Source organism: Lates calcarifer, linkage group LG7_2, assembly GCF_001640805.2.
Source record: "Lates calcarifer isolate ASB-BC8 linkage group LG7_2, TLL_Latcal_v3, whole genome shotgun sequence".
In the NCBI taxonomy this organism is placed as follows: Eukaryota; Metazoa; Chordata; class Actinopteri; family Centropomidae; genus Lates; species Lates calcarifer.
Window position 1 is genome coordinate 12825508 of NC_066854.1, and position 120372 is coordinate 12945879.

General features: G+C 40.7%; 4 protein-coding genes and 1 long non-coding RNA gene across 6 annotated transcripts; all 5 read left to right on the top strand.

Annotated features, from left to right (window-relative positions):
* The first annotated feature begins 15447 nt into the window (after positions 1-15447).
* On the top strand, positions 15448-66692 carry runx1 (RUNX family transcription factor 1). 2 transcript variants are annotated; one of them, XM_018704484.2, is made up of 9 exons: positions 15448-15884; positions 17822-17923; positions 48431-48582; positions 48679-48789; positions 51698-51854; positions 57548-57652; positions 59462-59665; positions 64653-64799; positions 64881-66692. In XM_018704484.2, exons 2-9 carry the CDS (start codon positions 17866-17868, stop codon positions 65429-65431), a joined length of 1485 nt encoding a protein of 494 aa, XP_018560000.1. In that variant the 5' UTR covers positions 15448-15884; positions 17822-17865; the 3' UTR covers positions 65432-66692. The 2 variants fall into 2 exon arrangements, with proteins under 2 accessions (XP_018560000.1, XP_018560002.1); XM_018704486.2 differs by lacking the exons at positions 15448-15884; positions 17822-17923 and adding an exon at positions 45659-46623.
* A 2710-nt stretch (positions 66693-69402) lies between these two features.
* Positions 69403-76053, top strand: LOC108902574 (DNA replication fork stabilization factor DONSON). The gene is made up of 12 exons (XM_018704495.2): positions 69403-69982; positions 70284-70355; positions 70459-70659; positions 70747-70925; positions 71064-71139; positions 71221-71323; positions 71782-71890; positions 72883-73023; positions 73120-73318; positions 73415-73484; positions 74676-74803; positions 74945-76053. Exons 1-12 carry the CDS (start codon positions 69533-69535, stop codon positions 75083-75085), a joined length of 1869 nt encoding a protein of 622 aa, XP_018560011.1. The 5' UTR covers positions 69403-69532; the 3' UTR covers positions 75086-76053.
* LOC127139153 (uncharacterized) lies at positions 73491-74667 on the top strand. Its single transcript, XR_007809144.1, has 3 exons — positions 73491-73859; positions 73986-74207; positions 74269-74667. It is a non-coding gene; the product is annotated as an uncharacterized LOC127139153 (long non-coding RNA).
* Positions 76054-79028: 2975 nt separating the features above from the next.
* LOC108902570 (lymphocyte antigen 6D) lies at positions 79029-81251 on the top strand. The gene is made up of 4 exons (XM_018704488.2): positions 79029-79171; positions 79397-79465; positions 80435-80557; positions 80865-81251. Exons 2-4 carry the CDS (start codon positions 79417-79419, stop codon positions 80963-80965), a joined length of 273 nt encoding a protein of 90 aa, XP_018560004.1. The 5' UTR covers positions 79029-79171; positions 79397-79416; the 3' UTR covers positions 80966-81251.
* Positions 81252-81534: 283 nt separating this feature from the next.
* Positions 81535-114673, top strand: anos1a (anosmin 1a). Its single transcript, XM_018704489.2, is given in 17 exon segments — positions 81535-82751; positions 82956-83235; positions 86948-87408; positions 91168-91215; positions 101064-101129; positions 101971-102193; positions 103525-103709; positions 104333-104462; positions 105140-105345; positions 105892-106018; positions 107460-107561; positions 109419-109507; positions 109633-109804; positions 110538-110662; positions 110664-110765; positions 112338-112479; positions 112632-114673. Coding segments are annotated over 15 exon segments (1968 nt in total). The 5' UTR covers positions 81535-82751; positions 82956-83235; positions 86948-87210; the 3' UTR covers positions 112685-114673.
* The last annotated feature ends 5699 nt before the right edge of the window (positions 114674-120372 follow it).

Consider the following 120372-nt stretch of genomic DNA (forward strand, 5'->3'; position numbering starts at 1 on the left):
GCACCGAACCTGGGATCAATGGGCCTAGACCAGCAGACGCACGGTGTGTGTGAGCATGTACTGTGGTATCAGTGTGTGTGTGTGTGTGTGTGTGTGTGTGTGTGTGTGTGTCTGTGCATCTATATGTGTATGTCCAAGTGTGCATATGTACATCACTTTTTCTCTTTGAATGTGAATGTGTGTGTGTGTGTGTGTTTGCCTCTGTGTGTGTGTCCATCCATAGTGGAGCCAGTATGTGACCAGATAATGTTGCATATCGGACCAGTTGTAGAGAACTCAACCAATACACATCTCAAGTGCATGACAAGACTTATCTGTGTGTGTGTGTGTGTGTGTGTGTGTGTGTGTGTGTGGATGTTTGGTCAATATATTTGATTGTTCCAGTAGCTGTATTAGTGGAAAAACAACAGAATAGAATTTATTTGAGGGGCAGCAGACAAGGAGACGTGCTGTCTGTGGTTGCACACACACACACACACACACACACACACACACACACGCACTTCTTTCTATTGCTGTTGTTTCTTTTTGTTTGCCTCTCAGCCTGCATCATATAACTGTCAGTGCTCACAATAGGCACAGAGTCACCTCTCACTGTTGCAAAACACCCTTTCTGTTTGTTGCTTAGTTATTTTCCTCTTCCTGTGTGAACTGAGAATCTCACAGACACATCACACTTCATGTTAGAGGTGCGCAGAATCAGCTTGGCGCAAATATAGATATATGACAAATATAAAAAAAGAGAAGCACCCTCACACACAGATGTGAGACGTATTTGTCACCAGGCAGTGGGTATCAGGCTGTGCCATAATAAATTTACTGAGCCCCATGTCAGGCGACACCATTCTCTAGCCCTGACCTAATCTATGTTTACCCTGCTTTTAATTCCTGCTCTCACTAAAGCTAAGAGCAGATACTTGGCAGCTTGTCCTGGCCTTAAATCCACATTGTATCTGTTCAGGCTAAACTGCTGTGACCTGCCCCCACTGGTTTGAGAGGCAGTACCATCTTAATGCCCACTTGGTAGTCCAGCAGTCAAACCTACTTATTTAGCTTTGCTAGTCTTACAAAGAGTTACTAATTACAGTTTCTATTGTTTAGCCCCATTCAACCCCTGTCAAGTTTCCAGCTCATTGAGGTTTAATCATTTCAGATTTTCTATGGGATTCATATCTGGCCACTCCAGGACATTCCAGGACTAACATTTCTCCTCCTAATAGCCAGTCACGTGGTCAAGCCATATTCCAGTTCCTGCAGCAGAAACACATCCCCACATCACTGACCCCCTTCCGTGTTTGACTGTTGGGAGAGTATTCATCAGCAAGCCAGCTGGATGTGAACGGGACAGTTTGCTGCAGGCACAGATGGAGCAGGTGGACACCAAGGTTTGGGCGTCTTGGGACACGGAGGGCCAGCATAAGCATTGTTTGGATGCTCCATTTGATACAGAGACAGCTGTCCCACGTGAGTCAGAGGCATCCACCTCCACCGCAAACTGACTCAAGGGATTGGAATGTGTCAGGACTTTCGACCATGTTACACTGCTCTTCACGTCCACCTCGGCAGCAAACCATAAGGGGTAGCTGTGGAGGTGAGCCCGGTGAGATGAGCTGCAACTCAACCGAAACCCCTGAGGAAGCGCCAATAGAAGTTTTCAATGGCCAGGTGCAGCTGCTTTAACGAGGTGGGCTTTGGGCCTGGATCTTTGTTGGGTCCATCCCTGTTCAATGATATAGCAGGGAAAGCTCACAGAGGACAAATGAAATTGACTTTTCTTGGCCATAATGAACAGCTCATGTTCTAACAAGTGATGGAACACCTGCATGACATGCTGAATGTGTTCCTCCATGTTCCAGGAAAACACAAAAGTGACAGCATGTTGCAGAGGATATCATTCACTAGAGCTGGGTGTGGGGAGAATGAAAGGGTTAAAGACAACTGGAAGACAAGGGGAGCTTCAAGGAGCATGTCAAGAGCACAGGATGTGTTCTAAATACCTTACCTGAGAAATACCCAACGGGCACTGATGGGATGTCGGGAGGGCCAGGAATGGGAACAGCAGTAGACGAAGTAGGTGAGGTTGTTTTGGAGAACATTCGCTTCAACGAGTGCAGGCAGCAGCTCCAAGTCCAGCCCCGAACTGGACTGCCAGTCCCGTGTCCATGAAGTCAGAATTTGTCAGTGAACACTGGCACCACATGCGTCTGGTCCAGAGAGATGAGCTGGGCATGTTGAAGAGAATGGGAGAGTGTTTGAGAAGGTCCTGGTGAGCCCTTGCCAGAAGTGACTGGACTGGCCTGGCAGAGGTTACCTTGGAGCTGGAGTCTGCGCTCCTCCGGGGTGGGTTTGGTACAGCCCAGCTCCATGGGTGTCCTTAGAGGATCAGGAAGCTGCAGCAGAATGCAGGACAGGCAATGGATTGAGTAACAGGAGAGATGTGGATGAGGCTGGGCCCACTGGGCTGCCTTCACTCTCTACAGCTCTCTTGGAGGCAGCAGTCAATACTGATGTTGAAAAAAATTAACTCCCAAAGTTCTGCAGGGGCTCTGTCTGTGTATTTGAGGTGTTATGCTGTCTCTGACGCGTAGGGGTCACTGTAAACCCAATCTGCTGAAGCGAATCACACACAGGATGAATCATATGCTGTTACTCCACATGAAAATGATTTCAACATGAGTCAACAAGCACATGAACACACATACACACACATATGTACACATTCAAACGCACACATGCAGTTGCTGCAATACATATGATTTCCACCATCTCAATCAGTGTGGTTAGTCAGGTCAGTGATGAGTAAGAATTTACAAAAAGGTGAATGGGTTGGAGGAAATAGTGAGTGAGAGAGAAAGATGGGAAATCACATTAACAAAAAAAATGCTAATATAGATGAGCAATGGGGTTATAAACCTTGCCTCATTAAAAAGGAGCCATATTGTTGGATGCTGGATTGGACAAATGTGTGTAAGTGTGTGTGTGAATGTGTGTCAGCTTGTATATGTATGAGTGCATGTCTCTGACAGTGTAATTTCTCTAATTTAAACCAGCACCAGTTGGTAGCCATTAAACCTGTGTGTGTGTGTGTGTGTGTGCGTGCGCTGTTTGTTACTTAACAATTAGCTGGTAGCACCTCACATAACATTAAGAACAGATGTTTAAATTGCTAACAACAGGATATTCCAGTAATATGTTAAGTCCCTGCCAGGACTCAGCAGTCGCTTCAGGAAATGCAAAACAGCTTCAGGATCTTACCACCTTCCCAAAGTCTTAACTGCTGGAGATATAATAAATGGATCCAAAAATGCAGCATTATGAGGTTATCTAGAAAAAAATACATGATGGGTTAAAGGGACAGTCCAACATCACTACATTCCAGCTGCAAAAAGATTGCTGTTAAGGCAGATTCATGCATATTTTACACCAATAATGCAGATCAATGTTGGATCTATTTTTTTTTTGGTAACTGGACTCCACCTCTGTGATAGTACGTACCAACTCTTCACTACTGTCACATTCAGCAGTTAAAATGACAGTGGACATCACCTGTCACTAATTAATGTTAAAACCTGTCAGTTGACCTGTTTGTCTAATCACTGTAGCTAGTGTCTGTACTTGGCTAAAGATCTTATGAGAGGGAAGGAGCTCCACTCTGTAACACCACTGTGCAAATATGAGTGGAATGTTTCTGTAGTTCCCACAGTCCTTTCTCTAATAGATTACATCATGTCAGTTTCAGGAGTTGCATTCCTCCATCTATAGATTTGAACCAGGACCTTTAGTATTTGAATCAAGCAGCTTGTGGATATACATATCTAATCAGCTTCTATATGTATCAGCAGAAATATCTGATTTGATTTATATCAGCGATAACAATGAGGCTGTCCTCCCTTTAAAAACAGCTTATTATGATCCATAGATACATGTCATTGGTAGGCAGCCTCTAGTGGTTGTGTGAGACAATATCAGACTTTTCAGCAAATGCCCTAAAACTATATTCAAATGATAAAGTACACATATGCAAGAGGTCAGGGTGGATGGATGGTCACTGTTAGTTCCCTATTTCAAACTCATAGTCTGTTTTTTATTATTGTAACCATGACAACAAACGTCCTCTAACATTAACAAAGTACTTACAGAGACCTTATAGAGCTACTTCTGTGCGTAATCTAACCAAATCTTAATATTGTCACGTCATAAAAATGGCAACTTATATTTTGAACTGTTTATTAGTGGAAAATTTCTTGCCACTGTAGGGGGCCTGTTTTAAAGGATATGGTCACATGATCTACGTATATGGTTGTTTTAATTGTGTATGTGCCCTGATCTGCAAATAATAAACCTTCAGCTATCATTATATGTTATATTTGATCATGCAGGTAATTGAGGCATTGAATGCGTAATCATCGTTGTTGTTATCGTGACCTCTTATTATCCCAACAGCTGCAGTGGAGCTTTACTCATCCATCACAGAGATCATGCACTGACAATATAGCCTACTGTATGTGTGGATATTTAGTTATTTATATGTTATAGATGTAATTTTTCTGTTGTGTGCTATAATGCTTTAATCTATAGTTCTAATACAATTAGGCCAGAAGGGTCAAAATAAAAGAGTCAGTGGAAGCACAACATGTGCAGTTAGTTATATAAGACAGTTGCTAAACTTCCTGTTGAAGAAAATTCTGTTTCATTGGGAAATGTTTGTTTTCCAAGACCAAAACCAAATTAGCAAGAAGAACATTGGAAGAGTTGATTCGTACCCTTCAAAATAAAAGCCTCTGCTAAATCTACATAGGATCCTATTAGAATTTATAATGTCCTCTTCATAATTTAGCACGCTAACATGCATACTACATACTAACATACTGCTACATACACGCTGATGTTCTACAATCATACATGGAGATCTCCACTTGTCAAGATACTCTGGGAGAAGTAAATATCACTTTTAATTCGCATAAAACCAGTGGAATTAACCACATATCATGGATGAGACTGTTGATATGGAAAGATACAAGTCTGGCACAGTATTCACTCTGTGGTGGATGCTGTCCAACCAGAGAACATGTTTTGCATTTAAAAAACTGTTATAGCACACGCACAATACACACACACACCATATTTCTGCTGAAAAGAGGAAGAGTACTCCTTCATTTTGGCTTGTTTTTAATACCACATTGTTTGTGTGTGTGTTTGGGTTGGTCCAACATTGCGGCAAGCCACTCACCACAGACCTCTTGGCAGTCACACCATGGCCTCAAAACCCCTTTCACCACTGTGGTCTGTGTGTGTGTGTGTGTGTGTTCTGTCTTTACATCTTCACATTAGTATTGCTGCGGCTAAATGACATATTCAGTGTAAAAATGATACATTTTATCGATGATGAATTTTCATGTAATAGATTAAAATGTGCATGTTAAAAAATAAATGAAAAGAGACAATGTGAGAAGATGCTGTTTTGATATGTGCACTAATGCAAATGAATTCTTTGTAGCATGAAGCCATTTTTTTTGTTTCAGTGCTGGGATTCAAATTAGGACGTTAATAGAACAGAATACCGCGCAGTAATGTGAAAGAATATCAGACATGTATGATGTTATGTGAGCAGTTTGGAAGGTTCGGGGCTGGATTTGTAAACTTGTCACTTTACTATTTTAATCTGGGCCAGGCATTAGGACTGCTGGAGACGACTGCTTTCAGTGCTACCTGATCATCCAACACATGGCACAAGTGTCAATTCGACTAAGCAAGATTAAAGTCATTATTACCCTTTAAGTAAACGGCATCCTCCATTTTTCACTAATTAAAAATTAGCTCCTTATTTCACTGTACTATAAAGTGTTCTTGAATTTTTCCTTTGAAGCCAACACTGACAATGAAGCCTTAAAATATCAATAGTGAGTTGGACTGCTACATTTGGGGATCACTATTGAGTGATTTGGTTTTGAAAAAAACAGAAATTAAAAAAAATCCAGCACATTTGGAGGAGCTGCGTCCTGATAACCTTTTACTCCTGTTTGTGTCCCTTAGGTGTGTTTAAATGTCCAATCAAGGTGCATCTGACTATATGATATCACAGCCACCTGCTGCTCATATTAGCTCCTTTTACCTGTAATTACACAGTGTGTGTGTGTGTGTGTCTGAGTGTGTGTGAGTGTGTGTGCTGGTGACATAATTATGGTGTTCAAGGTAGCGTGGTGATCTTTTGTCAGAAAACAGCCTGCAATTAACACGTCAATGATCAGGTTGCTGCACGTGTATATATGTGTGTGTGTGTGTGTGTGTGTGTGTTGCTTGATAATTAGCTGAAGCGTCAGAAATAGCTTTGATGTAAAAAGAGAGAGAAGCAGAGAGAGCGGGCAGATGCAGAAGGTGTTTTCCAAGCCAAACATGCAGCAAAAGCTGAAGCGTTACACACACTGCTGGCGTGCGTCCTATTCTCTGACTGTGTGTGTGTGTGTGTGTGTGTGTGTGTGTGTGTAGTCAACACTGGCACCAAAGCACAGTGTACTGTACATATGTACATATTTAAAGGAATAATACGCAGGATTTGACTGCGGACCCATCTTCCTTTGCTTAACTAGTGAGAGAGAGCAGTGATGGTTGAGCGGCTAGAGAGTGAATGAAGAGAGGGAGCAGTGCAGTCAGAGTGAGACAAAAATATGAAAATAAAGGCAGAGGACAGGGCCATTGCTTCAGTTTCATTTGTAACGTGTGTGTGTGTGTGTGTGTGTGTGTGCGTTTGCATGTTGTTTACCCATTAGGTCATTAGTCATGTATTAGTGATGGTAATGCTGTTAGCTCATGATGTCAAGTTGTAATGTGGTTTGAACTATCTCTCTCTCTCTCACACACACACACACACTCCAAGATCATTACATTTTCACAATAGAAGTGGTTGTTAATGCAGTCATTAACACACTCTCACACAATATACAGTAAGTGTGCCACCCAGTTGCTTTTAAATTCACTAATTATGTCATAAACACACACACACACACACACACACACACTGTAAGAACACAATACAACCCTAAACCCGTAAACCGGGTCGTTACATCATGAGCACTCCCACACACAAACACATATATGTAGCGAGTGTGTAATCAAATCTGCAAAGCCTTTAAATTTAGTAATCATGTCATAAACGTCAAACGCATAATGTGTGTAATCCTCAGTGAGTCGTCAGCGAAGGATCGTAAGCAGCGTTAGTCCTCGTTACTGGAGGAGGGCCACATGTGTCTCAGTAATAAAGTCCCCCTCCTTCTGAGCCGTATATCCATCACGCTGGTGGCTCCTTGGGGGGCTGTTGATCAGTTAGAGGATGTTAAGAGGAAGTGTGTCATTCTCCCAAAGCAGGCAACTTTCAGGCTCTACTTTCGCAAGAAGAAGAAGGAGCTAGAGTTCAGTAAAGCTTTCAGCTTAGAAAAATGAACTTTGCAACCTCAGCAGCATGAATGAGAGACGTTTAATCATATGTGCTTGTCACAGTTCTTATCTGAAGTCTTTTCAAACAAATACAAAACCGAATATTCTAATCCCATAAATAACTAACTGTATTAGGCCATTTGGAATCAGTGAGTCCATGAAAATATGGGAGTTAGAGATTTTTTTCCATCAGTGTGATCATGAAACTTTATTTGTCAGGCATTCATTTCACTGGAATAACCAAAGTCTGACATTCCCATATAAGCTCTATGACTGACTGGGGCCCCTGCAACCCTCAAGGATAAGCTAAGGGATGAATGAGTGACATTCCTGTATTCATTTCTTTTGTTATGATTGAATTGAATTGGGTTTACTGTTTTGCAGTGAAACCTCTTGAACTTCACATTTACTGTGGCTTTATTTTTTGCAGTGAAGAAGACCAAAAGCACAATGTTTGTCACAGAAATGTGACAGTACAGCATTATATGCATAAAGAATGACATTTTTATTTTACAATAAAAAAAGCATTAAAATAACCACTACATTAGGGTAATAATAAAAATAAAGAATAAAACATTTAGATTTGTGTGTACACCAGATGTTGATATTTGTGGCATTTTCCAGTTCAATGTATAATTATATTAATTATAATAATTAGAAATTCAGGTCAGTGTAATAATAACAGCTGACAGGTTTAAAGCACATATACTATATATAATAATGATGATTCAGAACTTGCTGATCATATGCATGTTGTAACTGCTTACTAAACACATTATATATCAGGGTCAGTATCTTTGCTCCACCATGTTGTTTGATGCTGTGAATGGAACCAGTGGCTGAAAAAAAAATCCTGGTTTTAATGGAAACGCTCAGGCAAAGAATTAGCTTTTTACGATCTTCATATTGGCAGGGAGCTATTAGTCATTAGTCATTACTGGAAAATGATGAGTCACATCTATTGTGTCACAATAATTTTCAGGAATACACTTTGGTTTCGATAAATTGTTAATCTTTCTGTTTCATTTATCAGCAAAGAGACAATAAGACAGTTAGAGCAGCTTATCTCCACTTTCTGTTGACCAGTAATCCATAGATTAGGTTATACTGACTGATCACAGGCCTTTGCATCTGCACCATCAGTTAACCACATTGCAGTATGTATCCTGGTTACAAGTGTTTAGAATCTGTTTTATTGGCCAAGTAAATTTACATATATGAATATGACTATGACTATGAAATGTTTTGCTGTTTTAATGAGTTATGTCATGTTTTAACAGATACGTAAGTTTCTTAATAAAAATTGATAATAATCGGAAAGTTCTGAGACTGTTGCTATTGCAAATAAATGGAGCACCATAATGTGCATGCAGTAAATTCAAGCAATAACTTTAATGAGTCAATATTCTGTAATGTCTAATCCAGGATCTCCTTCAACAGGCCTGAGATGACCCACAGGATCGTCACTGGTATTGAGACCCAGGGACCAGTATGGAAGCGCTGCAGTCAGGAGCATGCCCATCATTTGCTTTGACATTCTGTGAGGTTTTGCGCTGTGAACTTGTCCCCCATGGTCAGATCGTCATCGTCAAGTTCTGAGGCGTTCAACTCAACCTGAAGTGTGGTGAAATGGCAACTGACAACATGCAAGATTTTTGCATTGTACGTATGTCACACCTGTGTTAAAGGTGTTTCTATTCCTTCTTTCCTCAGTCTTCCTCTGAGTGAGGGTATCTACTCGTCTCTACCCTCACACCTCTCCCTAAAACTCAGCTTAAACCAAGTTACTCTGAACTTTGTAGACTTTTACTCAAAAGAGTTAGGGTATAAAAAAAAAAAAACTCTTCTTCAAAAAGACCAAATAAACAAACAAACAAAACCTTTAACACACACACACACACACTCTCTCTCTCTCTCTCTCTCTCAGACACACACAAAAATACACTCCTGAAAACCACATGGGACCAATTATCACATTTGCCGCGCTCTGTTTGCCAACCCCCAATCTCTATACTGACAGAGAGAGAGTGAGAGAGAGAGAGAGAGAGAGAGAGAGAAATACAGTAAATGTTGAGACAGTCATCACCTCATTAGCCTTAGATGGCATAAAGCTCCATAATGTGTGTGTGTGCGCGCGTCTCTGTGTACATGTCTTTCTATGGCTGTGTGTTGTTTGAAACCATCGCCGCGAGGACATTCTGGCCGGTGACAACTTCAGAGGGCTGTCTGAGGGTGTTGTGTCTATTGACAGTGCAGTGAAATCATCACACTGCAAGGTGTGACACCCCAAATTCACATGTGATCCTGATGAAGCAGGAAAAAGAAAAAAAGTCAAATTATGTGGATTTGTTTCAGCTGAAAATATCATTTCAGTATCAAAGAAATTCTCATATACACATAGATACCATATTAGTGTGAATGTATAAAGGGTAATATATATAAAAGTGAATGTTAGTGTTCTACGGTTAAAGCACTTTTTAATGGATTTTCATGCAGGACTTTTAATGTGCAAAGGATGAGTTTTACATTGTTGCATTGGTCCTTTAAGTTAAGTAGAGAATCTAATTGCTTGTTACCTGTATTGCTGCTCTACTTCATTCACTCATTATTCTGTATGAGTTAGACATGCTGAATATAGAAACGGACTGATATTACTTTATTCTGTATGTTCAACAGCTGCTGCCAGAACAATGTGACAGACACAACACACGTCTGTGGAATGACAGCACCAGGTGTCTGTGACTCAGTGTGTGTGTGTCTGATGCAATATATTCCAATGTCTCACTGCTCCAATTGTGTGTGTGTGTGTGTGTGTGTGTGTGTGTGTGTGTGTGTGTGTGTTCAGGAGGAGGTGTTTTACTGGAAGAATCACCCTCCTGCTGCTGACTCATCAAAATGGAGGCAATGGAATCTCCTTCACATTTCTCTGTGAAACACACACACACACACACACACACACACACACACACACACACACAGTAGTCCTTTATGTGTCTCATCCTCCCATGACGAGACATCTCTACATATCTTTTCAATCCCTAAGTATTTAATCTTTCCCAGATTATCAGCATGTGCATTTTCCTACACACACATGCACACACACGCACACACACCTTAGGAGTTCTTTTTGTCCAATCAGTGAAACAAAAGAGGTCTTACTGGTCCTTCAAAGGACAGTGTTGTTCAGACGATGCCTCATCATTGACATCTGTTAGACTGACTGACATACACACACACACACACACACACGCACCATTTAACAGGATGGCTAAACGGTCGCTCATCCATGACATCATCAGAGCTCAATGGAGCAGAGGAATAAAACCCCAGTCTGTGTCTCCTGGTAATGAATGCTGTGATTTGGCGCAATATGAATAAAGCTGAATTGAAATTGAATTGAAGTGGCTATACTGTAACAGACAGTGGCCAGTTCTGTTTAGCCTCAGTTAACACAGTCTCACACACACACACACACACATACATGGCTTGGCATCGACCAAGTGGCTTTAACTTTACCATTAATATGGATCTGAATTGATGGTATTCTACTTTAACATTAGGCCCCAGGAGAGAGGTTACATGCAACATATGTGGGAACTATGGATGAGCAGAGGACCAACATCCACACTGACCAAGACGCATCAAATCAGTAGAAAGAACACAGCCCAAATCGCAGCAGCAATATTAAACCACTGACAGCTGACGTGAGTAACATTGATCATCTCTTTACAATGCAATGTTCTGCTGTGAAACCTTGGAACCTGGGATTCATCCTGGTGTTAATCTGACATGTACCACCCACTCAATTCGTGATGTGGAATAACTGGTACATTTGTATAGAATATATGTAAATAACTATAGTGGCAGTGACATTAACTTTGTAATAGATCTTGTCTATGAACACGATTATCTTAAGTAGTAAGAAAAGAAATTGCAATCAACAAAAAAGAAAATGAAGTGAGTGTCACACAGTTATATCTGATGTGCTTTTTGGTGTATAAAGTTGACATATTTCAGTTCAAGCTGTCACGGTCCACCTTAGTGAACAAAGGGTGTAGTTAGTGGACAGCTGCTGTGTGTGGGAGAATGACGGTGACTAACTGTGTTTCCAGTAGTTTCTCACACTGACTAGACAGCTGGCTGAGCGGGAGAACATCTTTCCTTCTGTCCCTTCATGGCCTCCCCTCCTCCTTCAGTTTCCCACCGTCCCTCCTCACCTCCCCTGCCTTACTTCATCCAGTCATCACACAGTATTACAATAGCAACATTCATACAAATAAAACTTCATGCATACTGAGAAAATGAATTGTTGCTGGATGAACCAGAGAAAAAACTAAATACCACCTGGGAGGAACCGCTGAGTCAGGAAACTCGTCCAGCAATATTTACCAACTACACATGGAAAATGACATTTCCATTAAAACTTAGATAACTACAAATATGTCTGAGGCTGTGTCCACACAGATAGCTTAGCATGAGCTGCATGTTAGCAGAGGAGCAGCAGCAGCAGCAGCAGCACCTTCGGGTGCTGTGTGTGCGTCTCTACAGGAGGCGTTCAGGAACAGTACTGAGTGTAGGTCACCTGCGTTTTGGAGGGATTCAGAGCCAAATCCACAGTTATTGAAGTTTGCTTATTAAATACAGATAAAGACATGTAAAAATGTTTTTTGAAAAAACATTTATGTGTACAGTGTAAACTGTAACTGGACTGATTAAAATAGGAGAATATCTGTTCTATTAGATGCACCTGAAACACCTTCTGTGTGGACATGGCGTAGTATTTAAAGACACCCTTACTCAGTTCAGTGCAGTCAGGACTTTTGATTTTACAGCCTTCAGATAGATATTACAGTGACCTTGGCTCGTCTCTACTTGTTACTTTTACACTATATTCTAGTAATTACCACACACGACCACAGTCACATCACACAGGCCAGCTTTGAAGCTGTTAAAGCAGAGGCTGAGTAGGCTTCTCTAACATTTACAGACAGCTGTTCAGGAATCATATGCATTAGTTTTATGAAGTTCAGACCAGCCAACAGGCTCTGTCTCACTGGCGTTAAAAGGACACGAATGAGTCCAGTATTATGACTCAAAGTCTGGCCATGTAGGCAGTTCAGGCCATTCTGCTGTTGAACGGTGGCCAATGAACAAAGCCTGCCATTGGATAACATCCAGACTTCAGCTTTAAGTCCACTTTTTTGGGGGTTTTGTTTATTGATAAATTCAAAGGCCACTTCAACTGTTGTATTTTAGCAGCTGGTAAGAACACACACAGCGACGTGCCCACACACACATGTGAGCAGGGTCTAGACATGATGGGGTTTGATGTCGTGGGAGCTCTGTGGGGTGTAGAGGAGGATGAAGAGGAGGGGGACTGTACTTTATTTCTTTCACCACAGCTTCTCTTTCTTTTTAGATTTTTTGGTCTCCTCAAACTAAGATTCTTCCACCAGCTGTAACACAGAACACCAGTCAAGACAGAGGGAGTATGGGTGATATGACAGGGAAATCTGGTTAATCAGATAAGAAAAGGAGAATGTGAATATATGATATAAGAATGTGATTCAGCTGTTTTCCTTGTATGTATTCCTTTAAACCAATCGCAGTCATCTTGGATGGTTCAAGTCCAGGATCTAGCCATGGTGCCCGCAAAAGCTTGGCTTTGGAGGAACTTGTTTTGGTGGAACATTTGCACTTGTGGAGACTCGCTCTGTCATTAAATGACTAACTGCTACAAAAACAGTAAAAAGCATACGTCAACTGTGTGATATGACTTCTACTAATAAAAAGACAAACATCATTTGATCATTGGTGACTTTGGACCACAGATAATTTGCTAATTGTCTGAGGCTCTTGCAGAAATGTATTAAAACAATACCACAGAAGCCCCTGTGAAGTTTAATGACTTGGTTTCTTGGTCAGATCAGTGTCACTGGCACATACCAATGCCAGAGTACAAAGATGTGGCAAATCAACTCAGGCCGGCTGAGTTGGAAAATTGCTCAACATCAGGCATTAGAGTCCTGCGAGATGGAGTCTGGGCTTTTCTGAGATGTGTTTACAAGTTGTTTTGATCCAGCAACTGTATTAAAATCAGATTTGTTCGATTGTGTTCGCATAAATAATCTAGTCATGTTGATGACCTGCAGTGCTGGCCTCCCTCACCCAAACCTAACCGAGAACACATCCTAACACAGACAATCTCTGACTGCATTTCCAGACCTGATTCTCCGGACATTGTCTAGAGTTCATATGTGAAACTGGCTTTACATAGTTGGTTAACTTGTTGTTTGTCTCCTCCCTTCCTAGCATTGATAGCTGACTCACCCCTGTATTGCTGTCTGACCTTGCCCTGACCCAGGAAGTTGCAGCTGGAGGTCATGTTGTGTCTGGGAGGGGTCAGGGGTCAGTGGGTGAGCAGTCTCCCACTGTGCTCTCTCAGGACGCACAGTCAGACATCTAGTCTGTTTACCAACCCAGTCCTCAAGTACCGTGTGTCCTGAGGGTTTTGGATACCTGATCCAAAATCTCATTCGATTTTTTTTGCTTTTTCCAAAACAATGAGTACATGTGCACACATGTCATCAAATAAAAAACAGAGGATTTTTCAAATAATGTTTTTGGTGGTGGGTGATTGTGGGACCTGTCTTTAAGATGCTCAGATGTAGTTTTAGGGTCAGGGTGTAGCTCAGAAACCTAAACCTGCAGAGGTGGGGCAGCAGCTGTCCAGGCATTGTGCATGTAAGTGTGTGTTGAGGTAGCAGAGGTGGAGTTAAGGAGGGGTAGAAGTGTGTCAGTGCAGGTGTTGGGGTGTAAGGAGGCGGGGACATGAGAGTCAAGTTGCCTGTGGGCGTGTGTGTGTGTGTGTGTGTGTGTGTGTTTGCACTCCATCAACCCTCCACTGGAAAGACAGATACTTAACAAGCAGGTGTTAAACTTTTAATCACACACATGCACACTCACACAGACCATACAGAATTCTATGGTGCCCCTTAATAATCAGCCTTTTAATGTAAAAAATGACACACCACTTTTATTTCAACGACTGTTGAAGATGATGTTTTTTGTACTTACTTACACACACAAACAGAAATATGAGGTTTCTTCTGCCAGAATAGTTTGTGTCATGTTGAACCTGATGGACAACAGATCTTTGTTCAGATGTAGAAAAACAGGTCTAGAAAATACAAACTTTTATGCTGACTTTTTTAATATTAAATACATATATGAATAATGACATAGCTTTTCCCACTTTGTAAAAAAAGGGGGAGAGAATACCCATGAGGCTATGGTAGTTGTGTTATGTATTTTTGGTTTTATTCTCAGCTTTAAATTCCACTGACTGCACCATTTTACCAAGGGATCTTTAAAGGGGAAGCAGCAATAGCTTTCTGAGAATACTAAACTGCAAGGTGGAATCAGCCAAAATGAATGTTATTCTAGGGGAAACAGAGCAGGCAAACGTGAACCAGCATTAAAATTATGACACAAATCGCAATTTGGAAATAATGTGTGCACACATTTTTTGGGGAAAAACTTCTCAGTCCATGAAAATGTCCTAAAATCAAACAATGAAAGAAGGAAATTATCACTTCTTCAAAGGGGCAATCCAGTAATTTAGTACTGCACTTTCAGAAAGTGCAAGTCACCTGCATCCTGTAAAAATAAAAACAGGTCTACTGATAATATATGACCAGTAATATCAAAGATGGACCACACTTCTCTCCTCAGTTTTCCTTTATTATGCTCACAGACACACACACATACACACTAGAGGTCACAGTGGTCTGGCACTCTGGCCTGAAGTGAGGTTTGGTGAAGTAGAGGTGATTCACTCACTCTCTCTATAACCCCTGCTACACACACACACACACACACACACACACAAACCACAAATGCACATATGGGCGCTCAGAAACACACACCACAACGCCCTCTCCCTCCATTTCGCTCGCTCTAACCACAGCTACTTCCTCAGTGAAAACTGTTGGCTGAGCAGGCAGGTGGTTAGTTTGATTATACACACACACATATACACACATGCATACTCCAAAGCCACAATGCCAGATTAATAGAAACCAAACTAGGTGGCTTGTGATATCGACAGAAAGACGATCTCTCTTCAGTAACACTGAATGTCAGAGAGAGAGTCAACTCCGAAGACAAAAAGTCATCAGCAAGGGGATTTGGAGAACCACAAACCAAAACCAGAGAGAGAGAGAAACAGTCATAAAGAGCGCTGAGAGATAAAGGAAGATGCGTATGGCAACAGAGAGAAAGAGCGGAAGCAGAAAAGAGCTGTGAGTAAGTCAAGAGACAGAGAAAGACACCACAAGCAGAGAATGAGAAAGAAAGAGTGAGAAGGGTGTGTGGATTACTTTGCATCTGAGTCGCTTGGTCAGCTGGAAAAATCACAAGGATCTACCCACGACCAGGACACCTCCGCTGGGGTAAGAATGCCACGACCACAGCTCATTCACTTTCACAATTTATGTGTTTTAGTGAAGCTGCTTTTGTTGCTGCAACATATTTTGCTGCAAATTTGACATTTTAATACACAATATGTAAACTTTTACACCCTTTATTACAAAGTTTTATGTTAAAAGGGAAAGCATCTTCAGAAACATTATTTGCATTCATCTGATTCATTTGTTCACTTAAAAAAAAAAAAAAAAATACTGTTAAGTTACCATGCTCCCTATAAACAAATGAGATCATGGTGGATGATGCATAATCTTATTTTTGTATCACCCTGTCATTCCTTCCTGCCACCTGCCCTTCTCAAAACCTATGACAGCTTCAATCTGCCTCAAATGTTCCAGAACTCCACAGTTGCATATTATATGCAATTCCAGCCATTAAAGTCAAACTGAAATTTAAATTTTCTTCAATTTCTGTGTAAGGAAACAATGATAAGCTTCAAGTATTGTGCATATCTATAAGACCATTTATCTGATGATAAAACTCTTTTTTCTAATTTTGTGCTGTTAACTTTGTGATTGAGATATGGAATATGGAGGCTAGAAAGCTAGGCCAACAAGCTCCCAATCAGAAAGAGGCGGCTAGTTAGCCTAGCTTGCTAACAGTGCACTCAAACTTTACACTTAAAATTCAAACTCTCAAATAAAATAGAACAGAGTAGAGGAATATTTGACCAGTTTGCTAAGAACAATTAATACACTACAGTGACTCCTGGAGCCATTTTAGAGAATTTTCCTTCCTCACTTCAAAACAACAAACCGGAAGTGATGTCACATAGGGGCGACCAATCAATCAATTAGATCAAGTTTAACATTAATAAATATGGACCAGACTATGAGTTTTGAAACGGAAGACGTCGAAAATGTACATTCATATGCACACGGCGGACCACAGTTGTATAATTCGGAGCCTGAGCTTTCAAGAGACCAGGAACAGACCGGAGTCAGGAGAAATAACGGCCGCAGGAGAAAGACTGAGCTTTGGGGTGAGGGGAACGAGTGGACTAGGCAGGCGTGTCGGTGAGTGAGCGGCGTTAGCTAGCGGCGGCTAACGATGGCTAACGCTGCGTCCACATCACAACAGTAGAGTACAACAGTTTACTATCACATATCAGGCTACAACAGAACTAGTACTGGTCGTCAGCTATTGTCAGCAGTATTGATATGAGTATTGACATGAGTATTGATAGCAGTTACAGAGACTAATCGGTGAGTATCGGGGGGGGGCTGATGTTTTAAATTAGAAGTTAGCAAACATTAGAAAACAAGACTCTTTAGCTTTTATGTCTTGTAAAACATATAAACTCTTGAATTAACTTTTCAAGTGGTCATTTTTAGACGTTAAGTATAAATCTCTAAAAAAAATTAACCTGCAAGTTGCACTTTTAAGTGTTCAAACACATTTCATGAGCTATTCAGCTAACTGCTGCTTTTTACTAGTTAGCTGCACCCATGGTCCCTGAAACGTTCAAATCCTCAAAGACACACAGGAAATGATCTCATATCTTCAACGAGCAATGGCACACTAACTAGGCCATTGGAAATCACCCTGCATGTTACTTTTATCTTGTGTCTTACTTTTTTAAAATCTCATGTCTGTGAGTATATAATTTATGGAGCAGTAAAGTCTATATGATGCGTTGGTGTAATCCATACTTATTAACTGTGAGAATCAATGATGAGTTATATACACTATATGCATTCCTTCACATACACACTATGCACACTCCCACATAGATAGATGTGGTTTGTGGTTAAGAGATTGGTCATGAATGTTGATGTCTCAGCTTGTTGGAGGATCTCTTACTGACCTTACATTGTCTGTATGTATGTGTGTGTGTGTGTGTGTGTGTGTGTGTGTGTGTGTGTGTGTGTGTGTGTGTATTTTTGGCGATTTTTATTTACAGATTGAAAAAAGCGGAGAGGAAGAAATATTTCGAAAAACTGTTTCATGGCATCCAACAGTATCTTTGAGTCTCTGTTGTCATATCAGTCAGCTTTTTTACGAGGTAAGTGTATTTTCTATATCTCTCTGCTCTGTTGGGTTGATAGAGACTTTTAAAATCCATGTCTTCATTTATCACATCCTTCCATTCTTCCTATGAAAACTGCACTTGGTACAAACTTAAAATATCAGCACTGACCTGGTAGAACATTCTGGGATAGCTTCTAGCCCCCAGAACAGAAATTCATTATACGGCTTTAAGCAGAGGGTTCTAGTGTTCCATTAGGGGTCTGAAGGTAGAAGTGGTTCTACTATTTGTATGCACTGTTCAGTGAGTATGTTTTTTCCCATTGCCTTAACCAAGCTAGGAAACTAGTTAGCCTAACTTACCAACATGTCAGTTTAGCACCTGTTGTGCCAGTGTCATGCTCCTGCTGTTTGTCCTTCATTACATGAAGGAGGGGAGAGTTAGCCAACATTAGCTATCTCTCTTTCATTGTTCCATTTGTGGTCCAGTTCCAACTGCTTGATATTGATATTGCACCAATGAAATTACCAGTAGCAACATCGTTAGTCAGTAAGAAAAATGTAGGGGGCGCTGTCACTGCAGAAAAATACTGCTATTGCTATGCCCATTATTTTTGCATATTTTTCTCATGGTTTTGCTGTGTAGTGTCCTGTGGGTGTTATATTAAGTGGTCTGTACTTTGCTCCTGTAATTGCTGTGACTTTACATGTTATAACTGCAGATTTTATCCCTTTGTTGGAACATTCACTCCAAACATTTCACACATATCAGACAAAACAACAAAACATAGGAACAGCTTGGTTATCACCACAGGTATAGCATATGCATAGCAAAGGCCGTTGTGGTTGCTCTATATGAATACACTAGCGTGCCCTCTGACTCTGTGAGCTGCAGCATGAGCAGCTCTTCACTGCTGCACTAGTTACAGCGCAGTTAGAGATCCAGGTTTCTTGTCAGCATGAGAAAACGTTGTGAATCAGCACCCACTCCAGGTCACATGGCTGCTTCTGTAAGACTCAGACCCCCCCAGCTAACAGGGAGGATGACAGGAGGGAGGAGAGTGAGGAATGTAGCAGGCATTCCTTCCTACTTCATCAACCAGCAGCTGTGTGAATGACTATACACGTCTGCTTCACTTTCCCAGCGCTGCAGCACTGGCTGTTAATCAACTAGTGATCTTCATGATTAGTCGTCAGTTTTGATAATTTGCCATGACTGACACAAACATTGGATCCTCCACCACTTACTGTCACTTATATCAGATATACCTGTATGTGGTAACCTGAACAGGTATCCGTATACTTTGTTATGGAGGGTCAGTGGCATCAGGACTTTCATATCTGAGTGAACTGTGATAAAGTCAGTGCTTTGTTCATTACATCTGTTTTTTACAGGCTGAGTAAGAAAGGATTCAGAGAGGATAAATGCGAACTTCAGTACACTGTCAGGAAGAGGAGAAATATTTGAATATTAGAATTTGAATACAGACGTGTAGTATTTTGTGTCACCAACAAGGAAGAACATGTGAAATGGTTGATTTATTTTGAAGATTATAGAGGGTTTCAAAATGGTTGTATTTGTTAGGCTCATTGTTAACTCATCTGGGTGTTTATATTGCTTTAAAGCTGCACTGACTCAGTATTTTTATATTTACTTGATCAAATAATTATGGTTAATATGAGGGGTGTCACTCGTAGGATGAACCCACAGGAGATCATTACTAGATCTGCAGCTGGTAATGCTGGGGAACCTAGTGGGACATTAGCAGCAGTGTTGTTTTTCTTTATTTAGATTTTCTCTGTCTGACATGAAGCCCTGATGTCATTTTCAGTCGGAGCTGAAGTTGTGCAAGTGTCCAGACCCCAGTAATTAGAAATGAATGGGAATGAAACTGTTGCCTCGCGGATCCTTTAACCAATTAGATTTCAAGTTGCTGAGGCCAGAGCCTTCTAGCAGGCCTTTGATAACGTCAACATTTTCATGTCATTTGATTGGATGGTCAGAGAGCATATTGGTCAGGGCTAGCAAACTATATCCTATAGCTACTAGTGCAAGCTAAAACACATTAGTATAGATTTATTAACTGTTTTTCCAAACCACAATGGCTGGACGACGAGGAAGAGTTCAATGGCGCTGTTGTAGAGGTTATCTGTGCGTCTCAGTTCCAACAATAAGTCATTTTCTATCGCTATGGAAGCTAATGCTGAAAGTTGAGTCTGCCCAGTTGTATTTCTCGGATAAGTTTTAATTCGCTTTAGAGCTGAGAATGTCCGCTCGACGAAGCAGCTTTTAAATTTGTCTACAGATAATCAGCAGTTTCGGTGAGTAAAATACATTTTACCAACAGTATATTTTATTGTTTATGTTTTTGTCATTGTATTAGTTAATATTGCTGCTTCTGTTGGAGATGATATGTGTGACTCAGCTGTGGCTGCAGTGTTTGGAGACCTATTGAATCGTTTTAATTGGGTTTTTATAGCATTGCTTCAGTAATGGCATTTGTTCTGGATACATGACATCTCTGTCTGTGATTCAAACTTCTGTTATACTGTGTTTCTGTATATTGTTGATGGTTTCTATATCCGTGACATCATAATGATATTAATTGGTATTAAGAGGTGGGTTAATTCAGGTAGGACAGCCAGTGAAGGCCTACGTGTGACATGCACAGCCCGTCACTGATTTATAGATATATATATTTTTGTTTAACAATCCAATAATGCACATTAAAGCATCCATACATAGGAAAATAAAAGCCTGAATACATGTAAATGTAATCATGGACAGTGCATGTGAAGTGTAGGATTTATTTTCAAATTGACAGATAGAATCTCCAGCTGTTGAATAGAGTTAATATCATTGCAGTAGTGGTTGATTGCTAGATAGTCTAAACAAATGTATTTCCTGAAACCTGATGTTGCATGCATGTCTCCAGCAGCGGTTGTCTTTGCTGCGGAAACTCTCAAGAACACTTTGTGACAGGCTGCATGTGTGTGTGTGTGTGTGCGCATTTCCTGTTAATTCTTGGTTCAGCACTGAAACAGTTTTCACAGGAAAAGCACTTTTTCATCACCTCTGACATCAGGGTTTGCATTTTCACAGACTCGCTGCGTATTTAAAGTTGCAAACAGCATCACCATTATTATCACAAACAACACTGTGTGTGATTCTGCTCGAAAACAGTATACAGGCATATCATGTAATGTTCTTGTTTATTGAAATGATATGGAAATGTGAAAGGATACAGTTGCAGTAACAGAGGACTGTAGTTTTCAAGAGTAACATAAAAGTGATGATGATTGGCGAACGTGAAGATTGTTGTTTGCAGAAAAGTGAAAAATTAAGAGTGTACTTTTCTCTCTTCCACTATGAACAATCATCCATCCATCCATTATCTATACCTTATCCATTAAGGGTCGTGGGTTGGCTGGAGCCTATCCCAGCTGTCATTGGGCGAGATTGCCAGTCCATCACAGGGCTAACACATAGAGACAAACAACGATTCACACTCACATTCACACTGTTTCATGACAAAATACAATGCAATGCAAAAATAGATTATCAGTCTCAGCTGTACATTATGTCAGCTTATGGAGTAGTAGCAGCTGCACTTTGACAGTATATTTGCTTGTTTGTTTCTTTGTGTGTGTGTGTGTGTGTGTGTGAAAACCTATCATGCTCTGCAACACTAACTGCACATTTCCCACACGTTGAGAGACATCAGGTCACGTGTTTCCCGCCTGTGTGCTGTGGTTATATTGGCATGTGCCCACATCATCCACAGTTTGACTCAGGATGCTTGCATAGAAAAAAAATTTAATTTTTTTTTTTTTTTTAACTCCTGTCAGTCACTGGGATCTGCCAAATGTAACCACAGTTGGTGCAACAGATTTTGTGGGTTTGTGATCTAACCTCAGGCCTGAACAAGCACAGTTTTCAAACTAGTTTCTCCTCACTGTTTAGATTTTAGCCGATCAGATCAACCCATCAGTGGTTAAGAATCAATTTGACTCTCATCTCTGATTGGTTTTCATCTCCTGCTGTCCTCTTGGTTGTTAGTTAGCGGTTATGTTATCGGTTAGCTCTCCTCCAGTCATCGCCTCTGTGCCTAGAAATCTACTGAACACACACTGCTGCTTTCTTTTCATCTTCACGTGTGTACATGTGTATGCATGTGTGCATGTGGCTGTTAGTGCGTCCCCAGTTTTGGAACAAATCTACCAGACACTCTGCAGCCTTATCAATTCACTGTGTGTGTGTGTGTGTGTGTGTGTGTGTGTGTGTTACTGTAGTTATTCCTCTGTTGACATTATCTACTCTGACTTATCTGAGCTTTAGGCTGCAATAAGATAATCTGAGTTCGTTCAGCTGACAGAGAGCACAACACAGGACAGTTTTTAACTGATGTACACACATGACACAAATCCATCCAAGTTCAGTGCTAATCAGTTAAGTACTATTTACGTAATCCTGCTGACAGACAGACAGGTGAACACATACCCTCCTTGGAGGAGATAAATATTCTAATTCCAGTTAAGTTCTTGTATGACAGTATTATGTTGCCTGGGCCACATGTTCATACTGTTCAGTGTTCTTACTGAAAGTGTCTGGAAGGCTTTCACTGCTAATCCCTTTAATATTACTTTAATATTAAAAAATTTAGGCAACTAAAACTACTTGTTTAAGTCAGCAGCAATTGTGTTGCCAAGTATGTGCAGCAATTACACTGGTCTTTTTAACAGCTTAAGCATGCGCTTGTTACTGCTACAGTTTAATCCAGTTTCTCTATAATATGTAGAGACAGTCCAACCATTTTACAGCATTTTTTTAATTGTAATTTTTTTTTTGTTCATTATTTTGGAAAATGGCTACCATCATCAGAACACTGATCATCTTCCAGTGGTGGGCTGCCAGGTCCAGCAAGGCCTTCTCTGCTGGCCCAAACATTGTCACAGTCACTGAATTATATTTTTATATATGTTTTTCCCATTAATACTATATGTATTCAATTGTTCCCAATAGAGGTAGGACACCAGTGAAGGCCTAGGTGTGAAATGCACAGCCCGCCACTGGCCCAGTATCCAGATTTCTTCTAAATATATTAAGCTATATATGTATCACATTTTGGCACCTTTATCACAGAATGAACAGTAGGTTAGCTATAAAGAAATATGCAGCAGACAGAATATAGTGTTTGAAGGCTGTGGAAACACCATGGTTTCTCTAAGATTGTTGCATATTGATCTTTATCAGAGAAGCGAAACCTTAACTGTGACTCATTTAACCTTAATGCTAATACATGCCAGGCACACACTGGGGTTAACACACACCTACGAAACTGTCATTTTTGATAATGAAATTTATTGTAGTCCCTTGATAAGTTACCCCCTACATACTGACAGTGAAAGGAAAAAATATATATAAATGTTCTTTAAAATTGCAACATTAGCTACACATTTTCACTTATAGCATCTCTGTGCTGTTTTAAAATCTTTTTCTGAAGCCACAGGGTGTTAGGTGGGTCTTGACTGAGGAGTTTTGTTCACTTACTGATCCTTATTTATAAATGAGTTACACAGTCACCAATGATTTACCAAAAGGATTTAGTTTCCTCATAAATTTCAGGTGTCCATATAAAACTGATAAAACTGATTCTCAGAGTTTTTCAGGGGTTCTCTTCTTTTCTTTCTTCCCTCGCTCCCCTACATCAGTTACTCTCTCCACCTTCCTCTCCATCCTCCATCCTCCATCCTCACCTCATGCCCTCCCTCCGTTTCCCCATCCCTCCCTCCCTCCATCCCTCCTTTCCCAGTCTATATATCTCAGATGTTTGGCTGAAAACGAGAACCACTCCATGTTGTTTTAGTGCGTTTTCACCATCCAAGTGTTGAATTTGTATTGTTCCCCTTCCCTCACTTCATATATCAAACTGCTTGTGAAGCTTGTTTTTCTGCTTTTCTGTCACTCTTAATTTACACCACTCATCCCATCTGAACCCATCATGTTTGCGTGCTCCATCAACCACTTTCCACTTGTTGACGTTGTTCGTCTTTCTCTGCCACATTGCACAAGCCTGTCCAGAGCTGATTCTGGTTATCTGGAGGCTACACCTGCTGTGACTGTGTGTTGGTGTGTGTGTGTGTGTGCGAGTGCCACAGAGACAGAAAGACTGTGTGTTATCAGGAGAAGGCAAAGTTTAACAGAGGAAACTCCACAGGTCTGCTCCAGGCTGATTTTAAAGGAGATGATGCTGACTCTCAGTGTGTACCCACGTCTAGACATATTCACAGAGCACTTATATTCTCACACAACATTAATATATGAGCTTTCTCACATTCATAACTTACTGCAGTGTCAAAGCACACTTGTGATTTTTTTCTGTAAATAAGTGTTAGGTCACAGCAGCAGTGCTGTCAGATATCAGGCTCATATATTATTAAAACTCTCCTCTGATCAGTTCTGTGAGCTCAAACTCCTGAACGATGGCTAGGATCCAGTTTAGGCCTGTAACTATTGAATATTTTCACTATTTATTCTCTTAATTTTTAGCACAACTGTAAAAAATATCGCGAAAAAGTAAAAATCTCCCATCACAAGTTCCCAAAATGCCTTATTTTGTTCTATTTCTAGAGTATATGATTTACAATAACATAAAACAGAATTAGAATCCTCCCATTTGAAACGTTTAAGCCAGAAAATAGTTTATCTAACTTAAATTATTTAAATGATTGCTTGATTAATTTTATTTTTATTTTTAAATCCATTATCTTTTTTTATTTTAGTTTCCAGCGAGCACAGAGTGACATAAATTCTGCATAAAATGAGTATAAGACCCCAAAAAAATCACACATACATTGCATATACATGCATTAACATACATGTCCACACACACATGCATTCACATACATGTATGCACACTCACTACACTCAGTTTAATAGTTACACCCAGCTAAAACGAACGGTTAGAATGTGTCGATTTTGTTCAAGTTGTGTAAAAGATCATTTGGGCATCTTCAGCTTGTGGTGTTGTTGATGTTGACAGGTGTTTCTATTATGTTTTGGTTTTTTGCATTTGTCTTTTTATTAAAAAAAAAAAAAAAAATCACCCTAGACTTTAAACTTGCTGAAGTTAATGAAATAATCACACTGAACAATATGTTACTTCAGTGTAGTTCAGAATCACAGAGCACATAAGAATGTATTTTCATACCACAACAACATCATAATAACCTTGTCATTCAAGTTAAACATGAAGTTTTTCCTTGCCACAGTCACCTAATGCTGCTCATGGTGGATCTGTTGGGTCTCTCTCTGTAAATTTTATAAGATAAAGAGTACGGTCTAGACCTGCTCTATATGTACCGAGCCTCAGGATAACAGCTGTTGTGAATTGGCGCTATATAAATAAAATTGTCTTGACTTGACATGTTGCTGTTGGTGGACTCTTTAACTGCTTAACTTAGCTCTCTGATCAGAGCCTGTTCCATTATCAGCATCATCAATAAAGAGAAGCAACCTTGTGCCAGAGACTGCTTCAAGCTGAATCTGATATCTCTGTAAAGTAGCTGTTGACCAACACAGACACACACTCCCTGGTGGGGAGATGACACTGCCTTGTGTCTCATTTGGTTTGATGCTGGTGTAAGTCAGTGTTAGCTGGAATATTACAGGGATGTTACAGTAACAACAGTTAATATTAATCACTTGACATCTTCCTTAAAATCTGCTGATGTGAGTGGTGACATAACTGAGATTGCATTATGTCCACAGGTTGTTGGTGATGTTTTCAGGAGACTGTGTTCTGAGTGATAGGTTCCTTGTCAGTTTTCTGGTGCGCGCGTTTCAGCTGCACTAGTGCATTCTGGATGTTCAGTTAACTGTTGTGCTGGGCTGTATGTGAGTGAAGAGAACTGTCAGAACAGTTTCAAAACAGTGTGGAGAAATGTGTTTAACCAATTGTAAGAGAGAAAAAAAAAACAATCATGGAGGGATGCATTCCACTAAAACATGACCTGACATGTTTTTGTGCGGCATCTTGCCACTTAGGGTGAAAGGCGGAGTGCAGTTTACCCATTCCTGCTCAACTAACAGAGGATGTTTGAACTGTTTCAAAATGTCTGTTCTCTGAGTGTGTGTGTGTGTGTGCTATAACAGAAACAGAAGATAGTGAGGGAAGAAGGAAGCAAGGAGGATGTGTGTGACAGCGCGACCGTTAGAAAGACAAGGCCCCCTCAGTGCATACATACATACACACACACACACACACACTCCAACAGCAGAGCAGTGCTGTTACAATCTTTTAACAACTGTTTATACAACATTATGTTATATGATATAGTGTATGTTCAATGCAAATAATCTTTGTGATTTGACTATAGAAATTTCAATAAATGAATGGATGAAAGGATCAGTGTGTGTGTGCGTGTGTTTGTGTTTGTGGTATCCAGTTTTACATTTACAGTGTATTGGTTAGCCATGCTGGTAAACCACACACGCCTTCTATCTCTCTCCGTGTGTCATGCACACACACACATACACACACACTCATACACACTCTCACGGAGAGAGTCCAGTCAGCCCTCTCTTGTGGTTATATATTGTAAAACTCTGCTCAGTTTGTGGCTTTAGTATGTGTGTGTTTGTGTGTGTGTGTGTGTTTGTTTGTGTGTGTGTGTGTGTGTTTGCCCCTGCATGAAAACAAAAATGAGTTGGTGAAAAATAGCAGCAAGGAGCGAGAGAAGAGAAAAGGGGGGCAAAGATAAATGAGGAAAGAGAAAAGGAGCGAGATAAAGAGAAAGAAAGACAGGAGGAGAGGATGAGAGGAGAGGGAGGGAGCAGGACGACAGAAGAAGATGAGTGATTTGATATAATCCCATCTGCAAATCCACCTTATAGTATCACCACGCAGAAACATAATCCTTCGTCCTAAAACAAATACTGTTAAGTCCTGCAACTAAGTATATTTATACTATGGTGTTGCTTTTTTCCTGATTGTATCTTCCTCCACTGCAGGTCCACCACATATTAGTCTGATATTAGTCTAATTATCCCTGGATCTTCCTAAAATTGATTCATGTATGTTGGGTTTGGATCAGTTTTTGGGCCTGTGAACAGTAAAAGTCTGTCTGCTTACCTGCACAAGACAGATTCAGCTGTTTTTGCAGCTTCCAAAAGCGTAATGATTAAAAACACTGAAATGAAAACCAAATGGGGAAAGAATGACTAACTGCATGCCAAGTCATCATTATGCTTCAAACAGAGATTTAGTCAGATCAGCCTAAACCCCCACATCAATCAGATACTGCAGATTTTTCTGAGACGATCTGTAATAACAGATCCATGGCCTCTGTCTGGAGCTTCATCTCTATGTCATGTTTCATGTGTACAACATCGCAAGAGGAGACTGTCCATGGTGTCCCAGTAGCTCAGTGGTTAATGTGCATATCACATAACCACAGAATCCACAATTTAATTCCAGATTGTTGTCTGTGAAACACTCCCCTCTTTCCTCATGTTTCCCATCTGTCTACACTGTCAGCTGTATCAAACAGAAGTAAAAATGCAGGCCAAAAAAAAAGAACGTACTTGTAGGTTATCCCCAGTTGTAAAATCAGTGCATCTCTCTGTGACAGCAGGCTTTTCACTTTGCATTTGGCTTATTCCCATAGACATGTTCAGACTAAGATTTGAATGAAAAACAAAAAAACTAAATTCACTTCACTTCACATAAGGGACACACTACTCCCTGCATTAGCACTGACTGTTATTGTTACTGGAATATCATTGAATTTTGGACCAAAATACATAGTTCCAAATGTTCCCCTACCTCGGGTCTCCCTTGTTAAAGAGATATCTGATCTCAATGGGACTTCCTGGTTAAATAAAGGTAAATAAATAAAGTGTAAATTCAGGAAGTGAAATGAAATGAGAAAACAGAGAGATACAACATGCCAATTACCAGAGTACTTGAGTCCTGCCATGTGATTCCCACACACAGCTTTCAAGAAGATAGAAATGTGTTTTCCAGTACGCTGCTGATATTGGGAAGTCAGTGAGAAAGATGGAAAAAGGGATAGATGAAAGAGAGGAAGGAAGGACTTATGAGAAATTAGTAGTGTTGCTTTACCAGAAACCCCTCCTTCTCCTCTGTTCAGTTTACCGTGTAAAGCAACTATTTCTCAACAGGTTGTTGTTCACGTTGCAGAGCAGAGGTGACAAGTCATATTTTCCCATTTTCATCTGCCTGTCATCAGCTGTTCCAATTGAGTAAAGGGCTGGGAAACATCCACCAGCTACTAAATGTTTCTGTGGTATAAAGGTAGAAACCAAACAGTCAGAGCAACAGACTGCTATATGTTTGATTTAGATTTGAATTAGGGTTAGGGTTTTGCCCGTATTGGAGCCTTAATAGTGTTAGTAATCGGAGGGATTCATCCTCTGTGGATCCTGAACGTGTTCGGTTTCACAACAATCTGTCCATTAGATGTTGACTTTTGTGTCCAAGTTGAAATGTGGTGCTTGAGAAAAGGCTAGGAAATTATTAGAATCAGTCATCTGGGGACCATGAATATCCTCATCTGGCTGGTAGCTTCTACATCATTCTTTGTCATGCTTGTGTCCTTTTTGGAGAGAAACTTCCATTCCTACTCATAGCTGCAGGAAAAAGCAGTTGGAAAGTAGATTTGAAAATGTGAAACACTGTTTTTCCTTTGTACTGAGCTCCAGTTGGAATAGTGTGTGTGTGTGTGTGTGTGTGTGTGTGTGTGCGTGGTTGTGTGTCACCTCCTGCTGCCCAGCTATTAAATAGTGAGGTTTTATACCCGAGTCTCACTGAGGAGCTGTCTGCTACAATCATTATGATTCAGCGCTTTGGAGCCACATGCACATACGTTTAACACACACAGACACACACACACACACACAGTGTCCGGTCATGTGATCACACTGATACACACCAATAAAGAGCCTCATAAGGACTCAATAAAGTCTTTCATTCTCTCTGTTGGTCTTGGTTGGTTGTGATGTTTCATTTAGTTTAATTCTCTCTCTCTCTTGCCGTTTGTGTGTGTGTGTGTGTGTGTGTGTGTGTGTGTGTGTGTGTGTGTGTGTGTGTGTGTGTGTTTGTGTGTTGGGTCATTTGTCCAGCTGTGATCTCTGGCTCTCATTTTGAAGCCTGGGAATAAGCACAGAATGCCTTCTATGGATTCATCGTCTGTCTGTCTGTCTGTCTTTTTCTTCCTTACTACACACACACACTCACACACAAATTCTCTCACACACACATGAACAAGCAGTATATACACTCTCACACACATACACACACACACACAGTGGCTCCCATGTGGCGATTTGGCCACACATCACACAGCCCAGCTCTGCTGTTTGATCTCTGTACCTCCCACTGCAAAAAATGTCAACGCTCAGCTGGTGGTTTTATCTCAGATTCCCACATCATCCACTTTGTTTTAATTTTTCAGAAACACCTCCATGGTTAATATGATCTGTGTCATATCCGTCATATGTCCATAATATAAAGGATATTCACATTGAGCATTGCATTATTGAACACCATTATTCTGTCAGCAATTATCCAGCTGTACTGACTGGAACAGAGAAGTTTGACAATTTTAGTCAATGAATGAATGAATGAAATATTATTGTATGATGCTGTATATGGTATCACAATAGCCATGCATACAACTGTGTTCCCCCTGTATGGTCTTTAAAGAAGTAACTTCATGTAAGCCAGAACCAGAGTGCTGCACTGATGTTTTAAAACAACCAAAAATACAGACCCAACTTTTATAATCAAACCTTCATTATGCAACAGCCACTCCAGATTCTGATTATTTGTATCCAAGAACATTTCAAGGTTTTGTTGAGTCATTTCATGGAAAATCAGCAGACAAATCTGTTTTCCTCCTGAAACTGACCTCAGCGGCCTGGCCTGTTCTCAACTGTGACAGCAAAGATTAGGCTTCTAGATAAAACAAAATGTTACATCAGATTTTTTTTATCTTGACATGTAGCGTCAACTCTGAGACCTTATATACACAGATGTGCTTTATTAAACTATATCCAGTCAATTCTATTGTATTTACCACAGGTGGACCTTTTAGTTCTAGACACATCTCAAGGACAGGCCACAGCAAAGGGCCTGACGACTTCAGTTTTTGACTTATGATTGATATGTTATATATATGAAATATAACAGAATTATCCTTCAGTATATCACTAATAATAGTTTCATGCAGTTACATAATATATGATAATATGGGGGCACAATCCACAGTGTATCTGTAGCTGTTTTTAGGTAGGTATAAAGTAAATACTCCTGCCCAAGGGTGGGTAAATGACATAAGCCTGCATATTCACACCTCTACACTTCTTCATACTTATAATGGTAAGCAATGACCAACACCCTCAACACCCTTAAGATACCCTGAGGCAGGCAAATCATGCCATTTTGATTTCTCAGCAGCCTATTGGCTAGAATTCCAGATGTTTGCTCCTGGATTGACAGCTGGGCTCCATTAAAATATAATTGGCATTCGATGCGAGTGCTCAGCAGTATATTTTGGGAGTCGGTTTCTGTTGTTATCTGCTCCCCCTTACCTCAACCTTAACCCAAACCAGTGTTTTTAAATGATGCTTAAAAAGACATCAACCTTACCCCTGTTACGCTTACCTGCCCACAGCCCCCCTACCCTCACCTGTTTGAAAGTTTTCCAAATCAGTTTGAAACTGGAGAGGAACAGCACCACCATCTCCACCGTCAGAGCACTCGGTGAGGGAGTGTATTTTGGAAGATGTCGCTGGTCACCTCTCCACTCCACTACCTCCCACACACTTGGTGAACCTTTGACAAGGAGCAGTGAAGCTGTTGTGGAGGATTGTGTTAAATCAGAAAATGTTAGTTGTCCTCATCTTGTTTTATAGTGCAATCTAGGAGTAAGAAGTTAACCTAATTTTTTACAGCGTCTCCCTCTTCCTGTCCTCATCCATCAGCTGCAGCAGGAAGAGGGGGCTCCAATAAAGATCCCTTCATTTCCTCCCCTCTTTTTCATCTCTCCTCCTCCATCTCCTCCCTCTCTTGCTGCCTCCTCTCACTTCCTTCCAACTGCCTGCTTAATCGCTTCAGTGTTTTAATATCAGCGTCCAGTGCTCTGGATAGTGTGTTGCACTTGTGTCTTGTAAGGTTTGACCCATACAGTTTCACACTTACTAATATTTCTCTGGAGAGGGATATGGATTTTCAGGGGCTTTTCTATTCTTGCATCATCAAAAAACTGCATATAGATTACCATCTTAACTCAAAGTCCATTTCAGTTGCATTTCATGGTTGTCTTCTACAGGTATGCCCAGTTGTGATCATGTGACCTGAGATATGGGAGGGTAAGGGGTCTCCACGCACACATCGCTTCATGTATGCATGTGTGTGGGATTGATTGTTAAAGCTGTAGACTTAGTGTTTGTCTTTGGCATTAGCATGGTTTCTGCTCAGTGTCAATTCTGTAAAGGTTAAGGTTACTGTGTGTTTGTGTGTGTGTGTGTGTGTGTGTGTGTGTGTGTGTGTGTGTGTGTGTATGTGTGGTAGTTTGAGGGGAACCACCAGCTAGGCCACCGACCCATATAAATGGTAAAGCTAAACCTTACCACAGTGTGCACCAAATCCAAGAACATACACAGCTACTTCGGTCAATGCCAAGCCACGTGTGTGTGTGTGTGTGTGTGTGTGTGTGTGTGTGTGTGTGTGGCAGGGGTAGGAAGTCAGTGGTTATGTTTAGGTTTGCAGTTGGGTTAGGGTTGCAGAGATAAACCATCAACATCTCATTCTTGTCTGATATCTTATTGTTTAATTTCACTTTTGTCTAATTAGGGACTAATTACACATATTTCAATATTGAAACATTATCATGTGCTGCTATAGACAGAAACATAAACAAAAAACTATATGCGACTATATGTTGGCATTGCTGGATTTTAAAGAATGCATGTATTTTCTCTCGCCCTACTTGTTTCGCTACACTTCCCCGCTGACTTTAACCTCCTCCGAAGTTTGAAAAAGCCACCAACAGGAAACAGCCATCTGACGATCGATGGAGCCCCTGATCATCCACAGCTTTTTCGGTGTTCCCAACCCATTTTTCTCTTAACCACACTGGTTCCTCTCAGCCTTAATGGGCGAGATGGCGGGTGTGTGTCTGTGAAGTCTGGTGGGATGGGTGTCCTATGTGAGGCGAGGCGAGGTCCCCTCAGTCCTGTGGTTAACGAAGAAGTCATGCAAAGAGTCACCTCACCCTTTTTTAACTCCTCCTCACCCTCTCTCCTCCCTCTATCCCCATTTATCCCCACATTGTGGTTAACAAGTGAATGCAAAGTGTTGTCTTTATGTGTGTGTATGTGTGGCCCGTACCCATTAGCGCCCTTCTATTCTGTATTGTAAATTCCACCCAGCGATTACGCCTTCTGATTTATTCATTGGCTCATTTGGGACCCTATGCATCCCCGTGTGGTTGGGTTTAAGGTGTCTGATTGGCTGCTTTCGCTGGCTCCTTCCACTTTGATGATCCATTTGTGTTTTCCAGAATCTTCGACATTACTTAACATGCAAACTTGTGCACGCACACACACACACACACCACACACACACACACATGCTACAGAAAACATAAAGTAACCAAAGCCTGAGGGGTGTGAATGGTTAATTAGTTGATTTAAAGTCTCCCTCTTTGACTGTCAGGAATGATGCAGGCCATGGAAAATAATCATTGATTTTTGTGGCTGCTGATAGTTTATGTATCAAAAGTATGTGCCTTTGTTTTCTTAGAGCCAGAATGAAGAAAGCAGTTGTAGCTTATTAGCTGTGTTGTACCATCCACTTTTACTCTATGAGAGAGTAAGATGAGACAGATGAGATGAGACTCCACAAATAAGGAATGGTTTGCAGTGGAGCCTGTGATACAAATACATGTTTTAAGTTAGCAATGTAAAACTCTGAAACTCTGTCAAGCAGAGTCATTCATTCATTTCAGACAAATCTAAATACACATATTTAGATTATATAGATACAATTAGTGTTCCTTATGTTCACACATATGGACTTTAAAGCTGGGACAGCAATGGGCAGCTATTCATTGTAAATGGGAGCAAGGTGCTGCCTGTTGAGGTAAAGAGATTTACTCTTGGCAACACTACAGGAGAAAGCTGAGAAAGGCTAAACTTTATGGCAAATTGCAATGTAAAGGGTGGGGGGTGGCAACATGTCAGACCATCAGCCCCTGCAAAGGCTTTGTCCCTAACTGATGCCAGTCCACTAGAATGGCACAGTTAACAAAATTGGGAAGGTATGATTGAAATGTATGTTGTTTACTGTGTATAAGACATGAATGAATTCTCATTTTAATGTGTCTTGACCAATCTAGAGTCAGTCTTACATGATAACACTATCATAGCCTATATATCCAATGACAGGGCTGATGGTATGACTCAGGGACTTATTGGCCAGTATCTATTGCTACGATGAGTTAAGTAACACTTATAGATAAAAGATCTTCATCATCAATCCCAGTTCTCTGTTGTCCTCCCCAACGCAATCCCTTGTTTCCTCAGGGATCTCCTCCACAATCCTCTTCTCATCCTCCTCTTCCTGCCCTCGGGGTCTGGATTCATCCCTCTATCCAGACATCACTGCTGCAACTCCATCCATCCATCCATCCATCCATCCATCCATCCATCCATCACTTTGTCCCCCCTATCAGTATTACCTTTTCACTTTTAATCATTGGAAGTCTATTCTTCTTGATTTTTCCTTGTGTGTGTGTGGTTTGTTGTTTTTCTATATTCATAAGAGGGGCCAACCAGGAGCCCACCTTGGAAGGGCTGTTTGAGGATTAAGACTTGGTTTTAGGATTAGGGCTAGAATTGGGTTCGGGTAAGGCTAAGGGTTAGGCTTAGGCATTCAGCTGTGATGGTTAAGGTTAGGGGTGAGGGGAAAGGGAATGCATGGTGTCAATGATGAGTCCCCACAATGGTAGGTTTACAATCCTGTGTCTGTTTAAAACAACTATAAATACTTTGATTTCTGATGAACTCAGATGGTATGTCACACTTGCCCATTAATGTGCACTGTGGAAATTTTAGGAAGCCCTTAGATAGAGTTGAATTGAGTACCAAATACCAACATCGAACTAAACTGGACAACAAACCAAGCTGAATGTGTTGTAAATATCAGGATAGTTGTGTATTGTGCATTCTATCTCTAGCTAGCAATTCAGGATTTTCCACAGCACGCTATAGCACCACACTGATGGAAAAAGACCAGACCAGAATCCCCCATATCAGATGATTCTGCTCCTCACAAATTATGTTGAATGTTAACATTCAGTACAAAAGGAGAATGAAGTATGCCCTTTACTCAGGAAGGATAGAGAATAAGAATAGAGACGTGAATGTCAGAGTGGTGGATGGGCAAGAAGTGCATTTGATATTTGACCAGAGGTTGCATCATCATAACTCTGATCTCTCTGCACTCACACTCACACTGCACACAAGACTCTTATGAATGTTGCTATTGCTAAATATTTTTTTGAAAAATTGCTGTTATAGAGTTACAGGGTTATGTTACTGTGTGTGAAGGGCACATATTTGACAAGTGAAACAAGCACTTATACTGTTGTGTCAGGATTTGTTTGACTCAGCTCAGCATCTGACACTAATTTATCAATCTCACCATACACTCATAGGTTTTTATGAGTGCTTGGTAAATAGCAAAAAGGTGTTTTACTGCTCTGGATAGATCGCCTGTTTTAATCATCACTTGTGGTTTCAGTCATCTCAGAGCAGCTCTCTGTTTCAGTTATCAGATAGTTGAGTTGAAAAAAAACTTTGGAGCAGGGTTTTTGAAAACCTTACTTTTAGCCTTCCACAAAACTTGAAACCTACATTTGGAAGTGTTCTGAAAAAGAGAGAGAAAAGTATTTGCTTTCAAATTTGTCCACATTCACATGGCCTTACTATGAGGCATCTGTCAGAGTTCATTCATCCTCTCAGTACAGACTTCACTGACACAGAGTGCACAGAATTGGACTTCCCTGCAGTAAACCTTTCTGATCAGTTATGACGTCCATGTTCACTGTCCGGCCTGTGGTGTGTACGTGTGTTTATCCCTTTTCTGTGTGTGCGTGTGTGTGAGTTAAGGATTTCTGCTCTAATGCATCTGCTCAGCCATTCAAACTGCACTAAACACAGCCTGAGGCACTTCTATCTTCCCTCTCTCTCTATCTGTCTCTCCGTCTCATCTTGTCTCTCTCTGTCTCTGGAAGATCACGCTGTCTCACTCCTCCCATCTCTGTCTCCCTCCATTTTATTTCCATTTCTACGTTGAAAGAATGAACGTTTTACTAACTTTGACTCTGTGCATGATTGAATAGGTAGGCCTCTCTTTCTCTCTCTCTCTCTCTTCTCTCTCTCTCTCTCTTATTCTCCCTCCCTCCCCTTCTCTCTCTCTCTTTTTCTCTCTGTCCTTCATTTCTTGTGTCAGAAAATCAATTTTTAGTTTAGCAAGGATAAGCCAGTCTTCTCTCATCGCAGAGGCTGACTGAATAATTCAACACACACACACACACACACACACACACACACACACACACACACACACACACACACACACACACACACACACAGAGAGAGAGAGAGAGGACAAATACACACATAGCTTCTTTGCACATTAAAAGTACCTTTTTAGCCATTTTCATGGGAATATAAAAAAGTGATATTATTGGGACTTTTTTCTAGACATGAACTTTAAAATCCACCTGCTATCTAATATCTTATATTATATCTATCATGTCTGTATTGTTTTTTGGTAAACATTGTGTGTTTGTGTGTGTGTAGAGTTAGGTTAGGGTTAGGCATTAGGCTGTGATGGTTAATGTTAGGGTAAGGAGCCAAGGAGAGTGCATTATCAGTGGGCATGTAGCATCAGGGACATTCATTGTCAAGCTGAACATTTAATGGATAATGTTGTAGTTATTCTATAGTATCCTTATAGTTCATTTTTTTAAGAAGCTCAGTAATTTCCTAAAATAGCTGGTCTCTGTAGTTTTTAACAAACATTACTCAAACAGGATGAGCTATTGAACAGTGTGTGTACAGCTTCAGTCACAAAATGTGGAAGGACTGGGAGCCAATTAATATTATGACAAGATACATGAATATTGAGCCGCGCTTAAAAGAACAAAACTTTTAAACAAGAGAAGAAGTAAAACTTATTTACTTCACTATGTGTGTCTGTGTCTACTTTTTAAAGCTAATGATGAGGAGTTTTCAGTCATGTCTTCTTTATATTAGTTCATTACATTCACTCGAACATCAGTGTAAATAAAATTCCATCTCCAAGAGACCAAAATGATTCTAAAAGTAGCTTCAAGAACTGAAGTTAGCCACGGTGACCTTTGCTGACCTTTGGTGACAGCCTACCACTTCTTCCTCCATCTGCTGCTGACAGACAGTCAGAAGGCTTTACAACAGGATGCTGTAAACACCCCTTTGTGTCATAAAGTAATCCAACACAATGTGACTGTGTAGCACCATGTTAAGTGCAGTCTCCTTAATCTTACTCTAGTAATCATAATTATATCTCAGAGCTAATTTAGCAATGATTCAGTTAGGGTAAAGTAATACAACAAGTATATCAAATAAAGGATAGAACTAAAATGTGGAAGACTTGTAGCTAACTTCCTGTGTGATGGAGGCTTAGAGCAAAACATGTTACTGTTAATTAATGTAACTACATTAATTATATTAGTTTTAATAGTAGAATTATGAATGCTAAAAACACTAAAAGCGAAATGCATTCATCATGGACTCTTGGATGAATGTGTTTGTCTACATGTGGGAGTGCATGTCCTTGTGCAAGCGTGCATTTTATCCTGGATATGTGTGTGTGTGTGTGTGTGTGTGTGTCATTTGGTGCTGCTGCTAACTGATATGTCAGAAAATCAATTAATTACTTTTAAGCGGCAGTTAACTGCATCCGCACAATACACCCCATGAATTATAGACGAAGCATGTGTGTATATACTGTGTGTGTGTGTGTGTGTGTGTGTGCATGAGAGAGAGAGAGAGATAGAATTGGCTGCACTGTTAACTAGAGACAATTGGTAACTCCTCCGTCAGTGATCAATTGATGAGAGCGCTTCGATACAAATCTACTGAGCCACTGAACTGACTCATCCACTGTCTACTTTACAGCATTGTTACTGTGTGTGTGTGTGTGTGTGTGTTTGTGCGCATTGTCTTTTTCATTTTATTTAATAAACTACCTCCATCAGTTATTAAAACAACAGCAAACCAACCTTTTTTACATTTGTTTGAGGACAGATTTGATCAATTTTACTGCTCTGATGTATTCAGAATGAACTTAATTAACATAACTAATTAACATAACTACTCTTTAATTACTAAAGTTCTAATTATCATACTTCTAAGAAACATTAAAGCACATTTCATACATGAGACACAGTTTAAAGTGCTGTACTTTAAATCATAAAACATAAAAAGTTCCATATGGATATAGTCCAAAAAAATCAAAAACAAAGCCCATTTGTAGAGGTGTTCAAATCACTGCATCTCTTTAATACTGGTGTTACCTCAAGAATTCAATTTAATTTATCTGTATAATCAATTAGATTTGCACATTTTAAAGTCATATTTCTGACTGTAATTGAAGCATTTTGACATTGATTTAATGCCAAAACACACAGTATTTGTATGTGGCCTTGCCAAGTTTGTTCTCTCTAGTTTTGAGCCAAAAACTGAATGATATCATGATGTTGATTCTTGCTTCCTAAATGACTGTATGAACAAAGGCACAGTATGTGGAGAGGTGTTGTCCTGTAAATAGAATGTGATGAACTGCGAGGTGTTAAAGGTGCGATGAGCAACCGGAGAGATAAAAACCAGAGGACGTCTCCTTTTCCCCAGACTCTCTCTTTCTCTCTATTGATCCCCCGCTCAAGGTGGCAACGAGTGTGTGTGGTGTGTGTGTGTGTGTGTGTGTGTGTGTGTGTGTGTGTGGTATTGATCCTTACCATGCCACTGTCACTGGCCTCAGGGTGGCCTCAACTCAGGGGATGACAGGGGGCAGACAGCCGCTGGCAGAGAGAGAGAGAGGGAGAGAGAGAGAGTTTATTTCTTCTCCACTTCACTATAATTGTTTCCTCTTGAATCTCTCTAATTTGAGCAGTTGCCTAACATGTGTTATTATTACAAGTTATACCATTATTACAGTTCTTTTACTTGTCTGTATTCAGGACTGAACCAAAAATATAGGCTGGGGAGGGGAGCATCTTTGGATGTATTGATCTGTCATTTGTCATTAATTTTCTTATCTAGGGATATTTTGAGGTTTTATAAACACACTAGATTATTACTCATGTCTTTTCTTCAACACACCTCACCTTAACAAACATGAGAACGCACATCAGACGAATTAAAAGTGTGAATCCCAGTCATAGTTCAGATATAAAATCGTGGTGCACGTCAGAGCTTCTCTCTTGCCGACAGCTCTGTCAGCTGAACGTCTAGTCACGTTGGATCGGCAGAGAGAGAGAGAGGTTGCACCAACATTCGGGTCACGAGTCCTTAAGATAACTTTGCAGACAATTAGCACTGGAGCTAAGAGCAGCCAACAGAGTCAAGGTGCCTCTTCCTTCCATCACCCCTCCTTCCAGGGGTTTGTTTTGTAGTTTGGTCGTTTTGAGGTGAAACTTGGGTTGTACAGTTTGTAGCTCACCATGACTCAGCTTTTAGGTGGTAGTCCTACATATACAGAAAATTCTGTCTCCGTTATTAGTAACAAAGATCTCTGTGTGCTAAATATGTGGGGTCTCAGGAGGTCACGGACCACTTCATTTTACATCCAGGACCTCTTAAAAACGCCAAGGTCCAACTCTGGTACAATGAGTTTATATTTGAAGAGGCTGTAAGTTTATGAGCATGTTGAAATGATGAAAGGTGAAGAGCAGCATGGAGACTGTGTCCAGCACCATTGGTCGTAGTTGTACAGACTATATATGTTTTTAAAATCCAATATATAAATATATAAATATAAGTTCTTATTTATCTAAAGGAAAGACCTAACAGGCCTTTAACCACTGCAGTCTATACATCCACTGCACTCACTTTTTTTTCATCAGATAATTTTAGAAAAGGTCCTGGCATTTGAAACTCATCTTACGAGGTTTTGAGTAACATTTATTAAGAGACAGGTTTTAAAATTAGAAAGGTGGGTTTTTATCTACGACAGAAATCTGAAAAGTCAAAGGAAAAATGTACTTTTATTAAATTGGGTCAGCTAAACACAGCCAAAAAATGTATTTCAAATTTTGAAAAAAAAAATAATAATAAATTAATTAACAGATAGCTAAATTAAACTTTGCATGGAGTCTACATATAATGTAATATAAGAAGAGTTTTACAACATAGTAGTGGTAGAGTTACTAGTGGTCCCTTACAGAAGAAACAAAGATGTTTCTTCAGCCTTTTCTTTTTTTGATTCTGATGTTTTTTTAGTAGCTTTTGTCACTTTTATTGAAATCAAATGTGTTTTTTTTTTTACATGAAAAATACAAAATTTACAAGAATGAGGTTAAAAACGGTGGTTCTCTCTGCTGAACCAAAACATCTGTCTGTCTACCAAGTTGTGGTGTTTCCAGAACCACACTATGGCTTGCAATCAGCCTACACACACACACACACACACACACACACACACACACACACACACACTTACACTTTTAGTTTAGGCTCAGTATGAACACACACACCTCAGAGAACCACTGTGGCTCACAATAACTCACACACACACTGTATGAGGTTGTCACTGAGGGTCACAGGAATCTGTGGCTCCATCACTCACATGCAGAGTACACATACTCCCTGTCACTGACCAACACACACACACACAGGCAGTTTTGTGGTGATATCACCAGCCAAAGGGCCTCTGGGAGAGCCACTGTGGGAAGCTCAGTGTCCACCAATGTGTGTATGTCATAGTGGTCACCTTGAGGTCTGGTAGTGTATCTCTATTTAGCTTCAACCAACAGAGAGCAATGGTTCTGTTAGGTCACAAACAGTCAGGTTTTACACTCAGATGGAAATGTCAGGTGGTGTCATCTGATTTTAGGCCTTTCTTACTTAAGATTTTTACTTTGTTTCACAATCTTTTCTTTAATGAAAGTTGGGATTTTGTTTTGCCTTATCTCAGGGAGAGTAAGAAATTATATTTTACTGCATTAATATTTATGAATATAGTCTAAACAACATGCATTTTTTAAAAAGTATGTATATCTAAATGCATTAGCATCAGCAAATATCAGAAAAAATAACCTCTTTTTATTTGATATAAATGATTTAACTTCATTAGCCAACATCACCTGTACTTAGGTCCACGGTAATGTATAAAGAAAAACATATAGAAATATCTACTGTATAAATATTCAAAATACAATGCAGTTTGTCAGGAAAATGTAAAAACTGAAACATAATCAAAAGCACAGCACAACATGAGCATTAAACACAACCAAAATGACTGTTATAGCAGGAATTAGCAGCATTGGTGAAACTGTTAAGATTAAAAATGAGGGGAAGTTCCAGGGTCCTTGTGTTGTATGTACTGGGACACTTAGAGCTGAGCCAGCGTTAACAACATTTGTTAAGATAAGATAAGATAATCCTTTATTAGTCCCACAATGGGGACATTTACAATTATGCTGTGCTTTTCCTGCTGTGAAAAAGTTTTTAGGTACATGCCACACATTTTGGTTCATCACTGGCCATAACGTTGCACAGCTTTAATTAAAAATGTAACGCTTAGCTAGCCCGAAGCTGTGTATATGTCATTGCTCAATTGTGGATTGCCTGTCATAAAACTCCTATGCCATGCAATGGGTTTTCAGCAAACTCAAACTGGCTTAATGCAGGCATCATCAATGTGATTTTCCCACTGTGATATATCAGTATGTGATTTGTGAAAAAAAAAACAAAACAAAACATATTCATAGTCAACTTATGGAGAGCTACAATAATCAAAAACATAATGAATTTGGAAGTGGCTAATAAAAGTCAGTGTGTGACCTCAGTTTTCCAACCAGAATATCCAAATCACAAAGACGACAGAGTGTGAGGAGGAGGGAGGGAGAGAGAGAGAAAGGGGGAGCTAAATGTCGTTCCTCTTACCTTACTATGTTGTAGCTTAATATAGGAGGGTAACCCGAGGAGTCAGTTGGTTTTAACTTAGCTAGCCAAATAGGTAGTCAGAGCCTAAGTACCAATATTAGCCACTATTTTATTCTAAACAGAAGCTAACACTAACACTGATGATTAGCTTGTCATGTACAAGCTAAAATCCATCTGTAATAACCAAGCTTTATAAACATGCTTCCAAAAATAAGAGAAGTACAGCCAATCAGCTGTTGGCAGGTTCAGTTCAAAACTCATGTGTGACCTCAATTTTCAGCTAGAACTTCCAAATAGTGAGGGAGGGTGAGAGAGGGGAAAGGGGGGGGGAGAGAAAATCATTTGAGAAGCTAAATGAAATTAGCAGCTTTAAAGAGCCTGAGGGCAAAGTGGAGTCGTGTCCCCCATGGCTACGCTTTAGAGGAAGAGGGAATGAATTAAGCTTGACTGGATTCTCTCCTGTTTCTTCACCTCCTCCTCCTCCTCGCCTCCCTGCTTCTTCCTCCCTCACTTTTTTCCCTGTTTTTTTTTTTTTTTTTTACTAATATACAGGGAGAGATGAAGGGAGAGGGGAGGGGGTGGAGGAGATGAATGAGGGGTATAAAAGCAGTTCATGGAGATGAGGACAGGCTGGCGCTCATCTTTGCTGAATGATTCTCTTCTGAGTTTTCTTGTTGACTCAAATTTTGGACTTTGGATGAACAAAAAGTAAAGAAAAAACTCACTTAATTTTTTCTTTTTTTTTTTCTTCTACTTCTACCTTTTCATTTTCTTGTTCCTCCCATTCGCTCCTGTTTCCCCTTTGCTGTTTTTCCTATTCTTCTTCTTATTTGTTCCTTTGATGCCTTCTTTTCTCTCCCCTCTGGTTGTTGGAAATTTGGTTGTTCTGCAGCTGTTGCTGTTTCTGCACCCAGGACTGAAGCATGAACCCTGGGGCATTTTCCAGCTCTGGCCCTCTGTCCTGGGCCATGTACTTGATGAGGAAAGGCCGGACAGGCAGCGGACTCTTTGGTAAAGCTGATTCTTTTTTGACACCTCCTGGTCATTGTCATCACCATCACGTCTAGTCAAAATCAACATTTTCGTTATGTTTTCCATTTGTGATGATAACTCGTGACCTTGAGCATCCAATATTTCATTTCATTTCAGTTCATCTGGTTTCTAAGACTGCATCAGAACTCACTCCCTCATTCACTCATTCACTACTCCCTACATCCAGACACTTCTAACTCATCATAGTTCATCAGAGTTCAGTTAACACTGGTAGCAGATTTCAAACACTCTAAGAGTTTTCGTAGGGGGTTCAGTAATTCGTTGGGGGGTTCTATGCAGTGGGAGGCCTTTGGTGTTGTAGTTGTTGGAGATGTGTTGTCTGGTTCTGCTGGGTTTGGACTTAAACGCGACATTCACAGAGAATTCGCAGAAGTCGTCATTATGGCTTATGGAAGGCTTGTCAGTCTACTGTCCTAGTTCTAGTTCTAATAGATTTTTGGAATGGACAGTTATTTATCATGACATATGTAGTAATGTTTTTGTTTTTTTTTGGGAGTATGATGATCAATCTTTTGGACCTGCGTTGTTGCTACAGCAAACTCACCCGTGTAAATTTTTCCGTGTTAATTGACATTAACGGTGGTCAGAGTTATTTTAACACTTGTCTGCGGATGGTGTGGATTTTGGTTGTTGCAGGTATGTCCACACGGGTGGCATGGTGGTGCAGTGGTTAGCACTGTCGTCTGTGGTTCGAGCCCCACACCTCTCTAGTTATATTGTGGCGATTTCGCTGCGTATGGAAATAAGTCTAGGACCAGTTGTTTTGTCCTCTGCATTTCTGTAAGTTGTGTGTGATTCTCTGCCTTTCTTCTGGTTCACATAAACTTCTGACAAATACAGTCCAGCCTTGTAGGACTGGCATCATCAGATTTTTTTTTTTTTTATTAAAAACAAAAATATTGTTTTGCACTTTAGAGGGCTGTTGCTGATATTTGCAGATATACTGTACCATTAATTGTTCACAGTGACGCTATCTCTTCATGAAATAGCCTGAAAACATGAGTATTCCTGTCGATGTGGTGAAAGCCTCTGCAAAAAACATTCAGGCTGAAATGGAAAAAAAAATGCTTTGTTGACACAAATGTTAGTGAGTGATATTATAATAATTACAACAATTAAAATAACACATTCATTCTAACAGCACATCTATCACATTCTCTGTGTGTGCATATTTTCAGTTTGATTAATCTTTGATATTTATTTGACTGAACAGTCTTTCTGCTGCCGCTGATAATATTAAGTAATGCTTGTATCAATAACTTTGATAGGTGATTGTGACTGGGTATTGATTATGGATCAGAGGACACAGAGCAGCTCATATTACAAACCAGTCAGTGGGAAAAGCTTGCTGAGAGAAATCTAACTCCTCTCCCTCTGCCATGTTCTTCCTTTCTTTTTCTCAACCTCTGTTTCACTCGTCTCTTACATCAGTGCAGTATTTTCATTTGTAGAACTTTAGTCTTCTATAGAGCAGGGTTATTTTGGTCAAAGATAAAGTCTTTTAATTTAAATTTAAATTTTTAAAAATCTATTATTTTTCATTTTAAATTAAATATTAACATTTCCGACATTTTGTGGCAGCACAAGCCATCTTGTCTATTATTTTTACACAGCAATAATATACATGTATAATGATAGATGACTATATGAATTGTTCTAAGCATCAAACTCACTTTGTTGCTATTTTCTGTATACTTGGCATAAGGCCTAAAATTTTCATAGATATATAGTTACAAAGCATCCTTCAGTGTTTGAATTATTTATAATGGTTATATTAGGAATAAATGTTCAGTGTCAGATCTAATGACATTAACTTTGACAGACCTGCTTTAACATGTGCTTGTAGATTTTTTTTTTTTTTTAAAGAATAACAGTGAAAGTGTTTTTTTTTTTTTTTTCAATGCAATTTCACAATTAGTGGCTGTTTCATTTTTACACCGAAATCTGAAAATACAAAACATCTGAATTCATGCCCAAAAAGAGAGAATGAATAGGCCCATGATGAGGGAGTGAAAAATAGATATTTCCAAGGGCAAATCACGTCACGTCCATCTCAGGCCAATATGAGAGCGGAGGCGTTTACATTTTTTATCATTCCCCCTTTGGCTACAAGACTGATGGATGCAGAGGCAGACTGGCATTTCCCTAAAACTCCTCCGACAGCATGTTGATTTAACTTAAATCATATCGACTGACTCCAAAAAAAAAAAAGCTTGTTGAAACAGGCAGGTGCACAGTATGCTGTTTACCTCTGTGTAAAGTTTGGTGGTACCTCTAACTCCCTCATATTCTTATTTAGGAGTAGTTATGAAAAATAATTAGCATTGCATCTTAATACTGCACAAACGTCCATGTCTAATCATTTACCTCAAACTCTGACAGAGACCTCATGACTGACCAACCTGATGTTTAAAATACCACAGAATTTAAAGCACAGATTTTAATTTGAAAGGCAAATAACTTCATGAAATTATTTGGTTTGGGTTCCCCGAGGTGTGCGATTTTAAAAACCTGATTTTAAAATGTTGTTGTGTTCGATAAAATAACCGCTGATGAAGACCATGTGATATGGTTGACAGCTCCAGCACAAGCGAGGAAGTAGATTTGAAGTTGAGATAGTTTTGTCAGTCGTTTCTCTCTCACTGATTTTCTTCTCATTTTTATTTTTGTTCTTTCACCAAGTGAGATTGAGGAGAGCATAGAAAAGAAGTACTAGAATGTATATTATATATATATATATATATATACACACACACACACACACACACACATTTACAGTGTATAATATACAGTGTGTGTGTGTGTGTATATGTGTATTCATATATAAGTAAACACCGATCAGTATTTTATATCAGCAAGTGAATCAAAGTTAAAGCCATAGCAGGAGAAGTTAATTGGCTGGACATATGTGTGTGTACATACACACACACACACACACACACACACACACACACACATATATATGTTTTATTAAATGGCAGTATAATAATGGCATCATCTGAATCAGTGTGATATGTTTCTATCGTCTGTTTAAAATGTTTATTTCTTTAATATTCAGTTAACTGGGAAACTGGGAAAACCTTATTGAGATTGGTCAGGATGGACGACCCAAACACAAAGTATGTTTACTAATCTGAATTAAGCCAAAATACAATTATAAAAGTAATTTTTCTATATAATTAAGATGTAGAATATTAGAACGTGGGTTCAGTTAATTAACTGAACGTGGTGGTGCTGTCCATTCAGTCGGGCGCTCAGGAGGACAGTCATGAGTTAGATCACCTACTGCCCCCTATTGTTCATACCTGGTACTGACAGCCTGGCTTTAGATGCACTGGCTTCTGAGTTGCATTGGAGTCAAGTTCATGACAGCGTTTATTATATCTGAGAGAGTTTGGAGTATGGGACATTAGGTTGTTGAGGAAAATACTGGATAGAGTCAGAGATTAAAATATGAACACTGGATGAAAAGAAGAGAGAGAGAGGGAGGCAGATGGATGTATATATATTTTTGGGAGATAAATAAATTCAGTGTGTAGACATATGTTTTAATGTCACTTTGTTTTATTTGGCCACATGTACTGAATTCACGGAGACTCAGTCAGTTACCGCCGCTGCTTCAGCTCAGGAGGAAGTGCGGCTTCGCTGTCTCCCTCTCTCTTTCTCCCCCCTAAACCCCGCCTCCTCTCGGACGGACGTAACGCTGATTGGTCAAAGCCTTCTAGCGGCAGCCGGCGGCGAGCCATCCCATTGGCTAAAAGCTGCTAAAGTGCACAGATGAAATGCAAATCCACAGCTCTGCCAGTAAAAAGCCTGGCGCTGTCAGCCGGAATGTCCATTCATCTGGAGGGAGGGGAAGGGAGAGAGACATTGGAGGGGTGTAGAGAGAGAGTGCGGGTTGTGTGAAACCTCAGTCTGTCGGAATCAGACAAATTTACATCAAATTTACTTTTCGTGTTTCTTCCTACTTTGTCCGCTTCCTTTCACTTTTGATGCCAGCCATGCGTGAAGGCTTCATTTCGGCTGCGAGGAGACAGAAGGAGCTTTGAAGACTTTTCAGAATCCATCCCAAGTCTGAGAGCGACTTTTACCCTGCGTGGAGAGCAGAGGAGAGACTCTCTAAACTGTTGGAAATCTGCGTTTGAGTCCGTGCGGTCACGGGCTCTTTTTTTTTTGTTTTTTTTATTTTATTTTATTTTTTTACGCACGAAGGCTGAAATCCGGCGCGTCTGGACTGGATAACGCGCCGCAGCAGCTGGGCGATTTTTTTTATTCTATATTTTATGGACAGTTAACTAGAAGTCGACGAGGCGACAAATCTACAGAAAACAATCTGCTTCTTGTGGCGAAAACAAGAAAAGAAGTGGGAGGTTTATAAGTGAAGATCGGGGAAGTTGAGTATCTGGACGCACAAATGGTGTTTCTGTGGGACGCAAAATACGGTACAAATCATTTCTTTATATTTGTCTGACACTTTATAACAAATTATCTTCATTGAAGTCAACAGCATTACCTCCAGCAGGACGTCTGTAAAATGTAACGAGCGCAAAGAAGGAAAAAAAAAAACACACTCAGCAATCCCTCTTCTCCGTTAGTACGCACTGGTTCCGGAGCCTGCAGTTCCGTAACCATTTCAGTCATGATATGCGAGTTATCTGATGCAGTGTGATGGCTTGATTTGTTTATTCTGCTTAGATTAAAACAGAAGAAGAAGAAAAAAAGGAATGGAAATATATTTTCCTTCCCCCCCTCCCTTCCTTTCCTTTGTGTTTGTATTAGTGTTGCGTTTGGGGACCTCTTCCACAGTAGATGTTGTGGTGAGGTCAGACTGCAGGTGTTTTAGAAATCTTCTCTTATTTCTCCTTTTCAGGCTCAGTGTAACTTCCCCTTAATCAGATACAAACACGAGCAGGTTCAGTTACTTCTCAATCATAAAATCTCCTGGTTATTATAAAGCACCTGAACACAACTGGGATGCTTTAGAAAAATATTAGAAATAAAATCTTTCTACAATATAACAAGCGCTGATGATGCTTTCTTTGCATATTATGATGCGCATATGATACCACTTCTTTAACACTCATTATAATGTGTGATTAGATTTTTAAATATGTGACATTTTCATCTTCGAGACTGGGTGATGAGAATTTTGAGGCCACACAAGCTGATGTAAGAAAAGAGTTAGCAGACAACTTTAAGTCCATTAAAAATGGTGAGCTGACACACTAAGTGCCACTCCATGTTTAACCTGCACGTCACAGATTTATCTCAGAGTGTGATCATAATCTTTTTCTTCCCCAGACAGAGCTGTTGAATGAAGAAGTCAGTGTCCCTCAGGTCATGTAGCTGCTGCTCCAGCACGAATTCTGATGGCTCAGCCCTTGATGCAGCCCATCCTGGGCTGTAAGCACAATATACAATCTCCCTGCGTCCTTGACAAATTTAATAGCGAGGGATCACTGATATGAGTCCTCACATTCTGGCAAAAAAAAAAAAAAAAGAACAAATCTACCTCTGCTCAGGCTCTGGTCTATAAATCTGACCCGAAACGTCCCATGGCTGTTTCAACACTAACAGAAGATCAGATCTTCTATTAGATTCTTCAAATGAATTTAATGTCTGATACCCAGAATAAACTCATATTTAACTCCACATTCACTCCAACCGACTTAAGTAAAATTAAACGTACTTCTTTCCTGTTTGTGCGTCAGTGAAAACCGCTCACCGCTCACAAGGTGAGGGGTTGCAGTGAGGTTGTCGTACGATGTGGTAGCACTGGGAAGGTTTCAAACTGTAAGCTAAACTCCAAACCGCCAGCATGTGGCTTCAATTGTGGGTTGGCTGACTGACAAAGCAACAGAGCCACTGATACTGCAGACAGACAGACAGACAGATAGACAAGCCTAACCTGCTAATTTATCAAATTTCCTCTGCTATTCTCATTTTTCTGACTAGATGTGCGTGTGTCTACTTTTTAATTTTTTTTTTTTTTAATGGAATAAGAATTAAAATACAATGAACATAAGCTTTTCTACCATATATTATATTCAGAACTGCTTTAAAAGATGACGACATAAGAAATCCATTTTTGTTTTAACCAGTCAACAACCCAGAGCATAGTCAACTTAGTATTATAGATGAATAGAATTAAACACTATAGAATTGTTTCCTCTTGTTTTTTACAACCGGACACCTTCAGTGTGGAGATATTAAAGCAGTATAAAAGGAAATATATTTCCTCTCTCCCAGACCCAGCCCCTGGCCGGCGTTACACTCCCCCCTCCACCACCCTCGCCTCTGGGGGGAAGATGGCCGAGGCCCTGCCTTTAGGCGCCCAGGAGGCCGGAGGCGGGGCCGCTCTGATGGGCAAGCTGCGCATGGCCGACCGGGGCATGGTGGAGGTATGATGACACTGAACTTTAAAAAAAGAAAAAAAAAACACTCTCTGCATTTGTTCTAAATGGAAAACATTTTAAAATAAAATTGATTTTTCGCAGGTAATCTCAGATCATCCAGGAGAGCTGGTGAAGACGGACAGTCCTAACTTCCTCTGCTCTGTGCTGCCTACACACTGGAGGTGTAACAAGACTCTGCCCATTGCTTTTAAGGTGTGTATGTCAAACGTTTGTAGTTTACAAAGAAACACTGGTGGAGTACTATAGTGTACTACGTATCAGTTTTGAGTCAGTTGTACTTTCACTTGAGTATTTCTGATACTTTACACATCTGCTCCACTGCATTTACTGTACGTAACAGATGTAGTTACTAGTTACTTCAAAGATTAAGAGTAGACAAGTACTTAAAGAAACTAAATTAGCACCACATATATTGCATGTACCAGCATACATTAATATATTTTCTAATAATAATAATAATAATAAGAAGAAGAATTTGTTAGGTGGTTTTCAATCACAGAGATTCATGTTTTCTTTATGTCAGTCATCAGTGTATTTATCAGTGTTCCACAGCAGGAACAGGAAAATGTGATTTAAGTGAAAGTAATTGTTTCATCCTGATTATTTTTTGATTTCAAATGTTGCCCGTAATATTTGTCCCCGAACAACAAAACTCTCCTGTCCCCGCGAAAAGCATGACAGTCTGTTTCCTGCTCTGACGAGACAGTGTTTCAGATCATTCAATGAGATTTTAAAAACGCTTTGTTTAGATGAACAAACAGGACAGCTCATCCATTTTTTCTTCTGATGATCATTCATAAATTACAGACAGACTTTAACGATATTTTTCTATAAAATAATAATAGTACTAATAATAATTTGATACATCCATCATCAGCACTTTATGCGTACACTATGATGGGTTGATTTTTTTTTGCAGTCTATTCCCTCATGCATCGATGTGTGTGGATGTGGACGGTTTTTCCTGCACTTTGAGGCAAAATGCATTTGTGGAAAAGCAGCTTTTAGCTGCAGAACGCACAACTGATTGATTTATTGAGTTTTACGCATTAGTGTTCGCACATATGTGTGTGTGTGTGTGTGTGTGTGAGTTCGGTGCATTATGCATCATTATGGAGTGTCATGAGCGGATGTCACTGCCTCTTACTGATAATGGATGACTGTTATGACGCGCACCACACACGCACACACACACACACACACACAGATCCACTTTTCATGAACATGCTTTCTGAACGTGCACACGTGTAAATACATGACAGCACTACATACAGGCACAGGTACAGTGAGAATGTATACATGGGCGTCTGTGTAAAGAATGCACACACACATACACACACACACATACACACACACACTGCTCTTGACCTGAGAGCTTCATAATTGTTTCCTTTGTCTTGTTTATTCTGCTGGGCTGGTTTCACGCTCCACTGCTGCCAGTCTCTCTCTCTCTTGTCCGCCAGGCGTGTGTGTGTGTGTGTGTGTGTGTGTGTGTGTGTGTGTGTGTGTGTGTGTGTATCCTTGCGTGTGTTCTTTCTTCCTCTCCCAGTTTGGAAACCCAGTGAGTCAGTGCTGTCAGACTTTCAACGAAATCACAAGTTTCGATCAATACTGTCATTGGCGTATTACTGGAATATCAGCGTACTGATATTTCATCTCATTCTCAAGAAAATTTAGATGATAAATGACAGAGCGTGGAGTGAGCAATCCTTGGAAAACAATGCTTCAGTCTGACTTTAAGGAGACTTTTTAAGGGAGAAATCATGGTTTAACTAGTAGGTTAACCCAAAAGTGGGATTGTGGGCTGTGGTTACTCACTACCAGAGCTTAAGGTTAGAAGAGAAACCATCCATAGTATCTGCGGTGGTCATTTGCACACTGATAGTTTGGTGTGATTAGCGTTAATATGGAAATCAACCTCCCTGGCTCTACATTTGCGTAGGTGTAGGAGAATGTGCTCTCTAGTGCCTTGAGCATCGCACATTTCCATTTTGAGTTTAAGGAGAGGTTTTTCAACACAAAATGATCAACCTTTTATTTCATCATTTGCATCTTTTTCATGAAATGTGAGATCTCAGATAGTCTAAAGCTGTTTGTTTCTATGTGTGACTGCGTGTGTTTGAATATACTGACCCCACCATCAGATGGAAAATCTGCTAATCCTTTAGCATTCCGTGTCCACTTTCATTTACTGTGGAGTAAATAGCTGGATATACTAGCGTAAGCTTATGCAAACTACACTGTTGTCTGATAGGTAAGCACCTGAGCTGCAACAGATCAGACTGTGGTTTGATTGTGCAGCTCGCAGGTGCAAAACTGGTGTATGCGTGCGTGTGTGCGTGCGTGTGTGTGTGTGTGTGTGTGATCTTTACAGGTGATAGTGATATCTCTGACATCCATAGACCTCCACAAAAACATCCATGAATTCACTCAGAAAGAAACACACACATATAAGTTCAGATCCTGCCTCATCATCATCATCACATCTCAGTTTGTCTTCAGTATCCAGAGTAATCCAGCAAAAAAAAACAAAAAAAACACATGTAGCGTATTGACTTTAAGTAATCCAGCAACAATGAAGTGTCGTCCACTGTTTTATTGTTATTAATGAAATATGATAGTAGGACGAAAATCTGTCTTTTAATTCATTTCGATGAATAATTAGACCAACAAAGCAAAAACCAGCAGGTTTACTGATTGTTTATGAGCAATGCAAATAATATTAATAACCTGCCCAGTAACCTGCATCATATAAAAGCCACTATAAATCAGGTTTTTAACTTAAAAACCATGTTGACAGAACCTTAGGTAGTGTTTATAGGTATTCCTACCCCAGAAAACTCCATCAATAAGGAAGGATGAAGGATGTAACATAAGAGGCAGAACCCAGTGCTGAAAAATACATTCAGCCTTTTGCTTAGATCATACAGTTATAACTGAAGGTGTATGAATGTTTTATGTCAGCTCAGATCTTTTCAGACATACCTGGATACAGTAAAAGTGATGGGGCCATGTTTCCCTATCCCCAAAGAAAATTACACCCTCAGTTAAACACCCAAAACTCCATCTTGTCTTTTGTTTTCCTCTGTCATGCCACAAGGTGGTTGCCCTGGGCGACATCCCTGACGGCACCTTGGTGACGGTGATGGCGGGGAACGACGAGAACTACTCAGCGGAGCTGCGCAACGCCACGGCCGCCATCAAGAACCAGGTGGCCAGATTCAACGACCTGCGCTTCGTCGGCCGCAGCGGAAGAGGTACGCACACGCACACATCAAGACGCGCACATACAAAAACACGGAAAATATCACTTCAGATTTTCATGGGAACAATCCAAATAGTAAGAACAGCATCAGCCATTAGTATCTAACATTGGTTGAAATGTTACAACAACACAGCATGGATAAATTAGGGGAAGTACATGTGAATAAAAACAGTATTCCAGTATTCACACAACTTCCTCGTAACACCCCATTCAACGTCTACCTCGCTCTGAACACCCCCCCCCCTTTTAACGGACACACTACACCACAGTTGCTCTAAATCAGTTGCAGGCAAATGTCCCAACTTATCTATTTAAAACACCAGTCCTGTGTACACAAGCTCTACTGACACACACACACACATAGATCAAAAAACGCACATAAAATGACAAGTACTCCCCACTGAATGGAATATGGCAATAACTGTCAATATTTGCCAGACTCCACTGCCCTGCTATTGAAAAATGAGCATATTTATAATTCATGTGCAGTAGAATTCAAATGAAGAAAGCTGAGGAGTTGAAATTTGCTTTCATGCAAATTTAACGGCACGGAGCACAATGAGCTTCATTTTCTCAGCATCACTCCATCTCAGGAGTATTTTAAGATACAAAACATGTTGGGGTTTTATAAAAGTTGATTTAAAGTCCTGTAATAAATTCTTCCTTCTTGCAGGTTATAATGTTACGTTTTTGTTGAAACTGTGTTAAAGACATGCTGTATGATCATTTTAGAGACTGCAAATTCTGGTGCTGTTGAACTTCATTGCACACACACAGAGATGTGTCTGTTGTTTAGCCTATCCTCATGGGTTTTAAAGGGGATCACAAAATAATAGGAATACCTGTCTACATAGCGTAGCTCTATCTGCTACCAACAGATTATTGCTAATGCTTGTTTACCCCAGAGGCAGAAAAAGAAAAAATCAGTAAGTCAGAATAATCAGACTGCAAAATAAAATGGTCTGTAATGTAAAGGTGATGATAGAAAGCAGGCGTGGCTATAGCCACCCAAACCATTTTTACTACAACTATTACCTTCATGTCTTTTTCTTTTTCATCTTTTGCTCAATGCAATGAAGGCAGCGGAGGCTCATCACAAATATCTAGTTTTGAGTCACTGTCTGTTTTTAAAGGTATACTATGCAGGATTTGTCATTTGCTGTTTGTAAACACTACATTCAATGTTGGCCCCTCCTGCTCCTCCTGTTTTCAACGAATGAGAGAGCAGCGGTGGTCAAGCAAGCTAGAGAGGGAATGAAGAGAGGGAGCGGCGTTAGAAATATGTTATTTTCTGATTGTTTCAGAGCAGATACCTTCTAAAGGACAAATAAACACGCCCACATTTCAACATAACTGTGGGAAGGTGCAGCATTGCTGGAACTTGTGTGAATGCAGCTGAAGCACACATTTCCTTCTGTATGCTGAGGTCTCTGCTCCGTGTGTATAGCTATAGCCTGAACACTATTATACCCAGTGTTGTTTGGGTCTAGAAAAAATCTAGAATATCAGCAGACTCATCCTTTACCTTGTGGTTTGCTGACAGTGTCTGACCTCAGCCAGTTATGGCTTCCATTCATGGTATTGGCAGAGGAGGATCCTGTGTTGTTTCAGGAGCTTTTCCACCCTGATTTCTGTCAAAACATTGAAGCTTTAATGTGTTGCTTGATAGCAAACCGCATAAGCCCACATGTTGAGCAGAGTCTCTCCACCTAAAACCTCTAACTGTCATTAACTGTCCATGTGGGAAGTGGTTAGTTTAGCTGCCAGCACCAATGAGTGGTTTAGTGGTTTGACTAGTGGTTTTTCTGTGTGTGTGTGTGTTTCTGTGTATGTGTGTGGGGGCGGGAGTCAGAGTTCTCAGAGTTAGTCATCATTAGTCAGTCTTCCCAGTTTTGCAGAAGCTCTTGGTAACAACAACACACAAACACACATAGAGAGAGATACATTCATGATTTGTGCAGTATTTACACAGTGTTTACATCAACACAGAGCTGCTCTGTGGATTTGAGTATCGGTAGCAGTCATTTCAAAAATTCTGAGTGAATTAATCTGTTTGATGATTTACAGACTTAATATATTTTTATAAGGTTTTACTTAAAACTACACTCCTTAGTTTGGTTATAGCACCAACAAATATCTAAATGTCCTCCCATCTCACTTTTTTTTTTTTTTTTAAACTCATCACACACTTGAGTTTCAAAATACTAACAGTGACCTCAGAGGAAGTTGCTGATTCAGTGATGAACTGGTCGGTCAGTTTCCACCTCGGTGAAACTGTCTGAGCCTGAACTATCTTGACTAAACCTCGTTTTTTTTTGCTCCATCTTTTGTGGCACTCTCTGTCCACACTAAGCCAGGGTTTCACACTCCCAAAAAAAAATTCACCTTTTTTTTAAAACAGTCATCTCAGGGTTCTGACAAAAAAGCTAAACCTAGCTCAAGTGCACATTTTTGTTTAAATATGTCATATATCTTTATGGCTGGATCAGGGCTTGATGTATAAACCCCACATATAACACTTAGGAACACTTAGCTAATACTAATACAATAAATACTGTAATAAATCTTCCCTCATAAGGGTTATAATGCTCAGTTTTTGTATGACCAATTTAGTGACTGCAGTTTGTGGTGCTGTTGAACAACTTGAATAGATGTGTGTGTTGTATAGCCCCTCATTGTTTTGAATGGGGTGGACAAAGTAATAAGAGCACCTGTCTACATAGTGTAGATCAAGCAGTTTATTGCTTATGCTTGTTTACTCCAAAGGCAGAAAAGGGGGACACGTCAGACTGTGAGGGGAATAACTGGCAGATAAACAGCAGAAACTTCAAAATGTATCTATCATCTTGTGTGTTTGTTTCATGTGATGGTTCAGCTTATTCCCACTTTGTATGTCAGTGGTGTGTCTGTGTGTGCAGTGTGTGTGTGTGTGTGTGTGCGCAGCGCGCAACCAGTTTTCAGTCTCTCTTTTAGTTCCTCTTTTAAACAGAAGCATCATTTTTCTCTTTCACAATATCTGACTTTGTGAGTGTATGCACACACATGCGCACGCGCACACACACACACACACACACACACACACACACACACACATGCATAAACAAATGCACAAACAGCGACTTGTTTTTCCGGAAACACACACACACACATTACTATGTTGAAGATGGTGTAAATATAAGATTCCGTCTGATTGGCTGATTGTAAGAAAAACAGCATGACCTCGAACCAGCAAGCCCTGACATGATACACACACACACACGCACACAGAGTCCACCTCATGTGTGAAATCCACTCTTATCTACAGAGAGCGAGGGAGACATAGGGGTGATAGGAAAGGAAAGGTTTTTGATGTAGTCATCCTGTGACTGTGTGTGTGTGTGTGGGTCTGACTTAAGTTACTTGTGGGGATGAATTTCAAACTAAAGACTGGTTAATCGGGGACAGACAAGTGGTGGTTATGGTTCGGGTAAGTCTCCAGGAAATGAATGCACGTCTATGTAAATTCACCAAAAGTGTGTGAAGTAAACATGCGTGTGGGTGTGTGTGTGTGTGTGTGTGTGTGTGTGGGTGTGTGGGTGTGTGAACATGTGCGAGTGGGGTGGATGATAGACACAACAGACACAAAGAGTTCAGCTGTTCCCTCCTTCAGCCAAAATCTCTTACTGTAAACTCTCTGTGTAAACAACCTGCACAAAAACACACCCCAGCTTTCTCAATGCTGCAGACTCTTTATACACACAATTTCTTTTGTTTATGTGCAATAATGTAGACACAATTAGACACAGGTGTATAGAGCAGAATATAGAGTATACAACAAGTTGGCATATGTTGTATTAATTAGAGAAGAGAAAAGACAGAGGAAGGTTTTAGGTGATAAAACTAAGTTTAGTGTTTAGTTCAAGTAAGGTGTGATTTATGCTTTATTTCAATGCAGTACAAAGAACAACATATGCCTATATATGTCTATAGTTCAATCATTGTGTCACTCATCGAGGGTTGTGGAGAGTTTGCAGTGCAGATGGCTTTTATACATGTGTGTTACTGAAAAGAAGACAAGCGAGAAAATATGTGGAAAACGAAGTCTTTCTTTAGTTTCTGTGAAGTCGTGCTCCACTTGCAACAATATCCTCCAGCCCTGGAAACTTCCAGGACAAAACATAAGCAGCCTGTCACATTTGTTGTGGTTTCTTCATAGTCTCTGTCAAGCTGTACATCAGCGACATCATAGGTGTATATCACCATACGTATTCAATTGTAGCTAAGGGTGGAGGAGGGTAGATGGTCGTGTGGTGTGTAACCGTCTGTGGAACTGTGATTTTGTTACTTTGTTACCTCAAACCAGACAAATAATCAGTCAGTCAGAAAATGTATTTTATCATTTCTGCGTTCTTAATATAAGACAAAAGGTCATAAGTCAGTTCTCATCAATAATGTAATGCTGAAATGTTCAGAGAGGCAAAACAGACGAGCAGGGTGAGAGAGAAGTGAGAGTAACACCTGGCATTACCCACATGTGTCTGCAGTATGTGTCTGGCATCACACTGTCTGCATGTGGTAACTTTAGTTCAGCCCTGGCAGACAACAGCGGAGGTCTGCACGTGTGTGTGTGCGTGTTTACAGCAGGCATAGTGTTGAGTGAGTGCTACTTCCAAAGCTGAGGCTGGCAGCGACCCCCCCCCCTCCCCCTCCCCAACCCCAACAGAATCCACACACACACCCACACACATAAATAGTCCTATAAATGTGAAATGAAAACACTTGTTACAGAGGCAGTTACATGTATTTTAAGTTGCTGTTTATTTTTGGATCATACCCCATTCAATATAAGCAGGCTATGATCCTGCTTCTCTGATTGGTTGGCAGGTGCCCATGAAACTTGTATATTGGGACACTGTAATCATAGCTATGGTCAGTATCCTCTTCTGTAAATCAGTACTGAGACTGTTTTAGACCTGTAACCACAGCAACAGATATTAAAAACTTTCCTGTCCTCATTTATGTTGACATTTTATTATTATGCTATTGACCAATAGTAAACCATCTTGCCTGTGGATGGAAGAAGCTTAGTTGTGTTCCACCTCATTAATTTTACCGTCTCTGTTGCATAAGCTTTTCCACAAAAGAGACACGGCTTGTAAATGTCATGCGACAGGAAGCTAGGCTGCAAATGTGTCTCTTCAATCAAATGTATGAAGTTATTAGCAAATGAGCTAACAAACTTACTAACTGTCAGTTAGCAGGCCACTAGCAAGAATAAAATAGCAAGAGGCTCATGGCTATTGCAATTAACTAGCACTAGCATGTTAGCTCCACCTTCTGATATGAGGGGATGTTATAAATGAAGTGGCGCTGACGTCTGATCTCACTGTCTTGAGTGTGAGTGTGTGTGTGTGTGTGTGTGTGTGAGTGAGTGAGAGCGAGACTGTGGTTTCTGGTTTATTCCTGTCTTGGGGTCCATGACTTACATGACTTAATGCATCAAGCATTAAGAGGATATTTGGGGGATCTCGGGTAGGGTGGAGAAGTAGAGGAGAGGTGGGAAGACGAGAGAAGAGTATTGCTTACAGACCTTAATACCAATGAGCACTTTTTTCCTCCTTGTTTCTACTGTTACATTTTACTTACTTATCTATTCTGCCCCCATTTCTCTTCCTCTCTCTCTTTCCCTCTCCTCTCCTCTCTCAGGGAAGAGTTTCACTCTGACCATCACAGTGTTCACCAACCCTCCTCAGGTAGCCACATACCAAAGAGCCATTAAAATTACAGTGGATGGTCCTAGAGAGCCTCGACGTGAGTTACACCAACGAACACACACACACACACACACACACACACACCACAACTGTTGACTGTTTCCTCCTCAGCAGATAGTAACCTGTGGAGTCCCTCAGGGTCCAAATGTGGGTCCCGTCTAATTCTCCACACAGAGCTGCATCACTCATCTGAATCAATGTCACAAAATTCTGCTCTGAATTGAGCTAAATTGAATACATACTCAGTGAAGCATCCTGAATTCATTAGCATGCCATTGCTTGAAACAGCACTTTTACCGGACAAGAATGAAACACTCAATAACAATAACAATGTCTGCACATTCCAGCTACAGTATGATTAAGGATAGGGAATCATTGCAGTCTTGGCTAATAAACTGTTATTAAGATAGTAACTAAAACACTCAGGTCAAGAAGGCAGGCTCACTATTACTTTTTACCTTCATAAGGGGACATAAACTGTGAGGTGCAGAGTGACTTGCAGCAAGTCACGAATCTCACATGACCTGTTGGAGGAAGTTTTAATTCCAAAGAGTTACACTAACGCTGTGTGCGCATGCTCTCTGACCGTGAGTTACAGGCTCGCTGCTGGAGTCTCTATGAGCATTTTAATGTCTGCTCAGACAGCGGTCAGACAACAAACCAAATTTAGAACACGGCAGGGAGAAGTTACATTGTCTGATGCCAGTATTTAGTGCCAGTGCAGGATGTTTGGGTTTTTTTTTTTTTCTTAATCAACCACAACCATCAGTCTTTTCCTAGCCTTAGCCACAGTTTATTTGCAGTAACACCAGTTTTTTTTTTCTCTGACCTTGACCACACTGTAGCTCCCACACAGCAGAATCATCTCATTTTGACATTCTTGTGTGCTGCTAAGGTTGTATACTAAAGGAAGTGCAATAATTTTAAAAGATTATGGTTAGGGTTTCACAGCAGGTATAATCATCATGTTAAAGTCAATTCACAATAGAAAAAGAAATCAGATAATTTCATGTGATCGCTTAAAGTTGTCTTTACTTCATATTAAAGTTAAGTAACGACATAGATTCTCAGTGAAGATATGCCTCTAATCCCCTCAGACAAAGACTCAGCTGAGTGAGTCAATAAGGAACCTGATGCAACACCGAGTTCCTCTCCCACTCAGCCTGTGATGAAACATGGGGATTTCTAATGGCAGATGAAAGTGCGAAAGAGACACACACAGATGTTGTTTTTCCAGTTAACGCTAGTTTATGTCACATGAATAACGCTCATTCATCTTAGACAGAAGTGAACTGAAGTGAGCGACACTGGTCGGCAGAGACAGGAGAGACATGAGGTTACAGAGAGACAGAGGAAGACTCCTGCCAGCTCCGCTCAGCTGTGAATAACCATCACTCGTCTCTAACTCGCCCACACACACACACACACACACATACATACAGTATAAATACACATTCATGCACACTTCCCCCATTGGGAGGAAGTGCCTGTAACTGGAGCTCAGTCTCAGTGCTTTGAAGTGCAGCCAGCACCACAGACAGCGTGACAGACCACCACACACACACACACACACACACACACACACACACACACACACACACACGTGTGCCTATGCGGCGCCCTTCGCCAGATTCCCGAACAGAGTAGCAGACAGAGTGTGTTAGTCGGGACATTGTTATAGCCTGTGTTTGGTTGTGACTGTTGTAATCCCTGGATCTGTAATCAGATTACAAGCATTAAGTAACCTCTTGACAAATCATCCCTGCATTGCTTTGTGTGAGCTTTTGGTGTCAGGGCTGTATATTTAAAAGCGATTCGTGACAGTTTCATCCCGTCCGTCTTCCAGGTCATCGTCAGAAGATGGACGAGGTCAAACCCGGCTCTCTGGCTTTCTCTGAGAGGCTAACGGAGCTGGAACAGCTGAGACGGAGCTCGATGAGGGTGACGCCTCCTCACCATCATCACCATCAGCCCTCGGCCAACACCCGCCAGTCTGCAGCACTCAACTCAGCCACATTCTCCAGTCCCACACACACTCAGATAACTGCCGGTAAGAACCGAAAACCTGATGGTTACGTTTGCATCGAATCTGTTGTGGTTGCTCTCGCTGAACCAAATTCAAGTTGTGCATGAACCAAGCTTAATTTGAGGTGGATATTATCAGCGTCGCTTCACTGTGACCCAGCAAGATTTTAGGCATTCAGATTAAAGTGGAACCTCACCCCCAGCTCTCAGCCTAACCTCACCCTCCCTATAATTTTGAAAAAGTGGGCATGGATGTGTGAAGCAGAGAATCACAAGGTTCTCAGGCCACAGAGGGAATCTTTTGAGGTGGAGGTCTTTTACACTCCAGAACCCCCTGAAACGGACACTAATGTAGTGCTAGGACCATGGAAGTCTTGAAGTCTCAACGAGCGTCAAGGGACCCTCTCGCTTTCTCCAACCATTTCAGTCACTGAGAAGCTCATACAATGAGTTACAGGAAGAAGCTTTCAGAACCCTGACTCAGTCTTGGGTTCAGAGTGACGAGAAAGGTCTTTTTAAATGAAAGTCAATATAAACCCTGTTGAACTGAAGAGGCCACGATTTCTTTCTCACCCCCCAAAGTGGAGTGCTTTTTGTCTGCATTGTGTTCAGTGCTGCCACTAACGACTTTGCTATGTTACAAGTGAATACAACTGAATAAAGTGGTCCTCTTGTGTAGCCTGAGACATCACAGCATCACAGTCTGGATCAGGGTTAGCTGCTGTTTAAACCAAACGTTACTGAAATGTTGATTCCTGTCTTTTACAGTCATTCAGAGCACAGCCTCACCAGAACATTACAGTGGTTGGCAGGTGCTTTTATCCAAAGCAGCTTTCATACAGGGATTCATTTGGGGTTCAGGTGTCTTGCTCAAGGACACTTCAACATGTGGACACTTCACCACTTTAGCTACTACTTTAGCTTTAATATTGAGAAACAAGTCTGCTGCGGTTTCTCTATGAGCTCAAATACAGTTCAAGGAGGCAATGATTAAGACTTTTAAAAACTATGATACAGCTCCTTTTAGATAAGAGGACAGTCACATGACTGTCAGGCATATTTTTACATGGGAAGTGTGTGACCTTTGCTAATGCTAGCAATGCTTGTCTACATGGTGAATGTCTAAGGTGCAAAAATGTTACTGTTGTCTATATATCGGGTGTGAATCCTCATTCTAATGAGGTCTGGGTTGAAAAAAAAAAATTTCATACAAGTTGTATTAAAATAGTCAGTTGCGTAAGACAGGGCAAATCCAGCTGATGTGGTTAGCTGCCAACAAAACTGGCTGCCAGAATAGTAAATTCAAAATCTTTGAGTCATGCAGCAATTATGTTGTTTTGAAAGACTGATGGTCATTTTTTTTATAATAGGAAAGAAAATGATTTTCCACTAAGGTTAGCCTCCCACCAGCCACCAACCACATAATTTTTTCTAAGAAAACAACCGACCCCCAGATTAATTAAGAAATATGGTGATGGCATGTGATGAGATGATGGAGTTGGTGAATCAGTGCAGCCATAGCTGAGCTCATACTTCTCTGAAATTTCACAGCTGTGCAAGAGACATTTTTGGATTTCTATCTTGCATGTGTCACTTCTTTTGTAGAAACCACATCCCAGTAGATGTTGTGAAGACCAAGTCATTTTACCAAATGATTCAACAGTATCTCAGATAGTTAGAACTTATTGCCTTTTTAGGATGCAGTTACATTTTCTAATGCTATTTTGCTGTAGCACCCCAACGCAACCTTATATCCTGGGTTTTAATATTTGGAAGAAATGGCAGATCTGTCGTAGTGCAGCAACTGCAGGGCTTGATCCTCAGTGCCTTAACCTCCTTAAAAAATGGAGAACATGAAGTTAGAAACATCCACCTACTAACACCTCACTAACTAAGCTGTTAGGAATATTTGTTGGTTTAATTACATTTCTGGTGTTAAAATGCAGATCCACGCAGAACACAACATCATTTATAGAATGTATTAACAGACAAAAACAAACACAGTGGGTGTGCCGTTCCCAAACTTGTGCATTCAGCTTGCATCAAACCTCATTGTTCCTCCTTGTGGTTTTAGTGAGATCTATTGTGGTCTGTGTGTGCGTGTGCGCGCGCCTGTGAAAACGCGTGTTACCGTGGATACTTTATGTGGCTCCAAAAAACGGTATCTGTTCCTCTTCTGCCTTCAGTGGTAGTGACGCTGTGTGAGTGCGCGTGTGTTTACGCGCTTTATGCACAACAAAAGTGCAGTTAAAAACTGTGTTTCTTCATGTGTGCATTTGCATGTGTGTGTACGCATGTGTGTCTGTGAGTGAGGAAGCAACTTAGGCCTTAAGGAGGAAATGAGAGTCAGCAGGCAGGAAGTGCTACTATGAGAAAAAAAATATTTAAGGCAAATGTTTAACTGTCAGAATATAGAAAAAGAAAAAAAAACACTTAAACTTTCTTATATATGATCACCACTAGGAATGATACATTTTACTGTAATGAATATCTAATAATTATCTCTTCTCTTATAGTTTACTATTGTATAAAGTTTCCCTTTGCTCCATGCATGCAAAATAAATTCAAAGGTGAGGAGTGAATATAAGGTGATGGGTGAAAATCTATCAATCAAGAGAACATCCTTAACAAAATTCTTCTCTTTAGGCCTTGATATCACCTTCATGAAACATTTATTCTCCAAACCAATACAAGACAAACATTTGAAAAAGCAAAAATTAGCAAGGGCATGATTTTTCAGAGCAGATCTAGTCTCCAGATCTTTTATAGAAATATGTTGGGATTCACGAGTAGAATTCAACAGGTCTCCACAGCAGGATCGTGGAGTTGGGTGCTGGTCAAGCAAAGGGAAAACAAAAGAGTGAGATTTAAAAAGGGACTTCCCACACACCACACAAAAACTGAAACTGATATTTATTAGATAATTGTCTGTATATGGAGGAGTATTTAAATTATCCACATACATCACTTTGCAGCCAACACAGTTGGACCAAATACAAATACTGTATGTCTCAATTATTCACAGTAAACACAGATATATCCAAAAATCCAGTGGTATATGTCCCAGGAAGGGTTTTTTTCTTTTTAAGACGTACCTGAAAATGAATTAAACTACAAAACTACAAACTAGAAAAGGAGGCCTACCATATGAGAAATAACCATAACATCCAAATATGATAAAAACATTATACAGATGTCAAAACTGCTGAGCATACAAAAGAAGATAAAAGATAAGATAAGCTTCTAGTGGCCATTAAAGAAAATGCAGTGCTTAGCGGAGCTGGTTGGACTGTATCACACTTCAAACCTTCATTTGGAGTGACATGGATGTGAGCAGACAGAACATCACTGTGATAATGGATGATATTTCTCTGTGTGATTACAGGAAGCGAGTCTCTGCCAAGATTTGCATATAGGTTTCACAAACTGGTTTAACAGAAATGTATCTAATCATTAGACTGGTAAGGAGAGTGGTGGTGAGAGAAAACAATAAAGAGATCTGTAGCTTTAGACTGAGGGAAAGAAAAACATTGGTAGCTCTCTGTTTTTCTGATCCTCCTAAAAGTGAAAATAGCAACAGGAAACCGTTATGAAGCCATTCAAGACCTCACTCTCTTTCTTTCTCTTCCCCCTTTCTTTCCTTTCTCTCTCAACACTCTCTCTTAGCAGCCCCTGCTAAGCTTTCATTTCTCTTTTAATATTTGTCTTCCTTTCTTTCACTTCTCAAGCAATAAATACATACCTATAGTTTCTATAGTTCCACTGTGTTTAAATTGTAGTACATAGAAAATGTGTGTGTGTGTGTGTGAGTGTGTGTGTGGTCTGGGTATTACTCATTTGTGGCGAGCTTGATCTATTTACGCTTGTCTGATCGTTATGGGGAGAAAAAACTAGTCCCCATAACGGAAATCATTCAATCTTAAGGTGGAGCCACGTTTTAAGGTGGTTGAGGTTATGGTCAGAGGAAGTCTCGCAAATGAATGTTGGTCAGACAAGGCTAAAACAAAGCATACAACAATTCAAAATATTTAGCTCATCTGAAAATTCAAATCACCAGATTTAAGACACACGTCAGTCACTAAGAACCAGAGTCACTACAAACTTTTCTTTTTCCAAGTTAGTGCATTTGAATGCCACAAAAAGTGCTCAGGATTATTTGTCAGGATGAAACCATTTAATAACAATAAATTAGTACTATGCATAAATATTCTTTTAAGTAGTGATACATTTAGGAAACAAATATACAATCATTCATGCAGAAACGCCACAGACTGATCCAGATTTAATAAAGATAAATGGGTTAGTCATAAAACACTATATATTTTGCTTTCTGTTTATCTATTTATTCTATTACAGCATCTATAACTCCTGGCCCATATTAGTGCACCCTGCCTGGAGAAAGAAGCCAGGAAAAGGATGATGGGTGGGGGGGGGGGCTGTCTTGGCACGGGGCCTGGGCTCCACCGCCACCCAGATATGCCACACACACATACGTCAGTGCTTGGGAGAGCTCTTGGCAAGACTTGAAAAGCCCTCATTGACGTCTTGGCCGCTGTGTACAATTTGCTTCCTCGTCTATCTGCGCATACGTACACACTCTTGTCTGCGAGTCTGTGGATGATCAGTGCCATTTATTAGACTGTGGGGAAAAAGACTGGATTGAATGAAAGAACTCTCTTTCTCTCACACACTAACACACACAGAGCTCTCCCCTTCATCCATCCGCCCCCACACTAAGTTAATTGCTTCCTCTCCTCCATCTCTCTTTCTTCTGTTTCTTTGACTATCAACAGCTTCAGCCTTTGTTTAAATAACATATTCTGCACAGTCATGGTGTGTCTGTGTGTTACAGTGGTGGAATACTAAATCTCTGAAGTGAGGGGAATAAAAACAGTGTGTCAACAGCACAGTTCAGGCTCAGCTGGAAACAGCCTTCTCACAACATTCAGCATACTCTGATCAAAATAACTCTGAAGGTGTCAGTGATTAAGCTCTCTTTTCCTCTCTCTCAGATTCCAGACAGATGCAGTCATCTCCATCTTGGTCCTACGACCAATCGTATCCCTACCTTGGCCAAATAACCACACCCACCGTCCACACGGCCAATCCCCTCTCGCCTGGCCGCTCTTCACTCAGTGACTTGTCCTCACGGCTCACAGGTAACACACGCACAAAAAACAGTCGCACAACAAAGTGAGTAGGTACATGGATTGTAACCCTTGACCTTTGCCCTCTCTCAGGTCCTGACCTCACAGCCTTTGGCGACCCCAGGATGACCTTAGAGCGATCATTCAGCTCCCTCCCCTCTCTGCCTGACTCCCGCTTCTCTGACCCCCGGGTCCACTACCCTCCCACAGCGGCCGCCTTCACCTACACCCCTTCCCACAACCCTGTCTCCAACAGCGCCCTTGGGCTCACCATGGCAACGGCCATGGCGACCACCCCGGCGGGAAGGTACCACACCTACCTGCCTCCTCCCTACCCTGCCAACACTCCCCATCAGGCTCAGAACGGGCCTTTCCAGTCCACCTCCTCGCCGTATCACCTGTACTACTCCACCGCCGCTGGATCGTACCAGTTCTCCATGATGGCCGGAGGAGGAGGAGGCGGCAGTGACTCGCGCTCCCCTCCGAGGATCCTGCCACCATGCACCAATGCCTCCACAGGCTCCTCCCTCCTACACCCCTCTTTGCCAAATCAGAACGAAGGGGTGGGTGTTGAGGTGGAGTCCAGCCACAGTAGCTCCCCGACAAACATGGCGGCGGCTGAAGCTGTCTGGAGACCTTACTGAACTAGACCAGATGGTAGAGGACATTCTTAATGATGCGCAATGGATATCACTTCCTGGTCATATGATGGTGGACACTGAACATCATCAAACACATAAATACACACCAATACAAAATATGATAGACTGACATGAGGGGCAACAAGTCAGTGTAATATCAAAAGTGAGTCAACCTACAACTTCCTATCTTGGTTAAAGGATGGTGTTATTCCATATTTCTCTAATTGTCAACAAATCTCATTACAGGACCAAAACCAACAATATATTGTCACAAATATATAGTTTCATTTTTTAAAAAGGCGCGGTAATTTAAAATGTTATTCAAACAGGAAGAAATAGTGCATTTGTTAGGGACTATTTTCAGCGGTGGATGAATCCACATTTGGTGCTTTTCTGAGTTTTTGAGCAGCAACAGGACGGTGTATGTGGGACTGAGTCAGAATAAACTAATGAAGGAACATGTCAGCCAGTGGAACTCACTGATGTGTTTTTAATAGTTTTGGACAAGAGTGAAGCTCTGTGACTCAGAGGAATCAGACATATCTGGCTTTAGAAACACACAGCACCTGTTGGTATTTACACTCCAATATGTTGTGGTTATTGTTGACAGTAAGAAAAATATTGAATTTAAAAAGAATCTTCCTTCTAGGGAACATATATAATACAGGACAAATTCTAGTCTAGATATGCGCTATGTTTCTTAATTGAAGAAAGATTTCTAACAAGATGAATTCTTTTACATGTCTTCAGTGTTTCGGTCTTCCAAAGCACAGAACAACTGCTAGCTAATAGGCTGTGTTGTTAGTAAAAATGTGTACTACTTTTTATTTTATTTATACTTATGCTTGGTTTCTGATTTTTGGAAAACTTGAGTACTGTACATCATCACATGACCAGGTACTGGATGAGTGCGCCCAGGTTAACACTGGCTACTGACAAACAGTTGTCGGTCAATGAAAAACAAGCAGAATGGCTGACAGGTGCATTGGCCTACAGACAGCGGTGAGTGGACTGACTCAGGTTATATTATAACATCCCAGTCTCACTGCAGGATACAGAAAGAGATACATGAAGGAGAGTTTCTATGAAATGAAGGACTCAACTGGGGACATAAACGGACAGAAGCAGGGTAACATTTTGGTTTAACACTGACAAAGTGCATGCAGCAGCACTGGACTGATCTCAGCTTCCTTTGTAAATTATCAGGACTTTTTTCCTCATAAATGTTATTGGTGTTGTGAATAGACGATTTGCTCATCCCAAATATTGTGGTGGCCTGTTTGTGTTTACCTTCACTCCTCCATCCATCTTTGCTTCTCCCCCATGGTATTGTCACTCCTCTCTCAGTCACAGTTGACATTTTTTAGAAGAACTGAGCCCATTGTTTTTTGATCTCCTCACTCATTAAGGTGGTTTTTATGGCTCCTGAAGCACATATGGACAAAAACCATCAAACTCACAAAGCTCTATCTATCCTTATTTTCCAGCAACTTGGAAAAATTTGGATTCCTCTGTTTCTGGCTCGAGAAACTCAAACTGGCAACACTGATTGATGCCTAAACTGCTCCACATTGGTTAAGACAGTCGATTGGATTCTAATGAGATTTTGATCTAATTTGTCAAGTTTAAAAGATCTAAATTACGTCTCGTGTTTTTACCGGAGAAACGCAAAATGTTGTTATTGGCGTGAAAATGATTACATTTAAAGACAGGTTTACTCCATGATTATTTATTCTGGCTTCCAAATCCCTCTCTCTGTTGAATGTTGACTCATTTCCTCACTGCACTGAGAAATCATTAGGGTATGAAGTTTTGTAAAATGTGTTAATTTATTCCTACAATACCATTTTTGGTAGCTTTTCTTGTCTGTTTGTCTCTCTGTGTGTGTGTGTGTGTGTGTGTGTGTGTGTGTGTGTGTGTGTTACATCTACCCATGACCCGCTGTTTATTTGTACTGTATATAGCTATGGCTGTAAATGACACCTGCATTTGATCATGTTTTCATTACCCCTTCCTCTCTCTCTCTCTCTCTCTCTCTCTCTCCCCCTCACACACACACACACACACATGCTAGTTTTATTTTGAAATTGTTGATAGTGCACATTTGGTTGTGATTTATATATAAAAAAAAAAATCTTGTGAAGGAAATACAGCTGTTGTCTTGTGGTTACTGTGTACTGATTTGTTTATCAATTATCTTTGTAGAAAATTTTGTCCTGCATCTATGCCAAACACACGCACATACACACACACACACACACACACACACGCAGACATCTCATCCCTCCCTATTCCTAGAGCTGAAGGAATTTCTACAGGCAAACAGACAAGCCCTAGCTCGCTCTCTCTGCCCGTTTACACAAACACATCATGATTCTCATGGGGGTGAGAGCCCACCTCCAAAACTCAGGTGATGTACATGACATGGCACCACATACTACTCCTCCAGCTGAAATCAATCACAGGGTGCAGCCCTATCAGGGATACTGATATACTGACAGATACAGAGATACTGACATTCACGCCTGCTTTACTGACACTTGTAGCCTGAAAACAGAGGTCAATCAGCCTAATACGATCACAGCCCTGCACAGAAAAACCAAAAGAAACAACATTGCCACTAAAATAATATAGAACTTTGAACTGCGATGGCAGATCACATCCCAAAGATGGCCTAGAGATGACACAGATAAAAGAGTATTGCAACCCAAACTGCAGGTATGGAGAAAGACTAAATCCTCTTGGTATAATAACAGTAACATTTATGAGTCAACAACTAAAACAGGAGACAAGGTTCACTATGATTGATCACCTAAAAAAAGAACTGATCTCATGACTGTAAAAACATGGAAACCGCTCAATTTGCTTTATCCTTTACGGTGTGAAGCGCTGACATGTATTTCTATCTCAGCTGGTCGTCAGGTCAAACTGTACACAGCTTTAAAAGATAAAGTCAATGATAAAGTTTTGTCGTTTTCAGTGTTTTTGAATGAGTGAATGACTGAAGCGATCATGCCGTCCAGCCTTAGTGAACAGCGACATCTAATGGTGTGATTGCATTCTGACATCCAGCAACATGCTCACTCTCTCATCTCCAAGGCTGAAATTTAAGACATTTTTCATGATAATATAAAAATCATATTTTTGAGAAATAGTTTCTTATTCTCATTGTGAAAACCCTGGCTAAACAACAGTTAAAGAAAACTAATAAGTATGGATTGCTTAGACTGAATCTTATCAAATGGGGGTTCATAGGGTCTAATGCATGTCCATTAGGGGGGTCAAAAACATTTCAGTCAAAGTCATTAGCAATCACTTACCATCCCTGAATCACTGTCTTGGTGCTTAAGGCACTAGTTTTCTCTCTCTATCTAACCAATAGAGATGGGAATTGATTTCCTAACAGCAGCCATCATTTGGTGCTTGGCTGAGCTTCAGATGTGATTGATGACCCAAAGTAATGACAAATGAGGGAGAAATTAACAGGGAGCCGGAATTTACATAATGTCCTATTAATCACTGTGACAGAGGGACAGAGGTGGTGATGGGAAGGATGGGGGGGGGCAACAAATACTGAAATACTGCAATGTCAGTAGTGCAGCAAGCTATATCACAAACATATGCTCACTAAAATAATGAATATAGTCCACTGCAGTGATATTACACTTATATTATCACTAGTATCACTTTAGATGCTGTTTGCTCCATCAGATACTGCAATCATTTAAGCTAAATCATGATGATGACAAGTGTAATTAAGACAAAATTACACAGGTTTCGCTAGCATTAACAGTGAAAATATAAACGGTGAATTAAAATGACTTTTAATGAATTAGTTCTCATTCTGAAACTCGTTCTAATATTGTTAATTCATTTCGAAAGTGACAGAATTTCGCTGCGGTGCCTTCAGGCTGAGAACGGGAGCTCAATTTTCCCATGAACATCAACGCAACGCGTGGTGCTCTTTACGTCATTACGCTAGGCGCCAAATTTGTTTAGTGCGGAAGGCGCAACAACAAGACGCTAGTGGTATAATATTGTAAGCTAGTTATTACAATATTGTCTTATAGTTTCAGCTGTTTGGCCAAACTTTCCCTCGTCGGTATGTCTCAGCAGTCAGGCTACTCACCCAGCTTCAAGCGACCGTCTGAAATTATGCGAATGAGGAGGAAAAGAGCCCGAAGCGAGGCCGGTGTCTTCTCTAGCACGAGCGGGCAGGCTTCCACTGGCAGTCCGGGACAAAGCGGCTCGTCCCCGGCGTGTGTTCGTCCTTTCTCCCCGGGACCGCTTTTCAACTCTCAGGGCCGCTCCGGAGGTGGAATAAAACGCAGAAACCCGTTCGCAAATATTGAAAATACTTACAGCCCAAAAAAGAAATTACTAATTTATAACGAGGAGGGAAATGCCGAAGCTGCCGACAGTTACAAGAACAAATCGACAGAAAAGGAGGGAGAAGATGACAAGTCAACAAAGACAGAGTGTCACGGAGTTTTATCTTTCAGTGCAAGTTTGACTGAGGCAGAAAAACAGGAACGCCATGATGCTTCCAGCAGGGTAGGTTGTAATACTTATACATAAAAGAAGAGTTGTGTCTGTACCAGGTCCTGGGCTATATAACATATAGTAGGCGACAAAATAAAGGAAGAAAAACAACATAATGTGCCTTAGTAAGGTGTTGGGCCACCAGAACAGCTTCAATGCACCTTGACATTGATTCTCCAAGTGTCTGAATTGACCACATTGTTTGTACAGAACAGTGAATCATCCATATTCCCATTATTTATAATCATAGGAGCTTTTTGATGGCATTCATTTTCATATTTGCCCTTTTTCCTTGTCTGCCTTCTGCTCAAAGTGTCTCACTTTCTCTGAGGATGACTCTCTGTTTGAAGAGGAGGAGGGAGACGTTACAAGTCCACTGCTGAAGGTTGGATTTTTTTTCTTTGGTTTTATCTGTCATATCTATATTTAAAAAAAAGTCGGTTGTTCAAGTACATTTCCAAATTGTCCTCTCCCACCTCTCTTCCCAGAGTCCCCAGGCCATTGCTCCTGCCTCCATAGCTCCTCCAGTGTGCACGGAGTACCCAGCAGACTGGAGCCTGAAGACTCGCCTCCTCTTCACCTCCCCGCTCTCCCTGTCATGGGCTGAGCAACCCAAAGCCCAGGAGGAAGCTCTGGGCCTCAGCCAGCATTGCAGAGCTCAGTTTAGCACACTGCCTCACAGTCTACAGGTATTGTTTTTGTGTCATTATTACATGTGACATTACCACGTTTTGTGAGAATTTTATCAACTCCAATCTCCCCCGTCCCCCCTCTAGGATCCCAGGTCCTGCTCGGAGCTTCGCTGTGCCTTCCAGCAGAGTCTTGTCTACTGGCAGCATCCCTCCCTGCCCTGGCTCTCTCTGTTTCCTAGGATCAATGCTGAGAGGAGCTTCACAGGGAAGAGCACCCCATGGGCTCAAGATACATCACTGCAGCAGAGTCTTATGAGTGAATGGTGAGGCTGGGGATATTCGTTACAGACATACTAGCAACATGAGTCCAGAGGCAATGACTTAAATGTGGTCAGTCTAACAAGTGTTGTTGCATGAAAACGTGAACTTGCATATACTGTAACTTACACACTCCTCCACAGGTCAGTCAGTCTGTCATCTCTCTACAGTCTACTGAAGGCCAGACTGTGTCCTTACTTCTACCTCTGTTCCTATCAGGTAGGTGTTTCTATGTAGTGGCTTTTTTGGGGGACACTTTTCCTTTAACTAATTTCTCTCTATTCTTGTTTGTTGTGTCAGTTTACAGTGTTGTTCAAGGCAGCAGGTCTCAGTGGTTCCAGCACCATCACAGCCTTGATTTCTCCCACAACCCGGGGCCTCAGAGAGGCAATGAAGGCTGAAGGTGAGTCTTACTGGAGCCCACACGCTTAACCCTTAAAGTCGCAAAATTGCGAAACAGACCATAGAGTGCCAAATCTTGTCACCACTTTCCAACACTACATAACGGACACGTGCTGCTTCAATCCTAACACCATTTCAGGGCATGTGTCTATACAAAGTGTATGAGGAAATCCAGTTTGAAAGACGCCCTCCTGAGCACCCATAGTCAGCGATACAGAGTGAATTACAGAGAAAGCACGCAAAAAATATACGCATAAACTTTGGGTCATATTCAACATTTTTCCTCATTTACAGCCTTTTGAATTCTTGATATCAATATTGAATGTTTTCTCAAAACAACTGCAGCACCTAAAGGGTTAATACAAAAGCTACTTTCCAGTTTAGATATTTTCAAATCCTACAGTTTGGAGCTATAACCAACACTGCCTTGTCCCTGACTGGCCCTGTTTACTTTCTCAGGTATAGAGTTCAGTCTCCCTCTAGTGGAGGAGAGGAAGAAGAGCATGGACCAGCAGAACCAGGGAGAGGAGGAGAAGGAGGAGGAGGAGGAGGAGGAGAGAGCAGACGAGTGAGTGTGTTCTCCTTTCATTCACTGCATCTCCATTTAACTCAATATAAATCCAGGTTAATGAGGAGCTCTTCATTGTATTCAGCTATACTACCTGCTGCAGGTTTTTGTGGGTGAAAATCAGTGTTTTGATCTGCATGGAGAGAAGAGATGTGTTGACAAATGTTCCAATTCCAACTACACTTAGTCTCATTATTTAATAGCCATACCTTGTATATCTAATAGACAATTTATCAGTCTGAGCTTATAAGGATAAAACCATGTGGTTCTATGTGTTATATATTATATATGTCTATGTTAAAGGTTGGGTATTCACACACAACTGTTGTAAGTTTCCAATAAGTGACATCTTTAGTTCACTGCTAGCTACTGATTGAAGTCAAGCTTAAAAATTGAGCAACGCATTAACTTGAAATTTTTGGTGAAATTGAACAAAACAGCAGCTGAATCTTGTCGTACATTGTATGGGGAACACTGCATATCACGTGCAGGTGTGTTGGAATGAAAAGATTTAGTGAAGGCAGAGAGGATGTCGTTCTGGGCGCCCATGCACTTCAAAAACGTCTGAAAACATCCAACAAATTGAACAAATCGTTGGAAATGGTCGACGACTCAGTATAAGAATGAGAGCAGAAGTGGCCTCCATTGATCAAGAGACAGTTCAGAAAATTTAGCATGAAAATTTGTATATATTGTGATTTTGTCATGTGTTTATGTAGAAACACACGACTAGCAACTGATGTATCACTATCAGATTTTATAACTCCCACTTAATATCAGTATCAGTATCAGCCTCAAATAGTAGTAGAGTATCTGGCAAGATGTATTGTGAAAATTGCTCTAAATTAACCTGCATCATACCTGAAGAGGACTACACTGAATGTATGAGCTGAAGAAGAAGAGCAGTTATCTGCTACATGGGCCACACCATGTTTAAAGAGAGTATGATTCTGGTGGTGCTCATGTGGTAATTTCTATGTTTTCTATTGTAGGTGTTCTGAGCTGAAAGAGGGTGTAGACTGTCGGGGAGGTGATGAGGAGGAAAATGGTGATGAAGACAGCGATTTCTCCTGGCTGAAGGAGATGGGAATCCAGGACAAAATCAAGAAGCCGGACAGCATCACCATACAACTGTATCCTTGTGCTTCTCTGTCATCCAGCTTAACTAATTCCCTCTAGCTCTGCTCAGGCTCATGAAACCAGTCAAAGCTCCTTGACCGTGTGTCCAGTCGTAAGGAGGGTCACACTGTGTCTCTGGACCATAAACCAGAGTCTGTGGTGTGTGTGGAGGGATCTCACACTTTCACCCTCATCAACTTCCTCATTAACTGTAAGAGTCTGGTGGCTGCAGCGGGTTCTCAGGCCGGGTTACCGCCAACACTGCTGGCTCCCATCGCTTTCAGAGGAGCTACGATGCACACTCTGAAGGCACGGAGAGACACACGGACGCACTCACACACACACACAATTTACACACACAGCTGTTACTGTGTCTTAATCTATCTGAATCTGTGTGTTTTTCAGGCCCGCAGTGTAAACGTGAAGAGCCAGGTTGGTTCTACCTACCAGAATATTAGCAGTCTGGAGATCACAGGTACATGTCATTTATCCCATTTGTCATGTATTATTTTAAAATGCAATATTAACTTTTTTTTTCACATTGTGCAGCTGTGCATCACAGCTGGTTGTGGTCAGTATGCTGTGACATCACAGGTGGTTGTGGTCAATATGCTGTGACATCACAGCTAATTGTGGTCAGTATGCTGTGACATCACAGCTGGTTGTGGTCAGCATGCTGTGACATCACAGCTAATTGTGGTCAGTATGCTGTGACATCACAGCTGGTTGTGGTCAGCATGCTGTGACATCACAGCTGGTTGTGGTCAGCATGCTGTGACGTCACAGCTAATTGTGGTCAGTATGCTGTGACATCACAGGTGGTTGTGGTCAGTATGCTGTGATGTCACAGGTGGTTGTGGTCAGCATGCTGTGACATCACAGCTAACTGTGGTCAGCATGCTGTGACATCACAGCTAACTGGTCAGCATGCTGTGACATCACAGCTAATTGTGGTCAGTATGCTGTGACATCACAGGTGGTTGTGGTCAGTATGCTGTGATGTCACAGGTGGTTGTGGTCAGCATGCTGTGACATCACAGCTAACTGTGGTCAGCATGCTGTGACATCACAGCTAATTGTGGTCAGCATGCTGTGACATCACAGCTAACTGGTCAGCATGCTGTGACATCACAGCTAATTGTGGTCAGTATGCTGTGACATCACAGGTGGTTGTGGTCAGTATGCTGTGATGTCACAGGTGGTTGTGGTCAGCATGCTGTGACATCACAGCTAACTGTGGTCATGCTGTGACATCACAGGTGGTTGTGGTCAGTATGCTGTGATGTCACAGGTGGTTGTGGTCAGCATGCTGTGACATCACAGGTGGTTGTGGTCAGCATGCTGTGACATCACAGCTAACTGTGGTCAGCATGCTGTGACATCACAGGTGGTTGTGGTCAGCATGCTGTGATGTCACAGGTGGTTGTGGTCAGCATGCTGTGACATCACAGCTAACTGTGGTCAGCATGCTGTGAAATGCAGTGGCCTTAATCCATCTTAATGCTTAAAAAGAGGAAAGCCTGATTTACTAACCTGTTTGCTCAAGTCTCTTATATTTGGATCATTCCAAATCATTTTCTGAGGCCAGTGTTTCCAATTCCTGAAGGCACGATCAAATTTCTTCTATTCACTGTATTTACTTCTATTTTTTCTTTCATTCCTGCAGGACCTATCCTCCCCTCCTCTCTCCATGCCATCACTACCCTCCTTCGGCCCTCACAGAAAGGAAACTTCTCAGCTACTCTTTACACACACGCGCCTACTGCTGTCATGAACATGCACACTAAGCAACAGGTAACATTTGCATCTAGTGATCTGGAGCTACAGCCTCATGTTAGCACGCACACTGGGAGAGGATTTACACACTTCACATTTTGGATGAAGAGAGTGTGTGGTAGCAGAGGTCATTCACTCCAGCTGTCTCTGTGTTTGCAGTGTCCTGGTTCGTCTGTGGACCTGTCTGGTTGCGGTCTCCATCCTGCTTCCATCCAGCAGTTGCAGCAGTCTTCCAGCTTGGGGAAGACTGCACTGACACACATCAACATGAAAAACTACAGCTACACCTGGAGAAACTGAAGGGTTGGTGACAGTGTGTGTTTCTGGAACTACCACTCTTCTAAGAACTAGAGAGTGTGTGACAGAAACATCCGTTCTGTTGCACATAAAAGCTGCACTATTATTGTTGCCACACCCAGACTGAAACCAGTACTCCTCTGAGTTTCTGTTTCTCTGAAAACGCCTTTTAAAAACAGATTTTATCGCACTGTAATGTGTTTTTTAAAACTTTTTTTTTACGTCTGTTCTCTTGTAATGATTGCCTAGTTTAGGCAGCTTTTTGTAAGTACATTTTATTTGGTTCCAATTTGTTTTATTTTGGAGAAAACCGATACTCTTTTCCCATTCATTTTTCTCAGCTCAGCGTTTATGAAATTAAATTATTGGTTTAAAATGTTCAAACAATTTCCTTATTTAATGATTTTCGCTTCCTTTGAGAAGTTACAGTTAAGTGGTTTTTGCCCGCCCTCACACATCAGCTCATAGACTCTGAGCTGCCATCACCAAAATACTTCCAGCTGCATCCATTTTTCACTTAGAAGTCAGCGCACGCAATCATGCGGAGTCTTAGGAACAGTTCCATCCTGCCCCGTCTTCATGCCATCTGTTAATGGCCGGACTATGAAGTGACAGGGAAGGTAAAATACCCAACCCTGCAGGTGTCAAACAGGAACACAGGGAGCATCCCTCTAACTGGGACAAGTACCAGTCAGACCAGGATGTCTCAGCTGTTGTAGCCTTGGAGACACAGCAGCAGACCTCTGCCCTGGATGAAGTTCAGCAAGATTAACTTACTAGTTAGGGTTAGCTGATCCACCATCACCCACTGAGACCGTCCATGCAGGTCTGCTGTAGGGAGAGAAGAAGAGGTATTTGAACTGGAGTGAAGTGTATGAAAATGACTGGTGTATAATCTATCTTGGGCAGGATTGTTGAGTTTTTTGGCAACCTGGAATCCTGATTTTTTTTTTTCCCCCTCATTTGAATCTTATTTCAGACAGTAACACGGAAAGAACCTGACATTATTGTGCTGACACATACTGGGAAAGTTTGTTTTGAAAAGACTCTATGTTTCAAGTTTCAAAATCATTGTTTGTGCTGTCTCTTGCACAACCATTACCAGGATATAGACAACATGTTGTAACCTACTAAGTTTGATAAAAGTGGGATTTCCACTTTGTTGAACATTTGGACCAACCAGGATATAAACTGTTCCGCAAAAACACTTGCTGCCAGTGGAGCTTTGTGTATCCCAAAGAAGACACAAGCAGGTAATTACTTTATACTGTTTCATTTTAATTTCATTTTTGTGTTTTTACTGAGATACACACCATAACATTCTACCAACAGCAATTGAATGAAATGACTTTTTTTTTTTTTGTCAGACATTGATCATCTCTTCAGCAAAAGTCAAAAATGAAAGCCTCACAGCTTGCTGTCATTCTCCTTATTGTCTGCATCAGCAGTGGTAAGTCTGCTTTTTTGTTTATTTGGTGTAATTATTCAGTGGAGTATAAGATTTTTTTCTGAGTGAGTGAGTGCTAAACTAATGTAACTTAGTTTAAACCAAAATCAACAAATTCTGCACACTGTTGGTTAATTAGAGACTCTAAATTAGCCGTGAGTGTGAGTGTGAATGACTAGTCTGTGATAGACTGGTGATCTGTCCAGGGTGAACCCCACCTCTCGCCCAGTGTCGGCTGGGATTGGTACGGATAATAAGTTCTAACTAGAGCCACAAACCAGCAGGAAACAAGGGTTAGAGTTGAATGTTCTGTTCATTTGATGTGAATGTTAATTGCCATGATGACAGTCATGGTTCTAAGAAATACATCATACCATCTTGCGAGCCTTTAAATCCTAAATAATTAGCCAGACACTAAGATTGATATTTGATTCATTGATGACGTCGTCTATGTATATTTTGTTTTACAGCAGTGGCTCTGAAGTGCAACCGCTGTGTTCCATATTCAGCTGGCGGCCGTTGCACCAACACAGTGGAGACCTGCTCCAGAAACAATGACGTCTGTGCTTCCGTTGTGTCTACATTCCCCAGTAAGTGCCCCCACCACCACCCCTCCCCAATCTCTATCCTTTGTGGCAACTGTGTCCTGACTCCAGCTCTGAACTGTTCTGTTCACCACAGGGTACTCATATTTCAAGAGGTGCATGAAGAGTTCAGACGCCTTTATTTTACAGGCCACTCCGCACTTTCAAGTCTTCACGTGTACCACAGACCGCTGCAACTGAGATGATCATCTAAAACCTCTGCAGAAATAATACCATAGACTTAATTCTGTACTATGACTATGTGACTCCTTTTTAATGCCTGGCTTCTCAGTTCAATAAAAACTAGCTCGCAGAAAGAATAATTGTATGTGTAAGCCTTCATTTTTTGTTGGAATATTCTTCCGTCTTTTCTTCCTGTTCAACATTTTTCTACGTGATAAGTAGTTGTAGGCCTACATCATATAACCACTTTAAAAAACCACCAAAGATACGTATCAATGTAGGTTTGTGCCAGGATTTTCACATGACCAAGCTGTATTGGTAACCTGGGAAACCAAACAGATGTAGATCACAGTGGATTGAGAGAAAGCAAACTGTAAATATTGTTGAATCAAAAAAATATATACAATTTAAAAAAAAAAAAAACACACATATTCTTAAATATAAGGCTCTAAAAATGTTACTGAATAATGCATCGATGCATTTTCAGTCTCAATGAAATATGTGCAGTGTCACATGTTTAGTGTAAACGGTCACATGACCAGAGCTGTTGGTTGCACCTGGTGACAAGGAGGGCTGCAGCAAAGCCTCCAAACAAATGGTTACTAAAGTACATTAACATAGAGATAGGACAATGATTTTTGGCGCGCATTATCTTTAAGGTGTCTAGCAGTTACTCAGATTTGGTCAGTGTGGTCATACAATGCGTGAACATGTGATGAGCTTTGCAAGCTCTGTCAGGTTGGATGGGGCCATTTGGATCTCAACAGAGATTACAACTAGCTATTTAGTCCAACCTACTGGCCTGAGTAGGGAGGAAGTGGAAAAAACCCCGAGTTCTGCTGCACTGTCACAAGCCGATACAGGTTAAAACCTCTGGTTTAATCTTTAAAAATACATGGCAGTTTATAAACTCATCATGTTTTTTTATGTAAAACCTTAATCTGAAACTTGTCTGTCTGAATTTATAGCTCCTAACAGCAGTGAAATGATAGACACACCATTGGAAAAAGGCAGGAATTTCTCAACAAGGCGACCAAGCAAACAGGTAGATTCCTCTTTTGTGTCACAGCTGGAAAGTCAGCTATGTTGCAATCAGGCCTGTCAGTTCAGCTCCCCCACCCTGGGTTTCCCCAATTGATTTGATTTTAAATGAACTAAATGTAAATGTATTATGAGCATGCAAGACTTTTAAAACAAAATTTTAACAACTATTCCAAGTCTGGGGTTTTTAGGATCTATCTCTCTATCATTCATAAACATGAACATATAGCACATCCAGTTACTGTTTTTACTCCAGTGTCAGTTACTGCTGCGACAGCTCCTGTTGTAATTCTGTAAGAACTACAGCTGCAAGTATGTGAAGAAAAAGGGAAGCAGCAGCCAATAAAACAGGAACATGATTAAATGTGATTATGTGGTTTAGGCATTAAACACACTTGACCAAATCTAACACACACACACACACACACACACACACACACAGACAATATAAAGCAGCTGACCTGCATCTCAAAGTGTAAAGAAGTTTAAATGGTTCTTCCTGTTTTGCCTCTGGTCATATATGGGCTTTACCTCTGTAGTCTGGGTTAAACTTCAATTAGATCTGTTTTTCCACGCAGTGACACACAGTCTAAAAGGCACAGTTCACCACTGCAATACAGTCAAGAGCAGGTGATCTGTGTTTGTGTGAGCAGATAGATGTCTTGCACAATAGCTGGAAAGTCAGTTGTGTTGTCAGTCCTGACCAATCACAGCACAGAGCACAGTCTTGTGATTGATTGCAAATGTGTTTAAAAAGGAAGAGCAGCGGGTAAAGCCTGAGTTTCTCTGGTGAACACAGGCACGCGCTTTTTAGACTGAGCATCTGAGCACAAGGTGAAAACCCATCGCTGTATTTTATATCAGTGTTTCATTGTTATTGCAGTTCATGCTGGTTTAGTTTGCACAAGCTTCTGATTTGTGTGATAAAGGCTCTTTCTGTGTTCTGATAGATCACCGGCCTCTTTGTAGACCAGATGCTACAAGTCTGAATGTGCAGTTGTGGCTACTTACTACAGACTAATCGTGTTTGTTGTGTTGTGTGTTTTTATAATTTAACAGATTGAATTCTAGGCTACAAAATGAAGGCTGCTGTGTGTGCCCTCCTTCTCCTGCTGACTCTATATCAAGGTATGTGTGGTTTTTTTTGGTTTTTGCTTTGCATACTGTATATAAATGATGCCTAATGATGATCTACACAAGTTTACTATGTACTGTATGTTGTTGCTACAACCCAGAGAGGGTATAGAGACAAACTGATTGTGCTTAAAGACCAGGTTGAAAATGCAATAAGCGACGAAACTGTGGGTGGAGAATTTCAGCCATATGATCTCAGCTACCTCAGATAAAGTGAATAAAACAAACAAAGCAGCATTTTAACCTATGAAACAAATACAGAAGAGGCATCTATCCCAATGCCTAGTGTGCTAAAATGTCAGATGTAGAAGTGATTTTGTGTAAAAAAAAAAAATTTTTGTGACATTGACTTTCAAACTCATTTTTCAATTGGAATTTATGAATGAAGCAGAATTGCAGAGAGGCAGGTTAGAGTAGATGGTGGGCGAACAAAGCCAACAACCATCACATTCACTGTGAACTTTTTCAGTATTAAACCACGATCTTGCACTAACCAAGTGCTGTGTGGGCTAAACATAACCATAGATAATTAACAACAGAGCAAAGATTAATTGTGTTAACTGTTCTTATTGTTATCATCAGACAGTTGTGATTAGAATTAGAAAACACAAGCAGCGTTTACTGACATGAATATTACATTTAGTTATTAACTTTCACATATAGAAAATTCAAGTCAAGCTCTGAAAACATTGGATCCTACATTTCCCACAATGCAATGAGCAGCATTTTTTTCATTTCACCCTCAGTGCCTGGGAAACATCTTTTAATGCCACCATGACATCATCAAGCTGGGAAGTTCCCAGTAAAGGGAACCTCATGGTTTTAATGCACTGAATATATCACTGCTATATGAAATCATAGAGTATCATAACTATCTAGACAGTTTGATTATATGCTGTATAAAGATATTATTGGTGAATTACTGCCTAACTGTGTGTGTGTGTGTGTGTGTGTTGTTTCCAGGTGAGGCACTCAAGTGTAACTACTGTTTCTCACAGGGGGGTAACCTCTGCACCCCTACCACCACCCAGACCTGTTCAGGACGCGCTAATGCCTGTGCTGCGGTCATTTTTCAAGCCCCGCTGAGTAAGTCCCCCTGTGGAGGCTGCCGTGTTTCTTTCTCCATTGTTCCTCAGCGTTTTACTGCTCTTTTATTTATTTATAGTAAATAAGAGAAAATAAGTATCAAAGAAGAGTTTATCAAATTACATATTATTATATATTATTGACAGGACAATGAAAGAGAGACAGGAAACCGGAGAGAGAGTAGGGGAGTGACAAGTCCAGTATGAACAGGTGTTCATATACCCACCTACTTATTGTTTTAAGACATGTAATTGAACAGAGTTCAGACTTGAGTTGAATTTTTCTTTGTTTTTTTTGATTGTTTCAGACCGTTCGTTCCGTCAGTGCATGAACATGGCCGTGTGTCAGGGCTACATCTCAACACCAGGTGTGTTCGCCAGGTGCTGCAGCACCGACCTCTGCAACTGAGCCTCTTCACTTCAGCTTTGGGCCTTCATGACGTCAGATCACGGATCTCTGCTGTTCAGTTGTACTCTGTTGGTCACACATTGCTGTGTGTATGTATGTTTGGTTTCTCTGAACGGATGGATGAACATTTCTTTGTCAGGTCAAATTTTAACCACTGTGGCGCAGTTCTGCTTAATGGCACTGGATGGCAGTAGAGCACCATACCAAAGGATGAGCATCCGCTTTGCCTACTGTTGCATGTGTTTTTTTTAAAAGAGCATTATTAAAAGACAAATAATGAAATTGATTGACATTTTGATATCTAAGTTTTGATGCTGTCTCTCTTCATGATGAATTTGAATGACAGGTGGTAAGGCTTATCACTTATTAAAGCCAAGTCGTTTCACCTGCAGCTTAATAATGGATTATCTATTGAGCAGAACATGCATTACATTTTTTTCAGTTGCTTGCAAAGATCAGCAGAAATAGAGATAAATGTGTTCTTTGTTCGGGCTGCAGCTCTCATCTCGCACGCCTTATGAGCTGATGGCTCGGCCTGTCATTTGCAAGAGTAATTTAGGATCTAAAGGCTATTGTACATTAGTCTGTAAACCAGATACAGTGCCAGCTGCAGTTAATGTGGGCGAGGACTTTAAGCTTCAAAATGTTCTACATAAAAGAAAGATCATAATGTGTATTTAGGCAATATTAAACGTGTCAGCACATGGGCATACATGGTTTAATTTAGTACATATTGTATGGTCTTGGAGTACCAAGGGACAAATAGATACACACACACACACACACACATGCAGGTTAATTGGTGACTCTAAATTGCCTGTAGGTGTGAATGTGAGTGTGTACCCCGCCTCTCGCCCAATGTCAGCTGGGATAGCCTCCAGCCCCCCGCGACCCTTAACGGATAAGCTGTGTAGATAATAGAATGAATAAATGAATGTTTTATTGTTTTATATCATTGAATTAGTTGGTTTCATTTGGCTTTTTGACTTTGATCAATGAAAAAAAAAAATCTCTGCAAAGTTATTTCAATTAAAAACAAATAGCACAGATATTTTTTTAGTAACATTTTAAGTTTAACCTTCAACAAAGCACATGGTTGCAAATGTTTTAAAGTAACGTGAGGATAATGTCACCAGCTAACTTCATACAAAGTGCACCTAAAACTAAAAAACAAACCTAAATCAAATCAATATTAATATGCTGTGACCCACCCTTTGCCTTTAAAACAGCATCAGTTGTTCAGTCGGTCTCAGTGTCTTCTGTTTCTTAGTGTGATCCCAGACTGACTCCATGATGCTGAGGTCAGGGCTCAGCCATCTGTTGCAGGATTCCCAGTCACTGCAGAATGAATTTGGGATTTCGGTTTTTGTTATAGTATCGTGTATTATGTATGTATATCTATTGTGAGGCAGCTGAAAGTGAAAGTGCTTCTCTCATTTTATCTGTCTATACATTCACCTACATGGCTACCTGTATTGTGTAGTGACTGCAAATACAGGTAGCCAAAATCGGTCTTCTTTTTGGACAGGTTTAAGAGCTTAGAGATCCTGAAGAAGCTCGGAATAGACTCATCGGGAGTGAAAGGACCGTGCTGAGGTGGTTCAGGCATGTGATCAGGTGCAGATATTCAGAGCACATCCAGCAGGGAGAAGACCCTGAGGGCGGAGCTGGAGGGAGTACATGTCCCATCTGGCCTTTGGATGTCTCAGGAGCAGATGAAGGAAGTAGCTGGGGGAGATGCACATCTGGGGTGTGCTGCTCCTCTGTGACCACACACAAAATGGAGGTAAGGGTGGACAACCTGGAAGGATTCTCACAGAAAAGGTCTTTTACTTGTCATGGAGTGTCTTTACAGTGTACTGTTGGTACCTCTGAAATCTAAAGGGAAAATAACCAGTTATCTGTTGTTGACTTCTTTGTGCAACTTACCTGTAACTCCTTATTAAATTGTTTCTGGAAGCTGTTTCTTCATGTGCAACCATTTTGACAGATAACCCTGTAACCGTTCTGCTGAGCTGCCGCTGGAGAGAAACCCCAGAACGTGGACTCCCTCCTCCCCACCACACACTCTGTAAAAACCACAGGAAAATGACCAACCTCCTTCTTTATGAGGTGTACCCCATTAAGTGGGGTTTCCCTTCTGTAACAAGTGCCTGAGAGCGGTGTGGAAATACCATTCAGCTGTCTGCGTGGAGCCTGAAGGACCCCACACTGAAAACTGGGATTCCACCAGCACTCATGCAGAGAGGAAGGCAGAAACAATGGAAAAGGTGATGGGAAATCCACAACAGAGCTAGATTCCTGAGGGTTGTTTTTTATTTTAGGAAGCAATGAATACAGATGCACCTTAGGGATTGAAACAACTGATCTGATATTCATCTGTTAGAAAGGAAAATGTATTATTACTCTTATTTTGATAGCTTTGTCCATTTCTGGCAGTCATGACAATATTGTACTGAGATGAATTGCTAGGTCTAGAAAGCAAAAAGAGCATACAGGTTGTTTGTGCCGCAGTTTATTTTATATGTTACATTTTACTGTTAGGCGACCTCTAGTGGCCATAGTAATTATGATTGGACCAGAGGAGGAAGTCGGTGAAGTAGTACAAAGATCGACAAAGTCCACAACCTTGTAATTGTACCTTTTCATTGTACCTACTTTAACCCAAACCATGATCTTTTCCTAAAGCTAACCAAGTTTTTTGCTTAAACCTAACTACTGTAACCGTGACTGTACTACAAGCTTAACCACGCCTTTATTACTGGAACCATGACGATAAAGCTCCAGTACACCTGCTGTTGTAGAGGAAGTATTTCAGATGCTCCTATAGGTTGTATCACAATCTACTGTATATGGTCCATCAGGTTGAACTTGCCTGAGCACAGTGTACTGTAACAATGAAGTATGATGGGCAGACAGGTTGTAAACAAACCAACCCAGCTATCTTAATAACTTAGTAACCTAACCTAACCTAATGTCCTGAAATGTCATTGACCTTTGATTCTTCTTTTTTATCTTTTCTGCTCTGATTATCCATGCTCCTGGTTTTCCGCAGTTAACTAGAATAGTGCAACCTTAGTGTTAGCAGTAGGAGTGATGACTAAGGCTACGAAAAAACGACAAAGTTGTAAAAGAGAGATGAACAGCAGTCTTCCAAGAGATATTCTCTCATTTGATGTTTTAGTAATGGTGATGGAGAGTGCAGTTGACACTTCGCTCTAAAATCTCCCTTACAGATCTTCAGCTTGTTTGAGATCTGATGCCATGGCATATAGCTCTGGATGAGCCCTCGTGAACTGTATGGAAGAGTCCGTTTGTTGTTTCTTTGCTCATTTATTCAGGTTTTCTTTCATTTCTATTTGATCCTGTGAAGATAGGGAAGCTTTTAGCTAAGTCCAAGCAGGAAGACGACTGTCCGTCTACGTCGTCATCACACTGAGGGTCTACCTCATTCTTAGCTAAAGGAATATCCCACCTTCTTTGACTTTCACTGCTGTTATTTCAATCTATGCCCCCTGTAGCTCCATCTCTCCACCACTAAGGTCAGGGCCACAAGGCTATGGCTACTTAGAAGGAAGTTTCACTATTTTTAAGGCTCCATTCCTAAAGATCAGTCTAATCAACACGATCAAGCTTTTGCGTTCATGTTAACTTGTGTTACCTTTACTAATTGAACTATGTTTGACATTTTGAAAAAAAGGCCCGTCTTAGCCCCAGCAAACTGGCATACACAACTGAGCACACAATGAGTCAATTACACCGTCATAGTGTGTTGTTTTTATTTGTGAAACAGTAAGTCAAGCTCGCAGCAGGGAGCTCAGAGGGATTTTCTCCTTCCTGTTGTGGGTGGACCACCAGAGCATCAACTCCCTATAGATCTGAAGACACTCACTTCATTAAGACCCTATTTTAAGAATACCCATGGCAAATACAAAAAACCCTAGAAAACACTTCAGAGATTTGCTCATTGGCTCCATGTCAGTTTCTCCATTGGGTGTACTGAGAAGGATTCAGTCAACACACGAAATTCAGTTGACATCTGCCTTTTAGTATATGAGATTCTACGTATAGCTGTGTAATGAACCTGACTCTCAAAAACTCTCAACTGCAAAGGCTCATTAGGCTGAAGACACACAACTATAAAATGTGCGCGAGAGCTTCGGTGCTTCGGTTCAGTGTAAGGTTGTTTGTAAATGCAACGTGTCTGGGAAATACAGGCGTCTTGTTAACCCTGCAGGATTCTCCAACAGCGCAAAACAGGGCCCCTTGTGCCAGGCATGAGAGAACTGACAACCTGAGGAGGATTTCCTCAGAGTTTCCAAAACGTCATGTTTTCTTCTTTCCCTAGGCAAGGAAACCAGCAGTGCCCTGACTGCTTATGAGAGATATGTTTGTGGTTACTTTAATAGAGGAGTCCATAAAAAAGCTGTTGTTTTGTAGCTACCAGTGAACACTACAGCTGGGATTCCCTGGAAAATACATCGCCCGCATCCCCCCCTGAAATTGGTTGCACTGAGGAGAAAACACTCTCACTCTCCTGGAGAAAGTTCCACCTGTGTGTAAAATCACAGATTCTCCTACAAAAATGTTTCCTCTGCATTAATAGAACAGCAAGAGGTGTGAGAAAATTTTCCCATGTGCAACATCTGGATTTACTACAGTATAAAACCACTGGAAATAAGCCATACAGCTTATGAACTATTGTGACACAAGAAGCATTATTAATGTTGTAGAATTACATTCATGTATGGTATAATACATTGTAGGGTTTCTATGGATTCCTAATGAACACTTTTACAGGGTTTGGATGAACTCATCAGCTCAAGATAGTTACACAGTATATTCAATAGAATGACCACACAACAACTCTATAGTCATATCATAGATTATACAATATGGTCACACTTTTTTATTGCAGATTTAATAATTGGTTGGACCTCCTGCAGCGGTAATAACCTCAAAGATTTGTCCGTGGATCAGACCTGCACACTAGGATGTCTGGTCTTGAACGTCTGTTGAACGTCTCTGAACGTCTCTGTTGGGTTCTAGTCTTGGGTCTGACAGGGCCACTACAAAAAGTGGATTTTTTTTTGGTTTGAAGTTATTTTGAGTAGATTTTCTTCAACATTAAAGTTCGCTGACCCTCTGCATCACCCAACAACTGCCAAGCTTCAGTTGGTGGACAGTCAATCTGACATTATCCTGTAGGATACCTTGATAAACTTGACAATTCATCATTGAATTCCCCTCGATGATGGTGAGCTGTCCAGTCCCAGATGCAGCGAAGCAGCCATGTTGGCATGCAGTGCCCTTTTTTAGACTCAAGATCAGTGATGTTAACCAGCTGCAATGGTACCTTTAAGCTTTTAGCTGTTACTCTCAGCTGTATTTGTCTGACTGATCTAAACTCTTTGAGATGACTCTGGAACCCTGTCCAGCTTTATGCAAATCAACTCTCAATTCTTTTTTTTTTTTTAGATTTATTAATTATTATTGTTTTTAGCCTTTATTAGCCAAAGTCCACAGAGGCCCATGTGGTATGTATTTGTGAACCATGGCTCACATCAACTGAATGCCCAGAGTATCTGTATGGGAGCAGGATCCTATAACAACAGTCTCTAATAGATAACATGGCTTGCACGTGTCATCATGTGTGTTAATGTTGTTATAGAAACAGAACAAATGCAGAAAACAACTTTTGTTTTTTTTTCACATATGTAACCCTGTCATTTTTTATTTACAAAATGTACAAAAAATATATCTTATATATAATATGAGATCGATTCTAAAATGTCAGACAAAACAACTTTAACAGATTAATGAATTGAGCTTTTTAAAGATGAGAATAATCAAAGTGCCTCTAATGAAATTCCAAAAGCTCCTGCTTCTGTATATTACCCAACAGCTGATAATTTGAATAAATTACACTGAATAAATATTCTTGGCAGTCATTGCTCTTCTTTATCATATATTTCTCCTCAGTACATCGGGATGTTTTGGCTGTACATCACATCAGGTGCTCGGACTGTGGCTTCACTGAACTGACAGCTCCGCCGACTGGGACTCAGAGTGAAGCCTCTCAGCATCCTGACCCTAACTGTGTACGCCTAGATCTTATAGCTCCTCCCTTGGCTATATAATTTCTAGTTAAGCTGGACTTCCATCAGATTACTCCCCCACTGCATCCTCCCTGTCTCTCAACCCCACCGCTGGACACGAGGAAGAAGAAGAAGAAGTAGAAGAAGATGCCGGCCACAGGCAGCGGTCTCATGATAAGCCTGTCTCTGTGGATTATTTTCCTCCTCAGCTCCGGCGTCTCCGCCAGGAAGCAGCGTGCCGATACTGATGATGATGAGTCCTGGCCGGAGAGCGTCTCCAGGGCGAGGTGTGCGTCGCGGTGCCTCAGTTTGCACAGCGTAGCGGCGCTCTCCACATCCCTACAGGTAAGCGCACCAGGTTGGAACTGCTGATAAAGTAACTCAGTCATAGTGAATTAGTGATTTCAGCCTACATTTTATGCCACTTTGAACTCATTTTAGACTCATTAAAACATAATGAAGATTTGAATGTGTTTTTATTTCCCAGTTTCCATTCATTTCTATGAAAAGTATGACACAGGAGGCTTCTTTGCTTTGTTGTGGAAAGTTTCATTAGACTTGAATGGCACTTTCATTGTGAGTAAATTAAAAGCAGACATGATATTTACTGTGAGGGTTTACCACACTTATGGCCAGGACTCTACAATGTGACTTTTATACTGTAGTGAAATGTATTAAAAGCAGTAGCTGTGTTTGAGAGTTTGTAAAGTGGTAAGTATTCTTTTAAAGTCCAATAATTGAAATATACTGAGCCTAACTAGCCTACAATATACCCACCATGTGTACTTTTGGGTTAAGGAAAGTTATTTACTACCTTGTATAATGATGCATGTAATGAATCAGGATGCTCATTAACATAATGCATTCCTTAGCCCTTAACCCTAACCTCAACCATCCTCCTGCCTAACTCTAACCCTAACCTGAAGCTGAACCTTCACTCTCAATCACCCCTTTAAAGCTGTGGCCAAAATGTCCTCACTCCCGAGGGGTGAGAGATGGAAGTACAAGTACACACGCACACATGCACACACAGTGCAGCGAGTTTCCTCTTTGCTCCAGGCTTCAGAGTGATGGGGACAGCATTCCTGTACACTCACTTAGACCAATGACAGCTACACAGAGTGATGGTCCAGTCCACAAAAAAGGGAGGAATCAGATTAAATAATAACTGCCTCTGTGGCGCAGCCTTGATATTCTTTTACATTGCAACTGCCTGCTTTAATATCTGCCAGGAGAATTGAGTCTGCAGCAGTTTTGTGCAGTATTGATATCAGATCATTGGCTGGTGAAGTGTGAATCACAGTCAGATTGACCTCATGGGTGTGGGTGCCCTGGTCAGGTCACGACTGGCATCATCCCTATAACCCTCTGACTGATTGGATAGGATCACTGTAGACATCCAGTTGCCCCACCCCCACCCCCCTTGGCCCTAGATAATGTGTATCCACAGAAGCAGTCTGCCTCTGTTGCTGCTGAAAAAAAGAGTTGCCAGTGGCTGTAAGGCCTATATCAGTGTGAACAACCTTCAAAAAACATGGGAAATCCTTGAAACTTAATATGAGGTCTAACTAGAAAAAGCTCCCAGACCTCTGCGAAGGAGGCAGCTCACCGAGGAGTGACGGTTCAAATCTGTAATTTCCGAGCTGTAACTGAAGAATGCAGTCCTGATTGGTGGGAAATATTCATCAACTTTAACCTGTTTAGACTCTATTATTCCTCTGCTTCAGCAGCACCGGTTGGAGCCTGGAAATATTCAAAATAAATGAGTTGGATGATTAATCACAGTGGTTCTGTTCTGCTACCTCTGGTCCAAACTGGATGGACAGACAGGAGGGGCTGCACATCATTATTATGGTACTGATGTGGGAGCAGAAATGAGTTGTGTTGACCTTCAGTCCATGTGCACCCAGTGTCAGAGTCACTGAGAATTTCCATAACTCCAAAAGCTTCAACCGCTCATGTCCCTTACTTTACTCACTGACTGGACAGTCTGGATATTAGAAAGTAGTCTGGGTTTGGGCTCTATGTTTTCATTTTTTACATAATAGCTGTGATTCTATGTGATCCTCTATGACTGCTGGGTTTTTCATACCACTGTGTGATATAATCATATGCACTATGCAAGTGTAATATTAGCAGAAACATTAAATACTAAAACAAAATATTCACACAAGGGCCTATAAGATAGGAAGAAATGTCTTATGATTTATTTTCCCAGCATTCCCATCATTATACATCTGCAGTTTATCAGATTGCCCCAAACTACACACAGTACACTTGGGGGAATTGAGGCCTTTGGAGCCCCAGTGGGTGTTATTTTGCCTGGTTAGTAACTCAGCTTTGCCTCAGGCACTTGTGTGGTAGAGATAGAGACTGAGCTGCCGTAATAGATTAGACCGCGAGAGGCCTTTATGAGTGATATTCACTGTTTACATCCCCTGTTCAGGTTTGGTGATCTTTACAACCACCAGTCAAGTCATTTTTAAGGAATATAAACCAACTGGTGCCCAGTCAGTCACAGCATCCCTACATGTTATCACTGCTGCTGGGAGCTGCCTGGTCAACCACTATATTGTCTGAGCAGCTCCACTGAAGCATAGTGTAATGATTTGCTGAAGTGCAGCTCAGTTAGTCTCGAGGAAGTTCAGAGAGAGGAGGAGACCTTAGCTAATCCCCCCCCACCCCCTCCAACCCCCCCACCCCCGGAGGAGACAATTTAACTCAGCTCTCCATCAATCACGCTCTATTTATTTATTGACAGAGCAAATGTCAGCGTTTGAAAGGCCACATGCTCTCATCTCTGTCAGAAAATCACCAGCACCCACAACAGTCAGTAATCCCATGATGTTTCAGCATCACTGTTTATTTATGATTGTGGTTCTTCTAATGTTTTCTAGCTGTAAAAAAAAAAAAAAAAAAAAAAGTGAAAAGATAAGCGTTAAATAATGGAAGATGATTTTATGTACTATGCACAAATTTGTACAAGGAATTACATTTATATTGGATGAATTCAGACATCCAGTGCCAGTGCAGGGGTGGTGGATGGACATGTAGAGCATCCAACATGCTCTTTAGTGGCCTTTTACAGATGTAGAAATCCAAGATTTAGCAGAATTGCCTAATATCAAAACAAGATTTTTTTGTGCTCTTTTCTTTCTCCTTTAGCATTGATTCCAAAAACACATCAGTGATCCACACTGTTACACTGAATGACATGTTCCTTCATTACCATCAACACACACTGTGGTTTATTTAGACTCAGTCCCACACAGATCATCATCCTGCTGTCCCAAATACTCACTACAGCGCCACATGTGCTGGTGAAAACAGTCCCCAACAAATCCATTGTATTGTATGTACTTCCTCCTGTTTGAGTAACATTTGTTTAAAAATGAAAGTGGATATCTGTGAGGCACAAAACAGGCCCGTGTCATGGGTTTTGCTGGCAGTTGAAAAACACAGAAGAATGCCAGCTTTATTCTTAAACATATGTCAGTGAAGGATAAACAAGCCAGGGATGAGGATGTGTTTAAAGTTCATATACAGTCTGCTGTAACTATCCCTTTAGCTATTTAAGACAAAGAGCGGTGACAGATGACATTGTTCTTAATATTTTTCATGCAGTTTAGCTTAGAAATACACTGCTGTGTTTATTTAACACTGAAAAAATCCAAGAGATTAGAACACAGGAGTGCTGATTTGTCACCAGTTTTGTCATGCTGAAAAAAAAAAAAAAGTCTATTGTAGCACTGTCTCATGTGATTTGAACAGTGATCCCAGATCTGCACTCATTATTTTTCAGCAAATGGCCTCAGGCTCACAGCAGAGAGCCATGAAGGACACCAAGTCCCACAAACTGGAGAGGGAAAACAGTAATTTGTCTTTATGTGGAGAAATAACAGTTGCACTATACAGTGTGAATTCTGTAGCTGTGTGATGTTCTCTTGGCAAACTGTAATTATATTGCCTGCCTCTGAACCGTGACAGCACAGTAACCTATAATTAGGGAATTAAAATGTATTCCTCTGCACTTAATTCAATTAGACCAACTTATTCATTTGTGCCTTTCTTTCTTTGTCTCCCTCTTTTTACTCCCCTCTTTAGAACAATGGGACTTTGGGCTGGTGTCAGAATCATAAACAGTGTGCAAAGGTAGGTAACCAGTGGTGGGCTGTCAGGGCCAGCAGAGAAGGCCTCTTGCTGGCCCAAACACTTTATATTTTTATATGTTTTTTATATGTTTTTCATTAATACTATATGTATTAAATTGTTTCCAATAGTCTTTTCTCTTCATCTCATCTCATTTCCTCTTGATTATGCTGCCTCCAATACAGTCTGTTTATATTAGAGCTTTTATCCAATCAGATTTCAGCCCTACCTTTCCAAACCTGCCTTGAGGCAAAATGAATGGCAATGGAAACTGTTGCCTCGCGGATCCTTTAACCAATGAGATTTCGAGTTGGCGAGGCAGGCTAACGTCTACATTTCCATTTGATTGGATAGAGAGCGTAGTGGTCAGAGCTAGCAAACCGCACCTATTTCTACTAGCGTAAGCTAAAATATGCTAGTATAGATTTAATATCTGTTTTCTCGACCCACAATGGCTGGACGACGAGGAAGAGTTCAATGGCGCGGTTGTGGAGGTTATTTGTGCGTCTTAGTTCCAACAATAAGTTCTTTTCTATCGCTATGAAGGCTAACGCTGAAACTCGAATCTGCGCAGTCGTACTTCTCGGCTAAGTTCGCTTTAGGGCTGAAAATGTCCGCTCGACGGAAGCAGCTTTTTAAATTTGTCTACAGATAATCAGCAGTTTTCGGTGAGTAAAATACATTTTACCAACAGTATATTTTATTGTTTACGTTTTTGTCATTGTATTGAGTTAATATTGCTGCTTCTGCTGGAGATGATATGTGTGACTCAGCTGTGGCTGCAGTGTTTGGAGACCTATTGAATTGTATTAATGGGTTTTTATAGCATTAGCTTCAGTAATGGCATTTATTCTGGCTACATGACATCTCTGTCTGTGCAAAGTATATACATGTAAAGTATAAAGTATACTGAGTTTCTGTATATTGTTGATGGTTTCTATAGCCGTGACATCATAATGACGGTATTAAGAGGCGGGTTAATTCAGGTAGGACACCTGTGAAGGTGTGAAATGCATAGCCCACCACTGGTTTTTCTTAAACTTTTTTGAAGTGCAGCACCCCTTCCCTTCTTTCATCACAACTCACACACATGCTCAGGTCATTATTCTGTTGTTCAGCTGCTCTCTTAGTTGCTTATAGTTTTCAGATACAGCAAATGCCCAAAACGATTGTGTCTGTTGAAGTGACAGTGCCCTTTGCGGATGTTGTATTTATGACTCAAAAGAGGAATTAGAGTGACGGTGTAAAAGAGCCAGAAAGTTCACAGATGGAGGAGGTCGGGGTGGATAGATGGGTCAGCAAAACATCAGACTTAACCCAGGAGAGTGCTGTTTGTGTGTTTCCTACCAACAGTCAGTGTTGGTTTCAGTCAGTCTAGTTTTTGTCATTTTTGTTGACCCAGGTTCAGTTGTCTCTGACTGCATTGAGAGCTGATGCATAAGTGTTTCGTTTAGAAAAAAATCCTCTGACAGTCACTATTCCTGACTGCTGTGCACCCTACAACAGTTACATTGGGAAGGATGCTGTGTAACTATGACAACCAGCAACCATGAGTTGTCATCATCAGTCTTAGCTGCTCCATAACTGCATTTTTAACAGGATTATGAATGCTGTGATTTTGAGGATCATTATTACATTTAATCTGTTATGACATGTTTGAACTTACTGTATAGATGTATCCGTAGTTCATATAAATGTCACTGCATTTTATTATATTGATTAACAATAGGACATCAAAAATCAATGTGCCTGCAGTACAGTCTGCGATGTTTAGAAGTGTTTCACTTTGGTGACCAGTTGGGTGAGACTGTTGATGTTTTCCAGTGTAATAAATCACTCTCCCTCTGTGTGTGTGTGTGCACATTGTGTGTGTGTGGGTGTGCGTTTGTGTATCAGCCTGGATGCATGTTTGCAGGCATGTGTCCACCTTTTGCCCTTCGCTGCAATAAATCACCCCTCATCCAAAGCACTGGTAGTGTGCTTTGTATGTGTGTGCATGTGTAAACCTGTACTGATGCATGCTGGTGCACTGTGGTGGTTATTACCCATTTCTCAGGTCTACCATTCATCACCAAACTTGGCCCTTCATTTTCAGACATCCTATACATCACAGCATTTTTCCAGCTAACACACCAACACTCATGAAAGAGGCAGACAATAATAGATGGGCTACACGCTCGGCTGCTCCCCTTACAATATTCTGTTCATATCATAAAACTACCCTGGGTAACTTTCATGAAATTATTCTCCTGATAATTTTATTTCACAGCTGCTGTGCAACTACTAAGCCCTGGTGTTTTTAGATAGTTAACAGTCCCCATGAGGAGATTTGTCTTCTTGTTGAGCAATGGAGATATTAATACATCTTAGCAGCCTCTCACTTTGCTAACCATGTGATCCTAGTGATGGGTAATTGTGATGACAAGTTAGTGCATCAGACGTCTCTCCAGCTGCATTATTAAGAGCTTGTAAAGTGAGATATCCAGGCCCTTTAATGAACAATCACAGTGAGGGAATGTTTCATGGCAGCGGAATAGTTCATGAAACCAGGAGCTGCTTCATCTTATCGTGTTTAACACAGTAGTGTTTTTATCAGTACATGTTCTTTGATTGGCATGTCAGTGGAGGAGCATATTTTATATGATGATACTATGTTGCAGCTTACATCTTAAGCATCCTCTCACTTAATAGTGGATAAAGCTTTTACCTGATTACTGTGTCTGTGTGACTGTTTCTTGTTTTATTGTGTAAAAATACAAGCACACTGATGAAGATGACACAATATTTTTTCACTCTTTATTGATACATGGATGGATGACATAGAAATTGTACAGTTAGAGTCTCAGATTCAGCAGGTCACTGTACAGCAACGTGTGTGTTTATATATGTTCTCTGCAGGATCATGTGTTTTAATGGGTGACTGATTAAACATTTGGAGTAGGACACAAGCTCTCCCTTTCACTTTCTGATCAGGGAAAATCTCCACACTCATCAGCAGAGGCACATATGTTACCATGGTTATCAGATGACATTGCTCTCTCGATAGTTCATGATGAGCAGATGAATTGAGCAGTAGCACCAGAGAAAGATTTAGTCTCTTTTCTTGTCCACATTAACCACGATATACTGCTGAGATAAAAGTCATCCGGCTCTTTTTCTGATTCCCCTGTTAACTGGCTAAAAAAAATAGGTGGATTACTCCAACATACTCAAACTGATATTGTGATTTTTATCTGCACTTTTTATTGGCTTTGAGTTCAGATGCCCTCCAAATTACAGTCCTGTTTAATCACGGTTAATTGTGAAATGAGAGGCTGTTACAGTGTGACGTGAAATCAATGCATTCCTCTAAAGAATATCACTGCGGGCAATTTACTCCAGAGTAACGTGGTCGTCTGTGCACTTAAGTTTTCATCAATGTACGGCAGAGCTTTAAATGTAGATTATTAAAAGTAGAGCATTAACATCAGTCAGAGGTGTTCTGCGATGACAGCTGCTCTCTGAAGTATTGCCACTGACTGAGCTTTTTCATCTTGTCTGCAGCCTCTTAATCAAAGGCCAGTTTTGATTTGCGGAAGCTGTAGCTTCACTACGTCAGGGCTGTGGTTAGCTTTGTTCAGATGCATTGTTAGTTTTGAGTTTTAGGGGCTTGTCTGTCGACATTACAGCTGATCATTGTGGTTTGGATACTTGTGATTGATGATGATGCTTTAGAACCATAAACTGATTTGTTTTCAGTGTCAAGCATAGCTTGTATAAAGGGCCTGTTCACCCAAAGATTTGAATTTACATCAACTAACAAACCAGTGATGCTGAATCATAAACAACATCCACATTACACCAAAGATTACTTTAAATTATAGCAGCTACTAAAAATACCAAATACTTCATGCTGATTATTTGGGGAACGTGGGAAACACAGAGCATTTGTGGTTTGCATGTTTCACTTTTATGATACTTTTATGATAACCTTACAACATCAGTGAAGTGTTGGAACAAGCAGATGCGAAATATGTGTAATACTCTCATCATCAACACACATGATGGTTTGAGCCTCTACACAGTTCACAGGAAAATTGTGAGTGGGAGGAAAATTTTGATTTCATTTCAGAATCCTTTATTAGTCCCTTGCGGGAAATTGTTGCATTGCAGTGCTCCATTTCACAAGTACAGATAAATAATGGTATGATATAAATAAAATAGAATAGTCATTAATCCAATCTTCAAAATATGACACTATTCAAAATGGACATTATATACATTGTTAATATTTACAGACATTTGAATTAAATTGTGCAGATAAAATTATATACAGAATAGATAAGATTTAAGTTTATTGCACATTTCGAAGAAAAACAATATCAGAACAAAATACATATATGGCTAAGTATGTTCATTTCAGATGACTGGACAACATTAGCACCCAGTTTTCAAAATACACACCATGGATGCAGTAGTAGTGGCTACCTGAGCAATGTTATGGGTAAGAGGTGTGTGTTTAGATCAGTTAGCAAAAATATGTCACATTGTAGACGCTGAAAATGTTCTTGTTGTTCAATGTGGCTTCCAGGTGATAAAATGAAACAAAGTGTGTTGTTTCAGTTTTGGACATTGTCACTATCTGGATTTAGTTTTGGAAATAATCCTGACACCTTCACATTAAAAACTCACTAATGTGGTAATCCCAGTATTGATACACCCCCTGTCCAGCTCCTCAGCTCAGAGAGGCCTGATGAGAAGCTTGTTGAAGCTTGTTGCAGTGAGACAGCCCATCACTTTGGCTCGTGACCATTTGGCCCCTTGTCGTTCTCACAGGCCCTGGTGGTAATGAGTGCTTGTTAATCCTTCTGTCACTATCTCCTCCAGGCAGACAGCCATTTGCAAGTGCCAGTGTTGATTAGCAACACACTCCCACACAGTCCAGTTCGATTCAGCTCTTAAAAAAGAGCTTAAGATGGCACTACTGTAGCATCAGAACCATGGAGGGACATTGTGTGTATGCGGTGACACTGGTGTCTTAGCTCGCAACCTAGACAATTGGCATCGAGCATGGTGTAACGACCTTCTTTCAGTAGCACTTGGCAGTCATTAGTGGACTTCAATACTCCCTACAGCCTTGTTGTGATGTTTGACTGAGAGCCAGACATCCATTTTCTTTCTCCCCTCCTCCCCTCGAACTCATATTTTCAAACGTATGAAAGTACTTGTGAAATGATTTGCTCGCAGTTCGTTCCTTGGGAAAAGCCGGGGTCTTGTCTGTGGATGTTTAAAGGTCTGGAACACTTTCAAAGACAGTGCAAGTTGTTGAAACAGGAAGCCAGAGACAAACATGGGGCCTGTTTCCTCTCCGAGGGGTTTGTCTGGGCAGCGAATCAAACGACGTCAAACACTAAAAGAACAGCATTTTGCACTGGTCAGCAGAGAAGTTGTTCGCCCCATTATCTCTGGTTGGTCATGGAGGAGGGGAGCGCAACCACTGCCAAAACACACACACACACACACACACAGCTTCACACTGCAGCCAGATAAACACAAGCCATGTTCTGTGACCTAAAAGATCAGCTTGGATCCCAAACCAATTCCAATTTGGTACAAAATTCTTCAACCGAGACAAAAATATCTTTTGTCTTGCTGCAATTGGTGACTTAGGTGCTTTCTCAAATCTCTCTAAACCACATCACCAAGTTCGCCCCAGTCAGCTTTATTTGCGGTATAGTGGAATGGAATGCTTGATTTAAGCTTGAAATGGGGCGGAAAACTAACTGACGCTGAGGTACAATGGGAATGGCACGAGAGTGGGAACGTCAGTTTGGATTAGTATACAAGTCCTTCCTGTGGAGACCAGGGAGGGGAGATGGGAGATGGCAGGGCTGGCACAGGGCTATCAGACATGCTTCAAGACATTTTCTATTGCAGAGCAGGAAGATCTTCACTCCACGTGCACTATGTCCATGTGGAAGCAACTTTTTTTTCCCTCTCTCCACTCTTACCTAGCAGTGGTACACACCAGTTACTCCTGGAAAAGGCTCTGAGGCAGCATTTCAGCCCACATGGTAAAACACCAATAATAACAGAACTTATTATAGCCTATATGTGCAGGGTATCAAGCATGGCAAATTGATAACAACAAAATAACACATTGTTCCTCTTATAAATAATAAAATGGATTAATATGCAGTAAACACATCCCTATGCTACAGCTTTATTTTGTCTGGTGTTAGCAGTAGCTTGTGGTTAATGTTGCTCAACTTTAGATAGGTATTGCCATATAAGAACTATTACTAAATCAGCTCACTGACTTGATAACTCCCCTTATGCTACACTATGTATTTGCAGTTACCATTATCTTGTATTTGTTAATACATAGTGGCCAGTGTTATACAGTCTTGCTTAAAAAAGAATGGAATGTTACAACTTGCATTTTGTTTTTATAGCTCTAACCATCAGTTTTATTGCTTATGAGGGTATAATACTCACCAAACTAAATGCTGACATCATGGAACAGGGTAACATTGCAAACAGTCTGATACGTTAAGTCTGTGTTCACACAGGCAGTCAGACAGTCAGACAAGTTGCAAACCAACCAACTGGTTATTCAGGTCATCTATCAGGTATTTGGAGGTTAAACTAAAAGGGAAATATTGATAATAATCCCTCAGGAAACACAGCAAGTCATAGTTGAAGCAGAAAGCGTTTGCCTTAGTCTTCAAATGTTTGTTTCCAACATCTCTGGTTGACTTACTGCTCCTGTTTCTATCTGTGATTTATTTTGGCTTTATACTTTTAGCACAGATGCTGCATTCTGAGATCTCATTCATTGAGATCAGAACTGATGGCCAGAGCTATGAAAAAAAAGAGTTGTAACAGTTGAAATAAACCATAGTTTTCCTTTGAATTATGTTTGATCCCATTAACTATAGTACTGCTGATCATTTCTTTTAAAGCTCTTGGTTTTCCCTCATCTTTTGGGCAGTTATTTTGGATTCCATTTAACTTGCAGACATGAAACTTGGTGTTTGATAATCCTTAATAGCAAACATTGTTATTCTTGTGAAATCAGTCTTGCTGCTGTGTGGTGTGTGGTCACAGTACTACAACAGAATAACAATGTACCCATGACTATAAAAGCAGGGATGAGACACAGTGATATAAGTCTAAATTTTCCCATGTTTGTTGATTTTCTTGCTGTAATGAAATGAATGAAAACAACAGCCTGTAATGTGTGAGATACTATGACACTGGTTATGCTTTGGGACAATCCCTGTTATAATTCATTATATCAGATTTAGTTGAGAGTGACTGGATCATAATTTTAATTAAATGATAATCTCAGTGTGTATTAATGAAAATATTTCCTCCTCTCAGTCCCAATTAATTGTATTATATTAATTAATGTAAAATAATGGTGCAGGTTAACAGAGTTAATGAAGAGTCTTGTCATGAAGTTCTATGCACAGCCTTTTTCCTACAAATTTATTCATTGTTTCCTGACAACCATTATATCCCACACTAACACACACACACACACACACACGAGTACGCATCCTTTCACAATCTTCAACAGCTGTTAGAAATGAGCCTGTTCACCGTGTTCACTGGGAGAAAACATGCCCCAGGATGATGAGAAAACCAGTCCCTGCCAGATCCTTTATAAAGCTGCCACTCCCTTGGCCCTGGACAAAACAAGTTGTTTTAACCCTGTATGCTATAAAGTCTCAGAAGTTAAAGCATATTACAGTACATCATCCATTATCTGTTATCTGTACCACTTATCCAGAATTGGTTCGCAATGGCAGCAGGTTAAAGAAGTTTTTCCAGATGTCCCTCTCAGTGTTTTGCAGTTCTTCCAGGAGGATCCTGAGTGGTTCCCCAGCCAGATGTAATATACAGTCTCCTACCATTTGGATTTGACCAGAAAACCTCAGATGGAAGACACCAGAGGAAGCATCCTGATCACATGCCCAAACCACCTCAATTGACTCCTTTTGACATAAAGGAGCACCATCTCTGCTCCAAACTCCCTATGGATGTCTGAGTGCTTTCATTATCATATCTATAAGGGTGACCCCAGCCACCTTATGCAGGAATTTGAACTCATGACCATAGATAAGTGTTGGACTGACTAGTAAATTGAAAATTTCATCTACCGGTTCAGCTCCCTATGCACCACAATGATCCAGGACAATGCCTGTATTACTGCTGGTGCTGCACCAAAGCACCTGTCAATCTCATGCTCCATTTTACCATTACTTTTAAACAAGACTCTGAGATACGGAGGCAGCAACTAACTCCCAACCCGAAGGGAGCAACCCAGCCCTGCAGAGAACATTGGCATCAGACTTGGAGGTGCTGACTCTCAGCTGCAAACCACCCCACTGCATACTGAAGGTGTGACCGTCTGATGAAGCCAACAGAACCACATCGCCTGCATAAAGTAGCAGGTCGATTCTGAGATTCCCAAACTGGACACACTTCACCCCACAGCTGTGCCCCCTGTCCATGATAATCACAAACAGGATTGGCGATCGGGGATGACCCCAGTGGAGGCCAATACTGAGAATACGAACCCAACTCTCCACACACCCCTATTCCTGCAGTGGGACATGGACATAAGCATACTCCAAGTCCATAAAACATATGTAGACTGGATGAGCAAATTCCCATGAACTTGATTCAAACTTTTGAGAAATGCTATCTGCAGGCATCAGTAAACACAAGTTTGTTGAGTTTACAGTACTTCTCTAACTTTCAAGCAACTTGCTATGTCCTTGTGATGCTTCTGTACATTGCTCTCCTCCCCACTGTTTCTCACTACAGCATGAAATTACAATCAGTGTACACCGGCTCCCCTGGGCTACCTCTGCTTACGGTATAGAGGGTGATGCTGTTAATTGGTGACATGCTCCAGAAACAGCCTGAAAATACATTCATTAGCTTTCCCTTACTTTTTCGTGTGTGCTGACATACACTGTAACACCAGCAACCCCAGATTACATTTACACTTCTTATTTGAGCCTATGAGACTATTGGTTGAGCCACTGCATTCATCCATACTTTTAAATACTCCTACTAATACATTATTACAGCCAGGAATATATTTTTGCTTGTTCAGGAAATGTTACATTCACCCAGGATGGATTCTTGTACATTAACAAGCACAGGAGTTTGACTCTGGAGTCCAGAGTTCATGTCCAGAGTTGTACTGTAGCTCCATTTGAGGACACCAAAGTTATATGAGGATTGACCTGAACATACCTTCAAGCCACATACACACCACCTTTAATCAGTTCATTTGAATCTATTGAAATATTGAAGGACTACTAGCTACAACAATGTCCAATGTTGTGGTGGTGACTGATCACTTCAAGTGTCTACCTGTGTCTTGATGTATTTCAGTGTATTTTTGCTGTTGATTGAAGTGGTTCCATGCATCCTCATTGAAAACAGTTACACATTTGTATGGACTGTTGGTAATACAACTTGTTCTTTTGAAATCTTGAAAGCAAACTTTCATCTGACAGCGAGATGACAGATCATAATCTGGCAGATAAAGCTTATCTTTGGTCAGACCTGCTTTGATAAAAGTCTGGTCAGTGCTTTGGGCTTTAATAATAAAACTCACAGTCTGAATGATTCATATTAGCATGCCGGAGGAGTTATTGTTACCTGGGATAGAGATGTTAAGTGGATGAAATTCTCGGACACTCTTTTAAGTCAGTTCAGCATTCAGTGGTAAGAGAAGCTGAAATATTTTTCTCCTAATCAGTCCCAAGAGATAGATTCACCTCCAAATCTTCTTATTTATATCTGACTCTAACTCTTACTCACATTGGTTGCTTTCACATCTACAGTGCCTGGAGCCCTGCAAAGATTCCTGGGAGATGAAGAGGAAAAACAACTGCAGAGAGCTGTGTGAGGTACAATACAATGTACAGTCACACTGTATGCTTTCAGTGCACTAGGAGAAGGCGTTTTTATGTGCTCAAACCAGCCTGCGGTCATTGTGTAGAGCTACTGAGGGTCCAATGCAAACACGTCAACATTAATGAATCACAGTAGGTTTGGTTAGATGCTCTGCATCAACAACTACACTTCAGCTACACGTTGTTAATAGTTTAGAATTATGGATCATGATTTTTCGCAAGGAAAAACATACAATAATGAATGAAGAAAAGACTATGGATTGGTAGATTATGATAAATTTGACACTTTTTAAATTATCAGAAATATTTTCGGTATATTATTATTTGATAATGTTGACATATCCCAAACTGTCAGCTTGTGATCAGCTAGTTTTTTTTTTTTTTCCAGTTTTTTTGTGATGTGTTTCATTACATCTTCAGGATATTTTTGTGGGGAATATTATTAACATTTGTACCCAGCCTTGGTCTTGCCAAAAATTATACATTTATGAGCCGAGTGGAAAATAACAAACAAAAACCACATGCTCACTTACCTTCCAGGCTTCTGTAGAAAGTGTTTTGTATTTGTAGTAAAACACTAGACAGAGGATAATGTTTCATTTTGCTTTACTGCGTGCACACATTTCACAAATTCACACACTGCAATACCTCAAAACAGTTACACAGCGACCTGAAATAGAACTAGCTATCAGAACATAATAGAATCTTTCTCATTAAGTAAATTAATGCATAGTCATTAACATTACAGTTTCAGGCCCAACAGTTCCAGTAAATTTAAGTCACAAGCAAGTTACCTAGCCTGCGTTGCTAACCTGTCTCCCTCCACCCCATCCAGCGGGTGTTTCCCAAGAAGCACTGGGAGTGTGTGACCAGCTGTGAGTTCCTCCAGTCAGTGTTGGCGATGAAGCAGGGCAGCTGTCCACCTCCAGAGAGAGCCAGCGGCTTTGCGGCTGCCTGCGTAGAGAGCTGTGATCACGACCGGGAATGCCCGGCTCAGAAGAAATGCTGCTCCAACGGCTGCGGTCACACTTGCCAAACTCCTAAGGACCTCTACAAGGGTAAGTAGAGTGAATGTCATAGATCCAGTGAGGGAAAAAAGTTAAATGAATGATTGTATTTTAGTTGCACAATAGTGAGTACCCAGCAACAAGATTTCAAGACAGAAGTGATGCTACTTGAGCCTTGAGTTCTGTAGCTGCAGCATCCAGTCACTTCCAGTGGAGGTTTTCAGGCACAGGATGGGACAGAACGTTAGTCCCCTGCCACTTGGCCCACACAGTGTTTGAGTGAGTTTGTAACACTGTTGGTTGTGATGCTCTAATTTTTATATATGAGGGACTTCAGAGGAGGATCTGCCTTTTCCTGGAGGCAGCAGGCCTACGTACGGCATGTATCGAGCTCATAGCACTAGATGTGACTGCATGAGGCAAAAGGGAACACTGCACATTAACATTAACTCTCAAGAAGAAGCAGTATTTGGACTTTTGCTTTTTGACAAACAAGGGTCTCAACTGGAGGACAGCAGCTTTAATTAGAAATGAACTATTAATTGTGAGTAACAGTTTTACTGACTGTCGTATAGTAAGACACTGAACATTCATTATCATTACTCCCTCACTGATCCTGCACGTTAGGTGTTTTAATAAAGGAGAAAATGAGCACCATAATTGCACCTCACCAACTAATCAGTCAAATCAGTGTTATTGTAAAGCTGTGTTTATTGTCAGAAAAGTGCTGTTCTATTATTATTATTTTTTTATTATTATTGTTATCATTACAATTAAGCATTACACACTGTGACATACTTTAACTGTCATAAACTTCTTTTCTACCTAAATAAGATGTCATCTCAGCCTCCCCTGGGCCTCTCCTCAGATAAATGAGGTAATTCCAGGTGGAAAATCTCTTGCTAACAAACAGTGAGTCTGAGTCAGGTGGAGCTTGCCCTACTTAGGCCCCCATTGTCAGAGGAGGGATCAAAGAGAGCAGAGGCAAAACAGATCCTGTGAGCTTGCAGCAGTATGTGCGGGCCTCACTGATGGTAACACATATGACGAGAGAGGAAAGACGTGGGGAAACTTATTTTTCCTTTTCACACCAGAGCGCGTAAATCTGTAAATCTCTGCAACCCCAGGGGACACTGACTAAGCTGACTGAGAGCATCATGTCCTCTCTGTTGGCATGTACAGTAGTTAAAATTTGCAGGATGACCAGAGATGGTGGTATATGGAAGGGGTATAGGAAATCACCAGGCTGGTGTAGACCTTTTTATAAAACACCAAATGTATCCTGGTTTCCATAGACCTTCTCTGAACGATCTAACTGAACTCAGAGCACCTGTCATGTAATGGTTTGTTGTTTGATAACAGGATAACATTCATCTTCACAGGTGCTCCTCTGAAGCCGAGGAAAGAGCTGGGCTTTGAAGAACTCTCCTCCGGTCAGCTGGAGGTGCGCTGGTCTTCCCGCTTTAACATCTCAGCTGAGCCTGTGGTCTACATCCTGCAGAGGAGGTGGAACTTTGGCATCCAGCCCAGTGAAGACACTGCCACCCCTTGGCAGGTGGTTGCACAGGTTAGTTCACTTCACCCTATGTATATTATTGTATCTAACTATTATTAAACAAATATGAGAACACAATTTTTATGTAATATCAGCCTTTCTATGTTGTACATTTTTGACTGAAACAATTAAGATTTTTTTTCATGGCAAAATATATAGCTTTATATTTTTAAATTCTATTTAAAATAATATTTTTATCCTTTCTACATTTTTTTTAATCTTATTGTGAACTTATTTATAATCATACTATTCTACTAGGCTATTAATGCTTTAAAAAGCATAATAGGTCACTGGTAGCGAGTGGATATACATACTGGTGATACTAGGACTAATTAGATTAGATTAGATTAACTTTATTACCCACCTAATGGAAATTTGTCTTGCTTGCTTCTCATCCAACACAATAAAAACAAAGCTACTTACGCCATACATACACCCACACCCCCAAGAAATGTCCAGCATACACACACACACATACAAACAATCAATAGTGCAACAAGTACATGGCAGCAATATCCAAAAGCATGTATATTACCAAACAGCACAGCCACAAAGCATTTGGATGTGCCCTGTTTTTTTTTCAGAGTGTCTTGTCTCATATTTACTTTAATCCAACATCACCTGAACCTTCACAGACCACAGAGCAGGGGGTGAGGCTGTCTGACATCCGGCCTGGACGCTGGTACCAGTTCAGAGTGGCAGCCGTCAACAGCCACGGAACCAGAGGTTTCACCACGCCCAGCAGGCACTTCCAGTCCAGCAGAGGTCAGACAGTAGCCATCTTTATTCAGCACCTTTCAAAACAACTCTTCCAAAGTGCTTCACATAGAGGGAGAAAGAAAAGAGAACAAGAAAACCATCAAAATCAAAGACAGAGAATAAAGTAACATAGATTCTGTTAAATTCAAAAGCAACACATAAAATAACACACAAAGCAGTTAAAATGGTAGAAATAAAGGATAAAATGAACACATAAAAGTTACAGATAAAATAATTGGTGTAAAAGCCATTCGGTAAAAGTAAGATTTAAAGGCAGACAGTGAGGTTTCTAGTCGAGGTTCCTCAGGTAAGCTGTTCTAGAGGGTTGGGGCCCTAAACAATCAAATGGGGCCTAATATGGAGCTCTGAGCTTTCCTAAAACCAGTCTGAAATTTGTCCAATGTGCTGAACTTTTCCACTTTTTGTTGAGGGATAACTAGATAGATTTTCAAGAATTCTGGATAGAAATAAGAGATTATTAGGAACAAATGGATCTGACAATATCTTTAAAGCAAGATGGTACATTATCATTGACCAACAAACTATTAATTATTGATAAGATATGGGAAAAAAGTATCTACGAGTGTTGGGTTTTCTTGAATTACTGTGATACAGTATTAATCTCAGCATCACTATGTAATAATACACTGTGACAAATTTAACAACATCCCCTCCTCCCACAGACCCCTCCAGTCCTCCAGCTCCCACTGAGCTAAGAGTGGCCAATATGAGCTTTGGCCCTGGTAGGGCAGTGTCAGCCAGGCTCCAGTGGAGCATGCCAGCTGACCTGGATGTTCCCGTCCACCACTACAAGGTCAGCTGGAGCTGGACTGCAGTTGGACAGTCCTCTGCTTTATCCCTGACCAAGAGGAGGAAGACAGTCCGAGGGGTGAGGATTGACAGATACTGCAGTGCTCTGAAAATGCCCTGATGTTACCTGGCACTGTTTTTTAACTTCCAGCAGCAGCAGGGATTGTAAAATATAGAAAAAGGCATAAATGTGACAAAAATACCAAACAAGATAAAAACAAGACAATATTATAAAAATATAAATAAAAAGAAGAATATACACAGGACTATATACATAGAAACAGATTGAACTGTATAGGGATATAGCTTGAAATAATGTTGCACAGAATGACTGATAAGCAGCTATTTTTCTCAAAGCAACAATGAAGCATTTTTTAATATGCTGGAACTCAGTTTTTCTAACTTGACATGAAGAATTGTAATATAGTACTTAGTGCTCTTACTAAAATGAAAAGAAAGTGAAATGTGACACTTGAAAAATTTGATTTTTCTTGTAATCAATGTAAACTCCTACAGTAGATTGTGAAGTTGCAAAAGGAAGGAAATTTATGTACAGGAAGTGAAATGTTCCTTTCTGCGATTGTGTGTCACCTGTGCGCGAATGTATATGTGTGTGTGTGTACAGAGCCAGATAGAGCTGGATAGCATGCGGTCTAACAGGAGCTACAGTGTGGAGGTCCAGGCTGTGTGCTACTGGGGGCAAACTCAACTCAAAGGACCTCGAGCCGTCCTCCACTTCTCCACACAGCGCAGTATGTATTTCTACATAATCAAAAAGGAGATGTTGGCATTTTAATTTTCAGCTTGAAAACCTTGTTATAATGTGCAAGAAATGAAAATGTCTTCCTGTCTGCTGCAAAGCTGAGAGCTTCTTTCACAAAGTTTCTTCAAAACAGCAGCACGTTGGAGTTAGCACTACTGAACTAAATGTTTCCTCTTGGTTTTGAAATGTATTTGTATGATTTTTGAATTTTACTTTTTCATGGTGATATTTTAAAAAAAAAACACCTTCGGGGATTTAAATATCTAAAAGACTTTTTCCAGCTGCAACATTAAATGTTTGATCCTCTGTATTTCAGAGCTTCACTTCACCCAGACACACTCTTAGCATTCCACACTCACTAACATATCAGTGTGATGGAGCAGAAAAATCTTTTAACTTTAATTTAGAATGTCACAGCGTTCCTTTCAAAATGACAGGCTGACATTATGAAAAAAGAGTAAATGTTCTTAACAATTAGGGAAATGAATGTTCAAGTGAATGCATCATTTTAAAATGGTGGAAGTGATTCGGTGGTGCCCTCTTCTCTCCTTGCTGAGTAGAAACTTGGAGAAAGAAAAAACTGTTACACAGGAGTGCTGAAGATTAAAATGTTTTTCTACATGATCTTTTGTCAGTCTGTTAAAAAAGAAATGATGCGTGTTTTCCAACATTTTGGTCCGGAGAAAGAGATCTGTACCACCTGTATGGACTTCCCGCACCCAGAGACCTTTTGTACCTTCGATTATAGTATTGTTAAACAGATCTTGAAGACATGAGCCTGTGGTTTTGTTCTAAATCCCATATTGCAGGTTACATTTTTGTGGAACATTTTGTCGGGGGTCTGTTGATGTAATGCTATTGCTGTGGTGTCTGTGTTATTTGTTTTTGTCTGACATGTTGCCACAGACACAAAGAACATTTCCGAAAGGATAGAAAACTAAACTAACTAACTACCACTGTAAGATTCAAGATCAAGACTGGATTGGATGCTCTGTTTTAGTGGTGGTGCAAGGAGCGGTGCAAGTGATGCCCTGACCACTTGGTAATTTCCCAAACTTGTAATTGTCTTTCCCCATCTGTGGAGTATTTTGGTGCCAAGTGCAAAGGGCATGGCGCACAGGTGGGGATTTGTGGTGGTGCAGTGTGGTCACATCAGGCCTTCCAAATCACTAGCTCTACACCTACATGAACCAAAGTAGCTGGTGCGCCTAGAGATGACCACAGAGTATGTGCACCTAGTATTTGTTGTTGAAATAGGGCCAAAGGAATGGTCATGTTTTTAAAGTTCAATTTATTTGTATGCCATCCTTAAATCAATTAACATGAGGAAAAAAAATGTTTATAATGAGGTCTATGAGCTCCAGTTTCTGTCCTGTATTTTTACTAAATGATTACTCATGAATTTTATGTATATTTTGTCTATTTTGAAGGTTCTGCCCAAAGCAAGCTTACAGGTGACATTCTGGATGTGGGGACACCGTTCTACCAGGACGGACAGCTCCGGGTTCATGTTTACTGGCAGAGGAGCACTGGTATGTACAGTATGAAGAAAATGACTTACTGCAGTTCTTCTATAATTCAGTATTGATTCAAACATGCCAAAAACACACACACAGAGTGTAGCACTGAGATAATGTTAAGCATGCACACACTCCAGTGATCTAGTTCATTTTTTAAGAAGGCCACATTTTGGTGCTTTATGGTAAATGGATGGACTTGGACTTATGTAGCACTTTTCTAGTCATATCAACCACTCAAAGCGCTTTACACTACGCGTCACATTCACACACACATGCACACAGCACTTGTTCTAACACATCCACACCCATTCACACACCGATGATACATCGGGGGGCAACGTGGGGTTCAGTGTCTTGCCCAAGGATACTTCAGCACAGACTGGAGAAGCAGGGGACCACTGACCTTCCGATCCGCTCTACCCCCTGAGCCACAGCCACCCCAACAACACTCTGTGTCATGATTCATTTCAGAAATGATTCAAAGCTAATTAATAAGTCATTAAATACAGTTTCTAAGTTGTAAAGAAGGAAGGAACTACCTCACTCCACAAATCACTTCACACTCCAAATAATAGACTTTACAATCCAAACCGGTGCAAAAAAATCTGACATGCTGCTCTTGTACATATATTGCACATATTGTGTGTACATATATTTATCTTGTTTGTTTATATTTTATTTTATTTTTTATGTCTATGTTATGTTTTCTTATTGTTTAATATTGTGTTATATCGTAATGTTTGTATCTTTTTTAAAGAATTCTTCAGCGACAATAATTCCAATGTGCTAGTACTTGCATGTACCTGTGCAAATGGCAAATAAAGTCTCTAATCTAATCTCTAATCTCTAATCTATAAAGTCACAGTTAAAGGGAAGTTAGAGTGATGAGGGTGGGATTTAATTACAAGTGGGATATCAGGATCTCTTTAAAGTGGGCGGAGCTTAGTGAATACAGTGACCTGAGGAGCTGCTAAGGACCAAACCTCTCTCACCTGTGATGTTAGACAAGCGGCAGCAGGGTAATGATTTCAAACTGGTTCACCTGCTGAAATCCAAACCACTCCTGCTATAACACTGCTCCTCTAGCTATCCATTGGCTAATGATCAATATGGTTTTAAATGATGACCAGGGCTAACTAATCACAGTCAGATTTTGAGAGTTTGAATTTGATTAGCTTAATTTAGTTTAAATAAAGAGAAAAGAGGAGAATTTAGATTAAGAAAAAAAGACTTTTTGTACAACGAGATGAATGATTAACACAGGAACACATGATTACAACTTGGAAACTGCATTTAATGACTTAATAATTAGCTCTGAATTGAGAATCATTTCTGAGATGAATCATGACACCGAGTGTTGAAAGTGAAGGGAGTAGTGTGCTTGTGCTCCCACTTCTGATGAACATACTGTACATGAGCTGATGTGAGTGTGTGCCATCAAGATAAATGAGGCAGTCTGTCTTCCTCTGACACACACTGTGAAGAATCCACCTGTCACTTCTACAAACAGTACAGAGCTTTTAGAAGACTGATCATCTGTAATTATGCCGCAGCACAAAGGCACTTTGTTTAAGGATGACACAGTGAGATGTACAGTATCTGTAAACCACCCACATGTATGAACATGAACTGAGCTGCGTAGACAGAGTCTGTCAGTCTGTTGCTCTTAGCTTGTCTGTTCACAACACACAGCAGAGATCAGCTCAGCTGTAGACGTGTTTACTTCACCTCTTTGTGTTTTCTCTGAGCTTAAAACTCCACAGGAATGATCAGAGCTGTGTTAAATCTAAATCTATTTAAATCATATGTTATGAGTTTTTCTCTCCTGACTCCTCCTTTAAGTACATCTATCCATTGTTGTTTGTGTAGATCCTTCAGTTGAGTTCTACAGAATCCAATGGGGACCAGAGTACTGTGCACACAACCAGACCAGACCCATGGACAAGATCAGCACACAGGTAACCTAAAAATTCCCCACAACAACACTGCCAATGTTACATAAATGATAAGCATGTGATGTCAGTGGCATCACAATGTCACCCTTCAATCAGGTACGGTCATTTTGTGTCTTTGTCCGATCTAGGAGAGCTTTGTCAGCCTGCAGGGCTTGCTCTTTGCCTGTAGGTATAAAGTCCTACTGCAGCCAGTCAGCAAGAAGACTCATCCTCTGGCAGAAAGCACCAGCTTCTTCACTCCCTCCTGCGCCACCATACGGGCCAAGAGTCCCAAATCCATCCCCTGTCCTGGAGAAACCTGTGAGACCCCTTTTTACCTTTGTGATTTATGATTTTACCTTGGGAGCCAAAGTGATGGATTATTTTTCTTTATGGATATAAGCACACCCTTTGCATTCTAGATGGCTACTGTTGTGAATATGAAGCAAACTGGCACATTTTGTATACAGCTCTTAAGGGCTAATTAAGGCTTTAAGACTTTTAGTCACAGTAATGTAATTCCTGTAATGTAAATGAAATTCCAAACAAACTACAGAAATGTCAGTAATTTAAGGACAAAATGGCTGCCGTCAGTCATACAATTAATAAAAATTATTAACACAGTTATTAATGCAGTTGCTTCAGCTAAAGCACTTCCTGTACACATTCTGTTTACAACCCATTACATTTATGTCATCGTCTGAACATGTGTATTTTCCAAAATGTCGACCATTTTAAAAAAAAATCACTTTCAGAAAGAAATTTGGGCAGAAAGAACCGAGGAATTTGAGACTTCACATTTCTAACAGAGAAGAAAAGTTTGAAATGGAATAGAATTTAGAGGAAATAACTGCTTGATCAATCAGCATGTTCTAGTTTTTGTCTTTTTCATGCTCCTTTTGGGGACTCGTTGGCAGTTCGCTCACGCCTCAGGCCTACAAGCTTCATCATGGAGATCATGATCATGTCGCAAGAGCTCCCTCGCCATCCCAGCACCTGTCTTCATTTAACCCCCTGGCTGTGCTTTTTTTTTTTTTTTTTTTTTTTTTTTCAGCAGCATCCTCTCAGAAGGTCCTGGTGAAGGCAGCCAACCTGACGGCGTCCTTCGAGATCCGGGGAGGCAACGTGACGGCCGTCTTCAGCTGGGATTTGTCCAAGGTCCCGCCTCACCAGCAGCTGAACTGGGTACCAGGTGACCTGGGCGGAGGTCATCCCCACTAACCGCCACAACAACAACAAGCTGCCTCACAGCCTCATCTCTCAGTCCCAGATCCTGCCCCCGGTAGGTACAGGTTGAGGACGCATTAACCCTTTAAGCTCCAAACAACAACGCAGCAAACAAGCAGCGAAACTGAAAGAAACAGACCATATCTCCAGATAGAGTGCCAAATCTTGTCACCACTTTCCACAACTACATTGCGGACACGTGCTGCTTCAATCCTAACACCATTTCAGGGCGTGTGTCTATACAAAGTGTATGAGGAAATCCAGTTTGAAAGACGCCCTCCTGACTGAGGCGCTCGTAGTCAGCGATGCAGAGCGACTTACAGAGAAATCATGCAAAATGTTGAGACGTCTGTTGAGTGTTAGAAGAGTACATTTATCATAAACCTTGGGTCATATTCAACATTTTTCTCATTTACAGTAAGCCTTTATCTCCAAACACTTCCATGTTGCAGCCTTTTGAATTCTTGAAATCAGAATTGAATGTTTTCTCAAAATAACTGCAGCACCTAAAGGTTTAACGGTAACAATTAATTTTCAGGGAATATTTCCCAATAATTCATTAATTTATTTTGGTGAAAATAATCAATGGTACATGTGCAGTTAATTCCGAACAAATGCTGTTGTAACCAAGAGAGTCTCTCAGTGACAGCTGCTCGTCTGAAGATGAAAAAAATGGGACATTTGTCTAATGCAGGCATACAGTATGTGAAGGATAATCTAATTCCTATATTACCTTTAATAAGTACAGAGAGACATAGTCAGTAATCACAGAAGTTCTTGGGAATTTATCAGCTTTCTGAGTTTAGATTCAACAAAAGAAAAAAGAGACATTAGAGATGTTTTTGTAAAGTTCCAACATGTTAACATTTGACAATAAAAAAAAAAAATGTATTCATACTGCTGACTTTATAAAGACAGATTAAAAACATTATTTTACCTGTTGTTATTGTTTTATGTACAGAAACTATAACTGAACAGTTGATGTTATTAAATGTTGTTAAATTAATAAAAATCCAAATAGTTATGTTCGTACATTATTTTAAAAACATTTTCCATCCACTGTTAGCAGCAGGTGCTATATGCAAGATCATTTACACCTGAATATTTGAAATAAGCTACTGCTACAGACCAGGACATAATCTGGTATTAGAAAGAAGATACATGATGCCAAAATTACACATGAAAATAATTAAAAGCAAAAAGAAAAATAATGAAACAGATACAACAAAACTGAAACTGAAAAATCTGCATTTTAATTTTCCTTAACTTTCCCATTCAGTGCAAGGCTTTTCACCTTCTTTTTTTCATTCCAAACATAACAAAATGCAATTTTGGTATCTTTTTCAATTTCTTTCTGTTGTAACATTTATCCAAGACTAGCAGCAGGGTAAAATAAGCCATTTTCTCTTGTTATTGTCTTTCCAGGTGAAGTTGTTAAAATATTTTTAATGCAGATTCAGATTTGTATTTTCCCTGCAGACAAATCTCAGGGTCCACTGGGCTGATAAACACTGAGAGAAGCTGTTTAGTCTGCAGCTTCCTTACAATTTCACACACCTTGATTTTAAACTCGGACTGTCTTTTGCTTCCTCTCCTCGCTGCGTTTGTCTTTTCTCCTCTCTGTCAGGGCGGTAATGTTCTGGTGGTGTCGGGCCTGCACCCTGCCAGTCTGTACAGGCTGGAGGTCCAGGCCATCACAGCGGAGGGGGAGGGTCCCGCAACCAGCCGAACCTTCCAGACTCCAGGATACCAAAGCACCCTGAAGCACCGTAAGAATTGAGAAAAATGGAAGCTAAAACACTGAAAAAAAACAACAACAAAAAACAGAGCAGAGTCGCTCTGTCTTACCATCAACATTTCTTCAACTGGCTTTTGATTTTAGGAGATAAACTAATAACTAACCACGTGTCTTTTTCTCCAGGATCCAGGCTGAGGAAGCATCACCATAAACAGCCAATCATAGAGAAGCACTGAGCCCAGACAGCCAATCAGCCCGCATGAACCAAGTCTCCCGACCTCAGGATGATCAGAAGTCCACAGAGCGGCGATCAGGAATGACAAGTGCAGCGTCACCAGATTCAGGGTAGAGATTGATTCCCTATAACAACTACACACCCCCCTCCTCTGTGACTGACAGTGGACTGGGCTGCTACCAATACTGTGGCATACTGATATCAATGAAACCATCACTGACAGTCAGTAAAACCAACCATACTACAGACTTAGAATAAAAGTAGAATGATAAAAGTATAGCAGCAGTTATGAAACGTTGAGTCTGCCGATCATCAGCCATGGTCTCATTGATTATCAGCACAGAGGTATTACAGTGACTACATGTTGATATAATCAATACACTTGATCCACAGCAGTAAGGTTTCAGTTATCAGAGAGAGGTTATATTTCCCTTTGACTCCCACCTGAGAGATAAACCTCAGCACTTGTTTGTGATGTAGGTGACACTATGTACATCATAATAGCATGTATATACACTAGCTAAACCATTTCTATTCACTTCACTGTTAAAGAATATTACCAATACATCACCTAATGTTCGGTTCCAAAAAGAATGGGTTATTTAGGGTTGTTATCAGTCCTCCTGATTAGTCCAATCCATAAAGATACAGCTGTGTGTATTAAAGAGAACAGAAACATACATATATATGATATATGATACCCTAGCCCTAAGTCCCGGCTGTCCCTTTGATGGAATTGCATGCCAACGCCAAAGTGTTTATAGTGTAGTCAGTGTCATTGAGTGGTACCTTCCAAATCATTTCCTGCAGCTGAATCACTGATGAGACTTTGTTTGTAAATGACAGGTAGCTCCCCTGTACTGTAAATGCTGTATATACCATTTGTCCGTATTTATTAGTTGTGGTATTTGTGTCTGGACTGTAAACATGATATATCTGTACTGTATGTGTGCTCCGCCTTTTTTAAACCTCTAGAGATCCTGTACAAAGATGTTTTTTAACTGAAGATAAATTCCATGTTAATATGTGTACAGCCTATCCTGCACATGTGCCGTTCTGAATTTCCTCATTATTTGATCCTTTCTAAAGCTCCCCCATCAGCAATTTTTTTTTCAGTATCCAGTAGTGACCTTTGTCCACTGAGAGAATTTATAATGATGGTGTAACTGAGCCTGTATTCCTGTGGGAATACAAGTCTTAAGAAAACAAAGTTCTGTACTCTAATTCTTCCTCCATTATTCTTGAGTTGGTGTGCAAACAAAAGGTTTGAAGCAACCCCCTGGGGATACCATATGTAGAAATGAGACGCATTCATCTCATACACATAAAGAATACAGATCCACGTAGCTGCTGCTGCTGCTCTCAGTTCCACATCACCCTAATACTCTGCATATGTTAATGAAGCTCAGATGAAGCGTATCTCTGTGATGGAGTATGGTCTGGGGTGGGCGGTGGAGGTTCGGCTGGAGGAGGCACACTGTGCAGGTAGTCCATTTGGATAAGAAATGGCTCCGCCTGGAGCAGAAAAAACATGTTTACCAAGGATTTATAACCATTTCAAGTTCTTTTTTTTGGGGGGGGGGCAGCCTGAATATCTTTACTGCAGTGGACGGAGGCACTGAGAGGAGGACAGCAAAATAGAACAGAACACAGTAGAGGTCGTTTATTAAAGCACAGTCACTCCGAGGACAGAGAATCCAATCATGTAAAAGACGGACTCAGATTCTAACTTTTATCATCAGCTCAGGGTTGCTCCCACCTCGGACAGTCAGAGGACAATCTGTTGTGGATCGAACTGAAACTGTAAAAGTGACTGTTTTGGCTGATTGACAGATGACTTGGTCCCTGGTCTGACTTTTTTTCATCACGTTATTGTAGACTGTCAGGAGGAGCTGTAAGGAAAAAGAAGAATATGATTTGAAAAAACTCACTAACCAGGCAACATTAAGGAGAAACAGGAGTCGCATACATGTCTGTAGCAACCAATAACGTCATACCTGCCAATAACAAATAATAAAATTAAAAAAATGTTATTACATTATTAGGTTTAATTACATTTAAAAAGGCTAAAAGTGTTGCGTTATTGGCAGGTATTACATTATTGGTTGCTATACATGTCTAATCGTCAAAAACAGGCTGACATGCTAACATGTCAGTGGTCATAAATTTTGGGACTGTGTATTACACACACCCTTGTGGATAAAGATGAAGCAGGCGGAGGTTTCAGTCTGGTTTAACAGGGAGCCTTTCTGGACAGAGATGTTGCAAATCTTCTGAAACCGGAAGAACTGAGAATGAAGTTTAGTTTGCTTGTAAACAGAGTCATTGTAGCTCTCAGGGTGGCAGAGAAGTTGGCAACCTGATGCTAACTTTGTGTGCAACAGTTAACTGTAGCACTGCTTTTTGTTATGCTATAGAATAATGAATGAAGGTGGGAACCAGTATATGAAGATGATAGATTTAGTTACCATTTAATAATGACCGTGATCCAGTGTGTTCTGTTTCTTCACACTGACATATTGGTCCTATTATGCACCAGTTGATTGTGATTGTGTGGGAAAAAGAAAACACTGATACAGAGACAGGATTGTTGTCCTGTGCATAACACACAAAGACAGAGGAACTATTTTAATGGAACCATTTGATCCTGTTTTAGCAGTAAATCTCAAAAGGGAGCAGTTTGAATCTGGACTGGGAAAGAATAGAGACCTTTACCTTAGACTGCCTTTCATTAAGAAAAGAAGAAAAGAAAGAAAGAATACATAAAGCTGCTCCTCTGACCTCCCACTGCTGCCAATAATTATCATGCAGTTCCTCACATGAACAATCTACAGATAAACCTTTTATGTGGCGGAGCTTGTGAATGCTGGGTGGAAGCTATGCTTTGTGTGTGTGTGTTTTTCAGTCAGTCAGTAAGTCATTTCTAAATACATATATTTGAATTTATAGGCAGACATCACAACATACTCATAAATAAATACTGTGGCCTCTTCAAAACCGTCCATAAAGAGTAACAGCAGTTTACTGACTTCAGATATGAATTCATGAACAATACTGGTTCTGTGATAGTTGTGGGTGTGTCACATTGTTTGCGGTAACATTCCGGGTCACTTCTGTCGAAAAATGTGCGTTTCATTTTCTGCATCCTTAAATGATTGTGCACCAGAGAGGGTGCAGATCTCACTGGGTGTTTTCAAATATTGCACAATTCATGCACGGCGTGAGCTCAGAGTGTTCAGACACTCTTGAGAAGTTGGCCTCGGTCGAGAGGACTCGCTCAGGAAGGAAAAAAAAAAAATCAAAAAATTGGAGTCTTGATGTGTTAAACATCAAAGGCAGCGTGTTATTTTCTCCTTGAAATGGACCGTGTGAAACGTGCATTTAAAGGAATTGGAATGAGATGGCGACCTGCTGTGCAGGGCTGGCATGTGGCTGAGCAGGAAGTGTTTTATGTCTATATGTTTGTTTGAAATGCATTCTTTTGATTACGACTCTGCACTTTAATCTGATCGCACACATCTGTTGGAGACACTCACGCTGCAGGCATCCCCTCTTCCATTTAGTGCTCTGTGATCACATGCACGACCATAATTAATGATCACAATATCCAAAATGGTGCTCCAGCCCTTGTAATGCTCGGACGGAATTTTGTTAGCACTGCCGACATCATTATTTTATTGATTATATGACATGCAGGCGCTGCCTCGGTGCTGACGTCCTGTGTTTGTCTTTACTTATTTAGTAGTGGTGTGAGCAGTTTACAAGGACAAACCAGGACAAAGAGGTTTGATAATGAATTCTTGGCTCCTAATGAGCAAGAAGACCTTGAAATGGAAATGTAATTTCCAATTTAATTTGATGGAATGTGCCCTTCATCTGTTTCTTTGTGCACAACACACACTCTCTATCCCCCTGAGGTGAGACAGGCCAGTCTTTACATACAGTATTTGCACTTTTATGTGGCCATGCAATATGTCTAAATAAACAAATACTTAACTTGAGCACTTTGAGCACTTTATTAGGAACACCTGCACACCTGCTTATTCATCATTTCTCAGCAGTGCGATGTATAAAATCCTGCAGCTTCAGTTAATGTTCAGAATGAGGAAAAAAATGTGTTCTCAACTGCGGCATGATTGTAGTTATTATTATTTCTGAAGCGGCTGATCTCCTAGGATTTTCACACACAACAGTCTCCAGAGTTTTCACTCAGGAGTCGAGCCAAAAACAAATCAGAATCTGATTTCTTATCACCGCAGGGAAATTGCATTGTTACAACTGCACATCAAGCAGGAAGGAAGAGGATGTAAATAAGTATAAAAGAAGCAAAAACCTGCAGGAAAATTGTGATATATGAACAAGAAATGTCAGAATGTCAAATGCAAATGTGCAAAAAGGAACAGAATGGATGGCATCACACACAGCTGCTGGTTAGTGGAGGGGGGGGGGGTGTAAACAGCAAGAAAAGAGTGTGTGAGAACTCCAAGGGTTTGTAGCATGGATGGTAAATGGACTACGCGTCATATTCACCCATTCACACACACATTCATACAGCGCTCGCTCTATGCATGAAGCGCTCTAACACATCCACACCCATTCACAAACCGATGACACACTGGGGGCAACGTGGGGTTTAGTATCTTCAGCCTGGAGAAGCCAGGGATCGAACCGCTGACCTTCCGATTAATGGTCCGGGAGGCAGAACACCCTCTGTACCTTTAAGAGTCGACTTAAAACTTTCCTCTTTGATAAAGCTTATAGTTAAGGGTTGGCTCAGGCTTGAACCATCCCTTAGTTATGCTGCTATATTGCTATCACCTTTTTACATGGAAACTGTGTTATGCTATGTTTTTCTCTTGCTATTCTCCACCTCCCTTTCTTAACCCAACCGGTCCAGACAGATGACCCTGAGTCCGGTTCTGCTCGAAAAAGTGCCTTGAGGTGACTTTTGTTGTGATTTGGCGCTATATAAATAAAACTGAATTGAATAGAGGTCAGAGGAGAATGGCCTGGTGCTGAGAAACACTGAGAATTCTCTGTGCTGACACATAAGTCATACTCATTTCATGTAAAAGTATTTATTAATGCATCCACTGTGCAGCTGTGTAGTTTATAATGGTGCCTTTTCTTACTTTCTGGGTGTTCCAATACAGAGCAAGTCAAGCAGACAGATATCAGTAATAACAATGAAATGAAAACTTCCAGACGCTCCCTCCTCTTATTGTGAAATACACTGTCAAAGATGATTAACTCAGCTGTCAACGGTGAAGATGGACTGAGATCCGGAGTTCGATACAGAAATGACTCATCCTCCTCCACTGCATACACCGGCTTGATAATAAGGCATATGCCGATAATTAATAGAAAGCAGCGGTACTGGCAGCAGCAGCAGCGGCAGCTGGGGCTCAAGGTAACACACTGTGAATAAACGTCGACCTCTGTCAGTCTGCGTTCTCCTCCCATCAATATATCACTGCTGTGGACGCACACCCTCTCCCAATCATCTGCACGTCCTCCAGGTGACACAGAGCTGGAGCGGATTCCGGTTTCAGAGCCGGGAACAACAAAGACAAAAGAGCTTGTGCACGCCTCGCTACGTTCGGGCCTTCGGGCCATTGTGAGAGTCCTTGGCCAGCAGAGTGAGCCACTGCGCTGATAACAACCTTGGATTCATTGATCTGTGCATTTCTCCTGTGTTTTTGTAGCCTATTCATTAGATGATGGATATTGATTCCACCATATTATAGGGTCTTTTGCCAGGAGGGTAGCATACAAATTTTTTTTTTGTTTTTTTATCTCATAGAAAATGAAAGTTTAATGCTAACGTTGGCTCTCCAGCTTGTCATTATTGCACATAGACACCCAAAGCTCTGAGGAGATGCTTAAATAAATGCTAACACTAACAGTTCATCCTCCTCATCAGCTGCTTCCTCCACACTGGCGCTAAGCGTGGAGAGCTAAGCAGATGGACTGTGAAAAACAGCTAGGAGTGTGTGAAGAACATACAACATGCACGTGCAAGTGTGCATGTACTGTATAAGCACACGCACACAGAAAAAAAAAAAAAAATCACCACAATTGCGTGCAGTAATCCCCCCAAGATCCAAACGATGGGGTCTTTGAAGAAGTGCTGTCTGGCAGTTTTTCCTAATGCTGATTTGTGTTCCGTGGCTGATCCAACATGGTCTCTCAGGTCCTCTGGGATCCACAGAATCACTATCCAGCGCTAAGCAAGTTGGGAAGAGGCCTAACAGAGGAGGCTCACTCTGAAATTGATCTTTCTCAGGCTGATTTCAACTGCAGTCGCTGCCCCTTTGGTGAAGCTCCAGGAAGAGCGGCGCCATTGTTCTTTTTCATAAAACACACTGACCGGATGAATCGAGAGGAGAAACTGCTCACTTCAAATAATGAAGACGATGGATGTGAAACAGAACGCACACATTAAAGCAGCACCACCCTCCCTCTCCTCACATGGTCAGGTTTAGGCCCAACAGTTGTCTTCCAGAGGCCCCTACACTCGTCCTGTGTTATTGTGGCATCAGTTTTGCTTCTGGCAGGAAGGGAAAAATGTGTTAGCTGTAATAGTTTTCTCAAAAACACATCATTTTGTAACTGTATAAAGAGTATATCCATGTGTATCTGTCCAAAATCAAAACAAAGCTGCTAATCTAAGCAGCTAATATCCTGTAAATGTCCATGACCTGCCAGTCTAATCTAAAATAGTCTGAAACTATTAGCAGCTAACAGGCTAGCAGTTGTGTTTTTCTATAGAATCTCAAGGTCTCAGGCTCAGATAAAGATTAAATGCTCAAATATAGAGTTTACTGTTGCTGGCTGCAGACAGGCCTTTGGCCCACTGCATGCAGGGATAGGCTCCAGGCCTCTGCAACACTGAGCCAGACAAGTGAGTGCACGGATAGATGGATGAATTACTGACAGCACGTTCATGCCCAGCAGTGGATCAAATATCATAAGTCTGACCTAATATTTTGCATGTAACTGGTGTAGCACTTTACTGAGAGAAGAGTCTTGTAATGCTTTGATTGAACAATGTGGTGAGTAAAACTGGTGAAAATAGCTTCATTATTTTTTTTATTTTTTTTTTTGGAAGATGATGAATAATTAAGCAAACCTTTGTTCTTTGAAATCACCTCAATTCTTTCAGATAAAGCAGTGGTCCGCCATGCTGTCACGCCGAGCCGAATCCTGCATCTACACGTGTTCTCACACGGGCTTGTTCACTGATAAAACAAAGACAGTCTTGTGTTGGTTCAGAACTGTCAGGAGGGAAGAGACAGCTGCCCTCATTTCCCAGGTTTTCTCTCCCAAAATGCTAATGCCGTGTTCTCCTGTAGGTCTGTGAATTGCAAACTGTCTGCTTCATTTAGCCTTACTTGGGGGCTGCATTGGTGGGATTAGAGCTTCGGAGCTGGCTCATCTCACGACGGTACAGATTTCATCAGCTCTCATCATGACTAATATAATTTCCATCAAATCTAAAAAGTAAAACATGCCAAGCCGTGTTATTGTTGTCTCTTAGTCACTGATTAAAAGCTCGCTGGCTCCTCCACATCCTGCTGATGGAGGATGATTGGGAGTTATTGATATTTCTGACGCACTGCTAATACCATATATTGGCTATACTTGCAGGTGCTGTGTTTACTGCTATATGACTTGTCCTCAGTGCCT

Excerpts from the sequence above, each read along its gene's own strand:
- runx1 (XM_018704484.2), top strand. The coding sequence starts at position 17,866 with ATGGCATCCAACAGTATCTTTGAGTCTCTGTTGTCATATCAGTCAGCT. Across the intron at positions 48,790-51,697 it reads CTCTGCCCATTGCTTTTAAG|GTGGTTGCCCTGGGCGACAT; the intron begins GTGTGTATGTCA and ends TCATGCCACAAG. Across the intron at positions 64,800-64,880 it reads CTTGTCCTCACGGCTCACAG|GTCCTGACCTCACAGCCTTT; the intron begins GTAACACACGCA and ends GCCCTCTCTCAG.
- LOC108902574 (XM_018704495.2), top strand. The coding sequence starts at position 69,533 with ATGTCTCAGCAGTCAGGCTACTCACCCAGCTTCAAGCGACCGTCTGAA. Across the intron at positions 71,140-71,220 it reads TCTACCTCTGTTCCTATCAG|TTTACAGTGTTGTTCAAGGC; the intron begins GTAGGTGTTTCT and ends TTGTTGTGTCAG. Across the intron at positions 71,891-72,882 it reads GAGGAGGAGAGAGCAGACGA|GTGTTCTGAGCTGAAAGAGG; the intron begins GTGAGTGTGTTC and ends TTTCTATTGTAG.
- LOC108902570 (XM_018704488.2), top strand. The coding sequence starts at position 79,417 with ATGAAGGCTGCTGTGTGTGCCCTCCTTCTCCTGCTGACTCTATATCAA. Across the intron at positions 79,466-80,434 it reads CCTGCTGACTCTATATCAAG|GTGAGGCACTCAAGTGTAAC; the intron begins GTATGTGTGGTT and ends TGTTGTTTCCAG. Across the intron at positions 80,558-80,864 it reads CATTTTTCAAGCCCCGCTGA|ACCGTTCGTTCCGTCAGTGC; the intron begins GTAAGTCCCCCT and ends TGATTGTTTCAG.